At 36.1% G+C, this 122,682-nt stretch overlaps 2 protein-coding genes across 2 annotated transcripts; one reads left to right on the top strand and one right to left on the bottom strand.

Moving 5' to 3' along the window:
* The first annotated feature begins 17,810 nt into the window (after positions 1–17,810).
* On the top strand, positions 17,811–84,947 carry LOC150084905 (proteasome subunit alpha type-6-like). The gene is made up of 7 exons (XM_090375632.1): positions 17,811–17,950; positions 41,129–41,223; positions 46,440–46,521; positions 57,433–57,588; positions 64,676–64,857; positions 73,770–73,864; positions 84,776–84,947. Exons 1-7 carry the CDS (start codon positions 17,875–17,877, stop codon positions 84,831–84,833), a joined length of 744 nt encoding a protein of 247 aa, XP_090231758.1. The 5' UTR covers positions 17,811–17,874; the 3' UTR covers positions 84,834–84,947.
* A 4,389-nt stretch (positions 84,948–89,336) lies between these two features.
* LOC150084904 (uncharacterized) lies at positions 89,337–121,038 on the bottom strand. The gene is made up of 4 exons (XM_090376388.1): positions 120,862–121,038; positions 106,404–106,640; positions 100,545–100,670; positions 89,337–89,537 (listed from the first exon to the last, which is right to left on the bottom strand). Exons 1-4 carry the CDS (start codon positions 121,036–121,038, stop codon positions 89,337–89,339), a joined length of 741 nt encoding a protein of 246 aa, XP_090232514.1.
* Between the last annotated feature and the right edge of the window lie 1,644 nt (positions 121,039–122,682).

The following is a 122,682-nucleotide window of genomic DNA, read 5'->3' as shown; positions in this document are numbered from 1 at the left end:
AATGATATCCAAGAAGGTTTATCAGGCTTAACATTCAAGTTTGCAGATAATATGAAGGTTGGCAGGGTTGTTAATGACAGTAACGCGAATACGCTACTGTAACAGGATACAGAAAAGTTGAGCAGATGGGGTTAGAGGTGGCAACTGAAGTTTAACATTCACAAATGCAAAGTACTGCATATGGGTAGTAATAACATCAGAGTAATGTACGAACTGTGCTGTATTTAGACTGTGCTGGGTAGAAGAGAATAAAAAAGAACTGGAAGTAATTGTGAATCATCAGTGCAGACAGGCTGCAAGAGCAACTCATGAGGTCTTGTTAGTGATATAGAGGAATTTTGTAAGAAGGGATAACGAGATTATTATCCCTTTGTATGAGACAATGATGAGGTCACACCTTGAGTACTGCGTACAGGTCTGCAGGCCTCATTAGAGGAAGGATGTAGATTTACTTGAGCGTGTACAGAGAAGGGCAACAAGATTGGTGAGGGGAATGAAGGGATCCTCTTACCAAGAGAGGCTTAAGTTCTGCAAATTGCAGCGGCTGGAGACTAGGTATCTGCGAGGTGATCTGATTGAGGTGTATAAGGCCTTGAACGGGTTGCGCACGCTGAATTCTGCTGGGATTCTTCATCTTGATCAGATTACGCTTTTGAGGGGTTATAACTTCAGATTGAGGAAAGTTTGCTTTTAGTTAGCGGGTGATTATTTAAGCTATAAACTTACACAAACTTCCATCTGCCGTTGTGGAAGTTTATAGCTTAAATAAATTCAAAGAAATGGACAAACTTTCGGAGCAAAGAAAATGGGTGAACTGGGAAGTTTTTTTTTTTTTGGGGTGGGGGGGGGGGTAATTCTGTATAACAAATATAAGAAAATATCCACAGAGGAAGGTCAGGAGAATTATAGATACCAAATGCCGGGAAGCAAAACAAGACTGAATGAATAAAATGGCAGAATACATTGAGGACTTGAAAAAGGGAAGAACAGACAAAGCGTATAGGAAGATAAAGTCATTACAATACAATCCCAAAACGAAGAGCACGGTGATTAAAGAGAAAGAAGGGAACCTACTGATGTCCCAGAGGAAATTGGGGAACGTTGGAAGGAATATCTAGAAGAACTCTACAGTGCAGAAGAAACAATTGATGAGAACGACTATATCGATACAGAAGACAAGGTGGAAAAGGACGCTAAAGGCCCAACAAGGAGTGAATTTCAGTTAGCATTAAGTCAATTAAGAAACAAGAAAGCAGCAGGAGCAGACGATGTCCAGGCGGAGCAACTCAAGAATATGGGAGTAGACACGAAAGATAGGCTTTATCATGTGATACAAAAAAATCTATGAAAGTGGCGAAATCCCAGATGACGTTAATAAAAGCTGAACAATCACTCTTCCAAAGAAAGGAAATGGTAATGATTGTGCCAATTATAGAACTATAACCCTACTGTTCCATGCATCCAAAATCATCTTGAATACAGTAAAGAACAGGATCAAGGAAAGGATTGAAAAGGTCATCGATCAAGATCAGTTTGGCTTCAGACCTGGATTTTGGACAAGGGAGGCATTCATTTCCATTCTATTCATTTCCATTCTTCTTTCAAGGATTGTTCTCATTGCTAGAAGCGAGGCGCTTCTAGCAATGAGAACAATCCTTGAAAGAAGAATGGAAATGAATAGACCATACATTGCTTTTGTTGATATACAAAAAGCCTTTGATACTGTAAGTTGGAAGAAGTTGTTTTTTACTATAAGTTGTTCAGAGTCATGAAAACTTTGGCCTGGACTGGAGAGACAGAAGACTTATCATGCATCTGTACAAGACAGAATGTACTGAAATAGATATTAATAGTACCATAAAGGAAGCAAGGAATGCACAAAAGACTAAAATACTTGTCGTCACCGAGAATTATGAACAACCTCAAACAAACATCAAAATGGGGAACAACAAAGTGGAACCAGTAAAACAGTTTTGTTATTTGGGGAATTTCATTAGAATATTTCATTAAAATATTCTAACCAGCAGATACATCGACGGGGAGACCAGGAAAAAGTTTTCTAAGTCATTCGTTTGGGGTGTGCTGCTGTATGGAAGTGAAACCTGGACATTATGCAAGCAAGATATCAAGAGACTGGAGGCTTTGGAGATATGGGTCTGGAGGAGGATGTTGAGGATTAGCTGGACCGAGCGACGATCCAACGAGATGCAAGAAAAACGGCAGCTACTCACAACTACGGCAAAAAGACAATCTAAATTTTTAGGACATACCCTAAGACATAACAAATTTTTAGTGAATATCTCAGAAGGAACAATATTGGGAAAGAAAGGAAGGGGACGACCAAGGAAGAAAATTCTGGAAAACCTGATGAGGAAAATGAACTCTAGGGGATATGAGGAAATGAAACGTTCAGCAGAAGACAGAAATGTATGGTTGCAGCGACAAGGCGAAGCCTTTAGTGTTTGATGATGATGATGCTGTATAAGCTTGCTTTCTTGCATCATATGCCTTTGCTAATGCTAGTACTAAGTCCAATCCAACGGTAACTAAATAAATGCACAACCATCCAAAAAATATGTGGACACACGTCGATTTCACATTTATGTTACTGTCACTCACTTCAATACTGTGTCGATGCCTTTTTGATTGCTATGGCACACACTCCAGCGTTCTTGGTAGGCTTGCTATTAACGAATGATAAACTGCAGCAGGAGTAGTCCTCTAATTTTCCTGCAGAACAGTGACCAGTTGAGATACCGACGTGACACTAGTTAGTCTGGTCCTTCCTCACTTGATTTTCATCCTATAGACGTTGCATAAGGCGACTTCACACGAACGGTTTTCTTGCGTGACTCGGTGGCAGTAATAGAACTAGTAGAGACATGCTATGCAAGAAAGCAAGGTTATGTAGCATCAAACAAAAAAAAAAAAACATTTCACACATTCATTCCCTCTAAAGGTTTGTCCGGTTCCTCCTAAATTTATTTAAGTTATCAATTTCCACAACGCCAGATGGAAGTTAGTTTCGCAACCAACTGCCCGCTGGCTAAAGGCAAATTTCTGCATATCTATTTTACAATTGTCTTTCCTCAATTTGAATTCATATCAACTTAGGTGAGTAACCTGAGCAAGAGGAAGAATCTCATCAGAATTGAGGCTGCTCAACCTCTATCAGATCACCTCGCAGGTGCCTAGTGTTCAGACGCTGTAATTTGCAGAACTTAAACATTTCTTGGTAAGAGGACCTCTTCGTCCTCCTCACCAATTTTGTAGATCTTCTTCGTACTCGCTTAAGAAACTGTACATCCTTCCTAAAATGAGGCCTCCAGACCAGAATGCAGTACTCAAGGAGTGGCCTCACCATTGCCTTATTCAAAGGAATAATCACCTCCCGGATCAAAGTTTTTGCTATCAGTAAAGTGATCAAACTTTCTGTAACCAACTGGAATATTTCGTTGTAATGCGGCGACGTTATAATGGATATCCAATTTTGAAAGTAAAAAATAAACACTCTGTAAGAGCGACAAAAAGTAAAGGAAAGAAATCTTGTAACTTTGTTTGCTGGTACTAAAAATTGCATCTCAATTGAAAAAGAACTGAACATATCTGGAGTACAGTCGGAGTTACAAGCGCTCTTGACAATTTAACAATACAATACACTCAATATACAGACATAATATATATATATATATATTATGCAGCATAATACGGTCTAAGTCGCTATGAGCCAAAGCCCCTTCTATACAACAGATTGTTCGGGAATGTAAAGACCAATTGCCACGAGCATTAAAAAGTTTCATTCTAAAGTTGGATGGTATAGCATTTCATGTTTTTGTCAATGTTTAACATTGACAAATGTAAAGTACTACATATGGGAAGCAGTAATCCCAAAGTAACGTATCAACTCTGTGGTACCACAATGACAGTGGTAGAAAATGAAAAGGACCTGGGGGTATTTTGTGCAGGCAGATATGAAGTTTTTTGAGCAGTGCAGACGGTCTGCAAGAGTATCTCATGGTGTCTTGTCAATGATATACAGTAATTTTTCTAGCAGGGATAAGGAGGTGATTATCCCCTTTATAAGGTAATGGTTAGGCCACACTTTGTGCTTTGAGTACTGTATACAGGTCTGGAGGCCTCATTTTAAGAAGGATGTAGAGCTGTTGGAACGAATACAGAGAAGGGCAACAAGATTAGTGAACAGAACAAATGGTTGCTTTTGCGAAGAAAGGCTTAAGTTTTGCAAATTACAGTGTCTGGAGACTAGGCACCCGCGAAGTGTATAAAGCCTTGAATGGTTTGAGCATACTCAATGCGGATGGGATTCTTTCTCTTGCTCAGAATAATCGCCTGAGAGGGCATAAATTCAAATTGAGGAAAGACGGTTGTAGGATAGATGTACGGAAGTTTGGTTTTAGCCAGCGGGTGGTTGATTGCTGGAACAAACTTCCATCTGTCGTTGTAGAAGTTGATAGCTTAAATAGATTCAAGGCAGAACTTGACAAATATTTGGAGTGAGTGGATGGGTGAAATAAGGGTTTTTTTTTTTTTTTTTTGGCTGATGCTATATAAGCTTGCTTTCTTGCTTCATGTGCCTTTGCTAATGCTAATGTTTATTTTAGGTCTTATTGTCATAATGAAACCAACCTGCTTCTGTTAATGACAGTTGAATTTATTACTATCGTTTGTTTGTTATTTGGTTTTTAGGAGCATTAAACCTCTTGCTCAGATATTGCTCCGGGATATGCAGTGGTCATTCCTTTCCTGACCTTTCCGCATCCTCCGTATTTGGTGGTCACGGGCTCGAATCCCGGTCTAATCAAGAAGCGTGTGTTACGCACTGCTGCTCCTTCCCACCTGGCTGCGGAGGCGCCAATTTATTACTGTTTTCTAGAAGCTATGAACGATGATAATTACAGTTCGTTTAAATTATTTGTAACTTCACTTACTCTTAAATTATGAAGCCTAGCTGAATAGCTAGGCTTCATAACTTAAGAGTAAATATCAATACAACGAATAATTTCATTGTATTGATTATGGGCGCCAGCAGCATTGTGAAGGGTATTGCAAGTGCACCACCTTTGGATTTCGGAGTAATACACAGGAGTAATACTTTTAATGTCTATCTATAGATTACAAAAGTTTTCCTCCTAGGGATATTTATTCCAGCCAATGGGAGAAGAGGACGGGGAAATTTCGTCACTTATCGAGCCAATGGGAGAAGAGGGCGATGAAATTGTCATTACAAATGCGCAGGTAAATAATTACATAGGTCATTTTCTGATTAGATTTTGATCAGTGCGTTGTAATATTAGTATAATGTTATTATTATACAAATAATAACAAAACTATACAAATATTTACAAAAAACTAAATTATTTTAAAAATACTAAACAATTTACAATCATACCTCTGCTATATCAGGACGATAGGGCCCATCATCAGCTTACATTAATATAAAAAAAACGTTAAATGGAAGGAACATAAATGGGTTACTGGGCAGAATCAGACAATTGCTGTTGACAATGTAGAGCGCGTACGTGGGAGGCAGGCCAACGTTCGTCGCAGTGCAAGATAACTGCCTCCATGACATTCACCAACCTCGTACACATGCTTCACTGTTTAATATATGACCACGCCCTGCATCATTTTATGTGCCATTGTCATATTTTTTTTGTAATGTCTTTTAACAGGTCATGGAAGCATCAATAGTAAGCTTTTCAAATTGGGCCTTTCTCCAACTACGCTATGCCTTTGTAGTTGTGAGGAAACTGTTAACATACTTTTTGATTGTCATTTTTATCATGACTATCGACTGGAACTACAACGTACTACAGATGTTTTAGCACGGGATAATAAATCAAATTTTGTTCAATCTCAACCGGTTTTTAATGCATTGAATATATTTGTGACGCGTGCATTAAAGAGAAGAGAAGAACTTAGGTCTTTGATCCCTGGCTAAACATGAAGGTTTGGAGGGGAGGATTTTGTATTGTGAGATATTTATATAGTGACTGCACTACTTGTATTGTGACAGGACACTTAAATTTTGGACATGTTTTTCTTTTCTGGACTTTCACCTGAATTGCACTTGATCGACTTCAGAACTTCTTTTGTGACAACTTGTATTACGACAGTATGGTTAGAACGGCTTGGGTGGCAGGATATACAAATTATTGGACATATTTTTCTGATGGAACTTTCACTTGAATTGGACTTTACTGACTTTGGGTTGTTACATTGATATACTTAAATAGTGACTGGACTTATATACAGTAGTATTGTAACAGAACTATATCGTGACAAGACAAAAATTTTGAACGTCTTGCTTGACTGGACTTTCACTTTACTTGGTTTGTTGCTTGGTTTTTAGGAGCATTAGCAACTAAGGCCATATTGCTCCGGGATATGCGGTGGTCATTCCCTGAATGACCTTTCCGCATCCTCCGTATTTGGTGGTGACGGGCTCGAACCCCGGTCTAATCAAGAAGCGTGTGCTACGCACGGCTGCTCCTTCCCACCTGGCTACGGAGGCGCCACTTTACTTGGACTGACTTTAGAACTTCTATTGTGGCAGAATGAAACCTGCGTGTGGAAGATTTCCCCTCAACTCCTCTCTTAATTTAAATACGATCTAATACAATATGTAAAAGTGCTATCTGCAAAGTACATAATGCTGAAAACTGGAGTCCAACTTTTATATTTGAACTCTGAAAGATTTTTTTTAAATCTTTATTATTATTATTATTGTTATCATTATTATTATTATTATTAGCCATATGGTGCAAGGAAGCCTGAGGTTTTTGCTGCACGAGTCAAAAAAAAAAAAAAGAAAAAAAAAGAAAAAACAATCTGGGTTACCCTGAGAGAGAGAGAGAACACATAATGTAAAAAAAAAAATTATGGAAATCCTAAAGTCTCGAAACTTTATTATACAAGTTATCTGTCCCACAGGAAAGAGAAGAATGATGATATTCAGCTCAGGACCCTGGGTGTGGCAAGCCCATACTCGCTAGATGTGAGCCCCTTGGGTCACAAACCAGGACGGCTATATTAGATCTCAAAAAAGGGAAGTGTGAGGGATCGTTACGGTGTGTTGCGGTACCCTGTTGATTGACCCACACAAAACCATAACTTTTCTACGATAATGGAGGACCCACAGTGTAAATTATGCAGACCCCTGGGGACTTCCATTACCGTAGTTGAATGATGAGTGTGTCGATTTCGGAAAAATCTAAAAAATTTTAACCTACAGAAACGCAAAGAAATTTAAAAGAAAGTTATCTCCTAAATAGAAATTAAAATGCGTAAATAATGGGCATAGCGAAAAGTTTTTATGATATTTTAAATTATAATAAAATAAATAAACTGTCGAAACACTCACATTAGAAAGAGAAATAAGATTATGCCCTCGTTTGAATAACGGGTATTGTCTGGCAACACTGCAATGGACCACTGCCACGTATTTAATAACGAAGCACAACTGAGGCATGTCAATTCGAAATGCTTTTCAGAAAGTGATGACACACCTGAATAACTCTTTCGCTACATGTTTAGAATACTATTGTAATGTAGCTGTATACAATACTGTGCTTTCTACCTCGTTTCCTACATTTTTTTTGATACATGATAATCGGAAAGGGCCGACTTTTCGGTCTGAGCTTCCAAGGCAGCGATATAAGATGAAATTTCATCCCCCCCCATATGAGTGTATTCCTTTTTATTTTTTTATCAGTGGCTGGAGTTGAGATTGCTGCCCGAGTGTCATTCATGAGAACATACACAGGCTGGCAGCCACTCAAATAATTTTTGTTAAGTACAAACATAAACTATTTTTAAATAAAATACTGTATTTTGAAACAAAAATACTCTGTATTTTTTTTTATTTGAGAGGTATTTTATTTTATGCTTATAGTATAAGCCACATCTAGGAGTGAAAACTGTAATCTTATGCCAAAATATCAATACTATATTATAAAGGCATAGAGACTATTAACTTTAGTCAATTTTGTTGCTCTAGTGTGCCTTCTTTTTTGTTGCTCAGCAAAACCTTTAAAAATCAAAAAATCGATATATATAAAAAAAAAAAAAAAAAAAAAGAGTATTGAAAAACTTGTGTGTATCAAGCATGCATACTGAAAGTTTTTTAGAATCTTTTGAAACGCTTATTATTTCAATGTTACAGTGGCTTAATATTTTTCAATTGTTTTACAATTGAAAAATATTTTCAAAGTTTTTACAGATCTCTCCTTTGTGCTCAATGGAGGTGGTTTTAGTGGTCGCATTGCACGTATACATGCTCTATATGCCTTGTAATCTATTAGTATTCGGCATGTTGAATTATAATTTTTTTTATGTCGAAATTTTTATGGAATATAGTAGAGAATGACAAAAGAAATATTTTGATTTTTAAAATCGGATTGATAGAAGCTGAGATATAGCGAATTAAAACGTAAACGAGACACGTGTGCGAGTAACATCGTGGCCGCACTATAGGGACACTGATTGCATCATGTGTCGCTCGTGCCTGGTGTGGAGTGTTACAATGGTGGGGCGATGAATCATTTTGTGTCGGGAAATTGAAAGTTTTAATTAAACATTTCAATTAGACTTCTTCACACGTTCGTGGTCTCTTAAAGTTGCAACAACGGTTATAATGGCCGTGTGATAACGTTGAGCAAAACCGTTTTCTCCTTCCTCAGTTCAAATTCTCCTTTTTTACCAACTAAGAAATATTAGCATTAGTAGAAGCATATGATGCAAGAAAGCAAACTTATACAGCATCAACCAAAAAAAAAAAAAAAAAAAAAAAACCCTTCCCATTTCACTGATCCATTCGTTCCAAATGTTTGTCTAGTTCTGCCTTGAATTTATTTAAGCTATCAATTCCACAATGACAGATGGAAGTTTGTTTCAGCAAATCAACTACCCGCTGGCAAAAGGCGAATTTCTGCGCATCTATTTCTGCACATCTTATCAAGCATTAGAATTAAAAAGACAACCCGGGATTTGCTGTATTTGTAACGTGGTTTAGGGATTTTTTTTTTTTTTTTTTTTAAGTGAAAATATCTTTGGCGGCGTCTACTAAATTTCGGACTGAAGTAAAACCAATTTGTCACGATTTTGCGTCCACAATCTTCTTGATTGTGGACGCAAATTACATCCACAATCTTCTTGAAGATTGTAGATGTAATTATGTCAGAATCGCACAAGTTGCAGCGTCTTCATTCATTACCGTCGACATTGCAAGAAGTCAATGTCGCTCGCATCGACCTCACTAATATCGCGTCCCTTATTCTGTAGCTTGCACAATAGCTGAAGCAAGTGCGGATAACCGATTTCATTGGCACTCAGATCAAGAAAATTGTAGATTTACCGAGTTAACATTAGTTGAGCCATACACTGGTGTGCAAAACTCAAGGACCAGTCAGGTTTTCACTTGTAGCATCTCATAGGAGTGGCCTGGATATGGGAAAAGCATACCAAAGGAACTTCGTGAGGTACAGAAATGAAGAAGGAAACAAAACCGACAAAACAACGGAAACAAAACGGTACAGAGGGACTTTGTTCAAAAATGGCAACATAACACTGGCTGCCATGATTCAGATGCATCACTGCCAAAGATGGAACAAAGGGAAGAGGTAGTCCTCAGTAGGAAATATGGACACCCCTAATGTCGGTGCAGGCTTTGCACTGCCTGTCCATACTAAGAACAATGTTGTTGATAAGTTCTTGCGGTAACATCGTCCATCCCTCTGTCAGCGCCATCTTCAGCTGGTGAACATTTTCTAGTGGGTGTGGACATGCTTCTAGGTACCTCTCCAGAGCGTCCCATATGTGTTCGATAGGATTTAGATCGGTCGGGTGAACGGACAGGCCAATCCATACGAACAATGTCCTCACTTTCCAAAAGCATATCAACAGCTGCAGTGCGATGATGTGTGGCGTCATCATCCATAAATACGAACTCAGGGCCAAAGGCACATCGGAGCAGACGCACATGGGGAAGGATTACCTCAGTGCAGTAGCGTACCCCGGTTACAGTACCGCCTTCCAGTATCTGGAGTTGTGTACGTCCATCCAAGATAACGCCTTCCCAGACGAGAACACCTCGACCGCCAATTCGATCCCTTTCAGTGCTGTTTGCTGGGTGATACCGTGTGCCAACCTCTCGCCAAATCAGCTGACGTCCAGAATCGCTGCTGAAACTGAATCTACTCTCATCAGTAAAGAGTACCTTACCCCATTGCGCTGCTGTCCAGTCCTTGTGTTCGATGCACCACTGTAAACGGTGTCTCCAATGGGCAGGTGTTAAAGGGACACAGCTTACCGGCTGTCGGGCAAACAGTCCACCTTTGTGGAGTCCCTGGCCTCAAAAATCTGCAATATCCTGCGTCCTGTGCAAATGAATCCAGCAGTCTGGTGTCCGTCCCTCTTGGCCTATAGGAGTATATAGCGATCATAATTTGGCGTTGTTTTTGGTGTACGACCACTACTGGTCCTTCGAACAGCTGTACCTGTCGTTCTGAAGGCTGACCACGCATGTGACACGATGCTAGGGGCGACATCGAACTCTGCACCACACTCCTGGCACTTCGAGCTTCCCAATTATTCGACCCCGGTAAAATCATCCAGATGCTGTCTACTGGCCATTTCGTTGTTTGTAGCACTATATGAAACCAATAAGATCTGTAACAATCGTGCTCACCATTCGGTAATTGCACATATACTGCTAAACTGCTGCTTTTATCTGTTTATGTGAGCCCTCTCATCACAATTCAAATTTTTGCATGTGCACCAGCTTTCTACTGAACGGCCACAGTTAGGCAAATCGCCACAGGCTGTTTCGTTTGATTTTGTGATTGTATCCTTTAGAAATAGTTTGGTCCTTACGTTTTGCACACCAGACTATGATGCAAGAAAGCAAACTTATACAACATCAGCCAAAAAAACAAACAAAAAATCTTTCCCATTTCACTCAAATGTTTGTCTCTCCAAATGGTGTCTAGTTCCGCCTTAAATTTATTTAAGCTATCAACTTCCACAACAACAGATGGAAGTCTGTTCCAGCAATCAGCTACCCGCTGGCTAAAGGCAAACTTCTGCACATCTGTTCGACAACTGTCTTTCCTCAATTTTAATCTATGCCTCCTCAGGTTCTTAATCTGAGCAAGCGGAAGTATCCCGTGACCATTGAGCCTGCTCAAACCATTCAAGGCTTTATCCACCTCGATCAGATCACCTCGCAAGTGCCTAGTCTCCAGATGCTGCAACTTGCAGAACTTAAGCCTTTCTTAGTAAGCGCACTCCTTTCTTCCTCTCATCAATCTGTTGCCCTTCTCTGTACTCGTTCTAGCTACTCTGCATCCTTCCTAAAATGAGGCCTCCATGCCTGTATACAGTACTCAAGGTGTGGCCTGACCATTGCCTTATAGAAAGGGATAATCACCTCCTTATCTCTGCTAGCAAAATTCCTATATATCATTGACAAAACTCCATGTCCTGCTCTGGCAGGTGGTCTGCACTGCTCAGAGAACTTCATATCTGACTGCACAATTACTCCCAGGTATTTTTCATTTTTTACCACCTTAAGTATCGTACCACACAGTTGGTACATTTCTCTGGGGTTACTTCTACCCATATGCAATACTTTGCATTTGTCAAGGTTAAACTTCAGTTGCCACTTAGCTCATCTGCCCGCCAAATTTTCTAGATCCTGTAGCAGTAACACACTGCCATTACTGTCATTAACAACTCTACCAACTTTGCATCATCTGCAAACTTTGTCACTAAGCCTGATATACCTTCATCAATATCATTTATAAATATACAAAACAACAGTAGACCCAACACCGAACCCTGTGGGACTCCACTCGACGAGATTTGAGAATAACAGAAGTATCAGAGTATATTTTTTTAAATAATTTATGCACCACTTTTCCAAACATAGTGGTTGCTTTAAGAATATTTCTTACATTGCCAGTGAGTGTAGCTACCGGGGAAAGATCATTTTCTAAATTAAAAATTATCTTCGTAGTACAATGTCTCAAGACAGATTGGATAATTTAACACTAGTCTCGATAGAACACGATTTAGCTGAAAGTTTAGATATGCACGACGTGATAAAAAAAATTTCAGAACTGAAAGTCCGAAAAGTTCAATTTATTTAATATCTATTCATTTTATTTCAATTTATTTTATAAGTTAAATATGTAATAACACATGAATTGAACTTTATACATGTAATTATGTTTATATATAAATAAAGGTTATTATTATTATTATTATTATTATTATATATTTATGTATTTTTACAACAATTATTATTAATATCTGTTTTCACGATTTTTTTTTTCAAAACTAAGTGATATCATTTAAAACATACATATCAAATTTCGATAAAATTTTTTCCACATAGCTATCTTAATTTTATGTTACCTTTTCATGTTCAAATATGTGTAGCATGAATAAAGCGTGATAAGGAAATAAAATAAAAAATCTAAATATTATTTATAAATTCTGATATCGATAAAATATTATTACAATAAAATGTTATTTATTTTTTGGAGGGGGGGGGATTACAATGTTCAGGGGCGACATATTTTTCCTTTGAACACGGGTGACCAATATATACGGCGCGGTCCTGTCTTTCACAGTTGTCGAGTTTGATAGTTTGGTACTGTGGTAAATGTGGTAAAAGACGAGGTTGATAGTTTGGTACTGTGGTTGATAGTTTGGTACTGTGGTAAATGTGTTGTAAATGTCTTCTTCACAGCCAGAATGGCTGTGAAGAAGACATTTACAACTTCCCTGATATCATCACTAGTTGATAATTGAAACCCAAGCAGGTGTTTTTTCATATTTCTGAAGAGGAAATCATCACTGGTAGGGTGATGTCCGGACTGTAGAACGGATGGTGGAACAAATGAAATCCCAGTCTCAGAGCAGCTATTGATTTATGAATTTTTGTGCATAGGACATTGTTGTAAACAAGCACTTTGACACATCCTGTCAATTTCCCTCTTCAGTGTTCGTTTATGTCCCCCCCCCTCAAATTTTTGAGAAAGCAGAAGCAGCAGCATATGCATTGCTAATGACTGTTTTTTATGGGGGTATGTAGATTTCTGGCTCCAGTAGATCTGGGCCAAGGCATTTCCTATTTCGAATTAAGTTGGTGGCCTGTTGTAGTTCCTCCAAGGTAAAGGCCGGTTCTTGTTGTTCTGTCATATACACTGAGTGATCAATGAATTATGACCACCCCTATGAAAACTGAATGCGACCCGTTGACCACGTGAGGTACGAGAGGGCGGAGTTAGTCGACCTACGTATCATAGATAAGGTGTCAGTGGTTCAGTAGGTAGTAAAATTCCGAGCGTGATGGGTAAAAGGAAGGATTTATCAGACTTTGATAAAGGACAGATTGTGGGTGCTCGACTAGCTAGTGCCTCGATTTCCCAAATGGCTGAACTGATGGGGTGTTAGAGAGCCGTCGAAGTTAAAGTCGGGTCGTTGTTTGATCATTTTGACGCCAGTCCTGGCGTCAAAATGATCAAACAACGACCCGACGGCAAAACTACAAAGGTCAGCGAAAGGTTGATGTTAGAGGTGAGCGCCGGGTCCGACGACTCGTACAGTCGAATAGGCGCAGCACTGTTCAAAAGTTGACTACCCAGTACAACATGGGCAACCCGGAACAATATCTCGCATGACCAAGTGTCGCACGCTCGCACGAATGGGCTATACCAGCAGACTACCCCTAGTGCATGTGAAACAACGTGAGCACATCCTAGAGAGTACTTGTTGGACATTATAGAAAGGCATATCACCAATCACCTCCATACCTGCATTGCTGACCGCATTACACACAGCTTGGTTGGTCATACTCTCGAACGCTTCCGACATCTTGTTGAATCAATGCCAAGTCGGATAGCTGCTGTACTGAGGGCAAAAGGAGGACCTGCGAAGTATCAAGTTTAGGTGGTCATAATTTAGTGATTACTCAGTGTATGTGTTATTATCAGTACATATTTGGAGCTGCCACGGTAGAGTCGGGGTGGCAGTTAGAATGGAAGTGCTGAAATCTCTTTGCCTGCAACTTAACAACATCAGAGTAAAGAAAATTGGGAAAATTAAAGATCGCGGCATCATCGTCGAGGCAGCCTCCAAGGAAGATGTAGAGCAAATCCAACAGTGTGAAGGTCTGGAGGATATAGGCCTGAAGGCGGAGATTCTCAAGTTACGGGGACCCAGCATCCTCGTTTACGACGTTGATGGTTCTCTTTCCATTGTGGAGCCAGCCTGTGAGCTAATCACTAGAAATTTCGCCGGCTTCCTGGAGCCTGAGGTAGCAGAACGCCAGGTCAGAGTGCAGTCCTCCATAAGGACAATGGCAAAAAATAGCCTTAACTGGATTACAGCTGCCCCCCAAATGTCAGAAGAATCCTCCACAACCAAACAAGAATATACATACACAAAGTCATCAAGTGTTACAACTGCTTTGGGTATGAGCACAAATCCTTCAGATGCATCAGGCCACAGCCAGTCTGCAGACACTGCGGTGAGGAGGGGCACATATTCAAAGATTTCCAAGCCAATAATCTCCAACAAAACGTGCTAACTATAAGTATGTCAACCGACCTCATGAAAATTCTATCAGATACTGTGCTGTCAATTGGGCCATGCCGTAGAAAATCTCAACTCCAACATATATCATGGGCCATACCTTGAACAGTAATCAAATCAGGCTTGGTTTTTGCACAGATCGAAGACCAGAAATCAATAAATGGGCAAACTAATTGCTAATGAAATCTGTACTATTTCTCAGATAAAACGCAAAACGGGACAATTTAAATTGAAAATGTATGATTAGGAATAAATCTACAGTTGAAGTTGTTTAGAGAGTACTTGATTATTGTAATGAATTTCCACTCAGAGTTTTTAAAATTGGTAGTTTAAATAATAAATTTAAATGACTGTAGAAATTTTTAGAAGGAAAGGGCAATAAAATTTATATTTTTTTTATTTATTTATTTATTTTTGTTGATACCGAATAAGTTTTCTTTCCTCGCATCAATTTTCCTTTTCTAATTCTAATAATCATAGAGCTGATGGTTAATCGTTTGTGGTTTATATTTGTTTCCAACTAGACGCAGAACATCGGCAAATTAGTATAAGTGCAGAAATTAACCCCGGGGGATAGTTTAACTTCTGTTAAGAAGTTAAACTATCTGGTAAGTATGGGTTGGCACACCTAGGGTCCCTGACCTGGATATCATCATTTTTCTCTTTCTTGGTGACTTCTTTCTACTTCTGATTCTCTCTCTCTCTCTCTCTCTCTCTCTCTCTCTCTCTCTCTCTCTGGGTAACTCAGAAATGTTTTTTTGGCTGGTGCAGTATAAGCTTCAGGCTTCCTTGCAAGATATATGGCTGATGATAATAATAATAACTGCTAATGTGCTTCCAAAAACATGTAAACATTGCGTGGTATCAACGTTATTATTATTTTCTTGGACAATGCGACTTTACTTGGAGTATTTCTTTACGTTATAAATGGAAGAGGGGTTGCCAAATTTGTGGTTATAAAGTGCTTCTGGTTGTGGAGCGGTGGCTGTTCCAAAAGTTAAAAATCTCATTATATAATTTGTGAATGGCTTATTTGTCATTAGATCATTAGATTAAAGTGATAAACAATTCTTTGATAGCAATACATCGCGAAAAGAGTTACTACATTTTTTGAAGCAAGTGTAATTGGTTTCAGTTTAGTTTTCTCTCTTTCCTACTCCTCTTTTAGCATCTTTTGCAAAAACACTGCTTTTACAGATTGCTCAGTGGATATTGTTGCTGTCCTTTAACACCATGTAAAAAAGGCATAGGTTCGATTGACGTCACCGATCGAAGTTCAGAATATTTGTTAGCTATACAGGAGGAATTGTTATTATTATGATTTTATTTATTATTATATTTTTTTTTTATCACCGAAACTGAGACAATTGCTCTCTGGAAAGTTCAAGGCTGGTTTAGATTCTGAAAAGCTGGCATTTGGAATGAGAGATATCCTGGATATGCAAACATGTTTAGGATCTTTTGACACTGGTGTGAACTAAAGAAGCTTCTTTCAATGGGCAGAATTTAAAGTTAGGACCAACATGGAAGCTTCTGAAAACTCCATTTCCTCCATATCTTTCATCCTCATGGCCTCGGAGGTCTGAGGTGATAAATACCTAAGAATATTTGGTTTTAGTATTAGTAGTGGCAATTGATGAAAGAAAGCACGCTTATATAGCATCAGACTAAAAGAAAAAAAAAAACCTCCCATTATCATCTGTCCATCCCTCCAATAATTTGTCTAGTTTTTAAAATTTTCCTTGAATTTATTCAAGCTACTCACTTCCACAACAACAGATGGTAGTTTGTTCAAACAATAAACCATCCACTGATTGAAGGTAAACTTTCATACAACTGTCCTGCAACTATCCTTCCTCAGTTTGAATTTATGTCTTGTCATGTGTGTAGTCTGAGCAAGGAGAAGAATGGCATCAGCATTGAGTTTGCTCGATCCGTTTCAAGCCATAAACACTTCAATTACATCATCTCAGACGTGCCTAGTCTCCAGACACTTCAAATTGTTGAACTGGAGCCATTCTTGGAAAGACCAGCCTTTTGTTCCCCACACCAATCTCATTTTCCCTGTCAAAACTCCATAGCTGTCCTGGCGACTGGAACCTGTCTGCCCTGTCAGAGAACTTCATATCTTCCTGAATAATTTCATCTAGGTCTTTATCATTTTCCATTAATCTGAGTGTAGTACTACACTAGAAGTAATGGAAAATGAAAATCTGTGATTACTGTTGTCCATATGCTGTGCCTTGCATTTGTTTTCTCAGCACATCTGCTAATTTTTCTTGATGTTGTTGCAGTAGGTCACACTGATTACTGCCATTAACCACCTTGCCAACCTTTGAATCATCTGCAAACTTAGACCCTAAGCCGTGTAGTCAAGAAACTTTTCAAACATCTCTTTGACCTTTTTTGTTGTATAATTGCACTCCACTGTTGATGTTTGTAAAACTTCCACTGTGCAATGTATGAGTAGCCCTAAAGCAAATTTTTTGAGTGTGCCATTCACCACACACACACACACACACACACACACACACACACACAATCGTATCCAGGTATCATCGTGAAGGACCATGACGACCAAGTTTTTGAGTGTTTTTTAAATAGACTTAGGAACCACTGCCGGACCAGGGTATTTTCGCATCCCAGGCAGAAAGATTTTTCGGCGCCTCCTATACTAAGGATATACATATATTTTTTTCATGATTTGAAAAATTTGGCGCCCCTTAAAGAATGGCTCTCCGGTCAAGATTCCCGCTAGTCCGTGCCTTAATTCGGCACTGCGAGGAATACTTATACGTATACACTTATATGCATGGTTAAGGGGAGCATATGCTCCCTCTGCCCTCCCCTGAACTCATACACAAATTTTTCATGTACAGATGCATAACTAGGGAAACGAAATTTGGAAAAACCATTAAATTTGATACAGGATTCTGTGATATGTATGAACTACACATGAAGTTTAAAGATAGTCTCGTAATTTCTGTATGAAAATGGGAAATTTTGAATGACCTTATTTTTTAATTAACAAACATTTTATTAAAACCTAAAAGAATGTTTCAGCAGCTATTTAAGTATGTTTAAATATGTATTTAAGTATACATTTCTAATCTATTTATGTATGTACATTTATATTTATATATATATTTATTTCAATGAGCATCTTCTTTGTTGCTCAGTGCTGCCACGAAATGTTTAACTTTATCATATTTGTGGCAGTGCTGTGTCATTCGAATTCTGTGAGAAAGTACTATGGCGAGGGGTACGAGTGCTGGTTTTGATCGTCATATAACAATATTTTCTCCGGAGGGACGTTTATATCAAGTTGGTGAGTTTATTTATTCATTTTTTTATTTCTTGAAACATATAGTTTTTTTCGTGGCCGAATTAAAAAACAGAAAGCATTACCTGTGTAGTTAGGTTTGTGTGTGGAGCACATTTGGTAATCTTTTAAAAATTTTCCGGGGGAGCATCTCGCCTATATGTGTGTGTGTATATATATATATATATATATATATATATATATATTTATTTATTTATTTATTAAGGAGGCGGCAAAGGAACTAAGCAAACCCTTGGCCATAATTGAGATCATCCTTTGACTCAGGGGAAGTCCCGGCGGACTGCAGAATGCAAATGTATCCCCAATTCACAAAGGTGGATCTAAGGGTCACACGAGTAATTGCAGACCAGTTAGTTTAACTTCTGTTCCAGGTAAAATAATGGAGGAGTCACTCGTTAAAGATGCAATGCAGGATCATCTAGACAAGACTGCAGCAATAATTCAGACACAGCATGGGTTTGTTAAGGAAAAGTCTTGTTTTACTAATATTGTATACTATGATTGGTTACAAAGGAACTAGATGCAAAAAATCAGTTTTATATCATATACTTGGATTTCAGGAAAGCTTTTGATGCTGTTTTGCATGGAAGATTACTGTACAAATTGGAGCAGTATGGTGTTAAGGGTAATTTGCTACAATGGATAAAAGGGTGGTTGAGTGGGAGAAGACAGAGGGTGGTAATCAATGGATGCTGCTCTTCATGTACTAATGTTATTAGTGGAATCCCACAGGGTTCAGTGTTGGGCCCACTGTTGTTTTGTATATTTATCAATGATAATGATTTAGCATTTTTGTGTCTAAGTTTGCAGATGATACAAAGGTTGGTGGGGTTGTTAATGACAGTAATGGCAGTGTGCTACTGCAACAGGATCTTAGGGCAGATGGTCTAGTGGCAACTGAAGTTTAACATTGACAAATGCAAAATACTGTATATGGGTAGAAGTAACCCCAGAGGAACGTGCCAACTGTGTGGTACTACACTTAGAGTGGTAGAAAATGAAAAAGACCTGGGAGTAGGGCTGCCACCTCTCTAACGTTAAAAATGAGGACATTTGGGTAAAAAAATCTGGACTTTTGAGGAAGCTTTTCCATGTACCAAAACACACCTTACGTTCTCTTAGTCTTTTCAAAAATGCTTATGCCTTTAATAACAGTTTATTATGATAATAGGGTAATAACAGTCACTAGCAAAGTAATAATATGTTAAATATTTTAATTGAATATCTGAAATCCCTTAAATGAACAGAATTCACACTTGCTATTCTTATGTGGATTGCTGAACTTGTAAAAAATGATACACAAAAAATTTATGTATGGTATGAGTAAAACAAATACTTTAATTTTTTTCAGCATATTTATTTGCTGTTCTCTACATTTCTTTTCTATTTTTCCACTGATGCAATTTTTCTCTGTAAATCTGTGTTTTTCGATAAATATGAATTGAAATCTTTACACAGCATATCACTGAAATTGAATTTTATAAGCATTAGTCCCTTAATAGAATCCACAGTAAATGAGTTTCTATCTTTATACCACTGCATCTCGATCACTGAAAACAGTTTCAATAAATGCATGATTGGTGGTATGGAAAAGAAAATCTGAGCAATTATTAATAGCTCTGAGAAAAACTCTCCATTCTTACAGTGACTAAAATAATTAGCCCATCTTGCGTTACAAGGAACAGAAACATCAGTATCATTAATTTCAAGCTACAAATTTTTTTTAAATTACAAAGCTAATCAAAGCACTTCACATCATCCACACACACACTCCTTTTGTATGAAGGTACCTAATTGTTGAAACTATGCTGTCCCATTCAAGTTCATTCATTCTCTTAAAGACATCCACCTGAATGAAGAAATTTCTTCCAGTGGTTTCAACCCCATGTCCAAATATTCAGTGCATGATGAATATAAGTTCTGGATATTTCTTCTGAAAACTCCACTTTTCTCTGTATATCCCTCTTCTTGCCACTTCTCCAACATTTCCTTCACTTTGAGGCAAATGAACTGACATTACTTCTTTGGGACAGAATATCCCTTACGGAAGCAAGAGCTTCAATAACTTCTATCAAAGAATTGTCATTCCTTTCAATGCTCATATGTGAATTGAAGACTGACATTACAGTTTGGCAATGAACAAGATAAGTTTCACTAAACTCATCTTCAAAGAAAAATTTTAAAATCTTGGAGGGATTATCTTGAGACAAAAAGAAAGACCTTAGGGCTGGATAAATACTTATAATCCTTTCAATTGCAGGTAATAGAGAAAGCCAGCATGTTCTGCTATGATACAGAAGTTTTTTTTTATAGGTAACCTCTGTAAATTTACAGAATTTAAGTTTTCAACACGTACAGTGTAGAACTGAAATAATTCAAAATCTTAAGAACAATGGAGTCAATATCTACATCAGTTGCATCTGGATACAGTTATGCAGAATGTGGGCAGGGCAGCCCACTCCTACTAGCCGCACTCCTCAAAACATGGTGTTACAATTATCTCCACCAAATGCAATACATTTCTTATCCAGACCACTTTTACACAAGGTCTCAAACATAGCAAAATAGTAGCTGCGGTCTCATCTCACTTGCTATTTAATTCTATTATCTTAACCTTTGAGCCATCATTTTTCCAGTCAAAATAAGGCACAAGAGGGAAAATTTTCAGAAATCCATGATTAATGGTGTCAGTGGAAATTCCAAAAAACTTCACATTCTGCAGAGACCTAACAACTTCAACTGAATTCACTGCTAAGACAGAGTTAATTGTGGCTTCAGTCATTGTTTTTGCACAGGATAACCTCCTAGCAATATCTGAACCAGAGCATGTCGACTTTAATAATTCTGCTGTACAAGACATCGATTTATAGCTGTGGTGATGTGCCACTGTATTGAAAGGCAAGGGTTCCTTCAGCAACAAACCTTGCATCAAACCTTTTAGGGGCATTTACTAAAAAGTCCGTTACCTTGCTGCAAGATTTTTCAAATCTAATGTTCTTGTGTTTCTCTGAATTCATGTGGATGTCCAAATCACCTGAACCCTTGTTAGCAACCGAGATATAGCAAACTTGCACTTTTGGCAAAATGGGTATACCTTAAGTTATGTAAATTAAAGAATTATTTTAATTTAAATAGTAGAAATAAAAAATTATTTGAAGAAGTGACAATTACTTCATCAACTGATAATTAAGAAATATTGCATACAAAAACTATGCTTACTCTTAAATAAATATATTGAATTGAAGCTGGACTTATTCAAATTATTGTTTATGCGAACTGCTGAAAGAAGAATAGAAAATGTGAGATCTCTTTAAAAAAATGTGGAATTGTAATTTTAATTTAGAATAAATTCACTTAATTAGAAAGAATTTCAGGTAAAATAAATAACGAGAGAAAATTTATTTTGAATTGTCTACTCACCAAGAAAGTAAAAGAGAGAAAAAAAAAAAATGGTGTGAAAAGCCAAACTGCATGAACAAAATTTTCAACTCGGAACGCATGATAAACTCCTCAATGTCTGGTCTACGTTGTTTACAGCTGGAAGTGTAGATTCTTGGGGTTTCTTCCACAAAGCTGATTGGTGTATGCCTTACAAATTTTACCAATGATAAAAGTGTCAGGAGATTTTCAAATTTTAAGAGTCAAAATTCCAGATATTTTAAAAATTTTCGAAATTCCTTTCGGACAGTCCATTATACGTAAAAAAAAAAAAAAAAAAAAAAATGAGGACAGATGGCAGCCCTACCTGAGAGTGATTGTGCAGTCAGATATTAAGTTTTCTGAGCAAAGCAAACAGGCTGCCAGAGCAGGTCATGGGGTATTGTCAATGATATACAGGAATTTTGCTAGCAGGGAAAAGGTGATTATCCCTTTGTATAAGGCAATGGTCAGGCCACGCCTTGAGTACTGCGTACAGGTCTAGGGCCTCATTTTAGGAAGGATGTACAGTTGCTTGAGCATGTACAGAGAAGGGCAACAAGATTGGCCGTATATACCTCAATCAGATCACCTCACAGGTGATCTGATTGAGGTATATAAGGCCTTGAATGGGTTGAGCATGCTGAATTTTGATGGGATTCTTCCGCTTGCTCAGATTACAACCTGAGAGGGCATAAATTTAAATCGAGGAAAGACAGTTGTAGAATAGATGTGCTGAAATTTTCCTTTAGCCAGTGGGTGGTTAATTGCTGGAACAACCTTCCATCTGTCGTGGAAGTTGATAGCTGGGATAAATTCAAGAAGGAGCTGGATAAATTTTTGGAGCGAATGGTTGTGTGAATTTTTTTTTGCCTTCTGCTACATAAGCTCATATGCTTACTTTCTTGTACCACATGCCTGTATTACTATTATTACTATTTTACTTTTAAGAAAGTCAGCCATGTAAACCAATAATTTCACCAAAGGTGAGAGCCATTAACAAAGTACTTTTTTCCTTTATTTTTTTTAAGGACTGGAAAGCAAATCACTAGTATGTGATGGAGACATTACTTAATAATTGGCCATCATATAATACTATCAAGAAATCGTTGTTGAATTCTGATTAGATCACTGAACTAAGATTTGGATGATCCATGTTTGCATTAATAACAGAAAACATTAATGCTGTTCTGACTTAAATTTTAATGGTGATTGGATGGGGTTATAATCCATAGGAAAGACTGAACACATCTGTGAATTAATCTACCGTATGGCCCCAAAGGACTGAGTATGAAGTTTTAGTGAAATGGTTACCAAACGATTTGAAAGTAGATCATATGAGGAAGAGGGTTAATTGCACAAAGACAATTCTTGAGAAATTTTCTCAGAATTCAAACAAGTTGTCAACCACTAGGCGACTGGATTGAAATTTGGGTTCGTTGCTATGGTCCACGTATTGCAATGAGAAATTTCAATGGACCTCATAAGCTAATAACATTATAGTATCTACTTATTTTTGGGGGAAAGAAGGAGTGGTTTTCATTGAATACCTGAAATGGGTAAATCCATTATGGGTGAATACCATTAATTCTTTTTACTGAAATTTCATGAACAATTAAAGGTCAAACATTTTTGGAATCTCTCTAAAGGCACCCTCTTCCTACATGACAATATACCCATTCACAAGACTGAATAACCATGAAGATAATCAGTGATTTAGCTTATGAGTTATCACACCCACTCTGTCCCCTAGATATGATCTAGAGTGATCCGTGAACCAGAAAACATCCAATCCTCTGGCTAGACTGCAAATGGACAAAGACAGTGCAGCAATAAAGTGGTGTGGAAAGAGGCATGTTATTTTGGAATGCATAATGTGTCAAATGCTCACAGGTGTGGTATTGTAGTAAATGATCATTAGTTACACTCTTGTCAGCTGGAAACAAGTAGCTACACTATAATGGGAACAGGAATGCTGATATTGGTTGCTTTGAGGAATGAGAAAAGGTTGCCTTGTCCGAATTCCAGCCCTAGCCATTTAACCCTGGGGGCTCACATCTGGTATGGGCTTGGCACATCCAGGGTCCTGAGCTGGATATCATCATTCTTCTCTTTCTTGATGATTCCTTTCTACTTGTGTGTGTGTGTGTGTGTGTGTGTGTGTGTGTGTGTGTGTGTGTGTGTGTGTGTGTGTGTGTGTGTGTGTGTGTGTGTGTCTCTCTCTCTCAGGGTAACTCAGGAATTTTTTTTTTTTGCTGGTGCAGCATAAGCTTCTGGCTTCCTTGCACCATATGGCTAATAATACTAATGCTGACAGTGGGACTAGGTGACAGCAGCATGAGTCAATACACTTCTTCAAACAGGCCTCTGAGGTTGGGTATATTCATACTGTAGTTTTTAATGTTTTGCACCAACCTTGCAACACCAGATCTCCCCGGACGATGCTATCATCACCGATCGGGCACATAAGTTCTGGGACCGTAAGTGGCTCGAGAGTTTGCGGATTTGTTCTACAATTAACATTAATAGAGATAGAGGTACGCGGATTCATCCCATCTTTGAGACCACTATCCTCAGAAGGGATGAACGGTTCCGTATGACTTCCGCTCGAGCCACTTCCGGTTCCACAACGCAAGAGAACGGAACACGTGTGAATGAAAACACGTGAGGAGTACCATTAACCTACTGATATTTAAAGATGTACTGCAGAACAAGAAAACACCGCTGAAGAAGAAGACTGGAGCCTTTGAAAGCTACGATTTTTATCGCTTTTAATCTAGTATATTTTAATGCATTTTATTGATTGTAATGTAGCAGATTTTAATAATCCATATGTATAGTTTATTGTAAAGTTAAATTTATTGTAAATACAGGTTATTGTAATTTATTATAAACACAGTTATCAAAAGTTCAGTTTCCTTGGTGTTTTTATTTTTATTTCTACGCAAGGTTGGTGCAAAACACTAAAAACTACAGTATAGTCAATACACTTATTGTGTCAGTACTTGTAGGTGGAAGTGTGAGGTGTGAGAGCATTTTCCCAACATTTGTTATCCCCCCAGATACAGGTGGATCAAAGTCTGAATGCATCAGTCTACTTTTATTATTAATTTAATTTTTTTCTTAATTTTATTTATTTATAATTCCATTGTATTGATATCCAACAGAAGATGGACACAATAATAATAATAAAATTAGAATTAGTAATGCCACATTATCATACCACTGGATTATTAGGACACCCATTAAAATGAATTGAAAAGTTGTAAATCTTTGCCCAAAACACAAATACAAATATATAAATATATAAATATATTTTACAGTATAGGGGATTACTTATTACATTTGTAACAGTAGCCATGCTAAAACATTGAATAAAGTTGTATTCAATTCCATATGTTTTTATAAGGTGATTTGTTTATTTCAAATGTATTATTATTATTTTTATTATTCATTATTTTTGAAACATATTTTGTCTTCTTGGTCATTCACTAGTGCAGCATTTTTCAACTTCTCTTTTTTGTCAAAATTTAGCACTTATCTATATTTTGGTATTTTTAAGACTTTCAAATTAGAGAGAAAATATACTCTGTATCCATATTTTGCATCTGCATTTACACGTGAAGACGTTTTTAGAGATCAGAATATTAGAAGTTTACCAAGTTATAATTGGGAGCTAAATGATTTTGTGTTAACTTGAGAAGAAAATAAGAAAATGGAAGAACAATAGTATTTGTATTAATGGTGGCAAGTGATATAAGAAAGAAAGCTTATAAAGCATCAGCAAAAAAAAAAAAAAAAAACTTACCACATCACCTGTCTGTCCCTTCCAATGATCTGCCTAGTTCTTCCTTGAATTTATTCAAGCTACCCACTTCACAACAACAGATGGAAGTTTGTTCCAACAGTCAATCACTGCAGGATCATCTAGACAAGACTTCACTTATAGCTCAGACACAGCATGGGTTTGTTAAGGGGAAGTCTTGTCTGACCAATTTGATTGGATACTATGATGTGGTCACAAAGGAACTGGATGCAAAGAATAATTTTGATATCACATACAGTCCATTCTGGTTATTTGGGACACATCGGGACTAGTGCATTTTGGCCCGATTAAGTGGCTGTCCCAATTATCCGAAGTTTCACGTAAATAGTTAAAAATACAATGTACCCTTTACAATTGGTTCACTGTACAATCAAATCACGTTACGACGAACTCAACATAGTAAAGTACCATTCACTATACGATGTGTAGTAAGTGCCGGTCAATGTGATCACGTTTGTGAATTGAATTTTAATTCTATTAGGGAACAGCGATTCTAATTAGCGAAAATAGGAGGAATATTATCCACAGGCTATAAAAGCAAAGATATATTAAGCACAAATTTACCCTTTATTACCTTACCAATTAAAAAATTAAATGATACGTGAAAATCGGAATAATTAATACGTACTGTAATATGTACGTACGAATGTACATATTTTCTGTTCACTGACATTTGTGGGTGGGGGGTTAAAATTTAAAACAGTAAAAAGATAAGCAATCAATAACAAAGAACACAGCACACACACACACACAAATTGCAAGTAACACGATACGCGATACGCGCAAGTGAGAAGGGAGTAACGAGTTACAAAGCTTTAAAAATAGGAATGAAGAGAGGGTTCTGAAAATTAATTTTTTTATATGATAGATTTCATGGAAGTGTAAACACATTTCACCATAATAACCCACAGAATTCCAGATGTCGGTATTATCGCAGATTCAGTAAGATCGAGTTTACTGTTCGTTTATGATAGATTTCACTAACAGAAAAGCCCAACAAACAGGTGACTGCTACTTTATTTTTATTGTTTTATGGTTGTGACCTCCAGAATTTTGACCGAATCATGTGGTACCGTCGGAGACAATCGTAGAGTAATCTCCAGTGCTGCGGTCTCCTGCCCCGATTAAACAGCATGCTGTCCCAATTAAGCGAAGTAAACCCTGGTTATTTTCTCGATTGGTTTCTGTTTTTTAAGATTTGCCCCAAATAAACGGCTGCCCCGATTAACCGGTGTCCCAAATAACCGGAATCAACTGTATTTGGATCTTAGAAAGGCTTTTGATACTGTTGCACATGGAAGACTGCTGAACAAATTGGAGCAGTGTGGCATTGGAGGCAAATTGCTGCTATGGATAAAGGGATGGTTGAGTGGGAGAAGACAGAAAGTGGTAATCAGTGGACACTGCTCTTTGTGGACTAATGTTATTAGTGGTGTCCCCCAGGGTTCAGTGTTGGGTCCATTGTCTGTATTTATTAATGATATTGATGATGGTATATCAGGCTTAATGTCCAAGTTTGCAGATGATACGAAGGTCAGCATTGTTGTTAATGACACTAATGACAGTAAAAAAAGTAAAGTGCAGCCATTATCAACCCACTGCAGGATGGAAGCCTCCTCAACAATTCATGTTGAGGGAAATGGACCATAATCTGCCACGCTGGTCCAGTGCGGGTTGGCAGATCGACCGTACACTGCTGCAACAGAATCTAGAAAAATTGAGCAGATGGGCTGAGAGGAGGCAAACAAGTATAACATTTACAAATGTCAAGTACTGCATATGGGAAGCAGTAACCCTAGAGTAACATATCTGTGGTACTACACTAACAGTGGTAGATAATGAAAAGGACCTGGAGGTAATTATACAGGCAGATATGAAGTTTTCTGAGCAGTGCAGACGGTCTGCAAGAGTAGCTCATGGTGTCTTGTCAATGATATACAGGAATTTTTCTGGTAGGGATAAGGAGGTGATTATCCCCTTGTATACGGCAATGGTCAGGCCACACCTTGATTACTGTATACAGGTCTGGAGGCCTCATTTTAGGAAGGATGTAGAGCTGCTGGAACGAGTACAGAGAAGGGCAACAAGATTAGTGAATGGAACAAAGGGTTCTTCTTATGAAAAAAGGCTGAAGTTTTGCAAATTAGTGTCTGGAGACTAGGCACCTGTGAGGTGATCTGATTGAGGTGTATAAAGCCTTGAATGGTTTGAGCATGCTCAATGCTGATGGGATTCTTCCTTTTGCTCAGAATAATTGCCTGAGAGGGCATAAATTCAAATTGAGGATAGATATATACAGTTGTAAGATAGATGTGTGGAAGTTTGCCTTTAGCCAGCGTGTGGTTTATTGCTGGAATAAACTTCCATATGTCGTTGTCGAAGTTGATAGCTTAAATAGATTCAAGGCAGAACTAGACAAGCATTTGGATCGAGTGTATGGGTGAAATGAGATGTTTTTTTTTTTTTTTTTTTGGCTGATGAATGCAAGAAAGCAAGCTAAATAAGCTTGCTTTCTCACTTCATGAGCCTTTACTAATGCTAACCTGCTGTTTGAAGGCCAATTTCTGCACATGTGTTCTGCAATCATCTTTCTTTAATTTAAATTTATGCTTTTTCGTGTGTAATCTGAGCAAGAGGAAGGATTCCATCATGGAGCTTACTCAATCCATTCAAAGTCTTAAACACCTTAGTCTGATCACCTCACAGGTACCTCCAGGTGAAGCAGTTTACAGAACTGAAGCCTTTCTTGGTGAGACCACCATTTTGTTCCCTTCATCAATCTTTGTCCTCCTCTGCACCCATTCTGACAGATCAGCTTCCTTCCTAAAACAAGGCTTTGAGACTTTTATGCAGTACTCAAGATGTGGCATTACCATGTCTAGTACAATAGGATAAACACCTTAACACTGTGAGCAAAATACCTGTATGCGATTGACAAAACGATTGTTCAAAGACTGCTAGAGAACTTCATATCTTAGTGAACAATTACCCCTAGGTCTTTTTGATTTTCCAGTACTCTGAGTGTAGTACCACACAGTTGTTAGGTTAATCTGGTATTACTGTTACCCATCTGCAATACCTTGCATTTGTCGAACTTCAACTGCCATTTCTCAGCCCATCTGCCTAATTTTTCTAGATCTTGTTGCAGGAGCTTACCTTGATTACTGTCATTAACCACCATGCCAACCAATGTCATCTTCAAACTTAGGTGTTACACCTGATATACCTTTATAAATATCATTAATAAATATAGAACACAACAGTGGGCCCAGCATCAGAACCTGGGTGACTCCACTGATAACATTTGTCCAGAAAAAGCAGTGCCTAGTAATAACTCTGTCTTCTCTCACTCAGCTATCCCTTTATCCGTAGCAATAACTTGCCCTTAATGCCACATTGCTTCAGTCCATCCAGCATTCTTTTATGTGCAACAGTATCAAAAGCTTTCCTGAAATCCAAATATGTGATATAAAAATTTTTTTACATCCAGTTCTTTTGTGACTGCATCATAGTATCCAATTAGACAAGATCTCTGCTTAACAAATCCTTACTGTGACTGCGGTATAATTGCATTCCTGCTTAGATGATCCAGCATTACTTCTTTAACCAGTGACTTATTTTCCCTGGAACAAAAGCTAACCGGTCTGTAATTACTCATTCACCTTTTGATTCCCCTTTATAAAATTGGGTTACATTCATGCAAAAAAGGGCATCTGAGGTGGATACTCTCATAATTATGGCTAAGGGTTTGGTTACCTCTTTTGCTCCTTCTCTTAATATACAGGCACTCCCCGACTTGCTTAATACTTGACTTGTGTAAATTTGACTTTATGTAAGTTTTTTCTGGCCGGTGCAAACTGAAAAATATATGGAAACATATTTTGAATTCCTTAGGAATAAATGGGTGTATCGTTAAAATATCATAATGTGAACCCAATAACACATTGTTTTTTTTTTTCTTTTTTTTTTGGTAATTCGTTCCAAAACTTCAGAAGTTGAAAATTTCACTATATAACTAAATTAAATTTACCTCTCTAAAAGGTCATTTTTATAATGGAAATTGTGTTGATTTTATATAAATTTGTGTCAAAACACACAACAAAAATTACTTTTAAGTAAAGGATGCAAAAACAAAACACATGGCCAACACATTTACAAACGCTACTATTGAGGAAGGGTTACATGGTCCAGTCAGAGAATGCACTATGCTTTCATCTTTATTATGTGTTCTGTAAAAAAAATTAAAAACAATTTGTAATTTCTGGTTTATTGGGCTTTTCTGTTAGTGAAATCTATTATAAATTGGTAGTAAACTTGATCTTATTGCATTTGCGATAATACCGATAACTAGAATTGTGTGGGTTTTTAAGTTATTTTGATGAAATGTGTTTCCCCTTCACTGAAATCTTCATTCCTGTTTACTTATTACAATGGAGTTTATTTATGCATGGGTAATGCGCGCGCACACGCGCGCGCACACACACACACACACACACACACACACACACACACACACACACACACACACACACACACACACACACACACACACACACACACACACACACACACACACACACACTCCATTTCTACTACCTAGGTCGTTTTAATGCATCATTTTAATTATACGGTATTTCATATTGTGAATACCTTCACAACAAGTTTCCATGGTATTGCACTACCTCGAATTAGTAACGCTTCACCTATGGAGAAGACTACTGTTACTTATTCTGGGCTGTACCACTACCACCCAGATGGTAGTGGTATCTGCTGAGTGTGTGCATTAGTCTTCTCCATAGTTGGTGTTACATATTCGCGGTAGTGCAGTACCATGGCAACTCGTTGTGAAGGTATTCACAATATGAGATATAATTAAAACTACCTTGGTAGTAGAAATGATATGTGTGCATTACCCATGCATAAATAAACTCCTTCGTACTCTTAGACATTTAACCAAGAAATATCTTTTACTTATTACAATGATGAAGAGAAAGTGATCAATGGAAAGTGCAAGTTGTGGCAGTGCTAGAAAACAAAGAAAAATTGATTTAAAAATTAAGAGGAAAATGATTAAGAAGTACAGAGTAGGACAAACTTTGTCATATATTGCACAGGAATTAAGTCTCACTGCTTCAACAGTGAATATTATTTTAAAGGACAGTGTGCGTATAAAAGAACATGTTAAAGGATCAGTAGATTTAAGATCAACAGCAGTGATCACAAAACAGCATTCAAGTGCTATATCGAAGATGGAAAAAGTTATTAATAATGTGGATGGAAAATCGGATTCAGAAGCGAGTGCCCCCTGAGTCTAATAGCCATTCAAGCAAAAGCAAGAAGTATTTATGAAGATATTAAGGATAAGTATGATGAACCCCAAGTTGTGGCAACGGGTGGTTTAATAGGTTCAAGCATCGCACTGGTTTCCACAAAATTAATGTAAAATTTTTGTAATTGCACACTTGTAATTTTGTGCACTTTTGTAATTTTTCCTCCGCATGAGATAAAAAAATTTAATAAATAATTCTATTTACATGTTCGTCGAACATTTCTTTTTTGCTTCAATCAAATTCAGCACAAATAGTTGCGAGTCCTGCATAAGCAGTTAAGGAAATTACAATTCGCATAAATTTCGACTTACGTAGAGTTCCACAGAATGTAACCCTTACATAAGTCGGGAGTGGCTGTAATTGAACAGATTGCTTCCACCCCAGGTGCCTTTTTTATGTTTAGTTTCAATAATTTCTCTTCCACTTTCCTCTCAGTTTTCACATAATCATTTAGCTCCCTGTTAGAGTTTGAAAAACGTCTGGCATCCCATTCTGTAAAGAATTCCTGACGTGTGAATGTAGATGCAGAATATCTATTCAGTTTGTCAGCAATCTGAGCAGGATCATCAAGAGTTAAACCATCGACACCAAGTGGACCAATGTGATTCACCTCTTCCTTCTAATGTCGCCTTTTAATTTATGTGCATCCCAAGCATTTTTCTCTTCCACAAAACTTATCTTGCATCCATTTTGGTGTAAGCCTTAAATAGTATTTCTTAGTTGGTGTGAAAAGCCTAGTAGCTTCTGTAATTACTTTCCTGAATGATTGCCATTTAGAATTTGCAGTGGGTAATATCAGTTGGTCCTACTGCAGGGATTTTATAAACTCTCTGAGACCACTGTAGTCATCCTTGCAAAAGCTTTTCCCTTGACAGAAGTTGTCTTTAAGTAAATCTCACATCAGTACACTGTGATCACTGCCACCCAGTGGTTCTTTTACCTGCAGATTTGTAATGCATCAAGAATTACTATTGATAATCAGATCAAGACTATTACTCCCTCTGGTTGCTTCTCTAACATGCTGCTGTAGAAAACAGTCATCCAGTAAATCCACAAAAGTAGTGTGTGTGTGACCAAACTGCAAGTTGAACTTCCCCCATGTAAGACATTGATTCACTGTCCCACTCTGTTTTTCTCTGTATAGTTTTTTGTTATACTCATCTTAGTTATTATGCCTATAGCACACCTTTACTCTCATTTTTGTTTTTCCAGTGCTTATGTACAATACAGATTGACTCAGCATTGCACTGTCCACCGATTTCTGCTAGTTCTGCCTTAGATTTATTTTTTATTTCTAAGAGCATAACCCTTTCTCCTGTCTTGTCTCTCCTTTCTGTACAGATTATATTTCCATAATCAAATTATGTATCCCTTATGTCTAAGTGACACTATTTCTCCAATAGCTGTAGCATCTGCATTTGATGATTTAATCAGTACTTTGAATTCATCAAATTTATTTACTATCATTCTAACGTTAGGTATATGCAAGTATATATGCACCTCTTCTTGCTCTTAGTTATTTAACAAAGCTCATTTCTTTACTTTTTCCATGATGCCCTACAGCATAACTTAATCTCCGACGACACATTGCTTTCCAGTCTGCTGCATATTCCAATAGAAGATGCAAGAATCACTTACCTCTGCTAGCAGTGCGTAGCACATGCTTCTTGATTAGACCGGGGTTCGAGCCCGTGACCACCAAATACGGAGGATGCAGAAAGGTCAGGGAATGACCACCGCATATCCTCGGAGCAATGTGGCCTTAGTTGCTAATGCTCCTAAATAACAACAACAACTTTTACCTCTGCCTGCCATTCTAGTTAATCTATCTCCAACCAAGCTAGCAGTTCACCCGATATTGCATTGATGGATCATCAGATATCTTTGTACCCCCTTCTATTTAAGTGTATCCCATCCCTGAAAAAAAAAAAAAATCTCCTATTAACAAGCACAGACCATGCTGGAAAAATTCTACTCTGTGAGCCTGCACAGTTTCTCCAGGGCTGATCTGATTGACATGGCTCTCAACATGTGCACCCTCCTAACTTGTCTGGGCAGAAATGAAGACACTTACAAATTTAATCTTAACTCACAACTTTTCCCCAACTTTACCTTGTATTTGTTAATTAAGTCCTCAGATCTCCTACGCTTAATATCATTAGTGCCAACATGTACAACAATATCACCTTTTGTGTCCTTAAAGATATCTTCTCTACAATATCATTTATTTTTGTGCTTGCAGACATACCTGTTCCTATTCCACCTATCCTTTTTTGCACATTATATTTCCCAATATTCTGACAATAGAGTAACTACTAATAACTATCTCCTGTAGGACCAGAACATCCCATTTTGGGGATTACTGCAAACTCTGGCATTGGGTTGGGCAGCTGAGAGCTTGATGAGTCCCCATTTTAATTCTTTCAAATGCACCCACCCTATTCTTCATGCTCTTATAAACTCCCATCAGAATGCTGAGTTTGCACTTAGGTTTCTCACATTCTTTGCACCACACACACACACACACACACACACACACACACACACACACACACACACACACACACACACACACACACACACACACACACAGACATCCCCATTGGCTGTATCAAGCTCCGTTCCAGATAGTTTTGTTAACGTCACAGAACTGCACATTTTGTAAGGCCATGATATCATAGGAGAATGCCCCTTCAGTTTACTTTCCTGGCCTATAGCAGTCCCGTACTTTGAGCCTGCTACTTTATAGCTGAATCTGGGGCATGATTTTTGTTTAGTTCACAAAAGGGCAGGGTCAAAGGGTGAAGTAAGTAGTAGTAGTAGTAATGGCAAATGAAGCAAGAAAGCAAGCTTATACAGTATCAGCCACAAAAAAAAAAAAAAAAAAAAAGCAGTTTGCCCATCTGCACCTTATAAGAATTTATCTAGTTCTCCCTTGAATTTATTCAACCCATCCACTTCCACAACAACAGATGGAAACCTGTTCCCAGTAACCAACCATCCCTTGGCTGATGACAAACTTCCACACATCTTTCCTGCAACTATCCTTCCTCAACTTGAATTTATACCCCATGTGTAGTCTCAGCAAGTGGAAGAATACCATTAACATTCAGCTTGCTCAATCCGTTCAAGGCTCTAAACACCTCAGTCAGATCTCCCTGCAGGTGCCTCTTTTTGAGATGTTGCAATTTGCAGCCTTTCTAGGTAAACGCACCCTTTTGTTTAATTCACCACTCTGGTTGCCTTTCTTTGCACCCGTTCCAGCAGAGCTATATCCTTTCTAAAGTGAGGTTTTCAGACCTATATATAGTACGCAAGATGCAGCCTAACCATGGCCTTATACAAAGGGATAATCACTTCCTTATCCTTGCTAGAAGTTTCTGTACATCATTTACAAAACCCCATGAGCTGTCCTGGCAGCATGTTGCACTGAGCAGCAGCACTGCTCAGAGAATTTAATATCTGACTGCACAATCACCCCCAAGTCTTAAAATTTCCATTACTCTGAGTGTAGTACAGGACAATTGATCAGTTACTCTTGGGTTACTGCTACCTATGTGCATTTGTCAATGTTAAACTTCAATTGTCATTTCTCAGCCCATCAACCGAATTTTCATAGATCTTGTTCAGAAGCTCACCCTGGTGGCTGTTGTAACCACCCTGCCAACCTTTGTATCATCTGCAAACTTAGATGTTAAGCCTGATTTATTTGCTTTCATCAATATTATTGATAAATATTGAAAACAACAATGGACCTACCACTAAACCCTGGAGAACATTAGTTCATGAACAGTGCCCATTGATAGAAAGAGCTAAATATAAAAATTTCATGGAATTCCATCCACTGGAAGTCACATGGGAAGTTGAAGTAATATGAAGTAATAATTTGATGAATTTCTATTGATCAGATTTTAATGAAATTTGGACTGGCTTGACAAATCATTTTAAAAGCCCAAATACACAATAGACACATTATGCACATATGTTAACACACCCAAAAAAACCCCCCAAAAACTTTTTCCAGGGGGGGGGAGGAGTTGGTTACCTGTAAGGTTCTACTTGACTGTTTATAGCAAACAGGGGTATACAATTACCACCTGTTCAAGGTTTTAAATGGATTGTGTATACTAAATGCAGATGATGGTGCCCTTATTCTTTCTTGTATGATAATGTAAGGGATCTAAAGTTAGTGAAAAAGAATGGTCACAGGATAGATGAGCAAAAATGCATTCAGCTGGAGAGTATATGATTATTGCAACAAACTTCTGTCGTGTTCGAGAAGTGAGTAGTTTGAATAAATTTAAGGAAAGATTTGACAAGTTTGAGAGGAGTACAGTGGAGTGGGCAGTGTTTTTGTTGTTGATGGCTGTATAAATGTGCTTCCTTACCTTATTTGCCACTACTAATAATATATAATGTATATACAGTGTATAGTAAAAACAAATTCTTTTGATATAATTAATCTGAATTATTTTGTTTCTAGTCATGAATACAAAGCTTTTTTAAAAGCATTGGTGTGTGAACAAAAAATTATATTTAAAAAGATGCATATTTGTACATATGGTGTTCTGCAAAATTTTGACGCACTTCAGAGTGCATTGTTATTCAAAAAGGTTGAAAAACACACTGCAATAATTAAAAATTGTTCACACACAATAGACTATTACTTATACAGTAGACTCTCGATTTTCTGGGATAGATGGTAAAAAACAAATCCCGGATAATCGATTTCCCGCTTAATCCAAAAATACAGAAGTCCCGACATATGTAAGATATACGTTCCAGAACTTCTTACTTCATCGAGTTTTACGTAACTCGGGAATGACTAATAACATATTGCTACTATATTGTTATTGACAAATCTGAATTCTGCGCGATACTTGTTAACATTTGGCCATTTTCATACATCCTTATTGTAATGATTCCGTTTGGAACTTTTGAATAATTTCAAGTTTTTGTTTAGCTGAAAACGCAACTCTTTTGTGTTTACCCATCATTTTCGCGATTTCTAAACAAAAAAAAAAAAAAATCCGACATCCCTGACATAAATAACGAAACAATTTGTCGTTTTGCACTGCAATGGAACACAACAATAAACGCGATGCACTAAAACAAAGTAAACATTTGGGCTCTCTCTCTTTTTTTTTTTTTTTTTTGAGCGGAGGGTGTGAAGACAACGAGGATTGCAAGATAATAGGTACACTAATCTCCAATGACAACTTATAATGCTGCTTGTCGCTTATTTACGACTTGCAAAATATCTGTTTATACCTATTCTAGTTATTACTTGAATTTTTTTGATTTCTGGCTTTTTTTTTTTTTTTTTTTTTTTAAATTTTTAGTCTTGAAGTGTCCTGGTTAATCGAGAGTCTGCTGTATATAATTGATAAAAAGCTCTGGTAAACTAAACCATAACTGCTATTATACATTAATTGATCCTGTCATTTATTGATAGATACTGTAGATTTAAAATTAGTGTTTGGACCAAACAGGTTCATTTCATAATGATTAAAATTTTAGCAGAGTATCTATTTAAATGAACATTACATGAGTAGTTGGTTGTTGCTGACACTATTTTTAATAAATATTACTCCTGAAGAGGTTGTGGACGATAATAAAAATTGAATGCAGTAAATTTGGAGTATTTACTCAATCCTCTCTAACTTGTTTAAATCACTTAGGGCAAGCAAAAGCTGTTTATCATATATAGAGGCAGAATGTTCAATTCTGCCTCTATATATGATATGATGGTGGAACAGGAAGTTCCACCGGTCTTGGAACTTCCTGTTCTTATAAGTGAAACCTCCCCCTTTATGATTTGAAATAGCCAAGTCCAGATGGGTTGCATACCCATATCTGCCAATTATCCAAATTTGGCAGACTGTTTTTGACCATTCCACTCCTCACAGGTCTAACCATAGCATACATATATGCAACCCAAAGGAACACCATTTCTCATTGTCTCAGGTGTCTCTCTTGCTCTCTCACTTACTCAAAATGTTCTTTAAATGAAATTTGGCAGATTGTCACAAGTGGCTTTACTGGAATTACAGTATATTGCTCTTCATTCAATTCCTACTATTAGTTCACACTCTCCCTATATATATTTATATATCTTGTTCAAATTTTCAATCGTTAATAAAATACTTTTTATTCATCCACTAAAGTTCAAATAAATTTTTTTAAACTTGTAGTGGATGACACTTGATGTTAATACAGTTTATTCAAATATTAATTCATTAATTAAATTTAATTAATTAATTTTAGTTTTATATGGGAGAAAAAAATTTCTCTTATATAAGATATTTAGCAGGATATAAATTTAGGAATAAAATTGAAATCAACAGGCAGTAGCTCAATCGGTAAAATGCAAGGATTTCAGTATTTTTCACGTGAAGGTGAAGAATGAGAGTTCAATTCTTGCGAAAATTAATAATTTTTTGATAAATTTTTGTTATTCATCCACTCAAGTTCAAATACATTTTTAAACTTGTAGTGGATGACATTTGATATTAATACAGTTTTTTCAAATATTAATTCATTAATTAAATTTAATTAATTAAATTTAGTTTTATATGGGAGAAAAAAATTTCTCTTATATAAGATATTTAGCAGGATATAAATTTAGGAATAAATACCGTCAGTGGCGAAGCGTGTAGATCGCTGGAAAAAAATTTCTTTTTCAGATTCTTTATTCATTCTGGGTTCTAGTCTGAGTCAAGGAGGGAACAAAATGGAAAATGAAACATGTGAATAAAAATAATAGTCCAACACCATATATAGAAAGGAAAATGGAAAACTGCAAGGAAATTCACTTTCTATTTTGCCACTTAATATTGTGATTCTGTCATATGTATATACATATTTATATTAATTGTAATTATTTAATAAAAAGTAACTAAAATAAAATTTTTCTTTGTTGACCTAAGTAGGAATTGACTTTAAAATTTTTTTTTTTTATATTACTTGTTTTCCTTATATAATCACCTTCTGACAAAAACTTGCTATTCAAGATAAGGCCAAAAAGTACATGTATTCACTGAATTGAATATAATCTAAATGAGCAGACAAGCATGTTCTGAAGAAAAACTTCTGATTGCATATGTAACTTTTCACATGTATAATAAAGCCCCCGTTAGTAGACTGTGGTCGCCCAATGCAGCAATTTAGTAAGGAACCAGTGAAGTTTCAACATAGCTATTGAAATAGTTTGAGAAAATAATGCTGCACTGCACTGCATTGTTTTTCTGTTGTGACTGTCTGGGGACAAAAGTATCCCCAGACAGTTCCTTCTGTGACAGTAACAGGGCTTGGGCTTAGTCTCTTTAGAAATGACTGTTTATTTACAAGTTGACCTAAAGTAACTATTATTTATAATCTAATAACATCACCCAGAAATATTACTGCACTTACTAAATTGCTGCATTGAGCCAATGCAACTCACTAATAGGGATTTATTATACTGCAACAAAAGTTACATTTTCAATTGGAAGATTTTCTCCCAAACACTGTTGGCTGTTTATTTACATTCTATACATTTATTCACTGTTCAGCACCAAGTTGCTAATTGAGGCTACCTGTTGTCTGATGAGGGGCCTAAATAGAACTGAAACTGGTCACAACCATGCCTTTGAGTTTTTAATGAATAATAAATTTACCTGATGGGCAATGTTAGTTACTAGTATTAGTATTAGTAACGGCCGCATGGTGCAAGAAAGCCTATGGCTTATGCTGCACCAGCCAAAAAAAAAAAAAATCCGAACAAAACAATGATAAAAACAAAAAATAAATAAATAAATAAATAAATAATAATAATTAATAAATAAAAAAAATAAAAAGGAAATTAAACCTATCATCCTATGTGCTTCCCTTACCCGAAAGTACTATCCAGATGACCTTTGAATTTCCCCAAACTGTCGGCCTCTACCACCCGTGAAGGCAACTTATTCCAGTAATTTATAACTCGCTGGCTAAAATAAAACTTCCTGCAGTCCAATCTAAACATTTCCCCCCCCGTAACTTGAATTTATGTCCCCTAGTTCTAGCATCATTTATAATCTTGAAAATTTTGTCCTCATTCATTTTACTGATGCCTCTCAGAGCTTTAAACACCTCAATCAAATCTCCTCTAAGGTGTCTAGTTTCCAAACTCTGCAACCCACATATACTAATATCATTTTGACATAACAGATCAACTCATGGATAAACATGAGTTGTCAACTCATGGCAAAAGATGCTAAGAAAAACAGCAAGGATTTCTTTACTTATATAAACTCTAAAAGGAAGGGGATGAATCTGATTGGTCCCCTTGACATCGATGGTTCTACTGTTGATGATCCTGCTCAGATAGCAAACAAACTGAATGAGTACTTTGCATCTACATTCACATGTGAGGAATTATTAAGGTTTCAAAATGGCAGAAGGTTATCAAATTGAAGCAGGATACTTAATGATTTTGTAATAACTGCGAGCAAAGTGGAGGAGAAATTGTTGAAGTTAAACATAAGAAAAGCACCTGGGGTGGATGGGATCTATCCAGTTATATTAAAGGAGGCGGCAAAGCAACTAAGCAAACCCTTAGCCGTAATTATGAGAGCATCCTTGGACTCAGGGGAGGTTCCCACGGACTGGAGATGTGCAAATGTATCCCCAATTCACAAAGGGGGATCGAAGGGTGACATGAGTAATTACAGACCAGTTAGTTTAACTTCTGTTCCGGGTAAAATAATGGATTCACTGGTTAAAGATTCATTGCAGGACCATCTAGTCAAGACTGCTTCACATAAAAAAATAAATAAATAATTCAGACATAGCATGGGTTTGTTAAGGGGAAGTCTTGTCTGACAAATTTGATAGGATATTATGATGTGGTTACAAAGGAACCCGATGCAAAATATAATTTTTATATCATATACTTGGATTTCAGGAAAGCTTTTGACACTGTTGAGCATGGAAGACAATTATGCAAATTGGAGCAGAATGGTATTAAGGGTAAGTTGCTGCAATGGATAAAAGGATGATTAAGTGGGAGAAGACAGAGGGTGGTAATCAATGAGTGCTGCTCTTCGTGGACTAATGTTATTAGTGGAGTCCCACAGGGTTCGGTGTTGGGTCCACTGTTGTTTTGTATATTTATCAATGATATTGATGAAGGTATACCAGGCTTAATGTCGAAGTTTGCAGATGATACAAAGGTTGGCATGGTCGTGAATGACAGTAATGGCAGTGTACTACTGCAACAGGATCTAGATAATTTGGGCAGATGGGCTAAGAAGTGGCAACTGAAGTTTAACCTTGACAAATGCAAAGTACTGCATATGGGTAGAAGTAGCCCCAGAGAAACGTACCAACTGTGTGGTACTACACTTAAGGTGGTAGAAAATGAAAAAGTCCTGGGTGTAATTGTGCAGTCAGATATGAAGTTTTCTGAGCAATGCAGACAGGCTGCCAGGGCAGGTCATGGGGTATTGTCAATGATATATAGGAATTTTGCTAGCAGGGAAAAGGTGGTGATTATCCCTCTGTATAAGGCAATGGTCAGGCCACGCCTTGAGTACTGTGTACAGGTCTGGAGGCCTCATTTTAGGAAGGATGTAGATTTACTTGAGCGTGTACAGAGAAGGGCAACAAGATTGGTGAGGGGAATGAAGGGATCCTCTTACCAAGAGAGGCTTAAGCCACTGCAAATTGCAGTGGCTGGAGACTAGGCACCTGTGTGGTGATCTGATTGAGGTGTATAAGGCCTTGAATGGGTTGAGCATGCTGAATTCTGATGGGATCCTTCTACTTGTTCAGATTATGAACCTAAGGGGGCATAAATTCAAATTAAGAAAGGACAGACGTAGAATAGATGTGTGGAAATTTGCCTTTAGCCAGTGGGTGGTTAATTGCTGGAACAAACTTCCATCTGTCGTTGTGGAAGTTGATAGGTTGAATAAATTTAAGGAGGAACTGGACAGGCATTTGGAGGGAATGGTGTAATTTTTTTTTTTTTTTTTTTCTGGATGATGCTGCATGAGCTCATACACTTGCTTTCTTGCATCACATGCCACTACTACTACAACATGGTTATTGCTAAACATAGTTCTTTTGTTGTGACAGGAGAAACAAAAGTGTCCACAGACAGTCATGACAGAAAAAGATAAGCATTATTTTCTCAAATCATTTAATTGTCCTATCTCTTGATAAATTTTTTTCACTGTATGCTTCAACTGTCATTTTCCAGTCTCTAAGGCTGATTTTAAAAAAAGAAGGAAAAAACCAGTTTTATGCAAGCTCCTTGTTCAAAAAATATGTTAACATTCAGTAATATGAAATTACTTACTGTCAACAACAGAGTAAATGTAAACCTTTCCACGTGTACTGTAAAAAATGTAGGCATCCTGGGTGATAAAATAAAATTTTTCTTATTTGTGTTCAGATATTTCTAAAAATTGAGCCCTAGTACTTTTTTTTATCCTATGTTCATTTTGGTGAAGACACAGCTTAATAGAATTAAGTTGAAATATTTATTGCCGTTATCAGCTGGTAGTTAAATAATTAGTGTTATGTTATTTTGATCATCCCTTTATTTCTTTCTTTCTTTCTTAGAATATGCTTTTAAAGCTATTAATCAAGGTGGATTAACCTCAATAGGATTGAAAGGAAAAGATACAGCTGTACTTGTTACTCAGAAGAAAATACCTGTAAGTAAACTGAATAAAATTCTGTTGCTCAGTGTGTTATGACTTAAATATCAGTGAAGTTAAAATATGGACAAACTTGCTTTCTCATAAAATGTGCTCAAAATTATTGTGTTCCTTGTTATTTTTGTAATTCTGTGATCTGTTTTATTGGTGGGAAAATTATATCCCACCACAAAAATATTTTATATATATTAAAAAAAAAAAAAAAAAAAATCCTGTTCCCCATATACTCCTCAGTAGAAGAGGATTGGAAAGACGGGTTAGAAACAGTAAAGTTTCCCAGAATGGTCAAAATGCACCTAGGTGGTTTTCATCCCATGCTTTAATTTATGTAACTTTTTTTTTTGAATAGGTGTGCAACAAAACCATAAGTTGGGACAAAGTTTTTAATGAAACTTGTGTAATGTTTAGAGCTATTTGTGTTAATTAGAATATAGAATTTGTTTTTGCTAGGTTTGAGGGAGACAACCTTTTGTTTTTTGTTAGAGCGTCTGTGCAGCGTGTGTGCTTATTTTATTCAAAAGGTATCTTAGCGTAGAATACTGATGATATGCTAATTTTAATTTTCCTATGTTATAAACATTCTTTAATTAAAAATGAAATCCTAGAAAAGATGGAAAGACATTGTTTTATTGTACCAATCACATTTTTTATAATGAATACTTTTGAAATATTATACAATTTGTTATTGTTAACTTCTAAAATGTAATTTTGTTTAGTTTAAAATGTGTTTTTTTTATATTTAACATTAAGTTTACCTTTTTCTTCCATTGTTGTTACTGAGATTGACCACATTCACATTTTCACACGAAAGTAGACTTTGATAATGTGAGCAACCACCAGAGACACTCAGAAAAACAAGGCTAAAGAGAGAAGAGAAAGTGTTAAATGGATATATTATTAACTATATTATCAGGAGTTTAAAATCAAAAGATGTTTTAACTATAAATAACAGTTATTCCATATCAGTTGAATATAAAAGCTTTTCTGGATTTAGTGTGATTCGTTCTTATGGAAACTAAGTTAAACACAGGATAAGTTGGCCTTTTGAAATTTTCAAATTAAATTTGCATTCTTCCAGATGACAGTTTAAACATGAAATACATGGAAATGAAATGTTTTATCAGTAAGAATCTTCTCTCAAGTAACATACAGTGGATTCCGGTTATTTGGGGCACATCAGGACTAGTGCATTTTGACCCAATTAAGCAGTTGCCCCAATTATGCGAAGTTTCACGTAAATAGTTAAAAATACAGTGGACCCCGCTTTATGATTGATTCTCTGTACGATCAAATCATGTTACGACAGACTCGCCATAGTAAAGTACCGTTCACTATACGATATGTAGGGTGTCTCCGTAGCCAGGTGGGAAGGAGCAGCAGTGCGTAGTACACGCTTCTTGATTAGACTGGGGTTCAAGCCCGTCACCACCAAATACGGAGGATGTGGAAAGGTCAGGGAATGACCACCGCATATCCCAGAGCAATATGGCCTTAGTTGCTAATGCTCCTAAAAAAAAAACCAAATAACAAATACGATATGTAGTAAGCGCCGGTCATTGTGATCACATTTGTGAATTGAATTTTAATTCTATTAATTAAACAGCAATATTTTAATTAGCAAAAATAAGTGGAATGTTATCCACAGGCTATAAAAGTAAAGATATATTAAGCACAAATTTACACTTTATTACCTTAGCAATTAAAAAAATTAAATGATATGTGAAAATCAGAAGAATATTTTCCACAGGTTAGCAAAATAAAAATAAATTTACGCTTACATGCAAAGCTTAATTAATACATACTGTAGTATGTACATACTAACTAGTTTATTTCTGTTCACTGACATTTTGGGAGGTGAGGGTTAAAATTTGAAAATAAGATAAGCAAGCAATAACAAAGAACATGGCATGCCCAAATTGCAACTAACATGATACGCACAAGTGAGAATGGAGTAACAAGTTACAAAGCTTAAAAAATAGGAATGAAGAGAAGATTCTGAAAATTTATTTATGTTTTTTATATGATTGAAGATTTCATGGAAGGGAAAACACATTTCACCATAATAACATAAAAACCACAGAAATCCAGCTGTCGGTATTATCGCAAATTCAGTCAGATAGAGTTTACTATCCATTTATAACAGACTGCACTAAGAGAAAAGCACAATAAACAGGGGACTGCTAATTGTTTTTGTTTTATGATCGTGACCTCCAGAAATACGACCGGACCATGTAGTATGGTCGGAGACAATCCTAGGGTAATCTCGAGTGGTGCAGTCTCTTGCTCTGATTAAACAGTATGTTGTCCCAATTAAGCAAAGAAAACCCCAGCTGTTTTCTCGATTAGGTTCTGTTCTTTAAGATTTGTCCCAAATAAACGGCTGCCCCGATTAACTGGTTCCCCAAATAACCAGAATCCACTGTATTTGTTATCAGAGTTATTCTAAAGAATCACAGGCAGAAGAAAAATTTGTTTCCTTTGTGTATAACCCATGCACAGTGTTTAGTACTTAAGGTTCTAATCCTTTCATGCTTGGGATTTTCATTAAAAATAAAAATAAAAGTTGGCATTATAGAAATAAATCCCTAAGGGAAAAGAAGTGACCATACAAGAAACATTCTAAAAAAATTGAAATTTGCTAATGTTAATTTTTCTATTTGAACATAAAATGCTAAAATTAGTTTAACTGCTAATAAAGTTAGTTTAGTGGCCACCAAATCTTACTCAAAAAAAAAAAATATATCTACAAAATATATATAGAAGAGTACTTCAGAGAGTGCCACATAGTATTAAAAAGTAAAGGTTATATCTAAACTTTTTTTTTTTTTTTATCTGACAGCAATGTTATGTCAAATGTTCAAAGCAACTCAAAGTGAACAGTAATGGAATGTGACACATCAGAAGTGAAGTACTGTAAACTTGTTAGGAACAATTTTTGTCATCAGTGTGGATGGCATTGTACATAGACTGTATATAGCCCATAGCAACTGAGACATGTTTCACATGTGCAGTGGATTGAAACTCAGGATGTCAGAGTTGTTGCAGAATTAGTTGCCACTCTTGTTTGGCACACTTGCATGTATGTATAGTTCCTATTGTGTATTGTAAGAACCATCCCAGATTTCATTAAAATTGGAAAAACAGAAATCCAGCAATTATTTCTTTATTTCTCTCTCTTTCTCTCCCCCCCCCATACATATTGTGGCTGAAGCACTGGATATTGTTTGCTGCTGTGTGCACTGATTGGAAGAATGAACGGACAGTATAGTGGATATGCAGGAAAGAAATGTTCTTGGTTTGTGCATATCAAGTTGTTGTTTTGTGAAGAGCTTTTTTTGTTATCAGTGTACTAAATAAATAAATCACGAGTTTTTACTATTTGCTTATATTAATCATGAAATAAATGTTATTTCAATTGTTATTAAAATCCAGGGTGGGTGGAATCAAGCCAAGTATTAAATTATAAAACTGAGTGAATATTATATTGTGAGGTATGTGCGGTGATATGAAAATAATTACTTTTATATATTATCAGCTGATTAATTAGTAATTAATGAATAACACTTTTGTTAATCACAGAAAAAGAAAAAAATGAGTTAATTTTCAAATGAAAATTGAATGCACCCAATTCTAATGTACTACATACTAACTTGTATACTTGCTGTTTTCGTGTGATTAAGTATCATTGAACAGTTCTGCTGAGCTGCAATATGTTTTCTTGGACTGTCCCGGATGTGCTTGATTGGATTCATGTTAAGGGAGTAGGTAGGCTAATCCATATGGATTATACACTCATCTTTCAACATTTTGTTGATCAGCTGTGTTCTATGGGGTTGATCATTGTCCCCTCAGAATGAATTCTTTGCTTACAGCACCAGTATAGGGCAGGATCATGGGGTCACATGATCTCACCTCTATATTTCTTTGCAGCCAGAGCCACATTTCCAATGATGTAGAGGTCTTTATGACCATAGAGACTAATGCCACACCCATACCAGCAATCCACCTTTGCTGAACTGGATTCCTGTACATACACAAGAGTTGTTTTGCATTCCTCTTTCACACCACACTATGAATCAACAAGAATTCTTGCATGGTTTTATCTCCATTTTAATTGTATTTTGCTAATTTAATAACACCAACTAAAATCAACTGAGATATATATATGTGAAATTTTTTAAATTTCATATATTATATTTTTATATTTTATATTAAAAATATATTATTTTTTATAAAAGATACAAATTGTTTAGGTATTTCACTTTTATACTTTGCATGCAATTAAAGTCACTGTTAGCTGTGTGGTTGTAAGTGATTTATTCCATTTGTAAATGTATCAATGTGGTCATAGGGCAGTCTATTTTCAAGGTGAAGGGTAGATTGCATGTGGATTTTATTGCTATAATGTTGATTATTAATTATTTTTCATTTTTGTGGACAAATTATGGTAGCAGTTTTTTATATATATATATATATATTGTACATCAATAATGTACAATATATAAATCAATAATAAAATCCAGAAAGCTGAATTAAGCTTGTATGTGTATTACTTTTTCACTTTTGCCTGAAGGGGCCTTCAAACCTGTAGGTAATCTTCATTAAAATGCATTCATTGATGGATGGTTGATTCTTGCCGTACTTTTAATGTTTTTAATAAATGGTGTGAATAAACCTCCACTCACTTTAGTTGCTGTCTTGATCTGTGTAAAAACGTTTTGGACATACAAACACATCTGATAATTTTATTCATGTTAAATGCCAAACTGTTAATATTCTCTTCTTCGTATAGTATTATAATCTCATAGTGTTACTTAAATTACTGTTGCTTATGCCGATTCGCATTAGTAGATATAAAATTTATGTGAACTATATTAAATTAGAAGCTCTATATAACGACCCCCCCCCAGGGGAATGAGAAAATAGTTGTTATATTGGAAGGGTGTTATATTGACTGTTCATAAAATACATAGCATTAGGTTAATGAGAAATTGGCCGGGACCAACCACATAGGACGTTGGAATATATGGGACATTAAAAAGAGGGTTGTTATAAAGAGGTTCAACTGTATCTAGTATTGTGATACATGGCCAATTCACTTCTCCTGTAGACCATAACATTGACTTTAATGGCAACTTTTTTTACCAATTTTTATAAATGAGTTGAAATATTAGTTTTGTTTCATCTTTATCTTTTCACTTTCCTGTATATAGGACAAACTTTTGGATCCTGGTACCGTAACTCATCTTCACAGGATAACAGATTATATTGGCTGTGTGATGACAGGCTTAGTAGGCAAGTTTATATTTACTCCAAAATTAAATATGTTCATGTAAGATACAAAAAAAAGTGTTGCACATATTAAATAATTTTAATCAAACTGTAGCTGTAGTTAGATGTGTCAGAGAGAGAGAGAGAGAGACTAAGCAATGAACAAGTTTAATCACATCATTCAATAAATTACCTACCTAAGGTACTTTTCATAGTTATATTTCAGAGATTCATGATTTATCATGTTCCTACATATCTTAATCTGAACTATACTTTTGGTCCCACTATGTTTTTAGGTTGTGCTGCTGTAACAGAGGATTTCTGTATCAAATTATGGATTTGCTGAAATTGGAGCATTGTTCAGTCATCAAGTTTCTCACCAAAGAAAAGAAATGGACCAAAGGTAATTCATGAAAGGATGGTGACTGTGTATGGCAACTGTGCACCTTCAGAGTAATTCTTGAATGAAATTCTGGTCAAAACAATTCAAGTGGGATAGAGAATCCATTGAAGATGATCCATGTCCAGGAAGGACTGTGACAGCAACCACTCCAGAAATGTGCCAAGCTGTGGAAACCCTTGTGCTGAATGACAGACATTTAAAGGTTTCCCAAATCTCTAGGGCAGGGGTGGTGAACCCATGGCATGTGTGCCCAAAGTGGTGCTTAAAAATTTTTTTAGCATGCAGAATTCAGAGCATCCCAAAAAAATTCAAGCTTCAAAACATCTTATATTTTTAATGAAGGATTTTATTTTAATACCTTTATTAAAGCATCTTTGAAATAATGTCTTATTTCATTCATTTTTTTTTTTCTTTTTTTGTTATGCTTTTTTTCAAGTAAAATGGATGTGAGAAAATAATAATATACTGTGCAAAATTCTGAGGAGCATGCGAGGGTAGCTCTTTTAAAATATTTAACCAATTTTGGCACACACACCCTTAAAAAGGTTTGTTATCCATGCTCTAGGGAATGTGACATATCTGAGGGAACAGTTATAATCATCCTCCATGAACATTTGGAGAATGACTAAGGTCAGTGCAAGGTGGGTCCCTAGATTTCTGACCCCTGTGCAGAAGTACTTTAAGGGAGAATTGTGAGGAGAATTTAGAGCTTTATGGAAGGGATCCTGAAACTTCCATCTCCAGAATTGTTACTGATGATGAAACGGTTCCTCACTGGGATCTGAGACCAAGCAAGAATCAGTGCAATGGAAGCACAAGGGCTCTCCCCACTCAAAAAATTTTGGACACAAGCTTCACCTGTCAAGATTGTGGCCACAATTTTTTGGGATGTTAATGGAATTTGGTACATTCGCTACTTGGGACACAAGCAGACAGTCAGTGGGAAGTCAAAGAAAAAATGCTATGGAAAACTTTCTAGAGGTGTGCTGCTTATTCGTGACAGTGCACAGGTCACATGCTGTTGCTGCTGCTTTCAGAGACTGCAACTTTACATAACTTACCCATCCACCTTACAGTTTGGATCTGGGCCCCAGTGACTATTTCCTGTTTCGAGAAAAACAGAAAATAGTCACTGGACACCTTAAGAAAAACATACATGGATGTCGCTTTGCTGATAATAATGAACTGAAGTCTGCTGTTTGTGTGTTCTTTGATGGTCAGGAAAAAGAATTTTGTCTGGTATTTCCTCATTGCCAACACATCATTACCCCCACCACCCAGTCGGTTGCGACAGCGTGTACCAGTCTCCACTTTGTACTGTTTCAGTGTGGAGTGACTGGCCACGTCACTTCATTTTGTGACAACCCAAGTTCTACTGGACCGATTTAAAAAATTTAAAGTGTAGTGATTTTTTTTTTTTTTGTCATTTTGGGTAAGAAAAACATAATTTTGAAATTGCCGGGGGGAAAAGAAAGAAAGAAAGAAACGTCATTTTGGGCTGCCATGGCAAAAAGCTCATAAGACTATCTTAAATGCCTCTAAACTGAAGAAGATTGCAAAATCAGCTGCAGAACATCAATGGGAATGTTGAGAATTTGCAAAAATGGTGAAAAATTTTGCTTCTGCTAGACTAAATCAGCCATCAACAAGTTGGGACCAACCATCTGTGCATTTTGTTAGTTAGCACAAATTAGATTATTAGATAGCACAAATCAATTGTATCTTGTGTTCCTGAAATTGAAAGCTAAAAAATTATGTAAAAAAAATAAAATTTGTATTTCTTTATTTCAAAAAAATTTAATTCTACATGGATATTTCACATGGAACATCTTTTGAGCATATTTTTTATCACTTTTATAGTTTAAATCCAATATGCATAGATTAAAAAAAAATACAGTACATTATTGTAAAAAGGTTATGCACAATTTAAAAATGTGAGATGATATCCTTTGGTAGTACACTTTGTGTGGAATGTTATGGTACAACATCCAACAGTAGTCTGTCAACGTGTTTTTTCCAGAAACCTTGGTAATGATTTTCCATTGACATAATAATGTCTTGATGGAATCATTCCATAGCAAGTAACAAGTTCCTTGCCATGCTAAGGTTTCTGAGAAAGAAGCCTAAATGCAAATGCAGGAAATGGAGTTTCGGTGACATTTGACAGCCCATTTCTTTTTTTGCGTCGAACAGTTTCCAAATTGTATCTTTGTATGTGGGAGGCCTGCAACTACCAAAAAAAAAAATTTCAACAAAGCCATTCGAAAGCCTATCATGCTTTTAATTCTAATACATTGAGGTATTTTTCAAACTTTTATCCTGCAGAAGTTCCCTAATTTGACACCCCACAAATATTCCCTCTTTTGCTTTCATGGTACTGATCTTTGGAAATTTATCACTTAAGTGATGAAATCATCTTGAATTCATCTTATCTGTCACTTTTCACAAAACTCTTCATTAGGCCAAGCTTAAGTGAAATGGAAGGATAATCTTCATTGGATCTGCTAGTGGAATGTACTTCACACTAGTCATTCCTGGCTCATATATGCTTCTTTGAGGCCAGTCATGTCTGGTGTGATGATGTTTAGTGCAGAATGGCTGTCTCATAGGTATAGGAAACAATATTTTGTGAACTCTCCTTGCTTACCCATTAAGAAACCAGTGACTTTGACTTTACTAAAGATATTCCATTGTTGAGTGCTGTATTGAATTGCTTTGAATAGTGTCTTCACGATATAGTATGTCTCCTTTAGATGAGCAGAGGGGACAATGGGGATGGATGGCTTTAGGTTCCTATACTTTTAGACTTCACTGTGAAGAGTATATCAAAAGGCAGTATTTAGGTGTAACATACTCGAGACAATTCTCTAAAAATTTCATTGATATCATGGCAGTATTTTATTGTAGAGTAAATGGTATCATGGCATGATACCATTTACTCTGAAGAATTTCACCAAAACTGTTTATGAATAGTGAGACACTAACTAAGAGTTTCTGTTTTAATTTTATGTTTTCTTGAGGCAAGAAGTTTGGTTTTATCTTTAGAGAGGGCTAGACCTCTATTGAGGTTATTCAGCTCATATTGAGTAAACAGCTCTTGCTCCAACGTTTTTTTGTCAGGTGTATGCTCAGAATCATCTGAAGTTCTCAGGTCTCCGCCAGTTTCACCTTCAACACATTCCATTTCATCTTCTAAAGAATGTAGTCTCTGCTGCAGAGGTAATGGAATTGTCATACTGTCATTGTGATGGATTGGTCTCCTCATTGAATACATGTTCAGATAAACAATCTCTGCTTATTCTTCTCTGAAAATCCAGATCTGTTTACATTACAAAAGTAATAATCACCATCATGTTCTTTTTGGCTCCCTCCCTATCATGGGTATGGCAAACAGCATCAACTTTTTCCTTTAGTTCAACCAGTCACATAATCCATTTGAACAAGCAAATAATGTGCTGCTCAAACCTTATTTGGGTTATTTACAAAGCAGCCAAAGTATAATGATAAATTTTCTAGATATCCATTGTGTGATTGTACACCTTTATAATTTAGTTAGGAAAGGGCTGCACACATATAGCAGAATTTGTTGGGGTGGTTTTTACACTTTTGAGTTATGATGATGAATATATTTCAGTATTTCACTGGATCTTATGTGAAACAATTTTTAAAATCAATAATTAAATTATGAAATGACAAGAATATAAATATATTCAAACAATTGCATAAATACGAATGTATAACCCATAATGATAGTTACATTCATGTAGGTTGGCTGAATAGGTATGTGAATGGTATAATCAGTCTCATCGTGTTCACATAATTGATCTCATCATGAAAAATAGATCTGATAGAGGAAAACTGAAAACAGATTTGGAATTGATATGTAGAGTCCATGTGTGTGTGCATGCATCTTTTTTTCAATGAAAAATGCTTGTTGATCCTGTGTTATTTAATAGTTCTAATATTCCAAAGAATTATTTAATCAAGCATTAAATCAGTCAGGTTTTTTTATGCTTTTCTTATTTTTTAATTCTTGAAAAACTTTTCGGGAGCATTCAGTATACTATGGATTTATACTTAAATTAAAAGAAAGGCTCAAGGCATAATATATTATGAGTTTAAAATACACTATAAAATATCGGTGTAAATACACCATAGTGAACTCATAATGAAAAACTACATAGTAGTGTAAAAGCATCGATTTGATTGTATCTCATTGTGACAACCTTCACAAATTACCATGTATTGTACTACCTTAAATAAGTAACATTTCACTAATAGAGAAGACTATTGTTACTTATTCTCAGTGGGCACCACCACCCAGACGGCAGCATTTCAAGGCTTGTTAGCTTAGTGTGTGGGCAGATACCCTGGTGTTGCAATCATGCCAACCCAGTTGTCAAGATATTTACACAATGTGAGAGATGCCAAAAGGTGTGCAAGATGATACTTAAATTAAAAGATAAATGCTCAAGGCATAATATATTATGAGTTTAAAATACATTATAAAATATCGGTGTAAATACACCATAGTGAACTCATAATGAAAAACTACATAAGTAGTGTAAAGGTATCGATTTGATTGTATTTCATATTGTGACTACCTTCACAATGAGTTACAATGTATTGCACTACTTCGAATAAGTAATGCTTCACTAGTAGAGGACTATTGTTACTTATTCTCAGTGGGCACCACCATCACCCAGACACTGTTTCAAGGCTTGTTGGCCTATAGTCGGTGCCAAGATAATACTTAAAGCTATTTATGTGGTTTTTCATTATGAGTTCACTATGGTGTATTCACACTAATATTTTATAGTGTATTTAATTTAAGTATTATCTTGCACACCTTTTGGCATCTTTCATATTGTGGAAATAACTTCAACTGGGTTGAGGTGATTGCAACACAGGGTATCTGTCTGCCCACCGAGGATAAGCCAATAAGCCTTGAAATGGTGCCATCTGGGTGGTGGGTACTCACTGAGAATAAGTAACAATAGTCTTCTCTATTAGTGAAGCGTTACTTATTCGAGGTAGTGCAATACATGGTAACTCATTGTGAAGGTAATCACAATACGAGATACAATCAAATCGATCCCTTTACACTAATTATGTAGTTTTTCCTTATGAGTTCACTATGGATTTATTTACTGGCTTATTGTTTGTTTTTAGGGCCATCATATAGTATATATTTTTGACATTTGCATATTAAATTTTAAATACTGAAAGTGGATATACATCAATGCACTGCTTTTTCTCTAATAAACTAGTAATCATTTTTAGTGCCCAGTTGTTTGCTTTTCTTTGCTTGCTTGCTTGATAATCAACATCAAAATTATGCATATATTTCTGGCAGGCATTTTTTGTAAATGAGATTGGCAAGTGTGTGTGTGCCCAGATATCCCATTTCTACACACACACACACACACACACACACACACACATATATACACACACACACATGCACACAATGTGAACTTTTGCAAGTTCAAGTGTATTGCAAAATTTATAGTTTTTATTGATTGCATAAGAACTTCATTTAGGCTCTGAGACTATTTTTTGCTGATAAATAAAACAAACATTCTGTTTTTGTTTGTTTCTTATGTTTTCTGCTCTGCCTATACGCCTGTCATTATGCATGTCACCCCATCCTTGTGTAGACTAACACAATTTTTTCACAATTTTAGATCCTCACATCCTTGACTAACACAATTGTTAGTCAAGGATGTGAGGATCTAAAGTGTTTATAAAAGAATAGTATTCCACTAAAAAAAGGAAACTAAATGAATTAAAAAAAAAAGAGAGATGAAAATTCTTTTTATGAGTAATGTTCTGAACCTTCAATAAATAGATACCTGATTCCAATAGATTTTATAGAAAAATTTGATTCCAAGTGGAGCCCTTCCCCAACTAGTTACAGTATAAATTTTAAGCAGAACCATGTGCTATCATCATTTCTGAGACTTGTTTTTGGGAATAGAATTTCTTCCCTTTAAAAAATGTATAATCAGTTTTGGACAGCAGTTAGAATAAGTATGTTATCTCTTGGCCAAAACACACTGTTGTAAAGTGAGTATTGGACATGGTTCTCAGCAGTTGTGTTGTTACTCTGATTATACATTGTCCACTCAAAACATTGACTGGACAATGCTTGTGGTCACCCATCACCAGTGAAGCCTAAAGTTTCATCTGACCGGCATTATAGGACTATTGATGACTAGGGGGAGAAGAAAAAAAAAATTTGACTTTTCTGATTAATCATGTTCATACTGTACCATGTGGACAGAAGGTGGAGGGTACAGTGGCAAACTGCAGAGAGGAATCACTCCGATATTCTGTCCACCAGAAATAGGCAGGTGTGGGCGATGTTTTCCTGGAGATCTTTTGGACCTCTCATACGCATCCCTTCTACTGCACTCTGTATTCTAAAAACTACCTCGTTGTGACTGATACACCCCTTCATGTGGTGACTTGTCTTCCTGGATGGCACAGGTGTGTTCCAGCAGTATAATGCCACATTGCTCAAGAGTGGTACCTTGGCCTCCAACTTTGCTGGACATGAATCCCTTAGAACACCTCTGGGGTTATGTGGGTTGAGAGATCTGGTGTTTGGATCCTCCATCATGGATTGTTACCGATCTGTGGGATGCAATTTCTGGTGGCAAGAGGATATACCCACTACAGTAGACTGTTGAAATAATGGCACCCCAAATAATGGAACATTTGAGCTAAAGCCACTTTGAGATTGGATGTTTACATACAGTGCAGAAGTCTTGCAGTGCCAAAAAAAAAAGAAAACGGCAAGTCACATGATTACTGTATTTGTTTACATTCACTATTTTGAAAGTGAATTCTGTACTAATATCACGGATTACACCACTGTTTTACATTTATTTTTAATTAAATACCCCTCACTATGGTTCCTAAAGTTAATAAACCTCATAAAGAGAAGAAAAGAAGAAAAACATTAAAGCTTAGTGACAAACTTGATATAATCCAAACTATTATATCACCCAGAAAGCTATTCCATCTACCCATGTGTATTGTGTCTGTAAATTGCTTGTGTTCTCTGGTCGAGTTGCCTGTTTTGCTGGACGAAAAACCTTGCTATCTATGCCTGAGACTGACTAACTCAGCCACGGAGTAAAAAAAAGCTCATTAAAGTTCCTCGCGTCATCGACGGGATTCGAACCTGGGCCTTTTCCACCCGGCGTGAAGAGGACGGCGACAAACCACTGTGCTATCCCCGCACAGATTAAACTTGATATAATAAAGAAAATAGAATGGGATGTAAGTAGGAGTGTATTAATGGCAGAATGTAACACTGGATCGTCAACATGTTTATTTTTTTTTATGCACAGTTAATAAAATTGCATTCTTAATATCTCTATTTCTTATTTAACCTAATTATTTCTGCATTAAATGTATTAAAAATAAAACTTTCTAGATAACAGAAAAATCAAAATAATTGCACCTTGAATCCCTGAGGGTACATTATTTTGAAAGTCTACTGTATTAGGTCATAATGTTTTGTCGACAGTGTATCTGGGCATGGTGAACGGGTTAAAGGAATACATAGAATAAATCATTAACCAGAACTGTAATTAGAATTGTATAACACATTACAAAAAAAAAAAAAAAAAAACTAAGCACTTTCATCACTCATGGGCTGCAGTTGCTTATATCCCACATGAGTTTAATCGAACTGTCAATTCTACAAAAGTGGTCCCCTTTATCTGTGTGTCTGACACTTAGATAAAGGAGGCCACTTAATGTCAAAGGCATGTTGCACTTTTTTGTGTAACATGCCTATGATAATAAGGGTGCAACTCTCCCCCTCATTTTAGTTAATATTTCAAGCAGTAAGTTTCATCGCTGTACTATTATGGTACAGTGATATTTGTGAGTTGGTATTGTGCTACACTGATGCCACTGTTAGAGCTTAGTGGGCTGGTAGGTAAATAGATATCTGGTATAAAATATATGGCATATGACAGAAACTCTTCTACAGATTATGTGGTAGAAAAACACTGGCTTGGACTGTTCTTTTCCTCCCAGTGTCACAAATCAACACCAAAAAAAATTCTTTGGATCTGCCTTAAAATGTAGATATTGCACCAAATGTCTCTGCCTACAACTGTTTTTATCAGGTATTAAAGGTTGTTTGGACTGTGTGCAGAAACCTTCCCAGGGTTTCTGAATGTGTTGCACTCTTTTCTGTAGATCTTGAGGGTATTGGCTATATAGCAAGTGGTCAGTCTTCTGTCTTCCATTATCCATAGAGCTGATTGAAAATTTCAGTTGTGGCAATGTGTGAAGGCCTTCTGGAACCAAAGGTAAACTGATGAAATGTCTTTCATAAGATAGGGGTATACCCACAGATGTAAACAGGGTGATTCAGAATTGCGTGTCATAAATTCGGCAGTGGATTCTTGAGAACAGAAGGAATTGAAAAATGTTTTTTGAAGTTTTTTCAAAAACATTGTTTTTGTTAAAGAATGTTAAAGTTTTGGGCTGCCACTTCTGATATCACAAAAGATTATGCAAAGCTGACACAATTACTTCAGAAGGATACAGCAAATAACATAAAACATATCGTTGATGTGAATCCAGAAAATAAAATTTATTATAAAATATAAATAATATTGATTTACAGGGTACAGCTTCATGTATTGAGTATGTAAGAAGATAGGCCTCAGCAGTCCATTATGGATGGGGTGATCACAATTCAAGTGATCACCGGGTGCCTCTGTAGCCAGGTGGGAAGGAGCAGTGGTGCGTAGCACATGCTTCTTGATTAGACCGGGGTTAGAGCTCGTCACCACCAAATACGGAGGATGCGGAAAGGTCAGGGAATGACCACCGCATATTCCCGGAGTAATATGGCCTTAGTTGCTAATGCTCCTAAAAACCAAATAACAAACAAACAAACAAACAAACAACAGTGATCACCGAGTGCAGGTCAAGCTGGCAGTGAATGTGTTAAGATTTGTTGTACAACCTTCAAGTTTAGTGATTAAACATATAAAGAATGAAATGTTATGTATAGGGATTATAGCCCCACCTCTTTTTTTTTTTTTTTAACCTCAGAACTTCTCACTTATTCTGTATAAACCATAATGTCATCGACATCTGTAGTAACTGTCAGTTATGAAGGCAGTACCTATTTCATACATTGCCATATGGGTTTCACATTTACTGCTTACATACACTAGAGACTAATGTATTCTTGGGTTTGTCAGAGGACATCACTCATATATAACAGACTATTCAGAAGTTCTCTTAATTTGTTAAGAAGTTTTTAAATGTAGGAGGAAAATGGTTAACTGAGCTAATATTTATTTTTTTTTTACAATTTTTGCAAATTTTAGAATTTCAAAATATTTCATATTTTTATAGTTATAAGATTTGCAGTTATCTTTATCATAATCAGAAGGATCATGTTCTAATTCCACTACTTTTATTATGATGTACTCTAAGGTCTAATATGCAATCTCTTTTTGGTAGTCTTTTTTCCTGTAGGCACAACTAAAAATGTGTCCACCAGACACATTTTTAGTTGTGTTAACATATATGCTAACAACCTATCCGTCAATCCACACATAACAGCACGACTCCTATTGGACAGATTTGTGAAGTTTTATAATTGGGCCTTTTAGAAAGATTTGTCGAGCTGTTCCAAATTTCATCAAAATCAGACCATTAGAAATCCAACAATTATTATTTCTTTGTCCATCTGTCTGCATGTAATAACTTGACTCCCAGTTGATGGATTTTCGTGAAATTTTATATTTAGGTCTTTCAGAAAGGTCTGAATATATAAATCTGGCAATTATTTTTTATTTTTGTATATGTCACATAGGCTATCCATGTATCGTATATTGTAGCTGAAGTACTGAATATTATGTTGCCATGTGCTGGTTGGAAGAACGAATGGGCAATATGGCAAATGGGCAGAAATGAAGTGTTCTCATTTGCACATTGATTTTATATATATGTGTGTGGAATATATATATATATATGTTTAAATAAAAAAAATAAAATAAATTATATATATGTGTGTGTGTAATTACAATTAAAACGATGCCCTCTACGCTACATACGTAGTTCAAATATATGGGTTAACTATGGTGTATTTACACCGATACTATATATATATATATATATATATATATATGTGTGTGTGTATATATATGCATATTAACACAAGTAAGGATTGTGTTCATTAGTTAGAATGATTCTAAAAATTGCTGTTTTTTAGAATCATTCTGGGCTTAAAAATGTTATACCATTACTAAACAGTAGCCAAAAACAGTTTGTCACTAAATCCTTTTGAACACAGTTCTGTGGGAATTGTGTTAATTCTGTAATATTTTGTGAACCAATTAACATAGTTCTATCAGAATAAATTTATTGGTTCACAACATCTTTTTGATCCCTGCTCAGTAATGGTATAACTTTTTTAAGCCCAGAACGATTCTAAATATGTTAGAACACTGTTTCAAGAGCCAATTTTTGTTATTTTTAAACAGCTGATGGACATTCTCAGGTACAACGGGCTAGATATGAATCAGCTAATTGGAAATATAAATATGGGTATGATATTCCAGTGGATATGCTTTGCAAGCGAATAGCTGACATCTCTCAAGTTTATACTCAGAATGCAGAAATGAGGCCACTTGGATGCAGTTAGTATCACTTTTAGAAATATTTCTAGTTATAATATATTGTTATTTACCTTTGGAAAACCGATTCAACTGAACAAAAACAGACATTCATTGATTTTCACAAAATTTGATGTACTTAATATAGTGTTAGCCATATGGTGCAAGGAAGCTTAAGGTTTATACTGCACCAGCGAAAAAGAAAACAAAAGAAAAAAGAATAAAATAATAATAATTAAAAAATAAAATAAATAATTAATAAAAGAAAAGGAAATAGACAACCAATGCTTTCCCCAAACTGTCAGCCTCTACCACCCGTATAGGTAACTTATTCCAGTAATTTTATTTTACTGGTATAAATTACCTACACTTTAACTACAGTTAATAAAATAAAACAGTCTAAACATCTCCCCACATCTTGAATTTATGTCCCCAAGTTCTAGAATTATTTATAACTGTTAAAATTTCATGCTCATTCATTTTACTTTTGCCTCTCGGAGCCTTAAACATCTCAATCAAGTCTCCTCTAAGATGCCTAGTTTCCAAACTGTGCAACCTATATATTCGAAGTCTTTCCTTGTATGGATGCCCTTTTGCCGATCTCACCAGGCGAGTTACCCGTCTTTGGTCCTTCAAGGTTTGGTGTCTTTTTTTTTAGGTGTAGTCTCCACACTTGAACACAGTATTCCAAGTGTGGTCTGATAATAGCCTTATATAATGGAATTATGATGCCCTTATCTCTACTAGCAAAAGTTCGATAAATCATATAGGACACCATGGGCCTTCCTTGCAACCTATCTACGATGCTTGGAGAACTTCATGTCTGACTATATCATAACGCCTAAGTCCCTTTCTTCCACTACTGACCTTAGTTCAACTCCACAAAGTGTATAAGTTATTTTGGGGTCACTGTTCCCCAGGGTTATTTTGGGGTCACTTAAGTTATTTTGGAGTCATTGTTGTGCATAGCTGCCACTTAGAATTGACTTCATTTTTTCTGTTTTAGTGGATAAAGTTTTTAAAACAGCGCAGAATAAGACCATTAGTACCATCATAAATTGAACATAAATGTATTGTAACTTACAGGGATAATGATAGACTTGCGAAAGATCTTGAAAGGGAGTGGTGATCACAATCATCTCTATAGAGTTCAGTAAAAGTATTTCAAGATTGGGTGATATTGAATTTTTCAGTTAAAAAAAAAGTTACATGGTGTTACCATCAAATTAAAACATTTGTTTCCATTAGGAAATTCCAGTCATTACTGTTTCACAAAAAATGGAAGCCTGCTGGTCGTGATATATGTATTTTATTTATTTGTAGGGCCATTGATATTGCTATATACTAATTTAACATAATCAAAGTTTTAACCTTTTATGCTGAATGGCAACTGCTTCAGACCACTTGAGGGCTAATGAGACATCAACAAGTTCCAGAACAGACTGCCATATTGCTGCTTAGTATTTTAAACAAATAAGAAAATTGCCTTATAGTGATAGTAATTTAAATGTTAATTGTGGTGGGAGTTGTGATTAAGGAAGTTTGTTCTGTCTTGAGTATTAAGACCATTGTGTTTGCTCATAGCAGTTGAAAAACCTGCTGGCCACAAAATACATAGACAAATGAAGTAGTTTCTAAATTTATTAATTTAGAAATATTTATAAATAAACTATATATCTGAACAGTGTTTTCTGTTTATTCACTCAGTGAATGTGTAGATAATAACCATAAAAGATAAAATATCTAGATGTGCTTGCATTGTTAATACATAAGAGTTCCATATATGGGAATGCTTGTGTACAACTTTTTTTGACAAGTAACATATGGTCCATCTTCACCTCTTCTCTTCTGTCTGGTATCTCCTTCCTTTGTATATATTGTAACAAAACTCATTGTACCCTATTTCTAGGTAACACAATTTCCATTAGCCTTATTATGTCAGTGTTAGTTGTCTTACCTAGTTTACTCATTCATTTTATTGACAATACTCCTGACATTACTGTGGACACAGTTCATACTGTGTGTTCTTGCATTGTTTTCTTAGCATTAGTTTCCTGATAATTAAAAAAAAAATTGTTGTTCTTGGCACATCATTTCCAACATCAGAAGGCTCTGACTTTTGTGGTTTTCTACAAGAAACCTGAGATGTGTGCAAGTGTTATTGTGATCCACCATCATCATCACAAAAATCATTCACATCTGTATTACCTGGTTCTCCCCTTACCCAAGTAATAGTTTCAATGAATCCTTAAGAGCTCCTCATTGACATTTGCAAAAGCCTTTTAGCTTATAGTCCCTCCTGTTGTGCATGGGCAGAATTGTTGATAAATATATTCTAACCTAATTTGTAGCATTTTTTCGGTATTCCTTTTTATCTATCCAGCAGATCATCAGTTTTTGTACAGTTATTATTGTTAATTTACAGATGAATAATAATGCATTCAACCCCCCAGTTTTAGTTCTCAGTAAACAGAGTGTTTCTAGTCTACTTATCTTTATTAAAAACTGTTATTTATTTCCCTAACAGCAGTAGTTCCTCCCAATAACTAAATCTAAATCTTTCTGAACCAGAGCAGTCTGTGTTAATATAATTATATTCTCTTCCATAATTTTCTTTTTGTAGTTAAGCTTGTTCATCTATTATTACACTGCAATGGGTATTTTACAGGAAAATTGGCATTAAGATGAAGCTGACAACAAGTAGAATTTATTCATTGTTTTTACTTATTTTTTGGTACATAATGTGTTCAGATTATAGTACAAAAAAAAAAAAAAAAATTTTTTTTCTGACACAGGTATCATTTTCTTTAAGTGAATTACAATATATGTGGATTACTTTATTCACATAAATTTGTTGAGGTAGTTTTTTATTATCCCTCCCCCCACCAACTACTGATCATTTTTTTTTTTTATGCAGATTAATTATCCATAGTGCTATGGCTATTCCCCTCCCTCCACTTCCTCTCACCTAACTCATTGTATGTTCCTGTGACCAATGGCATTTTAAATTAACAGAAAAGGTTTTAGTATCTGTTGCACAGTTCACAGTGCTCTTATTGTAGTTTGAAACTGCTGTATTCGTCTACTATGTTGTTGCTTTTAGAAATGTCATTCAGCATTGGATAACATACATCTTTAAGTGGGGAAAAAAAAAAAAAAAGTTTCAGTAGTACTACCGTATTTCCCCATGTATAAGACGCACCTTTTTTCGAAAAATTTGGGGTCTAAAAACTGGGTGCGTCTTATACAGTGGTTGTAGATTTTTTTTACTTGCATTTCCTGCTTTTTCACGCTTGTTGTATTTGCGCTCATTGTTTCGCACTTGTTACCAGTATATTAGGTTATGTTTTGTCACGTTCTGCCCAGAAATGGCTCAGAAAAGATTTTCGTACAGTGCTGAATTCAAGTTAAAAGTGATCCAGTTTGTAAAAGTGAATGGAAATCGTGCTGCTGAACGCAAGTTTGGTCCTTCTCCAACTGAGAAAACAATCCGAGACTGGCTACGGGAAGAAGAAACCCTACTGAAAACACCATGGCAGAAGAAGGCCATTAGAGGCAAGTCAGCAAAATGGCCTGATTTAGAGAGGGAATTGAAGATATGGAATGAGGATCAAAGGGCAATTGGAATTCCTGTGTCCACAAAGATGGTTTAGCATGAGGCAAGAAGAATTGCTGATGAAAAAGAAGTTACTAATTTCAAAGGAGGACACAATTGGTGCTTCAGGTTCATGAAACGGAATGGACTAAGCATGCGTATATGCACCAGACTTGCCCAAAGGATGCCTGAAAGCTATGAGCAGAAGGTCCTTGAATTTCATCGTTTTGTCATTCAATGTCGGAAGACATCAGTTTGAGTTGGGACAGATTGCAAATATGGACAAAGTCCCCCTTCAATTTGATGTCCCAAGTAGCAGAACTGTTGATAAGAAGGGGGTGAAAACTAACTGTGAAGACAAGTGGACATGAAAAGACCCATTATACAGTTATTCTAGCTTGTTGTGCCGACAGAACCAAGCTGCATCCTATGCTGATTTTCAAATGCAAAATGCCAAAAGAAGACATTCCTCGAGGAGTGATTGTCCACATTCATGACAAGGGTTGGATGGATCAGGATGGGATGAAGATTTGGTTTGAGAAAGTTTGGAGCAGGAGACCAGGTGGGCTCTTATGCAAACCTGCCATATTGGTGCTTGATCAGTTCAGGGCACACATAACAAAAAATACAAAGCAAGATTGCTGCAGAGCAAAAAACAAACTTGTTGTCGTACCTGGAGGCTTGGCATCCCAGCTCCAACCGAATGGAACCAATTGATGAAGTCTTCTGGGGGACAATTTGACACCAGCAGGAAGAGTGAAGAAACCAGCTATAGGAGAAGTTTGTACCTGGGTGAAAAGATCCTGGGATAATATCAAGATTGAGATCGTTGTCAAGTCATTTAAGAAGTGTGGCATTTCAAATGCCATAGATGGAACTGAGGACAAAGCAATACATGAAGACAGTGATTTGTCATCAGACACAGATGAGGACAAGCTAATGGATGGGAGTTTTGACAGTGATGAATTGTATGAATTTTATGATGAATAAAACTTGAGTTCAATAACTTTATGTAATACATTTTTTTTTTTTTTTTTTTTTTCTTTCAAATTTCGGGCCCCAAAATTAAGGTGTCTCTTACATGGGGAAATACGGTAATTACAATTTTTTTTTATGTAAACTCCAAACACAAGAGATATTAGAACCTGTAGTGCTTGGGTTGGAGGTTGAGAAGACGAAAGAAGATATTTGTTGACATTGGACTTGAACTTCTGTAGGCTGTAATTTTCAGGAAATACGTATGAAGGAAGGTTGTTCCAGAAAACGGCAGTTGAATGAATAAACAAGTAAGATTAAAAGTTGGTTCTGTGAGTTTGAAGTTGGACAGCAAATGGATGTTGGCTGGTGATAAGAGTAAGAGTGTCCAAAACAAGAAGTAAGAGTGTTCGAAACAGCAAGGTTATTGGCTAGTTCTAAAAGGGTTTCCTTACCTTTGTCATCTTCATTTGCCATCTCATTCTCGTTGGCTTCATTTTGGGAGCATAAAAATATTTTTCCAGGATTTAATAAGAGTAGATGTTTTAAGATCGTTCCAAGCTTCTGCCAACCAGTAAATAATGTCCTTGATGTTTATTTTTTTAAGATTCTCAACAATGCTGGTCCCTGTTTCAAGATTTTGAAGCAGATATTTTAAGAGACATTGCCTATAGTTGCATTTCAAAGTCCCCAAAACACCTTGATCTAGAGGTTGAAGAAGGGATGTCACATTAGGTGGCAAAAACTAGTTCACTTTCATCTGGATGGGATGGAGCATTGTCCAAAATTAAAAGTTCTTTATAGAGAAGTTTCTTTTTGTTCAAATATTCTTTTTTGTGCTAGGGACAAATTATTCATGAAACTGTTTTAAACAAACTTGAATTCATCTCTGCATTTTTTTTTATTTGCATAGTTAACAGGCAAACGTTTTACATTTTTTAAAGCTTGGGGGTTTCCTTGACTTTCCAATGAGAGTTAAAGTTTATGCTCCCCTGATGAATTTGAGCATGCCAGTACCATCATTCCCACCTTGCTTCATTTATAACCAGGAACTGATTTTTCTTTTCTAGCTGCAAGTGGATGGGAGCATTTTATAATTCAGGCTCATTTTGTCACAATTTTAAATTTGATCCAAATTCAAAATTTTCTTAAATAATTTTTGCTAATTTAGCAGTAAATGTTGCTATTTCTTCTGTGCTAGCTGATAATTTTTACCCAGTGATGTTCAGATTTCCTTCAAGTCCAAAACTTTTTTTCCAACGATCCAACCAACTAATACTTGCAGTAAATTTTTCCCCTTTATTAAAATGCTTATGAAATTCTAAGGCCTTAGCCTGTAAAATCAGTCCAGAAATCAGGCTTCCTTTGTCTTTCATCTGTGTGGGGAAAAAAAAAAAAAAAAAAAAAGCAAGCTTCAGAAGTTTATTCAAATTCACCTTTCTTCATTGTTTTTCTATTCAGATTTTCACTATCACATACAGGTGCTCTTTGTGAACACCATTTTTCAATTTCTGCTCTCTTTCTCCTCTTCAGTCCCCTACAGTCACTTCACTAATGCCTTAATCACTAGCCACTTTTTTTATTGTTTCTTCTTGATCCAAGCATTTGATTGCATTCGTATCTAAAGACACAACAACATGCTTCTGCTTTCTATTCATTGCTTACACTAACCCTAATAATGTAAATGAAACGTCACAAATAAAAAATTTAGAAAATTAGAGAGTAAAATTTTTAAATATTTTTATTTATTTTTTTATTAAATGTTTAAAATTAGAGTCCAAAAATCTTTAAAATTGGAATCACAAAATTAACAAATGTAAAAGATCAGCATGGCTCAACAGTCAACTGGTGTAAGTTCCTGCTACTGGACTACGTACTCTTGTCTTTGATGACAAAGTATATTACAACTTTTCAACTATTTACCTTAGATAATGCAGAACTTTGGTTAAACGAGTCTTGGTTTATCGGTACTCTACTGTAACACTACATCTTTATTCCATGTGTAAAATCTAAGAAATACATGTTTGCAGCCATGTTATAAACTGTTAAATTTTGGGTGTGATAATTTGCCTATTTAACTATTTCGGTTAGCAGAGATGTTAGGTTGGCACCTCCTTAGCCAGGTGGGCAGGAGCAGCAGTGCGTAGCACACTCTTCTTGATTAGACTGGGGTTCAAGCCTGTGACCACCAAATACGTAGGATGCTGAAAGGTCAGGGAATGACCACCAATATGACCTTAGTTGCTAATGCTCCTAAAAACCAAAACAACAGATGTTAGCTTATGCTGAAGTGACTTTTTATTTGTTTTTTATTCATTAAGTTCACTTTTTAAATAAAATATAGAAACAAGACTTGGCTCTCTAAGAAAAGTTGAATTACACCTCATAATTTTGAAAACCACTGACTACCTCAGTGCTTGTTGGCAACTCATAAAGTGCTTGAGTTTGTATTAGTTTATTTTAGTCTATTTAAGTTATGTATTGCCCATTATTATAACAGCATTTAAACAAAGGTTATAATATATTTCTAAATATGCTTAGGTATGATGCTAATTGCGTATGATGAAACAAAGGGAGAACCTGAATTATATAAAGCTGATCCTGCTGGTTATTATTGTGGTTACCGTGCAACAAGTGTAGGTGTTAAACAAACAGAAGCTAACAGTTATCTGGAAAAAAAATTTAAAAAGAGGCAGAATTATAACCTTGATGAAGCAGTACAGGTTTGTATACATGCTATTTAATTATTTGTATGTTTAATTATAGATAAAATGGACATATAATATAAACAGGATATGTTACTTGCTTATTTCCAATACCGTCCTGATTTGCAGTTCCATCAAACTGCAAAACTGAGTTCCATTGAAAATTTGCCATTAACTACAATTTTTGTAAATTGGAAGTTGATTGTCTGTAACCTGTCAGTGCTGTTGCCATCATTTGTAACAGTAATAATGGCACAGGGGTCTGAGAGGTCTTAGTATTTTTTTGCGTGTATTCTTCATAGAGTAAATGTTGTCTTTTGAATGAAATGAAATATTTATTAATTCTGCTTTGAAAAAAAAAATTATATACATAAAATATGAACATGAAATTTAGTCTCTTCCATTTTCAAGTTCATAAAAATAAGTGCATGAAGGCGCCTCCGTAGCCAGGTGGGCAGAGCAGCAGTGCGTAGCACACGCTTCTTGATTAGACCGGGGTTCGAGCCTGTGAGCTACCAAATATGGAGGATGCGGAAAGGTCAGGGAATGTCCACCGCATATACTCAGAGCAATATGGCCTTAGTTGCTAATGCTCCTAAAAACCAAATAACAACAACAAGTGCATGAAAAAAATAAATAATTTCATCAATAAATCAAGCATAAAATGAACACATTCTAACTTACCATAACAATGATGTTAACCATTTGATGAGAAGATCAGATGGTTGATGCTATTACAGGGACTTTTAAGACTTTTCGTCATCAGCTTGTTTAGACAAAGCTGTCGACAAAATGCAGACAAAAAAAAAAAAAAAAAGCCATGGGATACAGGGTATGTCAGACTCTTTTCACCCATAATGCCTGTAAACAATGTGTTGTTTCTAAAGCCATTCAAGCAAGTCTGTGTGTATAATTAGAAAAGTGGGTGCAGTTATGGTTAATCTTGAACTGGTGATTAATGCAATATATATTTTATTGAGGGATGTGTTAGGTCAGGTGTCACCAACGTTGAGTTGAAAATGCTTTTTAAAAGTGAAGAGCAGCACATCATATAGTAATGCTAACTTTAAGTTCATTGAAATAAATGAAGTCTGTCTGGCTATATGTATTTGTGAGAATGAAATTAAAGTTTAAAGACTCAACATGGAGTATTTTTTATTAAGAATTGTAGTAAGCCTCATAAATTTTCATTAAAGACAATGTAGTAGTAGTAGTAGTAGTGGCATTTGATGCAAGAAAGCAAGTGTATGAGCTTATGCAGCATCAGCCAAAAAAAAAAAAAAAAAAAAAAATCACACCATTCCCTCCAGATGCCTGTCCAGTTCCTCCTTAAATTTTTTCAACCTATCAACTTCCACAACGATAGATGGAAGTTTGTTCCAGCAATTAGCCACCCGCTGGCTGAAGGCAAATTTCCGCACATCTATTCTACCTCTGTCCTTTCTTAATTTGAATTTATGCCCCCTTAGGTTCGTAATCTGAACAAGTGGAAGGATCCCATCAGAATTCAGCGTGCTCAGCCCATTCAATGCCTTATACACCTCGGTCAGATCACCATACAGGTGCCTATTCTCCAGCCACTGCAATTTGCAGAACTTAAGCCTCTCTTGGTAAGAGGATCCCTTCATTTCCCTCACCAATCTTGTTGCCCTTCTCTGTACACGCTCAAGTAAATCTACGTCCTTCCTAAAATGAGGCCTCCAGACCTGTACGCAGTACTCAAGGTGTGGCTTGACCATTGCCTTATACAGAGGGACAATCACCTCCTTCTCCCTGCTAGCAAAATTCCTATATATCATTGACAAAACCCCATGACTTGCCCTGGCAGTCTGTGTCTGCATTGCTCAGAAAACTTCATATCTGACTGCACAATTACTCCCAGGTCTTTTTCATTTTCTACCACCTTAAGTGTAGTACCACACACAGTTGGTACGTTTCTCTGGGGTTACTTCTACCCATATGCAGTACTTTGCATTTGTCAAGGTTAAACTTCAGTTGCCACTTCTTAGCCCATCTGCCCAAATTATCTAGATCCTGTTGCAGTAGAACACTGCCATTACTGTCATTAACAACCCTGCCAACCTTCGTATCATCTGCAAACTTCGACATTAAGCCTGATATACCTTCATCAATATCATTGATAAATATACAAAACAACAGTGGACCCAACACCGAACCCTGTGGGACTCCACTAATAACATTAGTCCACGAAGAGTAGCACCCATTGATTATTTTACCCGGAACAGAAGTTAAACTAACTGGTCTGTAATTACTCGTGTCACCCTTCGATCCCCCTTTGTGAAGTGGGGATACATTCGCACATCTCCAGTCCGTGGGAACCTCCACTGAGTCCAAGGATGTTCTCATAATTATGGCCAAGGGTTTGCTTAGTTGCTTTGCCGCCTCCTTTAATATAACTGGATAGATCCCATCCACCCCAGGTGCTTTTCTTATGTTTAACTTCCACAATTTCTCCTCCACTTTTCTCTCAGTTATTACAAAATCATTAAGTATCCTGCTTCAATTTGATAACCTTCTGCCATTTTCAAACCTTAATAATTCCTCATGTGTGAATGTAGATGCAAAATACTCATTCAATTTGTTTGCTATCTGAGCAGGATCATCAACAGTCAAACCATCGATGTGAAGTGGACCAATCAGATTCATTCCCTTCCTTTTAGAGTTTATATAAGTAAAGAAATCCTTGCTGTTTTTCTTAGCATCTTTTGCCAAGGATTTCTCGTAATCTGCCTTCGCCTGCCTAACCTCCTTTGTGACCTGATTGCAAAAGACAATGTATTATAATACATTCTTTTAATGTTTTAAAAGTTCAAATAATATATAGTTATGATGCATTTGCTAGTTCATGTTGCTTAGTTGTTGCTGTTTTTACAGGCTGTTTTACAGCCTGGACTGTACTTGTTAACAGGAGAGATTGCTTCTACAGGGATGGGATACACTTAAATAGAAAGGGTGCAAGAATATTTGCTGATGCTATCGAGGCAGTGTTAGGTGGATCGGAAAACTGCTAGCTTGGGGGGGGAGACAAAGACCAATAGATTGACAGTAGCCACTGGCAGAGGTGAAAGAGATTCTTGCACTGCTTCTATTAGAATGAGCAGAAGCCTGAAAAACAAGATGCATAATATTTCAGAGACTGCTGGGAGCCATTGTGGTACAAGTAAACACATGGGTTGTGTTAGGGTAGCTAAGAATAGAAACAGGTATATGTATACTTGCGTGTACACCAATGCTAGGAGTTTAGTAAATAAATTTGATGAATTTGAGGTATTGCTCAAAACATCAAAGGCAGATATTGTTGGGATATCAGAGACATGGTGTCACACAGATATAAGGGATGCAGAACTGGAATTTGGGGAGTACAACGTCTACAGAAAGGATAGACAGGATAGGAAGGGGGGGGTTATGCTATTAGTTAAGAAACACATAAAAACCAAGGAAGTGAAGCCAGTCGACATTGCTGGACAGTGCAGTGTTGAGTCAGTTTGGTGTGACATAAGCATTGGGAGATCAAAATTGAGAGTAGGAGTGTGCTGTAGGCCTAATGACTCTGATGAGTATAATAAGAAACTGTACAGGGAAATAGAGTGGGCCAGTAAATCAGAGAGTCTTATAATGGGAGATTTTAATTTCCTAGATATTGACTGGAATTTGGGGGCTGGTCACTCACACACTAGCAGGGCTTTTGTGGATTTATTGGATGATTGTTTTCTACATCAGCATGTTCGGGAGGCAACTAGAGGGAGTAATACTCTTGATTTGATTATCAGCAGTGATTCTTCATGCATTAAGAATCTGTAGATAAATGAACCACTAGGTGGCAGTGATCAGTGTGCTGAAGTGGGATTTACTCAAAGAGGTAACTACCATTAGGGGTAAAGGGAAGGGTTATTGCTTCCGTAAAGGCGACTACGATGGACAGAGACAGTATTTAAATTCTATACAGTGGGACCAACTGATGATGTTACCAACAGCAAATTCAAAATGGGAAGCATTCAAAGAACTTATCTTGGAAGCTACTAGACTTTACATACCAACTAAGAAATATTGTTCAAGGTTTAGGCCAAAATGGATGTCAGATGAACTAATGAGGCATATGGCAGAGAAGAAAAATGCATGGGATACTTACAAATTAACACATAACACAGAAGCCTATGATAGATACAAGTTGATATGCAACCAAGTTACAAAGGAGGTTAGGCAGGCGAAGGCAGATTACGAGAAATCCTTGGCAAGGGATGCAAAGAAAAACAGCAAAGAGTTCTTTACTTATGTAAACTCTAGAAGGAAGGGGATGAATCAGATTGGTCCACTTGATATTGATGGGTCAAGTGTTGATGATCCTGCTCAGGTAGCTAACAAACTAAATGAATATTTTGCATCGACATTCACACATGAGGAGTTATTTAGCGAGGGGAATGCCAGAGGTGTATTCAACTCTAGCAGTAAGCTACAGAATCTTGAAATAACTGGGAGTAAAGTGGAGGAGAAACTGTTGAAGATAAACACAAGAAAGGCACCCGGGGTGGATGGGATCTATCCAGTTATATTAAAGGAGGCAGCAAAGGAGGTAAGCAAACCCTTAGCCATAATTATGAGAGCTTCCTTGGACTCAGGGGAGGTACCCATTGACTGGAAATGTGCAAGTGTGACCCCAATTCACAAAGGAGGATCAAAGGCTGACACAAGTAATTATAGACTTGTGAGCTTAACTTCTGTTGCACTCGGGGTGGATGGGATCTATCCAGTTATATTAAAGGAGGCAGCAAAGGAAGTAAGCAGACCCTTAGCCATAATTATGAGAGCTTCCTTGGACTCAGGGGAGGTACCCATAGACTGGAAATGTGCAAGTGTGACCCCAATTCACAAAGGAGGATCAAAGGCTGACACAAGTAATTATAGACTTGTGAGCTTAACTTCTGTTCCAGGAAAATTAATGGATGCACTGGTTAAAGAAGCACTGCAGGATCATTTAGACAAGACTTCAGTTATAGCTCGGACACGGCATGGTTTTGTTAAGGGGAAGTCTTGCCTGACCAATTTGATTGGATACTATGATGCAGTCACAAAAGAACTGGATGCAGGGAATAGCTTTGACATTATATACTTGGATCTTAGAAAGGCTTTTGATACTGTTGCACATGGAAGACTGCTACACAAATTGGAGCAGTGTGACATTGGAGGCAAATTGCTGCTATGGATAAAGGGTTGGTTGAGGGGGAGAAGACAGAGAGTGGTAATCAATGGACACTGCTCATCATGGACTAATGTTATTAGTGGAGTCCCTCAGGGCTCAGTGTTGGGTCCATTATTGTTTTCTGTATTTATAAATGATATTAATGATGGTATATCAAGCTTAATGTCCAAGTTTGCAGACGATACAAAGTTTGGCAGGGTTGTCAAGGACACTACTGACACTATGCTGCTGCAACAGGATTTGGAAAGGTTGAGCAGATGGGCTGAGAGGTGGCAAATGAAGTTTAACATTGACAAATGTAAAGTACTACACATGGGAAACAGCAACCCCAGAGCAACGTATCAACTCTGTGGTACTACACTGACAGTGGTAGAGAATGAAAGGGACTTGGGGGTGGTTGTGCAGGCAGATATGAAGTTCTCTGAGCAGTGCAGATGGGCTGCAAGAGTAGCTCATGAAGTATTGTCAATGATATACAGGAATTTTTCCAGCAGGGATAAGGAGGTGATTATTCCCTTGTATAAGGCAATGGTCAGGCCACACCTAGAGTACTGTATACAGGTCTGGAGGCCTCATTTCAAGAAGGATGTAGAGCTGCTGGAACGAGTACAGAGAAGGGCAACAAGATTAGTGAATGGAACAAAGGGGTGCTCTTACGAAGAAAGGCTTAAGTTTTGCAAATTACAGTGTCTGGAAACTAGGCACCAGCGAGGTGATCTGATAGAGGTGTATAAAGCCTTGAATGGTTTGAGCATGCTCAGTGCTGATGGGATTCTTCCTCTTGCTCAGAATAATCACCTGAGAGGGCATAAATTCAAATTGAGGAAAGACAGATGTAGGATAGACATGCGGAAATTTGCCTTTAGCCAGCAGGTGGTTGGTTGGTGGAACAGACTTCCATCCCTTGTAGTGGAGGTTGATAGCCTAAATAAGTTTAAGGCTCAGCTGGACAGGTATTTTGAACGAACAGAGGGGTGAAGTGGGTTTTTTTTTTTTTTTTGGCTGATGCTGCATAAGCTTGCTTTCTTGCATCAAATGCCTCTACTAATGCTAATTGTAGACTAGATTTTCCCAATGTCTTGACAGGTACTCTCTTAATATTAATATTTTCAGAATCTCTTGCATCCTTGTTTTTTAAATATTCCATTTTTTTCCTTTTAGTTTTGGTTATTAGGGATGCCCCTTGTTTTTTTCATTGTTTTAACTTATTCTGTCATTTGTTTACCCCAGTGAACTTGGTTATAATTAATTTATTCATGTTAATTTACTATGATTTGGTTTTTAAGGTTAGTTTGCAGGTTTAGATGAAATGTTCATTGGCAAAGTCAACATTAAATTTGTATTTTGTTTGTTACATTTATTTATTTAAAATATAGAAAGGTAGTGGTGGCCATGGTATGTATTATATTTTTGATTTAATTTTTTCCATTCTGTATCCAGATCATATAGGGTCATCCCTTGTTGTTTTGCTAGATAGTAGTCAGTGACCGAGATACAATCCTTTTGGAATTCACAAGTTTTGATCTCTGAAAATGTAGTGTTTGTTTAATTTCCTGTTTTTATTTTATTTATTGTGGATATGATATTCTTCCTTTAGTGGGTGTGAGGATGCATCTTCTTGGGTTGTGCATTTGCAGTGCTGAGGGCAAGTTGTCACTTTCATTTCCTTATTTTTATGATTTTATTTTAATTTGATTTTTAAGATATCTTGGCACTCAGGTAGCAAAATTGCACCTTGCTGGGCATAACTCTAATTGTTGAATTAGTTTGTGATATAATTGTTTTTTTTTTTTTTTTTTACCCCCTCTACAATAGTTTCAAAAAATTTGATTGTTTTTCAAAGGTTTTACGGTTGATTTTTCTTTATTACTTTTTTATCACGCTATGCAATTATGTATTATAATTTTAATACTGCTGGAATATAATTGGGCATTTAATTAAAATCTTTATTACGCTTTTATTTTTTAGTATGGTTCCTCTTCTGAAAGCCACAAGGCAGTACCCAAGCCTCCTTTCATCAGTTTGACTCTGTTAATTTGTGAGAGAGAAAGATAATTAAACTAAACATGAAGGATTATTTGAAACTATAATATTATATACTGAGTGGACAATTTGTTAGGCAGGCACACCAAATGAATAGCATCTCTTTCAGCCCTCTGATCAGAAAATGGACTCTGTGCAAAAAGGGTTCTACAAGGGATGCTGGCTCATGCAGACCTGATCATAACATATCATTCAGTTGCCTATATTGGAAGCAGCAGATCATTCTACTTCATCCAGTAGTTGCTTGATTGGGTTGAGATCCAGGGAACTGAGAACACTCTTGAATAATTTGTGCCTTGCAACATATTGCATTACTGTGAGCATGAATAGATGAATTGGTTGGCAGCAACATTCGTGTAGGCTGTGGCTTAAGTTTTTGATATGCCTGCATTAGGGGACTTAATTTGTGTCATTAAAACATTCTCACACCATTACACTTTCACCATCTATGATGGACATGGGTGAGAGGCAAGAACCTGATCCCAATATTGAAGATATCTGCATCCTCCCACTTGAGTTTAAGATCTTAAGCATATATGAATATTACAGAAATGTAAATTAATCTTTTGAATGTTTATTCAAATACATTTTCTTGTTAGAATACCCATTATTATACAAATAAGATTATTAAAGAAAACAAAACTTAATTCTTTCATGATTTTCTAGTTTTGAAAATTGTGGGGAATTTTGCTAAAATTTACTCTCCTGTTACAGGTAGTTTTCATTGAACTGATTGTATTATTTAATTATCTGAAATGGAGTTTTTTTTTTGTTTTTTTTTTAACTCCAAATATTAGTATATGAATAAGAAATAAATAAAATCAGGGTGGCCAATGGATATCTCCAAAGTCTTTGCTTTACTGCACAGAAGTAGTTATTCAATCTATAATTTATTTCTTCAGTATCATGAAAATCATCACATGAACTTTGGTTTCTTTTTTAAGCATTTGTTATTTTGTTCTTTGCTGTCTGCTTATCTTCGAAGTAACTGAAGTTGGGAATCATGCATTATCTCTTGTTATTGTGAACAATAATAAAAGAGCAAAAATAAAACTGCAGGGTAATGATGTAATGAAGCAGTAGATTTCAATAATCAAAGGAAAAGATTTCTTGTTTTGAGTACTATGACATGAGTATACAAGAACTATATTCAAATGTTGATTAAAAAAAAAAAAAAAAAAGTTTGAAGTATTCATAACCCAGATGATTATAATGCTGATGCTTTATTTATTCTCTTGAAGCTGAATACAGCTATTACTTTGTGGAAATATAGGGATTGTTGCATGTGCACATTAGTTTTAGAGGGAATATAGTTAAAAATAATAATAATAATAAATAAAATAAACAGGAGAGCATGTTTATGAAAAATAATAATGAAAAAAATTTTAAAACTTAGCTTATCAGATTTCCAGCTTAATACATCACTTTTTTTTTCTGAACTCTGAATTGATCTTACTAAAATAATTAGTGTATGGTGATTAAATGTGCTAAGTAGAATTACCTATACATTTAGTTATAATACACTAATTATTTTAGCAATAACCAGATGTGTTTGATAATAGCCATGTGATGTTATCAAACATACCTGAACACCTCTTTACTAATAACAGACTTAAAGCCTATTCATAAAAGCACACTCATTTATCTGTAATAATTTTTTCACCTTCAGCTTGCAATTGCAGCACTTTCGACTGTATTATCAGCTGATTTCAAACCTTCAGAAATTGAAGTTGGAGTTGTAACCCATGATAATCCTAAATTCAGGTATGCAAAAAAAAATTTATATTCTATGGTTTAATTCTCTTTAACTTTCCTTGTCTTTAGACAGTTATCAACAAACTTAACTCATTTTGATTCCTTTATCTTGTTTTATAATAATCAAACTTATAATTTTTAGTGTGGAAAAAGAGACTAATATTAATAAAAAATTATCCTGTTTATGGAGTGTGAAAATTTGAACAAATATATTTTAGAATACTGTGACAAGTTTGGCAGATCAGCAGTTTAAATTTATTGCCTTCAGCAGAAGAAGATGCCTCAATTACGAGGCTTCTTATGTTGACCTGTGGAACAGTGGAATGATGACATGATGTTGATATTTTAGAATAATTTTATGCCTGTTTTTAAGCTCAGTGGAATGATTTATTGACCCTTGTTTTTTTTTCAGAAAAATTTTTTTATACCGTATCGAACCCTATAGAGAATCAAACTAAAACTTAAGTTCTTATTTTATGAGAAAAAGAGAGAGAGATTCAAATTAAAAATAGGTCATTTTTACTTTAAGATTCACTACTTTAATTGACACTGGTTTCTGCAGGTTCTTCTTCCAGTCACATAGCTCCCTGAGGAGCTGTTGTGGCCACCAACAAATTCCTCCAACTGCATCAATCATGTGCTCTACAAGTGGCATTGCAAAGTTTCATGCCCAGAAGTTCACTGATCCCATCCTTCCACCTAAATGCACCTCTTTCCCTTCCATTATATTCTTCAACAGAAAGTTTTTCTCTTCGCTGGTGTTCAAAATTTAAGAAACAGTCAGGTTTTCACCTGTACCTTCTCATAGGAGTGGCCTGAATATGGGAAAATCATACCAAAGGAACCTCATGAGGTACAGAAATTATGAAGGAAACAACACTGACATAACTACAAAAAAAAAAAAAAAAAAACTGTACAGAGGGACTTTATTCAAAAATGGCAACATAGCACTGGCTGCCATGATACAGATGCATCGCTGCCAAAGATGGAACAAAGTAAAGAGGTGGTCCCCAGTAGGAGATATGGCCACCCCTAATGTTGATGCAGGCTTTGCACCGCCAGTTGGGCGCCTCCTTAGCCAGGTGGGCAGGAGCAGCAGTGCATAGCACACGCTTCTTGATTAGACCGGGGTTCAAGCCCGTGACTACCAAATACGGAGGATGTGGAAAGGTCAGGGAATGACCACTGCATATCCCCGGAGCAATATGGCCTTAGTTGCTAATGCTCCTAAAAACCAAATAACAACAATAACAGCACCACCTGTCCATACTTAGAAAAATGTTGTTAAGTTTTTGCAGTAACATCGTCCATCCCTCTGTCAGTGCCATCTTCAGCTGGAGAACATTTTCTGGCAGGTGTGGACGTGCTGCTGGGCTTCTCCCCAGAGCGTCCCATATGTGTTAGATGGGATTTATATTGGATGAAATGGGCAGGCCAATCCATAAGAACAATGTCCTCACTTTCCAAAAGCATATCAACAGTTGCAGTCCGATGGGGTGTGGCTTTATCATCCATAAGCACTAATTCGGTGCCAATGGCACCTCGGAACAGACACACATGGGGAAGGATTACCTCAGTACAGTAGCGTGCACCGGTTACAGTGCTGTTTCCCAGTATCTGGAGTTGTGTACGTCCATCCAAGATAATGCCTCCTAAGACGAAAACACCTCAACTGCCATATCGATTGCTTTCAGTGATGTTTGTGGGGTGATCCCATGTGCCAACTTCTTGCCAGATTAGTTGACGTCCAGAATTGCTGCTGAGACTGAATCTACTCTCATCAGTAAAGAGTACCTTAAGTAAAGATTTTGTGGTTGTAACCTTTAGAAATAGTGTTGGTCCTTAAGTTTTGCACACCAGTGTATGTCCAAAAAACTTGTTTTCTTTTGTTGATGCTATGAAGAAGAATTTTAGGCCTACCAATTTTATTCAATGCCCACTCATTTATTCTTCGATCCAAGTAAGAAATATGCAGTATTCTACTGTAACACCACATTTCAAATGGCTCATATTTTCTTCCTGTCAATTCTTTTCAGACTCCATCCTTCACATCCATAAGTGGCAACTGGAAAAATTAACAAATCAGCGATTCTCAGGTTGTCTTTAGGGGCAGATCTTGAACTCTTCGTAATTTTGTCAGATCAGTAACCAACACTTTAGCAATTGCCTGTCGTCTCTTTACATCATTTGAGCAGTCACTGATTTTATTTATCCTTAACCCTAGGTGATCAAATTTATCAACTTCTTCAATATCTTGCCCATTAACCTTCAATTTACTGGAACCGAGATTATCACCAGTCACCATAATTTGTTTTACACACACACATTCAGAAACAGTCCTTTTTTTTTTTTCTTACTTGCTTCACATACTCTCCTCAGAGTTTCTTTAATCCTTAGAATTGCAAATTAGCACAGTGTCATCTGCATAACAAAGACTATTTATCTTCTGCAGGTTAATAGCAACTAATATTAACCAAGCTGTGATTTTAAATATGGATCATCTAATCCAAATTTACCATAGCTGCATGCATTTGTGAATAGGGAAACAGTTTGTGTCACATAATTAACTGCCCATCTTAATACCATATTGGGTAGCTAGTCCTTTTATAGGAAATGTGCGTATTGTTTATATACAGTTTGCATGGGCATGGGCTGATATTCATGTTGAGTAGGCTTAAAAACCTGGAGTAACATATGGAGAAAAACTGCACCCTTTCCCATTTAGGTAGATAACTACAGCCCCAAGTGAAGAGGCCTTTCAAGAATTCCCAATCATTGATGGGGCTTTAAACGTAGACTTCTCCAAATGAGTGACAAAATTACTGTACTTTCATGGTGTCATGCATAGTCTGCATAATCAAAATCTGTTATATCCAGTTTTGTACTATCATAGTGAGTTGTTTATATAACTCACTATGATAGTACAAATTAGTTCTTCTGGGTTGTCAGCTTTCCATACTGTTTCCTCATCTTATTTTCTGTTAGACTTTAGCTCTGGCCAGAGTAGGTCCCCTTTACTCTTGGTCTGTCTCTAGACCTATTATTCATTTTCACTTTGAATATCTGTTTAGCTGTTCTTCCGTCTCAGATTTTTTTCTGTATGCTTATACCATAAAAAAAAAAATGTTCTGTTAATACTCTGGCATGACCACTAGGCCAGGAGTTTATAATTAATCATTTTGACAATGAATACAAACATTTATTGTATTTAGCAGTTATGGGGGCTTAAAGCATGGTCCACTTAAATGCCTGTGCTAATTTTTATGATTGACCACTTAGCTACATCCCTTAAGTAAAAAACTCCCTGAAGTTGGAAGTGTGGTGCTTATATATGAAGTTCCTGTCGGCACTGACCAACAATTAAGAATGGTAAATATATTATGTTAAGATGATACAATTGATAAAAGCAATAAAAATTACATAAAGTAAAAAATACTAAGAATGACAAAAATATATTATGCATCAAAACATGGAATGAAAAGCATAAAACAGTGGCTTCTCATTATTTTCAACTAAAAATTGACACAAAGGATCAGTGTAATTACACATAAGGGGATGTTAATGTCATGGAATATAACTTCAGTATCAAAGAGAGGAAAATCCAATTCAGAGAGGGGGGGTAGAAGAACAGGTTGGGGAGAAACACATTCTCTTCGCTCTATTTCCAGATAGTCAATATAAATTTATTGATTAAATCATGTGGAGGGGAGGTATCATATATGTCTACCTCTTGTGTCGCTAAAAGTTCAAGAAGTGGGACATATGCTTTCCTATTGTTTCTATTAAAATTCAGTCTGGTGTTTTGGATGCAGGCAGATTGTAGATGGTGGCAGATTTTAAAATGCATGTAATCAGTAACCTGTGTGTCACTCAGCAAGAAATTGTGCTGCTCCTAACAGTATTGCACTGTGACTACTGATTGGACAGCCTTTTTGATAGATCCTGCAGCCATTGGATAGCTTCACAAATATACATATATCATAGTCATGGCATGATAAACAGTAAATAACACTGTTTCTTTGCAAAAGGGTTTTTCCTATTTTCTTTTACTGGAAGTATTATGGTTTTGTAAAATCCTGGTGATCCTATTTGATATCCCTCTCACACACACACACACACACACACACACACACACACACACACACACACACACACACACCTGATAAAAAGGAAATGGCCCACAAATGAAGTGACCAGTCGCAGATAGGATGGAGGGTGCAAAGGACATACACGGTCATTACCCAATTACAGCAGTAGTCTATGGTTGGGATATCCACATTATTGTATAGGAATGACAATCTAAAATTAGTATGTATATATATATATACAGTGAAACTTCCCTTTAATGGACAGCCATGGGGAACGAAAATCTGTCCGTTAGAGAGAAGTGTCCGCTAACAAGAAGTCTGAGGGAGGAAAAAAAAAAAGAAAGAAAGAAAAATCGTTAAATGTTTTAATGTAAAATTAAAATATATACAGATTTTGAACAATATTTTTGTAAATAATATACAATTACATACACAAGAGATAAAGAAAAATCGTTAAACGTTTAATGTAAAATTAAATTAAATTATATACAGATTTTGCACAATATTTTTGTAAATAATATACATACAATTGTGCTATGCATATTATGACTTTATCTTAAGAAAAATACATACAGTAATCACTTATTTTATTCTGCACCTTCTTCCGGCTGATAATTTTGTTTTCAACATTTGTTTGGAGTGAAGAAAGCATCGAAAGTCCTTCAGTATCTTCTTCAGCGGCGAAAAACATTTTTAAACGATTGATTTGTATAAGCGCTTCTTCTGTTTTCATCGGTGGTTCATCGTTAATATGTTCTTCGACAGAATGACCTCCTTCCATTTCTTCATCCTCACGAGGAACTTCTTGAAAAATATCGATGATAATGTCGTTGATATCTAGAGCACCATCTTCTGTAGTGAGGTTCGAGTCTATATCTTTGTAACCAGGGTCACTTGTAGCAGAAGTATCGTACATTATCAATAGATGTTGAAGTTCTTGTTCTTCTTGGTGCTCCACATTGCTGTTCACAACTTCAGTTTTTGAGTTTGAGAAGCCAGACTTTACAAAACAGTTGATGACAGGTTGTTTTCTAATTGCGTTTACTGAAGAGGAAATCCATTGAATTGCATCTAGAATGCTGAGTTTCTTTGCAAGGTCACTCGCACATGTTACATCGTTCATGTTTGCAATGAGATGTCTTAAAACACGTTTTCTGTAGTGAAGTTTAAAATTTTTTATTATCCCTTGATCCAAGGGCTGACACTCTGCAGATGTGTTTGGTGGCAGAAAAACGATTTGAATGTTGGACAATTCAATGTGCGGGTGAGATGCAGCATTATCCATGAAAAGAATAATTTTTCTGTTTTGACGAATCATGTTTTGGTTCAAGTGACATCCATTCGCTCATGATATCTCGTGTCATCCACGCTTTTTTATTAGACTTCCAGTCAACATTCAAAAGATTCAACTTTATGCCCTTGAAACAACGAAGATTTTGTGGTTTTCCTATAACAAGGGGTTGTTCAAAGTCTCCCAGCATATTTGTACACAATAGTACAGTCGAGCGTTTGTTAGAAATTTTTCCGCCCCGGCACTTTTCGTTTTTTAGACTCATTGTTTTTTCAGGAAGAGCTTTAAAAAACAACCCTGTTGCGTCAGTTGTAAATATCCTTAGCTTCAAAATCATGTCATAAATCTTCCAATTTGACGGTCCACTCTGTTACAACCCCAGTATCAACAGATCCACCTTCACCACTTACGGTTTTCTAAGAAATTTTATGCCGAGTTTTGAACTTGTCTAGCCATCCCACAGAAGCTTTGAACTCATTTACTCCCATAGATTTTGCAACCTCCAAAGCCTTTTCTCTAATAATAGGCCCATTAAGGGGAATTTTTTTAGCACATGCACGACAAAACCACTCATACGTAACACTGTCAATTTGAAGTCCAATAGTTTTCGGGAATGATTTTTGAACCTGATCATTTACGTGTTGCCAAAATTGTTTGAGCAGTTCGTTTTTTCCCTTTAGGATGTCGCTTACCTGCGTTCTCGATTTTGAATTTTGCAGCGAGATTGCGAACAGTATTTTTTTGCCGATCATACGCATTAATGAGTTTGACTTTATCTTTTAAAGTTAAATGTTTACGAGAAGACATTGTGCACTTCACACGCCACTGAACAAAACCGAAAACTGAAACTCAAAAGACAAAAGGCCGACAAAATTCCCCCCTGCACACGCCGAATTCATCAGAAGTTTTACACGTGCCTTAAAATTCTTGAAAAAGGGTTTAGAATTTAGAACCGCGACGTAAACCTTGATAAAATTCAGAGAATCAGAAATAGAAAATAAACATACGATTGAGGCAATACGTGGAAGAAACATTCCTAGAAAAGGGCCGTGAGCTTGCCCGCTGTCCGTTATTGGGAGATCAAATTAAGTGCTAATCTAAACGAAACAATACAGATTGCCTGTCTGCGTCCGTTACAGAGAATGTCCGCTAGACAGAAGCTGAAAACACGTTGAAACCAATAGAGGAGAGTTGGGGAATTTGAAAATGTCCGTTGTAGAGAGGTGTCTGTTAGAAGTTTCACTGTACATATAAATAATATAGATCTTCTCAATTTTTTACAGAAAAATGTGAATGAAAAGAAAACAGTTTTAACATTGCAACAAAAAATGGAAATTATTAATAGAATTAGAAAGGGTGAAAATTTAGGAAATCTCTCCAAAGAGTTTAATGTGGGGACTAAAACAATTTATGACATCAAGAAAAATACCAATGCTATAACAGTTTTTGTCAATTATGGATAGTGTAGGAGGATCTAGCAGGAAAAAGATGTCGAAATCTGAAAATGCCGCTTTAGAGAGTACACTTTATTTGTAGTTTCTTCAGAAGCGAAGTTTAAGTGAACCAGTGTCTTGCCCAATGTGTGAAAAAGCATTGGATTTTAATTGAAAATTAAGAGGTAATGAAGATTTTAAAGCAAGCACAGGTTGGCTGAACAACTTTAAACTGAGACATGGTATACACGAACTGGATATTCAGATGAGAAACTTTCTACAGAAGAATTGGCAGCGGTGTCCTTTAAAAGTAAGTTTGCTTCAGTTATAGCAAAATAAGAGAAAGAAACAATGTTGGTGAGACGGGCTTATTATGGAAAGCATTACTGAGAAAAATCCTAGCCACTAAAAGAGAAATGCCTGCACCAGGTTTTAAGATGAGAAAAGAGCGAGTTACAATTGCTGTGTGTGTGCAAATGCTACTGGGAGGCATTTTGTCCGTGTTCGTTATTGGTAAGTCGTAAAAATCGAGCACATTTAAAAGTCTTTCTAATTTTCACGTTTTGTGTAAAAAATCATAAAAATGCCTGGATAGATGTTTCTGTTTTCCAAGATTGGTTTATAATTTTTTTTATTTAATTAATCTTAATTAATTTAATCATAAGGTAAGATTTATTTAATCTTACCTTCTGTTTGATTATCCAGAAGAGGTCTGACATCAATCATTCTGGATATCTGACGCTCTGCTGTACTTGTATTTCAGTGATCTGTGCAATGGATTGTGTATAGTAATACTTGGAAAGAAACATTCTGTGAGTAACAGAACTTATTTGTGAAGCTTTGTCCTTATGTCTAAATAGCTCAAACTCTATATTTGAAGATTTAATGTACAGCAACTCTTGTCAACTGCATATTTACTAACTGGATTTGAGATAGTATGGTTTTGTATTTACATACTAAATAATTATTATCCCCACCATAGATCATGAGGATCTAGTAGATATTGCAGAGCAGTGGAATTTGTTTACACTATCTTAATGATTCACTTATCAGTATGATAGATACGATTAGTGTTGAGTGTGGACATGTCACCACCTATCAATAGATTATTTGGTTTTTTCTGGACATGTTGACTTTTTAAGATTATTGTGTTTGTTGTAAACTAACATTTGTTTCACCCTTTACTATGGCCCCTTGATAGATTTTGCTTGTATGTTAAAGTTCTCTCTTTGGGACCTTAGTCTTGACAACTATTGTATTTTTCAGGAACATGCATATCTTCTGAATGGTTGACAAGAGATTCTGCAGTTAGCTTTGATGTGGCTAATTTTTGAATCTGAAACTATTTCTAACTCTCCTGTTTCTGTTGTCATGTGGAGGAGAATCATTGATAATTTTTTACAACCTTCCTCAGGGTGAAAGAAGCAGCTGTCTTGAGTTACCTAAAGTTGTAATATTTTAAGTTTCATAGTGGAAACTGAAAAAATCATTCCTTGCCCTTCTTAAACAAGATGAAGAAAGTGGGTCCATGCTTAATATCTTCTATTTTTCACAAACCTATGGATCAGTATACTAATTTTAAATTGTCATGCACCTTCACATTGTACTGGTCACACTCTGATGGGCAGCGTGTGGTAAAATTTAAAACTGAACAGGTGGGTTTCTAATCAAGTCTTAGACCACAGGGAACTGCTTTTAAGCCCTGATAGATATGATGATACAAGTCCTTCACAGATGGACTTGTGAAACTGTCATAATAATAGAGTAAACCATTTCAGAATACCTATTCTAGAAGTAATTATTATATAAAAAGAAGTAATACTTATTTACTACATGTGATGTGTACTACATTGGTGAAGCCATTCATTGTCTGGATGATTGTTTAAAGATAATTATGATCACTGTGGGTGTATCTGGAAGGGCAACTTTGTCCACTAAGTTGTTGCAGTACAAGCAAAGAGCTCAAATACTTTAGCTTTGGTTTGATGGGGTGGAGGATTTATGAGGCCAGGGTACTGGACATACCTTTGTGTTTGAGAAGACTGAGCAAAAATTCAGAACTTTGTTGGGTGAATTGGAGTGCTTAAGCTTAAGAAAAGGGTTAATGCTCCGAAAGGAATGAAAATAAGAGTCCTATCAAGCACTCATCTTCCCAGCTCAATGCCAGAGTCTGCTTGTGCATCAGACAGCACACCAGGATCACCAAAGAAGGTGTTGATCCCACAGGTAATAGATATTGTTGGTGACTATTGTCAGGGAAATGGTAAATATATAATGCAAAAAGGATAGTTGGAATAAGACCAGGATGTTCTGACACTGGGGGAAATATAAAGTAGAATAATTGTCATCTTTTAAGGGTGAATCAGTATTGTGACATAAGCATTGGGGAAAACAAAGATGAGTGTATTTTAGACCAGATGACTATGATGAGTACAATGAACATCTTTATAGACAAATCAGGGACTTTTAATTTTCTAGAAATTGACTGTAACATGTAGATTGGTCACTCACCTGGTAGTCTGGAATTGTTGGATGACTGCTTCTTATATCGGAGATGCTGCAAAGGAAAGGGATATTCCCAACCTGGTTATCAGTAAGGATCCATCAGATATTAAGGAACCACTGGCAAGCAGCAATCATAGTACATATATTGAATTTGGATCCATTTAAAGAAATAACTATTGTTATAGGAAAGAAGGGTTTATGTTTTTACAAGGGGTATTATAAAGCTCTTGGCCATAAGTTATTTTCAGTGGCACCAAAACCAACTTTAACAAATACAAATTCTTAATCAGAAATGTTTAAGAAAGTTATTCTGGAAGCTGTTCTTTTTACAAACAGAAAGGTATTGCTCAAATTATACAAAAAAACTGATGACCTTAGTGGCAGAGAAGAAAGATGTTATCAGCAGATACTGGATCTTAATTAATTACTGAGAATTGGATAATCTAAAACAGGTTACAAGTTCTTAGCTCAGAGTGTAAAGAATTGTAACAATGATTTCTTATGTTACTAAAAGGAAGGCATCAGACATATTGGTTCACTTCATATCTGTACTAATAGTATGGATTATCCTGAGCCTGTTGCTGATAAGTTGAATAAATATTTTGCATGCACATTCATTTGTGAGGAAGTTCAGGATAGCACTGGTCTTGCTAATTGTGATTTTATGATAACTCAGAAAGGAATAGGAAGTAAAAATATTACAGTTAAAGTGAACAAGGCACCAGCTTATGAATCTATCCAGTATACTGAACTAGGTAGCAAAAGAAGTAAGCAAACTTTTAGCTGTTATAATGAAAATGTGAACCTCCTATTCACGAAGATGGCTCAAAGGGTGAAACAAGCAACTACAGGCTGTCCATTTGACTTCTGTTCCAGAGAAGATTAGTCTTTAGGTAAGGATGTGCAAGATCATCTGGACAAGTATGGAATTATAATTATAAAAGAATCATAGCATGGCTTTTTAAGGGAAGATCATGCCTGACTAATCTAAGTAGCTACTATGAAGTTGTCAGTAAAGAACTGAAAATAGAAGGAATAACTTTGACATCAATTACTAAATTATATTATTTCAGTAATTCTTTTTTTAGTTACACGAAAAGAAACAGAAAATTGTTCTATAAATAATAGCAGTGTGGCATTAAGAGCAGTTATTACTATATTGGAGACAGCATTAGTTATAAATAGCCACTACTCTTCATGGACCAACATTGTGTGTTGTGAGTGGGATAACTTAACTGCACTGTAGTGTAAGGGAAAACAATTTTCAGAGGTTCCCCACACACACGTGGGAATCTTCAAAATAAACCAGCCAGTCAGAAACCCTAGTGCCATAATTTGTTACATCAGAGTAATGGAAAAATATAAATTTTGTTATTAAAACTTTTTTTCACTAAATATATTTGGTCTTATTGTTACACAGTATGAAACCTTTTTTTGCATTGTTCATCAAGAAATTACCTGCATATTTAATCTCTGCTTCTGTTTGTATTTTTTAGTTTTTTTTTCCCCCTGCTAATGAAATGACTTCAAGAGTTGCAAAAAAAAAAGTTTTCGGATAATTTTTTCTGTCTATAAATATCAATTATTTTATTTCATTTTTCAGGATTTTAACTGAACCGGAAGTTGATGCACATTTGGTGGCCATTGCTGAAAAAGATTGAGGAGTGAATCTTAATGAACAGAAGCTACCTAAATAACTGCTGTTAATATGTTTACTGCTGTTATTATTAAATGAGACTTTTGATAATAAAATAATTGTGGATTGTGTTGCTCAATGGCTTAAACTTTTTAATATCAAAAATTAGTACTGTAAAGTCTATTTACAAAACAAACAGAAATGTACTGAGTTTTTGAGTTAATGTGATAATTTTGTATTTTCTGCTAACTCATTTAACTGCACATGCTTTATATGCATAATAGGTGATAGAACAGATAAATGAACACTCACTTGCATGGTTAAGCAAAAAAATGTGTAATCTCAGGATAAATGAAGTAAAGCACAGGTAGATAGCATCACTTTCAACATAAGTACATAAGAAACTTATATGGTTGTGCATACCTGCTGTCTTTTATGATTTAACCTTTAAAATTATGAAAAAATGATTTAAAGATTTAAGTTTTTCTTATTACAAATTTTGCTCATGATCGCTGTATGTTTATTGATATGAGCTTTGAAGCTGCTAGTAGGTAACTGTTCACCTTTCATGCTGTAGCTAGTGAAGGGGCTTCACTGTTTATATTTTTGTACTAGTGAATAGTTAGGTTGCAGTTATTGCATTGCTATGCCAAATGACAAAAGTAAGAAGCATTAATTTCAAATGTTTAGAGGAGCCAGATCCTGCCATATTTCTTCCCTATATTTTCAAGTCAGGAAAAAGGAATAACTGTATTTTGCAATGTGATAAGTGAATGGAGATGAATGACACATTTAACCAAAAGTGTGTGAAACATTTTGGCAATATTAAAATAACCACAACAAATACGTCAGAAGCAGGTGACTCAATTCAATATTAATGCGTCATCTTTGTAAGAGAAACTTTAAATAACCACAAAAACTGGGGGTGGGGGGGTATTGGTGATGGCTATTCAGGTCATGCTTTTGCTTCAGTTGCTGTGTCACAATGTGTCTTGCATTGTGAAGGGGATAAACACAGTAAAATCCCATTGAAATTTTGTTCCAGTGAAATACTGCTAAAAGTTATTTTAAAAGAACCATCTTTTAAAATTACTTAAAAGAGCTGCTTTCTAAAAGTTAAGTACCAATTACCACTTTATTTTATTTAAATACTAATCTTAAAATTGATAAATAAAATGACAAGACAAAGTTGTTCAGAGAGCATATTTTATTTATGAGAAATAACAATATTGTATATAATTTTAATAAACTATGTTCAGAAATACAGTACATTGGATGCAGCATGGCCTGTTAATGTTCATCTATTAGTTTTAGCTTTTCATTTTTTAACGCAAATTCAAAATTAGTGCAATCAAAAATGTATGGGTTTCACTGATACTAAGTTGAATTAGATGGCTATTTGTAACATTTTTGCCAAACATTGAGCCATATGTTCCCATATCTACTTTTAATGTCATATTCAAAAAGTTATCTATATAATATAGGTGTAAAAATACCATAGACAACTCTTAATAGAAAAAAAAAAAATACGATAGTGGTGTAAAGGACATCATTTCAACTGTATCTCGTATTGCACTACCTTGAATAAGTAACGCTTCACTAATAGAGAAGACTATTTTTACTTATTCTTAGCGGGGATCACCCAGATGGCACCTAAAGGCTGGTTGGCCTTTCATCGGTAGGTGGGCTGGCAACATGACAACCCAGTTGTGAAGATAATCCCACAATGTGAGAGATACCAAAAGGTTTGTGATAATTTTTAAGTAAGGTTAAATGCAACGGGGCATAATATTTTTTTAAGAGTTATAATTGTGCATAATATCATGTTAACTAGTTGCTTTTAACTTAGTGACCAGATCCTTGCTATTCCAATGCGGGACATTGATTATCTACAGGGTGATTCACTACCAGTGCAACAAACTTGCAGGAGGTGTAATGCGGTAGAGGACGTTGAACGGGAGGTCACGTGAACAGCGATCCCGCTGGAAGTCAGCATTTGCGAACCGTTTCTGTTGAAGAAACCAAGTAGCAAAAGTCCTCCGGAGTGGATAATCTGCAGGCTCCAATGATTGGACGTGTTGCAGATGGTATGAACTCATTTGGTTTGTTGACAGTATCCTCCATACAGTGGATTGGGAAATACCCAATCGTTGGCCTATCGCTCGAGTACTCGTACTCGGATTGCCTTCTGCAAGACGTAGGACATTCTCCTCATTGTCTGGCGTCCTCGTCGTTCGCTCTCGATTCATGGTACCTCTCGTGAAACAACCAGTCTCACCTTCTGTGCACACATGCGAAAATCGTATGACGAGGAGCACGCCTGTGCGGGAAACGTTCCTGGTACAAGCGTAGAGCAGCGCGCCCGTTACAGTCTGCAGCTCCATACGTGAGGTGCACGTCGGCCAGTTCAACGTTTGAATACTCGTCCATTCTACTGCCTCGGGAACCTGTTCGCAAATGCTGACTTCCAGCGGGATCACTGTTCACACGACCTCCTGCTCAACGTCCTCTACCACATGACAAAGGCATTTCGGACCCTGCAATGCTATGTGATTCCGATTCGTCTTTGTGCCCTGTACACCTGCAAGTTTGTCGCACTGGTAGTGAATCATCACCCTGTATATAATATAGGTGTAAAAACACCATAGACAACTCTTAAAGGAAAAAACTACAATGGTAGTGTAAAGGGCATCTTTACACTACTATTGGTTCTCTATTAGTGAAGTGTTACTTATTCATGGTAGTGCAATACATGGTAACTCCTGAAGGATAAGCACAATATGAGATACAGTTGAAATGATGCCCTTTAGTAGTTTTTTCAATTAAGAGTTATCTGTAATGTTTTTACACCTATATTATATAGATAATTATAACTCTTAAAACTTATTATGCCCTGTTGCATTTAATCTTACTTCAAAATGTTATCCTATATGATCTACTTCTCTCTCCCCCTCGTGAAATTGTGGAGTACCACAAGGGGGGTGCATAATCATTCAAAAATACTGTTAAAAAAAAAGTTGATACCAAATTCTTTTTCTACCTCTATTTTTTTCTTCAAGTGAATCCTCCCCTAGCCACATGAGTATGTCTTTCATAGTTTTTGCTACTACAAACAAAATTTAGTGCTCCCAATGCATACCAGAGGACAGTCAGTGTGTTGTTCAGCTGAAGCATTAGTACTGGTCCCTAAATTTGTGTGCATGGCAGCTTGCAATTTAAATAAATTTTGTTTCAATTTGATTAACCCTCATAAGTTTCATTTGGCCTGTGATATTTTTTCCAATCAACATCAGCCTATACTTGCATGCAATTAAATAAATACCATTAATTTGCAATTCTGTTTGCTGTGTACTCTATGTATTTCATATTCTGTGTACTTTGTAATTTCATTCACATAATCCTACACCTACAAACAATAGCAATTTAATAAAAAAATATTTCCCTCCCATACATAGGGCAATGAAATATGCATTGAAAATCCCACTTCTAATTTCATTGGGAATTAATTTTCATGTGATTAATTTTTCATCATATTTTAACACTACACTAGGAATATGCAGTGACATTCTGGAAAATCTGAAAATCCATAAAAACTTTTGCATAAAAAAAAAAAAAAGCTTTTTTTGCTGGAACTTTTCTTCTAAATTAATAATTAAAGCAAGTCATGATTTCACAGATAAATTATGTTAATTTAAGATAAAAACCATGTATCACCATTTCCTGACCATGTTAAATTATTATAGCACAAAATGCATTAAACTGTATTTAAATTTTCTCTTTTGCTTTATTTTTATGTTAAAAATTTACTGATAGAGCTCTAAGTTTCATGTGTGCATCAGTAGTGGCACCATGTTGCACCATTTGTTATGTTATCAGCGAGCAAATTGCCATGAGAGACTTATACAAAAAAAAGCATCTTTCTTGAACACATAGGAGACAAACTTAAATTGAAAAACAGTTGTTGTAGAATAGATGTACAAAAATTTACTTTAGCTAGAAGGTAACTGTTGTTGGAACAAACTTTCATCTAGTATTATTGATGTGGGCAAGTTTGAATAAATTTAAGGAAGGATTAGATATATTATCTGAGAGGTTTTTTTTTTTTTTTTTGGCAGATGCTGTATAAGCTTGCTTCCTTGCATCATTTGCCACGACTAACTAATATATATATAAATGCTAAAATTAATAAAACGATATTTTTAATGTAAACTTTCAGTTCATATATAAAAATTTCTGAACTTTAGGTACATTGTCAAATATAACTTCACGGAAACATAGATGCTGAACAGCACAGATTATAACAAACGAATGCTTATATTACTAGTTGTCCTGTTTATCAATAAAATTGTATAAAATCTTTATCATAAATGCATATACATACACTGATATTATCAAGAATAAAAAATTACAGTATTTACAAATTTATAAATTATTCACTTGATTCTCGGTTGTTGAGAAAGTAGTGTATAAGCTTTCAACCAGTTTGTGTTCACAAATTTTGTATATTACCAGCATTCACAAAGCAGTCTCACTGAGCTGTCAAAGGGATAGCAGAAGTGCGCTCTCTCTTTAATCTTACAGCTGGATGTACAAGTCTGTGATCAGTACCTAAGTCTGTAGGTGATGAGGAAGAAAAGATTACTGTACCATGCTTGCTATCAGAAATTTTGTCCAAGATCTTTTTGCTTTCCTTCATCTCTTGCATATTTGTGATTGTTGTCTGTATGTTCTAAATAAAAAATATTAAACATGTAATACAGCAAGCAAAACAATGCTTCATTATAAGAACAATCTATTAAACCAGTTTTAGGAAAAAATGTTTCATTTAACATACGCTAACTGTTAATTAGTTTTGATTTCAGGAAAAACTTAATTTAAATTAATTTTCCAAGGCTAGTTAAAACTGATAAAAATTTACAGATAAAATTTTATTGACTTCCAACCAGTGATCATGATCTTTGTTTAAAAGTGTTGTCTGTTTCAGGAGAGTACTATAATTACATAATATTTGTTTTATTTAATTATGCTAATGTCTTTTTTTCACTTATAAGTATTGGTTGGTGATTTTATGTATTTTTGGGGTTAAGTTTGGCACTCTTAAACTTTTGATTCTGGATATGTTGGATCATCAATTTTCTTCTGGGTGTAAATATACATTTAAGTAATTTTACTAAATTCATTTGTACAATAGTGTCAATATTGGAGTGTTTTACAAGAAATTACTGGGGTAGTCCTCTTATTAATTTTTTAATTAATACTAACTATGAATAGGATTTCCAGTCAAGGAAAAAAGGTTATTAATATGCAAGAAAAGAGTGAAAGAAACAACTGAACTGTGAGAATCCTAGCATTAATAGAGTGGTTAGAAGGGCAGTGTCATCTACCATTATCTGTAGTGAGCAGCCAGAGAGAAAACTGGCTACCCAATTTAGTCAACATGTCAAATACAATCTAAAGCCATAGATATGTCAAGAGCAACTGCTCGAGTTCCCCAAACTTCTCTGTCAAATCTTCCAAAGATGAGTAATGCAAGTCAGTGTCAATCACAGGATTGCCACTAACAGAATCCATATTGGTGATTGTTGAATAGATAGGTTAAGAGTTTGCTGTTGATGGATTTCTCCATTACTTTGGAAAGAGCAGAGGTAAGTGCAATGGGATGAGAATTGGAAGGGAAGCATTTGTTACCCTTTTTTAAGAATTGACCATATGAGAGCAAATTTCCCATGAAAAGGAAAAATGCTACTGTAATAATAAAGTGTAAAAAGGAGACAAATTTTCTCAATTTATTCAGTTTTGAGAATAAACTGAGACATGCCATCAAGATTGTTCAGGCTTCTAATGTCCTATCAGAAGACCATGAGAGGGAGTGTGTTTGGTATGGCACAGGATTTGTCTAGATCATAAATATGAGTTAGAAGAAAAGTAGGATGCTAATAATTCAGCTTTGTTTTTACCTGAAGATGCAACAGAACAACGAGACTGTAACAGACGTGGAAATTTAGAATGACAGTAGTTGAGGTTAATAGCCTTTCCAAGATCAGAAGGCTCAACTAACTCTTGGACAAGAAGAAAGTTTTCCCCTCTTAGCCTGTACGATTGGTTAACAACTGTTATAACATCACATAACTTAGAAGTGGCTATACTTCCAATCAACATAACACACCTAAGCTATAGGTTGCATACACTGACAATATTTTTGGATCTGGACTTATACCACTTTCAAAAGCATATACCAAGATATCCACCCCCAAACTGGCAAAAAAAAAAAAAAAAAAAAAAACTTTGGCACCACAAATGTGTATAGAAAACTCATATACACAACTACAGTTCTCAACTTAAATTATCTGCCCAGTGTCAAAGCTGACATGATGGGGGCACTTACTATAAGGGTCCCTGCAAAACTGAAGACCCCAGGAGTTGAACATGGAACTAAGTCAGACTAGGCATATTGTACATTACATATTTGTCACTATTCTCATAACTTTAAAAAAACCATTATTCATTTTCTCTTGCCATACAGGGATGGGGAGAAGAGCATAACCAGAACTGGAAAATATGAGGGTCAATTAATAAAGAATGATCATAATTTTTTTTTTTTTTCACAGCATCCCTTTACTAATCATGTATATTTCAATGGTCCTCTTCAACAACTTCTGACAACTAGAAACATTTTCCATGCAAATCCTTTTAACTTTTGGGGGAAAAAAAAAAAAAAAAATCAAAGGGTGCAAGATCAGAGCTGCAGGGCAGATGAGGAACACATTTTGACATACTGTCAAGTACTTAGCCAGTAATGCTGGCTAAGTACTTGACAGTATGAGCAATGTAAGGTCCTGTAGCAGTCATAGGATATGGCACAATATACTGTAAACCATTCCTTGAATGTCAAAAAAGAGATTACCATAACCTTTCCTGCAGAACCCACAACTTTTGCTTTTTTTTTTATGTTTTGATGATGTAGACTTAGAAACAGCTTTGTTGCTCACTCTGGGTAACAAATGATGAAGCCATGTCTCAGCTGCCATTATCACCTTGGGCAGAACCTCACTATCTTCATTAACCATCTGTTGCAGCTTCTGACAAACTTCCATACGAACTTGCTGTTGCTCAGGTGTGATATGCAAATAGTCCTGAAGAATACCATGCGTGCTTCCTACTGATATTCTCAACATCTCTGCCTTACTGTTATACAATAATCTTCTCTCACAATCACAGAAGCAGTATTTATGGTTTCTGTAGTGAGAGCAGTGGTTGCAGCTCTAGAACTGCCAATTTTTGTGATTAAATCACGTCTATCTGTAAACATTCTAAACCAGCTGAGAGCTATACTATATGGAAGCACGGATTCACGCTTTGGCTGATGTTTTCTTGAGATGAAAACAAAATTTGAGAGCAGTATACTGTTCCTCACATGTCATGTCTCTTGTTAAACAGGCATAAACTTGACTGACAGCCAAGGTCACAATATGCACACTGGTCAACTGCATAGCCCTTGTAATATACAAGTTTTCTTTAGAAAACTTGTATTGCAACTTGTAATTTCAAGCAGGTATATGACATGTACCCTGTTCCTTGATCTGTAATAAAAAAAATGTTGAAAATGATCACAACCTAACTGAGCACATCCAGCATATTTGAAAATAATGCCTGTAACATGTTGGAAGTGATGTGGATTACTGTTTTATGCATTATTTCTAATACAGCTCCACAAAAATAAGGTTAATGGCAACAAATAAAATCGTGGTAGCAACCAAACCTTCCATTTGCTCAACATTTGCATTGTGGATTCAGTCAGTGTTGATCCACTGGTGATATTTCTGGTTTATGTTACCCATCTACGGAGAAATTTAATGGAAAAGTTTGGTGAGACTCAAGCAGTTGCTCTTGACAATTACTGGAAATCCTATCCATAGTTTTGTTGATGATAGATTGCCCATTGCATCTCAAAAAGAGAGATTATACAATCTTTAAGCAAGAGAACTCAGCAATAGACAAATATGAAATGTGACTTACACTCCCTCCTGAAATAATGCTTTAACCAATCTCTTGCTCAGTGAAGTGTCCCAGTAATTCATGGATTATGTCAGGCATATGCCACTGAGAGATTATGGTTGCTGTGGGAAAAAAAAAAAAAAAAAAAAAATTGACCCAGCAATACTAAACAGGTTATTGTAAACCACACTCAATCTTCAGAGGGTGCAGGGGATTTCCGTGTGCTGCATGGGAATTTGTACACCACAGATGAGTATCATGAGAGTGCACATACCCAATAACATAAAACCAGGTTTAACTGAAGAAGAATGTCCATTACTCAACCACAGTAATGGCTTCATTTTCCAGTCTGAAAAGTATTTTGAACAGAAACAGTTTCAATTTCATTACAACTGTATGATATCACCTTTTGTTAGGCAAGCTTCTGTAGTTGCTTGTGTGGACTTGCCACCAGACGCTCCCTAACCTGTGCTAAATGTTCCCCGGTCATAACAGCTAATGTGTGAACACGATTCACAACATTCACATTCTCAGTCTATCTGAACATCTTCACAAGCTTCCATATTGTAATTTTGATGATGCCTCGACTGCAACAAAACTACACCCCGTTTAACGCTGATAATTTGTTCCTGAAAAACAGAGCTTAGCGCTCTGTTTTTCAGGAACGAATTATCAATTTGTACATATAAAATATTCTCCATTACACACATATAATTATATGGTAAGTAACTACATTACATATCAAAATTAAACTTAAAATGCCAATTAAAATCATGAATTTATTAATCCGATGGCCCTGGGCTTCCCAGTTTTCATAACTTTGGTCAATTTTGGGTTGTACTTTGGTGGCCGTATTCCTAGTAAACTAAAAGGGGTTTTACTTTAAAATCCCCGCAGCGTTACCACCCAACAATAAAATGAACAGATCCTTCGCTGCTGAAACCTGTCGTGTTTTTTTCTTCTTTCAATATGAAACTTCTTTTAGGCATTCGTTTCCAAAAAAAGTCGTTTCATCTGTTAAAAACTTGAGAAGCTTAACACCACTTTTCAATAATTTTTAGTTCTTCTTTGAAAGTTTTAGCTCCTTGATCTGCACTTGTGGCTTCTCCCTGGATTTTAGATCTATCTTACCAGCCCTTACTAGCTTTAAATGGTTCCATTTTTTTTTTTTTTTTTTTTAAAGGTGAGCTTTCTTCAGATCATCATATAGTCTAATCGCTTTTTCTTTAATAATATTTAACTTAAGGGAATTGTGCATTGGATATTATCTTCAATAAAATTATTCAGAAGTCTCCATTTCAATTATAATAGCCAGCCTAGTTGCTTGCAGTGGAACAGCTGTCTTTCCCACCGCTAAAATTAATTCTTTCTTTTTTATAATTGTTCTTACAGTTAAACCTGCTAGGCCTAAATTATTGCACACATCCACTTGTTGTTGAATGGAATCGATTCGCTTCAAAACGTATAATTTAATTTTCAAACTCAGTATTTTTCTTACCTTAGTACAGCGTTTCCCAAATTTTCTAAGCTCACGCCTCCCTTGACCTGTAAAATTTTCCCAGCACCTCCCTTGAAGTAAAATATCCATAATTATGCAATTTCTAGTTCTTCGACAAAACTTAGAGTTTCTCCTATTGTGTGTTTTTTACATTTCGCGATTCTGTAAGAAACTTGGTACGATGCTAGCAATGCATTTGATGGAACAAACTATTTTTTTGAAGGTTCGCTTTTGTTTATTAAACTCATGTATATATTTTTTATGTATATATGTTATGTTATGAAAATTACATTTCTGTTAAACTTTTCGCACCTCCCAGTTTGGAAATCGCTGCCTTAGTAGGCTTCGTACCGCGTCCACACGTTCGTTTTTAATTCTTGTCCGAAATTTTAATTCATCTTCGAAAATGTAACTGTGTTGCATTAATTGTGATACAATGTTCGAGTAAACTGTCCGTTACGGACGATGTCTAACACTGTACGGAGTTGATGACTATACTTCAGATAAATGCATATAATGCAAATATTACAAGCAATATACAGTCAGTCCTCGTATAACACGTGTTTACACTACACAAATTCGATCATACACGATTTATAAATAGGGGAACGATATCTTATATAACACGAACTGAATTCACTTATGCACGATTCGCCTGTGTTTACAAGAAATGGCAGCCGAACGCAACACGATAGGAATGAAGAGATTCTGAAAATGTATTTTATGTTTTTTATATCAGTAAAGGGGAAACACATTTCACCATAATAACTTAAAAACCAACACAATTTCAGCTATTGGTATAATCGCAAATGCAATTTTTTTTTTTTTTTTTTTGGTAGTCGTTGGCGCATCGGCTTCTGTGGCCATAATGCACCTCCCAAGGTTTTTGCAGTACTTTGATCCAAGCCCGAGGCGGGATTCGAACCCGCGACCTTTGGGTTGCCAGGCAGGCACTTTACCAAATGCAATTAGATCGAGTTTACTGCCAGTTTATAACAGATTCCACTAGCAGAAACGCAACTGGAAACTGTTTTTATTGTTTTATGGTAGTAACCCCTAGAAATGTGCTTTAGTAAAATGCGAGGTGTTAATAGTGTATCTCTGCATTTACGGTGTTGTTTATTCAGTTGCTACACACGCGCAGCTTTGTTTATGTGTATCAAGTGTGCCTCCTCGTTTTGTAATTATGCTTTATTCCCTAAAAATGAGTAAAATACTTAAAAGGTGTGAAAAGGAAGCATCCTGGTGAAGACACTGCAGATTCAGAGAGAAAAAGAAAAGCAATATCGATTAACAGAGGAGTCAAAAATTCTTACCCTGGAAAATTTATAGTGGCCTCATACTATGGTTTGTGGCCAAAATCACACCGGCCTCTGGCCCACCGGGGATCCCCTGGTAAGGCTTATGGCCAGTCCGCCTCTATCAATAGAGAAAAAATATGAAATTGTGAAACGCTTTGAGCGAAATGAAAGACCATGTGATATTGCACATGCTACAGACCTAGATGAGGCAATGCCGAGAATTACAAAGAATGCAGAGAAAATAAAAACAACTTTCATAGAAGGAACAACTCAAAGTATAATTAAAATCCATTAGATTAAGACACAAAGAATTGGAAGAGATGGAACGGCTGTCATCTGTTTGGATAGAAAATCAAACAAAAAACAAGTTTGCTTACGACAGAAGCAAAAGCATTAGCAATATTTTATTACGTAATAGTTGTAGTAAAATACGTATTTTATTACGATTATTTATTGTGTTTGGTAATGTTTTGGTTACAAATGTGTGTTCAATCTTGGGTGGTCAGCACCTAACCCTATTTTTCCCATAGGGCCTGTTTATATTGCACGATTGTATTGCACGAGGGTTTCTAGGAACACAACTATCGTGCTATACGAGGACTGACTGTACTTGATAATTTTTTAAAATGTTGATTTCGGAATTATGTAACAAGTCGCCATAGTGCAATTAAATTAGCGTGGGAGAAAATTTCACTGAGCATGGGAAACTTTGCTATTCATTTTCAAGCTATCGACTACATCAGATGAAACATTCTCAAAAATTCAATCTGTATGCTGGTAAAAGAGCATTATAGTTAGTTGTGACAGCGCTAGAGTGAGATATGATTTATAATATAAGAACAGTGTAGAGAGAACTGTGTTATAACGAGGGCCTGCTGTAGTTTTAAATGACTGTTTTGAGGTAGCATTCCTCTATGAACACACACAATCTATGCTAAATGCCCTTCATTTACAACTTGCACTGAGCATTTGTAGTTTAATAGATGGATATCAGGCACACAATAAATAATGTTACTTGTAAATTTCAGTCTCTAGCAAACTGTTTACATTTTTTTTTTAATTGGTTACAGAAAGGCATTGGATATGATGGCAGTATTCTGTGATTATTTATCACCGTAAGGCTGGTGATAAATAACATTGTACATTGTTGCATCTTGTTATCACTCTTTAGCATAACCTTTTTGTAAAAAATGCAATGAAATCATTAAATTCCTCTGTACTATGGCAGCTCTCGAACACTGTTTTATACAGACAAGTTGGAGACATACTGGTAGATATGTTTTATATAATAAACATACGATTACATTATTATTAAATGCTTTATTTTATATGCCAGAAAGTCCTGATCATCTCAGCTCTAACTTGTGTTTATCAAATTTAAGTGTTAAAAAAAGGGGGGGGGAGATTCTCGATTGAAATTTAAACTTCTTTTATGAGATATTCTTTCCTATTCAAAGGTAGTAATTAGATTCTGAGTAAGTTAATTAAATTTGACAAATTAAATGGAAAGTCTTGTCAATGTTTCGGCACTGGATTTTACCATTATATGGTACACACGTTAAATTTCACTTTTCAAAATGCTGAAGGCTGGGTAACTAATCTTCAGCTTTTTGACAACTGTATTCGTTAACAAAATGAGGAAAATGGGAATCTTTCAGATAAAAGCAGGAGGGTTTGCTTTTTTTTTAAGTCAATGCTGCAATAGGAATTAAATTTCACTGGCAATATACACATTTTATATTAAAATACAGACATAGGATTGATTGTTAAGAATTACAATAAGTTTTCATTAGCTTACCTAAGATTTTTTTCTCTGTCAGTTTCTGTTTGGATTGTCTGTTAGATATCAACTAATGACTTACAAGGAAAATACTGTTATAGACTTTGCCCTTTTCAGAAAATTTGCATCAAAGTTTTGTTTATAACAATGGCACTGCTGTTTAAACTTGGCTGTCAAGAGCATTTCCAAAATTTCACCAGACAGAGAAGGCCTGAACTCAGTGTTTTTTATAAATTAACTAAATATTTTCTTACACTCAGCATTGATATGAGGAATTGTTAAAATGCTGAGCATCACTTAGAATAATTTGTTCTATTTCAAACTTCTTCGAACACTTGTCAGTTCACCAACCAAAGACAGCTAGATATAAGATCTTTCTTCTTTCATTATTACAAAAGAACTCACTGCAAAATATCTATTCTTTATCTTCAATGATAATGAAAAGTATTGAAAATTTGTGTGTGCATGTGCATTCTCCAACCAATGACAACTGCATACAGTTGTTTTATTATTACAAAAGAACTAGCACTGCAAAATATTTATTCTTTATCTTCAATGATAATGAGAAGTACTGAAAATTGTGTGTGTGTGTGAGCATGTGTGCATTTTGCAAAATGGTTCCATTTCAATTTGGTCCAAAAAATGTGTTTTCCAAATAGTGCCATTGGATGATGAATTAGTTCTCTAGAAATGATTATATTTAAGTTAAATAATATTTAATATAATGCTTCTGAAAACTCAGTCTGGCAAGCTGCTATGAATTCTGTTAGGAGCCAGTAGATTTAACTGTCACAGGGAAACATAATTTGGTCTTAGGAATTCATTATATAAAGTCAGCTGGCCAACAAACTAAGTATACAATTTTCCAAATTTATTCATAAAGTTATACAGCTTCTGCTATGAGCGCATTAAATATATGAACTTTAATGTAAGTGTTTTATACATATTTACTATATGAATAAAACACAGTGTAATGTTTGCCACTTATGTTGTGGAGTACTGCGTGTGTGTGTGTGTGTTATGGAGGTTTAATGCTGCATAAGCTTCTGGGACTATAGTACACCTATTGTGGAGTACTACTGATCAGCTCATCATTCATCAGCCTGTTTTGATATTCATGATATATTATTTCTGTACTCATCCCTCACTGGTCTTTTATAACTATAAAGGAAGGTGACTTTTACTAATTTATTGACGGGAGGGCAGTGTTTTGGCTGTATTTTTAGCCTCTATTGGCAACACAAGCCAGAGCAGTTGCCATACTGTACATTTAATTTCTTTGAAAATAAATCTTTAATGATTTAAGTTTGTGAAAGAAAGAGAGAGGGGTGTTATCAGCTTTGGGGCATATTGTATGCATTGGCAATGGAAATAAAAAACCTGCAGAATAAAGATTGCATTTTTTTTTTTCTGTGATTAACTGAATATTATGCCAAACTATTTTAAGATATTTGTTACAATTGTATTCATTAACAAAAATAAGAAGAAATTCACAGAATTTTCAAAATATTCTAATTTTAAAGTAGTTTTAAAAATTGGAAAAGTAGTTCTCAAAAATAAAGAGATAGAGAAAAACTATGTCATTGCAAATGGAAGAAGAAACTCCATGTTACAAACTATGTTATAATGGTGAGTCAGAGAAAGGATCAAAGAGATGGATTTTCCATTGTAAACCCAGAGGGTTGGCAGCTACGGATACTGCACTAGATGGGACAGTAAATTCACTGTCATCACCTCTTGATTTACGATTTTTTATTTATTTTATTTTTTTATTAAGGGTGAAATAATTAAATCATAACACATACATACAAAGTACACATAGCATACAACTGCTGAACTGAGTACTGGGATAAAGGTAGGTAATTTAACCCCGGGGGCTCACATCTGGTGAGTATGGGCTTGGCACACCCAGGGTCCTGAGCTGGATATCATCATTCTTCTCTTTCTTGGTGATTCCCTTCTAATTTTGACTCTCTCTCTTTCTCTCTCTCTCTCTCTCTCTCTCTCTCTCTCTCTCTCTCTCTCTCTCTCTCTCTCTCTCTCTCTCAGGGTTACTCGGGAACTGTTTTTTTTTTTTTTTTTCCTGGTGCAGCATAAGCCTCAGGCTTCCTTGCATCATATGGATATTAATAATAATAATAATAATAAGTTGGATGATATATAGCTCTTTGGGAAGCACTATACCTTTTATACATATATAGTGCAGAGAATTAAGTTTGAACAATTTTCTAGGATCTCTGAGGTGGGGAGGTATCTCATGAAACCCTGGACTACCCTTTCCTTGCATCCCTGCATGTCAATGCTCTGCAACTACGTATGCCATGTCATCTACCCTATACAAAGCAGTCTGAAATTGCTGTTGGCAAATGATATAATAATGATCACCAGAAAAATAATCAACCCGTAATGGATCATTGTTATCCACTGAAATGATATTAATCATCTAGCAGACAGATAGTTCTACCAATGTGCACCAAAAACAGAAAAACTTAATTTAAATATCTATTAAAATTACTCAGTATATAAATTTTAATATTCCTACAATATGGTACTCACTTTCAATCAGTATCGTTAATTATTTTTTAATTGGAAAATTGTTAGAGTAAAAAAATACTTTACAGCACCATGTTTGTGCAAAAAGTGCACTATTTGTCCACTTGGGTATTAATTTTCCATAGAAATTTGTTTCCTTCTGATTTCACCCATTTTGCTATCCCAAGATTTGGCCGAAAGGTAGCCATGTGAAATATTTTATTTTATTTTTTGGATAACAAGATTCTTGTTACTAAAGATATTCTGTGATCTTATTATGCAGTAAAGTGTTATTATCAAGAATAAAATTTTAAAGTTCCCCATTTCTTCCCTTTAATCCCAAAAATTGACTAGTGAGCCAATATGCCTGCTGTCAATGTTTCTGATGTGTCTGCTAGATGATTAAATGAGGACAAGTTGCAGTATAAAATTTTTTAAAAATACAGTAAATATCATAATTTACATAATTTAATCAGACAGCATTTTATATATAGATTTTCATTTCTTAAGATGTTTTTATTTACATAATAAAATTGATCTGCAATCAGATTATGTCACATTTAATATCAGCTATTTTGCATGCCAATCACTAAAAATTAACCACCATATAAATGTGCATTTAACCCTTACCTTTTTCACATAGCTAAGATCTGTAACGAATTTCTTCACATTTTTTACACTACTGGTATCAGGTGAGGCTAAGTTTTCAAACAAACTATTCAGTTCGGGATTTTGAACTTTCACTTGTTTATCTTTCTGCATTAAATTTAAAAAAAAAAAAAAAAAAGAAAAAAAAAAAAAAGTAAACTAAAAAGAATGTCTGATGTTTTACATTTCCTAATAACAAACAATATAATTTTTACATCTGCAAAAATGGAAATTAATTTATACTTCTTCTTCTTCTTTAATGCTGCCGAATGGCGTTTGCGACTTCGTTTTGATATTGTTCTCTGTCTAGCGCTGCGTGTAGAATTTGTGCTGTTGTCATGTGAAGCCAGGTGTTGATGTTATCTAGCCATGCCATTTTCGGTCTGCCTGGGCGTTTCTTGCCTTCGATCTTTCCCTCCAGGATGAGTGGTAGTAGGTGATATTTTTGTTGGTTCCTAGCGATGTGACCTAGGTATTTGCATTTCCTGCTGATGATGGTTTTGAGCAGGTCCCGTTCCGTGTGCATGTCCTGCAGGACCTGTGCGTTGGTTACCTTGGCTGTCCACGGAATTTTCAGCATTCTTCGGTAGAGCCACATTTCGAAGGCCTGGAGCTTTTTTGTAGTGGCTGATGTTAGAGTCCAGGTTTCTACACCGTAGAGCAGTATTGGCTAGATGTAGCATTTCAATGTGCGTAATTTGAGCATGATGTTCAAGCTTCTGTCAGTGAGGAGGGTTCTCCATTTGGTGAATGCCTGCCTGGCTTGTTCAATTCTGCTTTTGATTTCGGCCTCATGGTTCAGCTGGTCATCAATGAGTACTCCGAGATACTTGAAGCGGTGTATTTGCTCTAATTTTTCGTTGTTTAGTTTGATCGTGATTTTGCTTGCAGTCCTGCTGACCTTCATCACCTTTGTTTTCTTTTTGTTGATTCGTAGCCCCCATGCTTGGCTTTCTATGTCCACTTCGTTCAAGATGGTCTGTAAATCTTGTTCTGAATCCGCTATTAGTGCTGTGTCATCGGCATATCTTAAGTTATTGATGTAGTGTCCGTTAACTTTTATGCCGATGTTCTTGTCAGCCAGTGTTTGGTCGAAGATCATTTCCGAATAGATGTTAAAAAGAATGGAAGATAATGGACAGCCTTGCCGGACGCCTCTTTTTTATTGGAATTGGGTCTGTCAGGTCGTTGTCATAGCGAAGCCGGGCTGTTTGATTCCAGTAGAGAGTTGTAATAAAGTTGATATCATTGTTTTCAAGCCCAAGTTTTCTCAGTCGGTCAATTAGGCAGTCGTGGTCTACTGAATCGAAGGCTTTCTCGTAGTCAATAAAACATATATACACGTCTTTTTGATGTTCATAGCACCTTTGTAGCAATATTTGTAAACAGAAAATTGCTTCTCTGGTGCCTAGTCCCCTGCAGAATCCGAACTGTGTGTTTCCTAGTGCACTTTCGCACTTACATCTTATCCTTTGCTGAATCACCTTGAGGAAGACTTTTAGCACCTGGCTCATTAGACTGATCAGCCTGAAGTCTTCGCATTTCCGGCTGGTAGCCTTTTTTGGTAGGGCCACAAAGATGGATTGGAGCCATTCGGATGGAATGTCGTTGTTGTTGTAGATTTGATTTATACTTAATAAACTGAATTAAATTTTAATTTTTTGTCTACAGAAAATTAATTTTAATTTTACATAACTTAAAACCCATTTATAACATATACTAATTCTATGGCATTTGTGCAAAATAATACACACACACACATCTCTGCCTTGGAGGGTAAACTAACTGTACTTGACAAATTTCTTGAATTTTTAACATAAAAACAAAACAACAAAAAAAAAAAAAAAAAAAACCTTGGATGGCACTGAGTTCCTCCTGGGTGAGCAAAATACTTTTGAGTACAAAAGGGCTTAAAACCACGGGGACAGAGGCAGACTGGTTCAAAAATTCTTACGGGGGAAAACTTGTAGCAGCCTCATACTGGTATTTATGGCCATATTGTTTATAGCTAAAATCACACCAGCCTCAATCTGTCTCCAGCCCACCGGGGTTTTCATGGCAAGTCTTATGGCCAGTCTGCCTGTGCATGGGGGGGGGGGGTTCAAAATGATTCTGGTATAAGTAACAAGTTGCATGCACAGAGCTGCCAACTTTTGAAAAGCTGAAGATCAGGCATTTGTAAGCAGGGAGAAAACAGGAAGGGGGAGAAAAAGAAATGAAACATTTTCAGAAAAAGTAGTTTTTTTTTTTTTTTTTTTTTTATAGTCCAAATTTATATATACATTTTATACTAAAATACAGTCATAGGATTTTTTAACATTTTTCTGTCTATTGATTTCTGTTTGGATATTATATTATACATAAACTGATTTTGATTGGTTCAAGAAAAATACTGTTGCAGACTTTGCATTCTTGAGAAATGTTGAGTCAAAGTTTTGTTAAAAACAAAGGTTCTGCTGTCTAGACTTGACTGTCAGGAGCATTTCCAAAGCTTCACCAGAGAGACAGAGATCGATCTGAATTCAGGTTTTGTTTTTCTAACCTGGCTGAATATTCTCTATCAGCACTACTGTGAGGGACATTAAAATGCCAAACATGACTTAGAATAATTTGTTATAATTCAAGCTTCCTTCTGCACTTGTCACCTCTCCAAACAAGGTCTGCTATACATTAATTATTTTTACTTCCATAATAGCATCTTGTATGCTCACACTGAAATTGAAGGAACTGATGCTGCAAAATATCTAATGCTTCATCTATTTCTTTTAATTTTAACGAAATCAAGAAATACTGGAAACTTGTCTACAAAAAAATCAAAACTATAAATGATGCACTACAGATTGATGAAATTTCTACACCATGTAGTCACATGCAGCCATAAAGTACTTCCTCAGTCAGCAAAAGAACAAAATCTTCAAGATATTGGCAGTATAAATGTCCATGACTAAGTAAGAATCATCCACCTGGTTTAGTCTGCTATGTCAATCAATTTCAAAAATGGAAGTGGAAGATTTGAAAACCGTTGATGAAATAAATTTGAACATAACATATCTAGGAGTAATGACCTCAGTACATGGATGGAAGTATGCTGGATTGAAGAGCTATGTCTGGATTTTCAAATGTTTTCAAATATTATTTTCAAATAATATCTAAAAGAAACAAGTAAATTGCTTTATTTAAGTAGGAGAGAGAAACATGGACAAAGTTTCTATACAAATGAGGATAAAATGCCTAGAATTATCAGCTTGCTTGGCCTGTTCAGGAATGCTTTTACCAGAAGTTTGAAATTCAGAAATTCTTTTTCTTGAGTTCATTATTGTCTTCTTTCAAAACTTTTGAATCATGAACTGGATTTCAACAGGAGTCAGTGACAGCCAGTGAGTCACTGTTGTACTAATGTATTTACACATTTACCAAAGGCAACCAAAATGCACACACACGCTTCAAATTCTATTTTTACTTCAGTGGCATGCATAAGTTAAAATTGTTTAAATCTATATTTCCTTTTAGCACTTCTTCCTATATAATAGTAAATTTCCACCAAGTATTCATCTACTTTCCCAGGAAGGCACACAAATTAATAGGATGATAAGGAAAGCTTATTAGCATGAAGTGCTCAATCTCCTCTTTTAATACCTCCTACTCCAGTTTTTAAGCCTACCATAACAGGTGCATTATCAACATTAAGTGCCAGACAGTTTTTTGAAGGAGCCCCCCATGCTTTCAGGTCATTCAGAAGAGTGATGTCCATTGTTGTCACCTTCCAATGTTGGTAGCAAGCTGCTTTCAATTTGACTTTTTTTTTTTTAAACAAAATGTCACTAAAATAGGATATAGTTTGGAATCACTTTGATTACTGTCACCTGTAGCAACTGAAATGGCCCATTTCTGAGAACCATCACTACCTCTTTTACTATCCACACAACTTGGCTAAAAATGTAGTTTTTTTTTTTTTTTTTTTTGTTCTTCTACAATCATATTTTTTTTTGCTATTTCACAAACAGGAAACATATTTATGAAAAGCATGCTTGAATGATCAGAGCAACCCAGAGGAAGATGACAAAAGATGTTCTATGACAAAAGATGCAAATAAATGTCATCATGAAATGTGCCATCTATTTTTGCATTTCTTTCTATGCACTTCATACTGTCGATATGCTCATTTGCAAATGTCTGACCACATCAGGTTTCCTGCTGCTTGAAAAAAATCACAGCTGTCTATGGTACACAAAGCAAACATGTTATCTTTTTCAGAGTTTACAATATGTGCAAAATTTGCAAAAATATATTTTTTTTTTGGCACCAAAATAAAAGATATTATTACAAAGAAACTGTCATCTTTTTTTTTTAAAGGAAAATAAATTCAAGGAAGAACTAGACAAACTATTGGAGGGAACTGATATGTGAAATGGAAATTTTTTTTTGGCTGATGCTGTATAAGTTTGCTTTCTTGCACATATGCCTCTACTAATGTTAATGCTAAAACTGAGATTAAAAGCTAACAAAGTTTGCATTATAAAATTTATATTAATTCCTGGAGAAATTTTGAAACTTCATAACTGCCATATCACCAGTGACACAACATCACAGATACTGGATAGATCTTGGGCAGGTTCATCTGAACCTGCCGGAGTCATTGGAGTCTATGTTATTCAAGGTAATGCCATCATCTGTTGGATTACATATCTTTATTTGGAGTGGTTGTTTACTTATACAAATATATTAAGGATATTTTCTTTTAATACTTAACATACTATTTTATTTATATTTAGCTTATTAATAATTTGAATATCTGGATCCACTTAGGAGTACCAGTGGATCCTAAGTTCTTGTTTAAAATATTGTTCATACTGTTTCTTTTAGTAATTATAGATGCAGTGTGGTCATATTCCTAGCATTGGAAAGTGTATTGTTACCATTAGCAATATAAATACATTTATTTCTGCAGTAAACACTGCATATATTCTGTTCTTTTAATAAAAAAAACAAACGTATATGTAGGTAGAAAAGGTGGAAAAAGACATGAACCCACAGTAAATTTAATATACATTAAAAAAACTTACAATGACTTAAAAATTTTCAATGGTCAAATTGACTGTTGTGTACTCCCAGTGTTAATCATACATACACTTGTATAAAATAAAAAAGAAACAGCATATGCACTTTTGTTTTTCATGTTACTCATATCTCAAAATTTCATACTTTACCAATTGATTAATTCTTGGTGGCGTAGAAAAAGAATGGAGATCACAAAGAAAAGAAAAAAAAAAAAAAAAAATCAAAATATAGAAAAAAACAAAGCACACTAAATTTTATAAGGCAAAAATTCAACTGAAATATACAAGTAAACAAGAATACTATCTATCTGTTGTTGTTGTTATTTGGTTTTTAGGAGCATTAGCAACTAAGGCCATATTGCTCCGGTGCGGTGGTCATTCCCTGACCTCTCCGCATGCTCCGTATTTGGTGGTGACGGGCTCGAACCCCGGTCTAATCAAGAAGCGTGTGCTACGCACTGCTGCTCCTTCCCACCTGGCTACGGAGGCGCCACTATCTATCTGTAGCGGAGTGCATGAAGCCTATTAATCTCCCTCCTATGCTTATCAGTTGATGGATTCATGAGTGAAGGATGCTGGTATATATATATCGGATATATATTAAAATCATTAAAATATATATTAAAAATATTTTAATGATTTTAATATATATCCGATCAGCAGCTCACCAGTTGAGTTTCTCAACTGGTAGATAGAAACATGCATTCCAACTGATGTACAGAAAGACATGTACACAGCTTGAAAACAAAGTATGTTAAGCATCAGTTTACTGAAATTAACTTACCAATTTTTGCCTCTCCACTTTTAACCTCTGCTTCATAATTCTGCAGATCTCCGTTGGAAATTTTTTTCTTTTTGACGTTACTTCATTCATAAGTCTCCCAAGTTGAGGCAGTAGAGTTTCATTCATGTATCTTCTTTTTTCCACTTCTTTTGCGTCTCCAGATGTTGCACCATGAGAAGTATACTGCCACACTGACCCATTAACAGTAATGTTTTCTTTCAGACTTGCAATATAAACCTGATTTAAAAAAATAAATGTTTTTAGAAATTGCAAAATTAATGTGGTAAAACTTCTTGCTATTTCAGAAAAAAGCAAAGAGGTTATCTCGTGCTAATCATAATCATTTCTCATAGTGGTTTTCTTATTCCCAGTTTCCATTATTACTCCCCAGTTTTGGAGATCACTGTCTACTTTTCATTTTGCTGTTCACCAATCAGAATCTGCTTATTCATGGATAATGTGGCAAGTTGATATTCAGTAAATTATTTAATTAGACGAGAAATGCATGTTGAATCAGTCATATCTCTATGAGTGAAAGAATTTATTAAGTTATTTTATCCATTTATTTTATTCGTTACATTTGGAGAGTATTGACTGGAAGCATTCTACTCAAAACATTGAGGTAATCTCTTACTCTTTTAAATAAAATTAATTAGATTAAAAAAAAAACAAAAAAAAATTCCCCAAATATCAATATTTGAATTGTTCTTCATTCTTAATTTACAGTTTATTAACTAATATTAACCACTACTACAATTCCAGTAAAACTTTAAAAAAATATAATGTATATTAATAATTAATAACTAAAATGGCACTTACACGCAACTGTGTAAAGGCAACTAGACAGTCCGCTGGACCAAACCTATTGGTAACTCTCTAGGAGGCTTCCGAATCAGCTAGTTATAATTTCGCTGCCTCCACTTGGCAGACAGTGACTGGAGGGAGTCCAAGTAGTGTGTAGGCAGGGGGCTATTATGTCAAGGCACTGGGTATATTCTTTCCATGTGTATGCCATATCCAGAAATTTTATTACTTCACACAGCATATCCTTCCCACCTTTTCTTACTATTGAATACATCATGAATTGTCAAACTAACAGAACAAACTTATCTGCAAAAGAACTAAACCCAACAAACACTTCCTTGTTCATTTCCCAAATATACATCCAATTCCACTTACATTGTGACAAACCCCATGTACTTTTTCTGTCAAATTCATCTGTTCTGTCTATCATTCTCCTAACTCTACTAATCACTTGGAACTCTTTGGAACTTGACTTTCTCCAGTCCAACTTTCTTAACAGCAAGGTAATTTTCCTTGGCGATTTTAATGTTCACAACTCCAGCTGGCTGCCATTTTTTAGTCACATGGACCCTGCAGAGCGAGATGTTGAGGCTTTTGCAATTACTAATGACCTCACACAGACTGTTCATTTACCTACCAGAATAGCAAACAATCCTAACCACAAAGCCAACACGATTGATCTTTTTCTCACAAACAACCCTTTTATGTACACGGTCAAAGTGTGTGGTCCTCTAGGCACCTCAGATCACAACTTGGTGATGGTCTCTTCTCCAATGGAGCCTTTCTCTCATGGCCATTCTCAACCTTGTGTTGTTTGGCATTACAAGAATGAAATGTGGGGTGATCTGCAAGATTTCTTTTATTTGGTTGGATTACTGTTTCAAATCTTTTGATGTCAAGGTTTGCTCTGATCATGTCAGTAAAATATTCTTGTAGGGAAAAATCCCTTATTCTGTACTCCACCTTAAAATCTCGTCCATTAGCTAATCCAATAAATGTGATTAGGCTATTCAAGATAAGAATGTTGCATATCACAATTGCTTGTATCCAAATCTCCAGGTTCACTTACTGCCTATGCCAAAGCTTGCAACAACTGTAAATCAGTTATTAACCATGCTGAACTGCATTTCGAATAGGCTAAGCTTAGAAAACTTGCTTTTTGCCAAATGGTAGTCGAGCATTCTGGTCTCTTGCCAAAGCTATTGGCTGCAACTTTTGCCCATCTCTATTTCCACTCCTGTCAAAACTAGATGGTTCTATTGCCACTTCAGCCAAAGATAAAGCTGATCTGATAGTAACCTGTATTTCTTCCAACTTGTGTATTGATGACCTTGGTAGACCACCTCCCACCATTCCCAGTAAGTTGCATTCAATGCCTCCTATGGTCTTCAGTCAGGATTTTGAACAATCTTGATGCTAAGAAAGCTCCAGGTCCCGATGATATTTCACCACTTGTTCTTAAAACCAGTGCTCCTGAACTTACTCCTGTTCTGTGTCGCCTTTCTTATTCCAAAGGTGTTTTCCCTTCTACTTGGAAATTTGCTCATATTCAGGCAGTCACTAAAAAAGGGTGACAAATCTCTCCTATCCAATTATCGTCCCATTGCACTTCTACTCTCTCTCTCTCTAAAGTAATGAAGAAATCAATTAACTGCTAACTCTTAAATATCTAGAAACCTATCTGATCAACGAATGCCAGTATGGATTCTGATAGTGTCAATCCACTTGTGATATTCTGACTTACGTTACCCATCTATGTACAAATTTAATGGAAAAGGAAAAGTTTGGTGAAACTCAAGCAGTTGCTCTTGACATTTCAAAGGCTTTTGATCATGTCTGGCACAAAGGTATGATAAATAAGCTTCCATCTTATGGTTTTCCAACTGTTTTTTGTAATTGGGTGTCCAGTTTTCTCCCTGACTGCTCACTGCAGGTGATAGTAGATGGCACTCTGTCTTCTAACTTCTCCACTAATGCTGGTGTGTCCCAAGGTTCAGTTTTTTCTCCCACTTTTTTCCTCTTGTATATTAATGATCTTCTTCCATTGACTGGAAATCCTATCCATAGTTTTGCTGGTGATAACACATTGTATTCCACCTTCCCATTTGAGAATCCTTGCCCTGCACAAACAGTTGCAACTTCTCAAATATTTACCATCAATTCCTTAAATGCTGATCTCCAGTGAGACAAAGACCACTTAATAGATTTCAAGACTTCTAAAACTCAGTCCTGTCTTACATCTCGCAATAAGGATTCTTCTGCTCCTATGCTTATTTTCAATGACACTCTGATTTCTAGGCACGATTGTATATCTCTATCCTAATCTCTTCTGGCTTCTAATCTCTCTCTCTCTCTCTCTCTCTCTCTCTCTCTCTCTCTCTCTCTCTCTCTCTCTCTCTCTCTCTCTCTCTCTCTCTCTCTCTCTCTCTCTCTCTCTCTCTCGGCATAAGCACATTACAAATATTGCTTCCTCTGCATTTGAAAAACTGGGTGTTCTCTTTGGGGGCACCACTACATCTGGAGTGGTGGTGCCCCCAAAACCTCTCTCTCAGGCTTCTAGATTCCATTCATTAGAGGGCAGTTAGGTTAATTAATGACTCATCTGTAACAGTCTCTCCACTCTGTATCATAGACATTCTGTTTCTGCTGCATGCCTTTTCTATGGATACTTCAATGAGCACTGAACTGGCTTCTATAATTCCTGCTCTCTCTCTCTCTTCCAAAGCAGTCCAAACACATGATGCAACCAGTCAACATCCTTTTACTGTCCAACTTCAAATTCACAGAACCAACCTTTCTTCTTTCTCATTTATTCATTCAACTTCTGTTTTCTGGAACAAACTTCCTTCAAATATGTATAAAGAAAGTTTGAGAGAGAGAGAAAAAAAAAAAAAAAAAAAAAAACCCAGATACAGTACAAGAAATTTTGAGCAATGAGTTAGCTACATCATCAACATATTGATAGAATTATTCATGCTTTTATTAAATGTAGTTAAATTTTTAATTTGCAATTATTTAATTTAAAATTTTTAAAAATTATAAAAATTATGTTTTATAATAATAACATCAGTGATAATAAACCCCAAGCCTAAAAGAACACCACATGAGCAACTTTTCTGTAATATGTGATGTAACATAGAATTAAAAAGTGCATGGTGCATTACATTTCAGATGCATTAATTTTTATTTCTTAAATTTATTGCAATTTCTTTTTCTGATTAAAGGAAGTGAAAAGAAAATAAATTATCTCATTATCAATTAATTACTAATTAAGTAACTAATAATATAAAAAAGTAACTGTATTGACTTTGCTGTACATACAAGTTTGTAGGGCCCAGATCTGTTTGAATGGAAACTGACTTGAATTCTTCCTGTTATTACTTTAGGGGAGGACATGTTTCTCAGATTTGCTTAATTTTGGAGTAGTAGTATTTGTATTTTTGCACTCTCCAAATGATTTCAACTTACTCTAAGGAAATAAAATTTCTCTAAATTTAATAACTTTATTGAAATTTGTTATCTAAATAATTCAATGAACTTAAGTAAGAAATTAAATAAAAGTTAAGTAAATGTTAAAAACCAAAGTAAAAATTCTGAGCAAAATCTTCAAATTAAAAAGCTTTATTTTCTAAAATGCTTATTTTAGAAAATGCATCATTTTGTACAGCAGAGAAAACATCTATTCTATGTGTTATCTATTCTATTCATCTATCAAAAATTGTCGATTTCAGTTATGGGACAAATACGATCATACTTTTTAGGAGCTTTAAAGCTCCTTGGTTTCAAACTTCCATTTCTTATTTTTTTTATTTGATAAAAAAAATAAAATCTAAAAATCTTCATCTAAACAAGACAGTCATTGCCAAAGTCCATTCAACTGCTTTGAAAAGAAGAATCATAAGAGTTTCACTTTCAGTTACCTTTTCAAAAAATCCTATTACACAAGAAACAAATTTCTCTTCCTTGACTATATAAAACTATAAAAGCAATTATGTAAAATGTTAATTTTAACATTTGACAATCCCTTTTTCAACAACTTCACTTCAGAAGTAAATAAATTACACTTTTAGACATAACACTGGATACTCTGTCTTACATGTCGTACCTTTTAGGATTAATGGACTGTATTAGACTTGATTCTGACTGGATGAACTTCTGCATATCTTGTTATGTGCCAGCAAATTTGGTGAGAACAGTACCAACATAATATTCACTTCATATTTTGTAATACTTTGTAGTCACAGTATATGAAAAACAACATTTACTTCAGGCTTTGTGATTTAACAAATTAAATATTTGTGGTATGCTGTCAATGCTCTCATAATGCAGTTTGCTTATTTCTTTCTCAATTTTAATAACAACTGAAGTATAACATGTATTAGACTATAAAGCGTTTAGGGCATAAGCCTCAAGCTATGGAAAAGTCTAGACTATGTATAAGTATAGTGCGAAAGCATTAATAATACACAGCCAAATCTGAATGAACAGAATATTAGCAAAACGGCATCGTTTTAAGTTATATCTCATATTGTGAATACCTTCACAACGAGTTGCCATGATATTGCACTACTTTGAATAAGTAACGCTTCACCTGAGGAGAAGACTAATGTTACTTATTCTCAGATGGATACCACCACCCAGACGGCACGGTTTCAGGGCTATTTGGCCCTTCTTCGGTGGGTGGGTAGGTACCCGAGTGATACAATGATGGTTTGCTAATATTCTGTTCATTCAGATTTGGCTATGTATTATTGATGCTTTCGCACTATACTTATACATAGTCTAGACTTTTCCATAGCTTGAGGCTTATGCCCTAAACGCTTTATAGTCTAAATATATCTTACACCATCAGGCATCTCTCATATTGTGGAGTTATACTTCATAACTGTTTTGCCATCAACTTGTTGTGAAGGTATTCACAATATGAGGTATAACTTAAAACGATGCCGCTTTGCTAATATTCTGTTCATTCAGATTTGGCTATGTATTATTGATTCTTTCGCACTATACTTATACATAGTATAACATGTATTTAAATACATGTTATACTTCTGATTTGATTAACGTAATAAGCAAATAGTAAAAATTCACAATTTATGTATTTAGTAAATTGATAACAAAAAATAATTTTATGTTTTTAGTTTGCTGATAAAAAAATAAGAAAAAAGCAACAACTCTCATAAACAAGCTGAGAAAGTTTTGTTTCTGTGTATCTGCCATATTGCTCATTCATTCTTCACAATCAGCACATGGCAACAACAACAAAAACAAACAATATTCAATCCTGCAATAATTAAAGACAAACACCAGCCAAGGAATAAAAAAATTTTACTATAAAAATAATGTGATACACTATCGGAAATATTACAATAAATTACGATAAAATAAATTACGATAAAACGTTAAAAATATAGTTAAAAATATACCGAAGCAATAAAATTATCTAAAATAAACTGGATTAAAAGCGATAAAACCTGAAGCTTTCGGAGACTGCTGTCTCCTTCTTCAACAGTATACTATTACTGCAATGACACATCCTTAAGTAGCAGACCCATGGCACTCGTGCACGTGGTCCATCAGTCGGCATATTCAATCCTTCAGCTACAATATATGGCCAGTCAACTTATGCCTGTTCAGTTTTGCCTACATAACAATGGCTGTGACATGCAAGGGACAGTATGCAGCTCCGAAATTTTGTTTCCATCTCAAGGAAACGTCAACTGAAGCATATGAAATGTTAGTAGAGACTTATGGTGAATATATGCTCCACACAGCACAGCTTGCAGGTGGTTTAGAATGTTTAAAGTTAGATGCGATCCAATCACGAAAGTTGGTGATCCTGGAGCTCCAACCATTGCTCGCACCACAGAAACCATAAACACTGCTTCTGTAATCGTGAGAAGAATGTCAAATAACAGTAAGGCAACTGGAAGAGATGTTGAGAATATCAGTAGGAAGCATGCATGGTATTCTTCACGACCATTTGCATATGACACGTTTGTACCCACTGGGTACCAAGACTACTCCACCTAAGCAATAGCAAGTTCGCATGGAGGTTTGCAGGAGCTGCAATGGATGGTTACTGAAGATGGTGAGGTTCTGCACAAGGTGTTAACAGAGGATGAGACATGGCTTCATCATTTTGACCCAGACAGTAAACAACAAAGCTCTGTTTGTAAGTCTATGCCATTACCAACACTGAATAAAGCAAAAGTTGTGGCTTCTGTAGGAAAAGTCATGGTCATCTCTCTTTTTGACATTCAAGGAATGGTTTACCAGCATGTTGTGCCACATTATACAAATGTTATGGGACCTTGCTACAGAACTGTGTTACACACTTTGCAGAATCGCATTTGTCGCAAACGACCACAAACTGCATGCAGGTGAGTGGATGCTGCATCACAACAATGCAAGACTTCAACTTGCTCATACTGTCATTGAATATCTGGCCAGCATTAATGTCAAACGTGTTCCTTATCCACCCTACAGCCCTGACTGTGAAAACAATTTTTTTTTTTTATCTTCAAAGTTTTCTGACTGTGAAAACTGATTTTTTTAAATTCCAAAGTTAGAGGAGAACCTGCATGGAAAACATTTCCAGTCATCAGAAGTTGTCGGAAGGCGTCAGCCAGAGGCAATTCTCAAACGTATCAAAAAGTAGCCTATAGTATGTTTTTGAAGAATGGCAGAAACTCTAGAGTAAATGCATTTCATCAAATGGGGACTACTTTGAAAATAAGCATCAAAATATGGGCGATTAATAAAGGCATGCAGTGGGAAAAAAAAAAAAAAAAATAGGCTCATTCTTTATTGAACAACCCTTGTATTAAAAGAGCTAAACTTGTTAAGTGTCAATGTGTGATTGATGACCTTGAATAGCTCATAAGTAATTACAGTTTGCTGAAGCAATCTTTTCATGCATAATGGGTTAAGAGGACTACAGTGCATTGTGAATTTTCTAAGGCTCTATCAGTTGGAGTTTTAACATCACATGGCTGTGTATGAATTCTCTCTGGGAAATGTTTAAGCAAATTATTCTGAGAACTACAAATATATTTTGACAGAACTTATACAACTAAAGAAGCATGGGATAGTTACAGACTGCTGCATTGCAGATTTCTCATCCTATCTATAATATATTACAGATCGGATGAGAAAAAAACATAAAATCATAATTTTTAATTGGATGAGAAAAGAACATAAAAAAGGCACCTGGGGTTTATGGCATCTATCCAATTATATTTAGGGAGGCAGCAAAGAAGGAAAACAAACCCTTAGCCATAATTATGAGAGTATATTTGGATTCAGGGGAGGTCCCTGTGGACTGGAGATGTGCGAATGTATCATGAGTAATTACTGAACTTTTAGTTTAATTTCTGTTCCAGTGAAATTAATAGTCACTGGTTGAGGTAATGGAGGATCGTCTAGACAAGGTTGCAGTTATACTTCAGACATACCATGAGTTTCTTAAGGGGAGATCTTGTCTGACCAATTTGATTGGATATCCTGCCAAAGGAACTGGATGCAAAAAATAATGTTGATCTCATATACCTGAATTTCAAGAAAGCTTTTGATACTGTTGCACGTAAAAGACTGCTGTACAAATTGGAGCAGGGTAGCATTAATGGCAAGTTACGCTATGGATAAAGGAACGGTTCAGTAGGAGATGACAGAGTGGTAATCAATGGACACTGCTCTTCATGGACTAATATTATTAGTGGTGTCCCACAGGGTTCAGTGCTGGGCCCATTGCTATTTTCTGTATTTATTAATGATATTGATGAGGGTATATCAGCCTTAATGTCTAAGTTTGCAGATGATATAAAGATTGGTAGGGTATAAAGATGGATGATATAAAGATTGGCAATGACATTATGCTACTGAAACAGGATCTAGAAAAGTTAAGCAGATGGGCTGAGAAATAAGTTTAAAATTGACAAATGCAATGTACTGCGTATGGAAAGCAGTAATTCCAGAGTAACACATCAACACTCATTACTACACTAAGGGTAGTGAAAAATGCAAAGGACCTTGGGTAATTGTGCAGTTAGATATGAAGTTCTCTGAGCAATGTAGACTGGCTACCAGGCCAGCTCATGGGGTTTTGTCAACAATATACCAGAATTTTGTTAGTAGGGATAAGGAGGTGATTGTTCCATTGTATTAGGCAATGATCAGGCCACATCTTAAGAACTGCATATAGGTCTGGAGGCCTCATTTTAGGAAGTACATAGAGCTGCTGGAACAGGTATAGAGAAGGTTTTTTTTTTTTTTTTTCAGGAGCATTAGCAACCTGACCTTTCCGCATCCTCCGTATTTGGTGGCTCACTGGCTCAAACCCCGGTCTAATCAAGAAGCATGTGCTACGCACTGTTGCTCCTGCCCACCTGGCTACAGAGGTGCCGTATAGAGAAGGGTAATGAGATTAATGAGGAAAACAAAGGGTGCTCTTACCAAGAAAGGCTTCAGTTCTGCAAATTGTAGCATCTGGAGACTAGGTACCTGCAATGCTGATGGTACTCTTCGTCTTGCTCAGCCTATGCACAGGAGGCATCATAAGTTTAAATTGATATGCAGAATTTTGCCTTCAGCCAATGGGTGGTTGACTGCTGGAAGAAGCTTCATTCGGTTGTGGAAGTAGATGGTTTGAATAAATTCAAGGAAGAACTAGACAAACTTTTGGAGGGGATGGATTAGAATTTTTATTTATTTATTTTATTGTTTGGCTGATGCTATATAAGCTTTCTTTCTTGCATCATTTTCTACTAATACCAAAAGCAGAATATAAACAAATACAGAATCGGCCAAAAAAAAAAAAGAAACATAAAAACCATCCCCTCCAACAATTTGTCTAATGCTCCCTTAAATTTATTAAAACTATCCACTTTCTCAACACCAATGGAAGTTTGTTCCAACACTTTCATCAGTGAATAATTAGCATTAGCATTAGTAGAGGCATATGATGCAAGAAAGCAAGCTTATTCAGCATCAGCCAAAAAAAAAAAAAAAACACCCTCTCCCATTTCACCCCTCCGTTCGTTCGAAATACCTGTCCAGTTGAGCTTTAAATTTGTTTAGGCTATCAACTTCAACAACAAGTGATGGAAGTCGGTTCCACCAACCAACCACCCGCTGGCCAAAGGCAAATTTCCGCACATCTATCCGACATCCGTCCTTCCTCAATTTGAATTTATGCCCTCTCAGGTGATTATTCTGAGAAAGATGAAGAATCCCATTGGCATTGAGCATGCTCAAACCATTCAAAGCCTTATACACCTCTATCAGATCACCTCGCCGGTGCCTAGTCTCCAAACTCTGTAATTTGCAAAACTTAAGCCTTTCTTCGTAAGAGCAACCCTTTGTTCCATTTACTAATCTTGTTGCCCTTCTCTGTACCTGTTCCAGCAGCTCTACATCCTTCTTGAAATGAGGCCTCCAGACCTGTATACAGTACTCAAGATGTGGCCTAACCATTGCCTTATACAAGGGAATAATCACCTCCTTATCCCTGCTAGAAAAATTCGTGTATATCATTGACAAGACACCATGAGCTACTCTTGCAGCTCGTCTGCACTGCTCAGAGAATTTCATATCTGCCTGCACAATTACCCCCAGGTCCTTTTCATTCTCCACCACTGTCAGTGTAGTACCGCAGAGTTGATACATTGCTCTGGGGTTACTGTTACCCATATGTAGTACTTTACATTTGTCAATGTTAAACTTCATTTGCCACCTCTCAGCCCATCTGTTCAACCTTTCCAGATCCTGTTGCAGCAGCATAGCGTCAGTAGTGTCCTTAACGACCCTGCCAACCTTTGTATCATCTGCAAACTTAGACATTAAACTTGATATCCCATCATCAATATCATTCATAAACACCGAAAACAACAATGGACCCAACACTGAACCTTGAGGAACTCCACTAATAACATTAGTCCACGTTGAGCAGTGTCCATTGATTACCACTCTCTGTCTTCTGCCACTCAACCATCCCCTTATCCATAGCAGCAATTTGCCTCCAATGCCACACTGCTCCAATTTGTGCAGCAGTCTTCCATGTGCAACAGTATCAAAAGCCTTTCTAAGATCCAAATATATAATATCAAAGTTATTCCCTGCATCCAGTTCTTTTGTGACTACATCATAGTATCCAATCAAATTGGTCAGGCAAGACCTGCCCTTAACAAAACCATGCTGCGTCTGAGCTATAACTGAATTCTTGTCTAGATGATCCTGCAGTGCTTCTTTAACCAGTGCCTCCATTAATTTACCTGGAACAGAAGTTAAACTAACAGGTCTATAATTACTTGTGTCAGCCTTTGATCCTCCTTTGTGAATTAGGGTTACATTTGCATATCTCCAGTCTATGGGTACCTCCCCTGAGTCCAAAGAAGCTCTCATAATTATGGCTAGGGGTTTGCATACTTCCTTTGCTGCCTCCTTTAATATAACTAGATAGATCCCATTCACCCCAGGTGCCTTTTTTATGTTTATCCTCAACAATCTCTCCTCCACTTTCCTCTCAGTTATTACAAAATCATCCAGCTCACTGCCAATGTTTACTTTACCTACATCATTCTCCTTCCTGAATAACTCCTCATGCGTGAATGTAGACGCAAAATACTCGTTTAGATTGTTAGCCACCTGAGCAGGATCCTCAACTGTTGAACCATCAATATCCAGTGGACCAATCTGATTCATCCCTTTCCTTCTCGAGTTCAAGTATGTAAAGAACTCCTTTCTGTTTTTCTTTGCATCCTTTGCCAAGGATTTTTCGTAGTCTGCCTTTGCCTGCCTAATCTCCTTTGTGACTTGGTTACAGACCAACTTATATCTATCATAGGCTTCCATGTCACCCATTAATTTGTATGTATCCCATGCATTTTTCTTCTCTGCCACATGTCTCATTAGTCCATCTGACAACCATTTAGGCCTAAACCTTGAACAATATTTCTTAGTTGGTATGTAAAGCCTGGTAGCCACCAAGATTAGTTCCTTGAATGCTTCCCATTTTGAGTTTGCTGTTGGTAACATCATCAGTTGGTCCCACTGTATAGAATTTAAATACTGTCTCAGACCATCATAGTCGCCTTTACGAAAACAAAAACCCTTCCCTTTACCTCTGATGGTAGTTACCTCCTTGAGTAAATCCCACTTCAACACACTGTGATCACTGCCACCTAGTGGTTCATTTATCTGCAGGTTCTTAATGCATGAAGAATCACTACAGATAATCAGATCAAGAGTATTGCTCCCTCTTGTTGCCTCACGAACATGCTGATGTAGAAAACAATCATCCAATAAATCCACAAAAGCCTTGCTAGTGTGCGAGTGACCAACCCACAAATTCCAGTCAATATCTGGGAAATTAAAATCCCCCATTATAAGACTCTCTGATTTACTGGCCCACTCTATTTCCCTGTACAATATATTATTATACTCATCAGAGTCATTAGGCCTATAGCACACTCCTACTCTCAATTTTGATTTCCCTATGCTTATGTCACACCAAACTGACTCGACACTGCCCTGTCCATCGATGTCAACTGGCTTCACTTCCTTTGACTTTATGTGTTTCTTAATTAATAGCATAACCCCTCCTCCCCTCCTGTCCTGTCTATCCTTTCTATATACATTGTATTCCCCAAATTCCAGTTCCGCATTACTTATATCTGTGTGACACCACGTCTCTGATATCCCAACAATATCTGCCTTTGATGTTTTGAGCAATACCTCAAATTCATCAAATTTATTTACCAAACTCCTAGCATTGGTGTACACGCAGGTATACATGCACCTGTTTCTATTCTTAGCTACCCTAACACAACCCATGTGTTTACTTGTAACGCAATGACTACCAGCAGTCTCTGAAATATCCTGCATCTTGTTTTTCAGACTTCTGCTCATTTGAATAGAAGCAGTGCAAGAATCACTTCCACCTCTGCCAGTGGCTACTGTTAATCTATTAGTCCTTGTATCCCCCCCCAACTAGCAATTTTCCGACCCACCTAACACTGCCTCGACAGCATCAGCAAAAATTCGTGCACCCTTTCTATTTAAGTGTATCCCATCCCTGTAGAAGCAATCTCTCCTGTTAACAAGTACAGTCCAGGCTGAAAAAAATTCTACCCCTTGAGCCTTGCACAATCCCTCCAGGGCCGAATTGATCGACAAGGCTCTCATCATATACTCCCTCCTATCGTGTCTGGGCAGAATTGCAGACACTTTCAAGTTCAACCCTAATTCACGGCTTTTTTTCAACAGTGACCTGTACTTGCTAAGTAATTCCGCCGGTCTCCTACTCTTAATATCATTAGTGCCAACGTGTACAACTATATCACCTTTTGTGCCCTTAAAAGATGATATCCGCTCTACAACGTTATCAACCTTTGCCCCTGGCAGACATACCCTGGTCCTATTCCACCTATCCTTTTTACAAAGCATGTTCCCCGTTTCCCTGACAATAGAGTCACCAACAACTACTAGTTCCTGTGGGACCAGCGCATTCTGCCTAGGGGGCTGCCCCTGTGTTGCCTGATGACCAAGTGCAAGCTCTGGCGTTGATGTGGGCAGCTGAGAGCTTGATGGGCCCCTCAATTTATTTCCTTCGAGGGCATCCACCCTGTCCTTCAAGGTCTCATAAAGGCCCATAACAACGCTGAGTTGTCGCCTGATTTCCTTGCACTCCTTACATCGTGCACACACAAAGACATCCCCCTTGGCAGTATCATGTCCCGTACCCGACTGCTCCGCAAACATCAAGCAAACAGTGCATTTTAACAGACTGTGATTCAGAGGGCAACTGCCCCCCTCAGTTCTCCCCTGAACCACAGCACTCCCATTAGCTTGAGCCTTTTGCTTTGCTGCTCTGGTCAGAGTCATGATTCCAATTTAATTCAATAAAATTTAAAACAAAAATTAAATCCTTAAGTTATATCCCAAAACAGTTATGTTATATATATATATTTTTTTTTTTTTTTTTTCGGTAATGAATTATGCTCAGGCTGAAAGCAAATTCCCACACATTATCCGACATCCATCCTTTTTCAATTTAAGTTTATGTATCTGAAAAAGGGTAAGGAAGCCATTAAACCTTAAATATAAATCATTATTTATGTTTGCGGGTAGCTAGTTTTCAAATACTGATGATAATTACCAATACCAATAATAATGAGGCTTCCATCAAGTAGTTTTCAATTAACTGTTAATTCCATGGGATTATCGGATACTGAATCGCTAAATTTAGTACCATTAAACTCGCCTTGTATAAAATATATTTTTGTAAATAAATACAAATACAGATCATTATTTATGTTCGCAGGTGGCTAGTTTCCAAATACTGCCATTTTGCAGAACGAAGTATTTTAGTGTCGCTTTTTTTAAACTTAGGTTTAAAACAACTTTAAAAATAAAGCTAAGTTTTAACTTAACTTTTTAAAAGTTTTTTAACTTGGTTTTTTTAACTCTCTGCACAAGAGAGCCTCTTGCTTCTGAAAATGAGGCTTCCATCAAGTAGTTTTCAATTAACAGCTGTTAATTGCATGGGATTATCAAATACTGAATCGCTAAATTTAGTACCATTAAACTCACCTTGTATAAAATATATTTCTGTAAATAATTTCTCTGAAATATATCTGAGAATATACATACTGACCTCCATAAAACGATCTTTACAAGACTTCTTGCATTCTTCCGTGAGTTCAACTGAATCAATAACTTTTCCAATCTTCATTTCGACTATTTGACATGCTGCTTCCAAATAACTAGGATTTGTACAAGAAACTTTTGATATTCCTTTATCAAATGATGACAGTGACTCTTGTTCACTCATCCTCAAATTTGGCGCCAGCTGATATCATCACGAGAAAACAGTAACCGAAAGTTAGTGTACGTCAACTATTTTGACATAAATACAAAATCCATGCAGGTAACTAAACATGCCACTTACTTCCTTTGAAAACCTGTAAAATTTAACTTTCCGAAGCAAACAAAAACGAAAATTCAAATAATACACAGATGACGGTCTAAAGGTAATTACAACTTTTAAAAAATTAAATTAAATACTACTCAGCCCGATTGCGCCGCATTTATTACTAATGTTTATTTTATTTTATTCAGCATTTTGATTGTTGTAGGATTTTATGTACATCCACTTATGTATTATGTATTATTAGCATTAGCATTAGCATTAGTAGAGGCATTTGATGCAAGAAAGCAAGCTTATGCAGCATCAGCCAAAAAAAAAAAAAATTATACTAAATAAAATAAAATAAAAATAAATAAATAAATAAATAAAAAATAACCACTTCCACTTCACCCCTCTGTACGTTCGAAATACCTGTCCAGCTGAGCCTTAAACTTATTTAGGCTAAAAACTTCCACGACAAGGGATGGAAGTCTGTTCCACCAACCAACCACCCTCTGGCTAAAGGCAAATTTCCTCACGTCTATCCTACATCTGTCTTTCCTCAATTTGAATTTATGCAACTCTCAGGTGATTTTTCTGAGCAAGAGGAAGAATCCCATCAGCATTGAGCATGCTCAAACCATTCAAGGCTTTATACACCTCTATCAGATCACCTCGCCGGTGCCTAGTCTCCAGACACTGTAATTTGCAAAACTTAAGCCTTTCTTCGTAAGAGCACCCCTTTGTTCCATTCACTAATCTTGTTGCCCTTCTCTGTACTCGTTCCAGCATCTCTACATCCTTCTTGAAATGAGACCTCCAGACCTGTATACAATACTCTAGGTGTGGTCTGACCATTGCCTTATACAATGGAATAATCACCTCCTTATCCCTGCTAGAAAAATTCCTATATATCATCGACAATACACCATGTGCTACACTTGCAGCCCGTCTGCACTGCTCAGAAAACTTCATATCTGCCTGCACAACCACCTCCAGGTCCCTTTCATTCTCTACCACTGTCAGTGTAGTACCACAGAGCTGATACGTTGCTCTGGGGTTGCTGTTTCCCATATGTAGTACTTTACATTTGTCAATGTTAAACTTCATTTGCCACCTCTCAGCCCATCTGCTCAACCTTTCCAGATTCTGTTGCAGTAGCATAGTGTCAGTAGTGTCCTTGACAACCCTGCCAACCTTCTTATCGTCGGCAAACTTGGACATTAAGCTTGATATACCATCATCAATATCATTTATAAATACAATAATGGACCCAATACTGAACCCTGAGGGACTCCACTAATAACATTAGTCCACGATGAGTAGTGTCCATTGATTACCCCGGGGGCTCACATCTGGTGAGTATGGGCTTGGCAAACTCAGGGTCCTGAGCAGGATATCATCATTCTTCTCTTTCTTGGTGATGCCTTCTCTCTCTGTCTCTCTCTCTCTCTCTCTCGCACGCACGCACGCACGCACGCACGCACGCACGCACGCACGCACGCACACACACACACACACACACACGCACGCACGCACGCACGCACGCACGCACGCACGCACACACAC

Source organism: Mastigoproctus giganteus, chromosome 6, assembly GCF_048544385.1.
Source record: "Mastigoproctus giganteus isolate SK-2022 chromosome 6, ASM4854438v1, whole genome shotgun sequence".
Lineage (NCBI taxonomy): Eukaryota > Metazoa > Arthropoda > Arachnida > Uropygi > Thelyphonidae > Mastigoproctus > Mastigoproctus giganteus.
This window is presented reverse-complemented; position numbering and strand designations above follow the sequence as displayed.

Bases quoted from the DNA above. Each gene is read 5' to 3' on its own strand.
- LOC150084905 (XM_090375632.1), top strand. From the start codon at position 17,875: ATGGCGAGGGGTACGAGTGCTGGTTTTGATCGTCATATAACAATATTT. The intron at 46,522-57,432 runs GCAAGTTTATAT...ATTTTTAAACAG, and splicing joins TGTGATGACAGGCTTAGTAG to CTGATGGACATTCTCAGGTA. The intron at 57,589-64,675 runs GTTAGTATCACT...AAATATGCTTAG, and splicing joins AATGAGGCCACTTGGATGCA to GTATGATGCTAATTGCGTAT.
- LOC150084904 (XM_090376388.1), bottom strand. From the start codon at position 121,038: ATGAGTGAACAAGAGTCACTGTCATCATTTGATAAAGGAATATCAAAA. The intron at 106,641-120,861 runs GTCAGTATGTAT...TTTTTAAATCAG, and splicing joins GTAAAGATCGTTTTATGGAG to GTTTATATTGCAAGTCTGAA. The intron at 89,538-100,544 runs GTAAGGGTTAAA...TTTTTTATTTAG, and splicing joins ATCTTAGCTATGTGAAAAAG to AACATACAGACAACAATCAC.